Genomic DNA, 144,179 nt, shown 5'->3' on the forward strand with positions numbered 1-144,179 from the left:
TGTGATCAATTGCAAGTCATTACTAGGTCCCAAAATCAATCACAAGTCTTGCAAATAATTGTAAATTTGAAATTGACTGCTGGGGCCCTGTCTCACAAAGAGTTGTGATTGATCCAATCAATCACAACTATGGATGGCCAGCAACGTCAACATCTAAAATGCAAATTTGTTCAAAATATTTCCTAGATACGACATATATTCATACATTCATCTCTCTCTTGAAGACTCAGTGTGATTCTCTTTGCTTACTAAGGAGATTGTGCAAATTTCCAAAAATTATGGCATGGTTGGATTTTATTTCCATACAGTTGATATTGATCGGAGTGTAAGATGGGCCCTAGTCTGCTTCTTGCATTAGCAAGTATAAATTGATTGAAGTTATGATTGATCTATAATACCTTGTAAATTTTCAACTGAAATTTGCAATTGATTACAAATATTTATTGCAACACCTCCAATACTCAATCTAAGTCTATCGCAACTCTTCGTAAGATGGGGCTCTAACTTAGGTACAAGATTTGGCTACGTTGAAAAAAATGTTTAACTGAGAAAGAATACCAAGGCTTTTTTTTATAAACAGTTACAACTATGGTATTTTTTATATTCATGGCAACTACCACAGAGCTGCCAACCTGAACAAGAACATTTCAGTATTTTTAAAGCTGAAAATCAGTATTTTGGCGAGGAAATCAGTATTTTGGCGAGGAAATCAGTATTTTCGAAGAATACTATAGGACAACATTTAAAGAGAAATTCCAGTAGTTGCAGTTAACACTGATTTCATGAGAAAGTCTGTAAAACAAGGCTTAATTGCCAGTATATCATCGAGGATCTAGATCTGGTACAGTTACATTAACTGGACTTTGTGAAATCTTGAAATCTACGCTGAAAAATGTTCACACCGAAAATCCCCAACACAGATAAGCGCACGTGGGACAATGTATAATTATTGCTTAGGGCGTCGGGCCCGACGCCCTACCCGAATCCCGTGCTTATTTGCTGATTTCTCAGCAATTACACAATTTCTTCCAGAATCCTTTGGCACATGCGTTTTATTTATACAAACAGACACTTTAGTGGTCATTTCGTTGGATTCTGTACGAACTCATTTTGATATTGTTACCAAAACTAGCATTTACCTTTAAACTGAAACTTGAGAAATCAGTATTTTGCATTAAACCATCAGTATTCTTCTCATCTTTCAGTACTAAATACTGAAAATCAGTACTACTTGGCAGCTCTGCTACCATGGTAACGGGGCTCAGGAGCCAATCACAATCAAGGATTTCCATGGAAGTTACCATAATGGCAAAGTTACAATAGTGATTTGAGATGGGGGCCCCAGTTTACTTTTAATGGAAACACTTTATCACTTCGTGATTTTTCACCAATTTCCAAGTCAGATGGATTATTAAATACACTAGATACAAAATCAGACACATAATAGTGCTTTCAATCCAATTGAATTTTTCATCATTAAATAGCAGAAAATAGAGGGCACTCTTCATCCAAACTGCAAAAGTTTCCACAAAGATTTCATAAGACTATTCTGATGATATCATCATGATCCGACATGTCATCCTCCAACTTGAAAGAGCAATGACACCACTTCAATGAAAAAAATAGCTCTATTGATTCATCTATATTAAACTCTTTATCAGATTTTTAAAGTTTTAATGGTGTTGAAAAAGTGATAAAAAGGTGTGAATTTCCCTGATTTAATCATACATGTACAATACTTCATTCATTCAATACAAAGTTCCATTCATATCCTGTATTTTCCACAAGACGTTTAGTGTTTTTAACATGGGTTCTACCATTACCAGATAGAGGGGTAATTTCAGACAGCCTCTTGGAGGGGAAGATCACAAATGAATATTTTAGTGTGTGACCAGACATGCAGTATGCCACATGATTTCACCTATCAATCAACTCTTACTATATTTGCACTTTTTATGTTTCATGATTTTATTTGAGCATTATCACACCTTGATTGCGTACATTACAAACACTAAGGCCTTAATGTTTTAAACATTGAGAGGGAAGAGAAATATGGAATACGCAGATTTCATGTATATGATGGTGGTCCCCAAGTCAGCGCACCTAACGATTTGAGTTAAAATTCAACAAGAATTTCTTTTTATTTGCCCAAATCTTTCAGTTGACAATGTTCCTTATATTATTATGAGTAAGTGTACCAAATATCTCATAAAAATTTAAAAGAAAGATATGATTTTCTTGGAAGAAACCTCACGTGGTCATTTTCAGACTGAACCAAAAAATGGTACTCCGTGTCTGCGCACTCATTCACTTTGCACACGATTTCGGGATTTTGATGAGCAAGGCTGCATTTTGAGGCCTTCACATGAAATGCCAAAAATTCATTATTTTTCCACCATTTTGAGTCGGATTTTTTAATGAATATCTGTCTATGTATTGCATGTGAAAATTCTGTGGTCATCGTGTATCTTCTATTACTAGAATAGCGCAGATACGTGTATGCGCAGACTTAGGGGAACTTGCCATACTTGTAATTGCATTTAATTCTAATTCAGTTCATAACTGCATTTCATTATTTGTCCTTCCTCAGTGTACACCATTGCCCGCATTCTCAAAATAAATTTCAATTGTACCATGGTACAAAATCATGGATTATGCAGATTTTTTGAATTATTGCGCCCCAATTAGACGCCCTTTGCCACCTTTGTCAGTGTGTGCAATAAAATAAGCATGATTAGGTATGAGAAATCTTCATCGTTTTGTACCAAGGTACAATTGAAACATCTATTGAGAATATGGGCCTATGTATCTATTTTTGTAATGCAGCCTCGATTAAATAAAGTGCGACTATACTCTACAAAAAGGACTGTACTCAACAACAGAAGAAACTTTTTACATGAAATCTCCGCAGTCCATGTTTTAGCACCCTCGCTTGTTTCAAACCTTTTTTTGTGGAATCGGGCCTCGGAGAGTCTTTGAGATCTCTTATCATTTTAAATCATGCTAAATATTCTTTTTTTTAATCCTTTATCTGTCCAACTGAAAGAGTCATTTTGTTAGAAATAAGGAGAGACAAAAGGTTGCCAATATGAACATATAGTTTGAGAAAATAAGGAAAACTGTCTCAATACAAGCTAAAAAATTTCATATTCCAAACTATATCTCTCCAAAAACTCAGAATAGAGTGTCTAAAACCTGGAATAAAATTAAATCTGTTCTTTTAAAGGAAATACCTTTGGTGGGATTGATCCAGATTCACAAAGCTTGTCATCAATTTTTTAATTACAAACCAGCATCACAAACTACTAAAATCCTACCACGTGATTGGCTGAATGTTGATTTGTCACCAATTTCTCGTGTTAGAATGCCTTGTGAAACCATGTAACTGTTATATATCCCATTTTTTAGGCCTGTTCACACATAAGGTCCAACTGTTCCTGAAGAAACGTTTGAAGACATTATGGATAAGTGTTCATATTGACAAATTAAAAGGAGCGTTGTGGCCCAGTGGATTAGTCTTCGGACTTTGAAACAGAGGGGCGTGGGTTCGAATCCCAGCCATGGCGTAATTTCCTTCAGCAAGAAACTGATCCACAATGTGCTGCACTCAACCCAGGTGAGGTAAATGGGTACCGGTAGGAAGTAATTCCTCAAAAAGCTGTGTGCGCTATGAACGCCTAGCTTAGCCAGGTAATATAGGAGCGCCTTGAGCACCTAACAAGGTGGATATGTGCGCAATATAAATACCCTATATTATTATTGTAAGAAGACAGAGTGGAAATTAGAACATCTAGGTGTGGTAGTGGATCGTATCACCAAACACTTTGGGGCTCATTTCATAAAACTTGTCACAAAACCAAAATTGCAATATCAGTTTAAACCAATGGAAACCATTCAATTTGACAGGCTGATAGTAAACTTGTAATAGAAACTGTGCATTTGTTATTATAACAAGTCTTTATGTTTCTGACTCTCCAACACTTTCCATTTTTAAGACTAAATTGAAAATCTAACTTTTTAATCAGTAGTAAATCATAGTAATTTTTGTTGTCATCTGTTATATTATTCCTTGTAATTTGTTAAATTACCCTCCATGCATTCTTCCTTTAACTTTCAGAAGTCTCAAGTTTATATTATTTCCTTAATTCCATCCAACTCTTCAACTTATTCATATTTGTCAATGCATCCAGCGCTTAGAAACATGTGTATTAAGCACTTTCTAAATGTTGTATATTATTATTTTCATTATTACTATGAAACAGACCCTGAAGTTTATTTTTCACTGGTGAAATCATCTTGTGAATCATAACGGAAAAGAAGACAATCCTGAATCCTGTTAAATGTTTCTTCAACATCCAAGTAATCCTTGTACCTTCAAAAAGGGTCGAGGTAGACCACTACAGGCTCTTCTTGCGTAGAGATTTCTTTAAAAGGTATTAAGACTTTACTGATTTTTTGTTCAATGAACAAGAGCCATTAATTGGAAAATGAAATGGGTTTAAATCAGTCAAAGAGTTTAAGAGGGGGGGGGGGGGGTGGAACTCACAAAGATTTCAGTCTGGTTGAAAAAATTATATTCTCTATTGCATTGGTCAGATCAGGGGAGAGATTTATTAACATTTTTGTCTGAAAAGACGTCAGATCTGACAACTTTATGGAAACCTTTTCTTTTTATTCTTGTTTGATTATATTTGTAACTTCTGGCACTTAATAAAACAGCTTTTAATATAAAAAAAAAATCATCCCCTTGCTAAGAGAACCCCTAAATTGAATGCTGGTTTATCAAGATGAATTGATATTCCAAATTGCAATGAATTCTACTTTTCATTCATACCTCTGAACATAAAATGATTAACCTACCAAGCTCCGTACATATATAAAAAATGTGAATACTTTATATTGACTTGCCACGATTCAATGGCATAATATATAATGCTTGGAGCTAGCTCACTGTGACATGATTGTGCCAAGAGCATACATGGTTCAAAAGCAGAGCTACCCTGCACATAATAATAACAACACAATTTATCAAAATGACCATTTGTACATATCACAAGAATTTGGTTGACACTGATATACATTCATTCATTCATATCTAAGTTTACTTTGGCATGTTAAATCCGGGCCCCATGGGATCCGGGCCCATAGGTCCAAAGTTCGGATCCCCGTAAGGTGGCCCGCCTGGGCCCATTGGTCCTCCTGGATTCATTCCGCCATATCCTGGCATACCCCTGGGTCCCATGTACCCCATTGGGTTAGGGCCGGGGACTTGTCCACGAGGGCCCGGGTTTGGCCCGCCCCCTGGTCCCATTCCATAACCCTGATGCATCATCATCTCCTGGTTCATCATGGGTGACATCCGAGGTCCAGGTCCCATTGCACCAGGACCACGCGAGAACGATGGGTTCATAGCTCCGGGGTTCATACCCCCTGTGACCATCTCCACCGGGAACGGAAGCTCGATTTGTTTGGGGCCCTGCCCGGGGGACGGACCGGTTCCTGGGTTCACATGCGGGTTGCCGGACTGGCCCTGCCCGCTGCCTTGATTCGTATTCGCTGGGAAATACTGAAGAGTTTGTTTTGGTCCTTTTCCATCTGGTAATAACGGCGGGGAGAATCTACTTTGTAATAACGAGAGAGGGCTATTGGCTTGGCCACCCGATGTGGTAGGTCCCATGTTTCTCTCCATGCCCCCCATGACTCCCATCTCAGGCCCACCCTGACCCATTCCCATCCCCATCATACCAGGGTGTGGCATGTTAGTCCTACCAGGGCCAGAGGGCATGCCGCCACCTTCCATGAACCCACTGCTAGGCATCCCTCTAGGCCCTGAGAATCTCATCATATTTGGATGCATGCCTGGACTCATCCCAGGCTCAAAATTGTTCATACCCTGCATCATTCCGCGTTCCATCGGATGCGGCCCCATCATGCCAGGGCCGCCCGGCATTGGCCCGGGACCACCTTCCATCATGGGATGTCCTTGGGACATCATCCGCGACTGCGACATGATCATCCGCTGCTCTCGAGACATCGGAATCCCCTGCGGCCCCATCATGTCGACTGGACCCATGGTTGGAGACATCATCCCGGAGTGTGGTGGCATGTTGTGAGGCATCATGCTGTTCTGAGGTGACATCATCCCTCCTGGTTGCTGCATCCGCGCTGATGACACCATAGGTCCTTGCATAGGTCCTTGTCCTTGCATCATGGGTGACTGCATGCTCTGTTGTGGTGCTGCCATACGTGGATTCATCATAGCGGACGAAGCTGGTGGTCCCGCTCCTCCCCCACTCATTGCAGGACCACTTGGACTATGTCCTGGACCCATGATGGGACCACCCTGTTGTGCCGGTGGTGGTCCTTGTCCTCCCTCCATCCCATGTGGCATCATGCCACTTTGTGTAGGCATCCCACCTGGAGGCATCATCCCAGACTGCGACGTCATCATCACACCCGGAGACATAATCCCACTCGATGGTGAGCCGATCGTCGGCATGTCCGTGTTGATTGGACTGTTCATTGGTGGCGACCCAAAATGCTGTAACCGCCCCGGACCTTTCATGGGTGGCTCCTTATTAACAGTCTTTTGGTAGAACGTGGACGCGTATTGCTGCAGGTCTTCACCACGGGGTGGGAAATTAGGTGCTTTGTCTCGGTTAAGTTGGCTTGGTGGAAAATTGACAAGCCGCTGCTGGGATTGGACATCCATAGGCTTCCCAGAATCTGCAGCGTTGCCTGCCGCTGTGCTTGTGCTTCCTGCAGAACTGGTAGAGGATGGTGCACTGGTGATATTTGAGGTTGCGGGAGGTGGTGCATTTGAAACGTTACTATTTCCACCCGATGTGTTACTTTGTGACCCATTACTATGAGCTGTGGTAGGTGGCAGTACAGATGACGTTGACATGGTGTTGTTCACAACAGAGTTTGGCGTACCAGGCTGGGAGGTATTTGGGGTGTTGACCGATGAGACATTTGGTAGGACTACAGGGTTGTCCATGGCAGCAGGGGTACCTGGTTGATTTGGCCTCGGCGACTGTTCCACCGGACCAACACTTCCTGGCGTTCTCACCATGGAACTCATTATTGGATCAGTGTTCTGTTGGGGTGGTTGATTGGCTGATGTGTTTGCGCTTGTAGGAGTAGGGGCCCTGTAAACTGATTTCATTGGACTGCCAACAGGTGCATGAGGTGACATGGCCATGGACATGGAGCTAGCAGAACTAACGGGACCTGGACCGGCTTGTGGCCCTGGAGGCATATTGCCTGAGTTCATTGGTCCAGGTCCTGCACTCATCGGAGGCTGCGATGACCCACTCTGCATACCAGGTACTGAACTGGAGCGATTGGTGCGTGGTGATGGCATGTGCGGCGTCTCCGGAAACGGTCCAATCTGACCTCCCATACCTCCTGGACCTGATGGCCCTCCTGGCCCACCAGGCCCGCCCGGTCCACCTGCCATCCCTGGACCTGGTCCTCCAGGTCCCATTGGCGGCATCGGCCCTGACATACTGGCTCTCCTCTGCATCCCGTGCGACGGTGGTCCAGGAACGGGACCAGGCCCTGGAGGTCCTCCGCTCATCGGCCCTGGACCCGGTCCCGCAGGGTAAGGCGGTGGTGGGCCCATATTCATGCCCATCACATCTCCTGGGAATCCTCCACTGCCTGGATGATGTGGACTCATCATCGGCTCTCCTCTCATTGGTCCAGGGCCGTGCCCAGGACCCATGGCCCCAGGAGGAAACTCTGATATGCGTCCTTGCATCTTGGCTTGGTCTTCCATGATTTTGCGTCGTTTATCGAGGTAGAATTCTTGTTGTAGTTTGTACCATTCCCGCTGGGCAGGAGACATGTTTTCCCAGTCTGGAGGGAGAGGGGGCATCATCATCCCTGAAAAGACAGTCAAAGAAATAGCGATTACCAAACAGAAACGAGAGCGTCAGTGGAAATGCAGTGTAAGCGAGGTTTCTTTATAAATGCGCTGCACCATGAATAAGCCTTTATGTGAGTGCCCAGTGTGCACAATCTAAAGAAACCAAGCCTTTACTACATTTACTTTCACACGCGACAGAGCAAGTGCATTATTTGTTTTATGAAATAGCAACACAGAAAATGACATATAAACAATAACTATAACCAATCAGGTGCCCGTTGCATTAAACTTTTTACCTGCGAAAACTCAGGTTGTTTTTACCGGAGTTTTTGCCCTGTGTTAAAGTCAATGGCAGAAATCAGACTAACCTTAGTTTTCAGTTTTTACCAGAGTTTTCTCAGGTAAAATGTTTTATGCAAGAAGGATTTCAGTCGCTTTTCAGTTTTTGAAAATTTGCTATTACAACAAGTTTCATGAAATGGGCCTGAGTGAATACCTGTTAATATATATATATATATTACAAAGGTTATGTAGATTCGAATCAGTGATAGGTCAATACGCCATCACGTGACCATAGCTGCGAGGATCGCATTTGTTATATTCTAGGTTTTGACGTCACCTCAGGGAATATACTGCGTTGTATTGTCAATTGTGGCGTTATATTCACTAAGGTGACGTCACTCGCTGCATACAAGTTGCGTAACAAGGTAATTTATTTGATGTACGCGATAATGTTAACGCGTCGACGAGCTTGACGTATTTAAAAAAAAATTTATTATGACGTAGATGAATCAGAGCTGTAGCAAGAATTTCGGGTTGGAGCCAGATGATGAATGCAATTTCTGATGGCGAATCCACAAACTAATAATATAACAGATATTGCCTGGTCTATCGCTTTAATAAATAACATTTCAACTCCCCTCCGAAGCTAAATTTTTCCCTCAGGATAATATTTTCCCCTCAGCGCTGCACTCTTCGGGCAAAATATAATCCGTTGGGAAAAATATAACTCTGTCTGGGAGAGGAATTGTTATATTCAAACTCTAGGTAGGCAATATCTGTATAATAGATAATTCTATTTTTTATATTCTATTACTACTTACCAGAATTGGCCATCATCATGCGTTGGTCAGGGCTCATACCCCTCATACCATCCTGGGCGGGCATCCGGGGGTGCATTCCTGGTCCCATTCCCTGGTGCATCATAGAGTGCGGTCCCCCCGGTCCACCTGGCCCCATCATAGGCCCGCTGGGGCCCATGGGGCGCATCATGGGGCCTCCACCCGGTGACATCATCGCTGAGGGGGGCAAACAATGTACACTGGGTTAGTTATATCTCCGAAGGGTAGCTAACTGAAATGCGAGCTGGGTACTGTAACATGAAGCTTAGCGATCAACCTTGGGGCTGGTTTTCACGATTGATCATACAAAATACCCAATGGAATCAATTGTAGAACTCAGAACCACCATCCATCGCCAAGCTCTATGTTACCAGGCCCAGGTTTCACAGGTTTGAACAGAGCACATAAAAAGAAATGTCATGGAAATCTAAAATCAAGACAAATTGGAAATGGTACAGTATCAAGCTGTAAGATGTACAATAAGAAACTACAGAGATTCTAGTGTTACAAAGATGATAAATGATAAAAAATGATAAATAATTTGATAATGATAAAAAATTTGCTTTGCCCAATTGATCGTGGGCCCGGCAGCCGCTGTGCAGCGCCAGATCGAGGAGGTTCTATCCCTTTAATCGTTGAATGCCAAACAGGGTAGTAGCAACTCCTATCTTTTAACATCTTTTGGTCTGACGCGGCCGGGGTTTGAACCCCCAACCTCCCGGTTGTGAGACGGAAGCTCTACCAACTGAGCCAACACACCGGTTGCTGACTAATTTGAAATCAGGGACATTTGGTGTGTTTCTACAGAGATTCGTTAAACAGTATTACCCGCCTAAATATCCAGAATTCTGGGAAACTTCCCTGTTCATAGAAACAGATGTGATGCGGTTTATTGACAAAGCATCTTGCAAAATACGGTTTCTCTGGGAGGTGGTTGTTTTCGTGTTAATCCGTTTGGAATGCGATTTAATCTGATTATTCGCTCTGTAAAAACAGGTTGGTTTATGGGCGATACAGTTCGATAGACCGTTTTTTAACAATTCTCAGTAGAAACACTCTGATTGAATTGGAATTACATCTTCACCAGAACTGAAAATGCACACAAATAAATTGGCAGAATAATGATTGTATTGCGTGATCACATAATGTGTGGCATGCTCCACTAAGCATTACAGGAGTGGACTTGACTTCCTTCAGGGAAAGATGTCCAGCAAAATAGCATCAGCATGATATTCTGGAAATAAGTCCGAGATGACATTGGCTGACTTTGTGAGTAAAATATCGGGATACCACACAAAAAAATTTGTCCATTATTCTCTGATTAGGCTAATTGTATCATCTTTGCTCTGATGAACTCCCCCCCCTTAATTATCAGGGACAGTGATTTTTTGTTCACCTGGAAATCAAAATGAAAATTTCATTTTGGTTCCTTGGTGTTCCTGTACAAATTCAATGAATTTACCTTTTTAAACTGGAATTCATGATGTTGCTGGGTACATTTTCTATAAGAATCAGAATTTCCATTGTAGATCAAGTTTATATTTTGAGAGAGAAAAATTACTGTCTCTAAATTAGCTTTTGAAAATAGATTTTACCTTGAGGTTGCTGTGCCATAGGATCTTGAGGTGGGGGAGGCATCCCGATGGGTGACATCATTCTACCAGGTGATGGAGACATACTGCCATGTTCTTCAGGGAACAGGAGCTTCTGCATCTCTTTGAGAGTCCTCAACCTTTCTTGCCGATGCCGCAACTGCTCCGGCGTCGGGTTGTCTATCTGCTGCGGTGGTTTGTAGTTCGGCATATCATAAGGGTTGACGGGCGACGCTGGGAGAGACTGCGATGGATGGGAAGGACTCATGAAGGGACGCGGACCTTGCGGGCCGGAGGGTGGCACCATGTTCTCGTTTCCGAGGACGAGTCCTGCACTAGGCGACCTCATGGCGGGGTTAGGTGATGCCATCCGCATAGGTGACATGTCGGGTGGGAAGGACGGTGCCATGGTGGTGGTCAATGTCTTTTTGACGTTGGGTGGATTCTCCCACAACGCGCTGGGATCAAGGTTCTCGGTTTCAGTTGTGGAGGGCTGATTGTGGAACGACTGCGATGACATCGCAGGGCGCATTGGCATGTTCTGATGCGGGAACCCTGGTCGATATGCCCCCGGTCCGTACGGTCCAAAGCTTGGCCCACTCGGTGGCATGCCCTGTTGCATTGGTCCTCCAGGGCCGCCACCTTGAAGGTTCGCCTGAAGCGGTTGCGACGACGAATTTGGTCTCTTGCGTTTCTTATTACCTTTGGTCGTAGTTGTTCCCCCGCCCCCCGTGCCACTCTCAAGCGGCGTCTTTCTTGAGTTTTCGCTCCCTTCCACTCCTTCTTGGACACTTTGAGGTGTTCCTGGGTTCTTTCCTTTCAAACTATCAATGCTTTTTCTAGCACCATCCATACTACTATCAATGGGTCCTGGTTTGCCATTTTGGCCATTGGCACTTTGTACTGTAGTCCCATCTACCCCTTGTTGTGCATTGTTCTGTTGAGGTGTGCCGGGACCAGTGTTTCCTGAATGGTTAGGAGCTGCACCAGTATCCTGTGATGAAAAGATAAACACAAGTTTTCATTTTGAAAGGATAAACATTTACCAGTGGAATACACAATCAAGTCCAGGTGGCATTTCACGTAAACTTACAATTATGACATACAATGGAAACCTAGATTTCAACTGGCTGCTAAGACATGTTACCATGGGAGCTACGTTCGTGACAAAGTTGCCATAATGGCAAGTCTTTACTGAAAGGTACTCAGGATAGGATGAGACGATAATTCCCAAAGGACTATTATCTTGCATGACATTATGGTACTCCATTCAAAATAAACTAAATTCACAGAATTTGTCACGTGAGATCTTCGTGTTTCATTGAGTTAATCTGGCAAATCAACTACAAATATTTGCAGGTCAAACAGTATTGTGAAATGAATGTACAGAGCAACGCATAGGTAAATACAAATTTTAGAATTCATTGAAACATCAAATTAAGAAATGGCCCCTAATGTATCTATCTGTACATGGATCCAGTAGGAAACATAAACATGTTGACTAGTTATGAATTATGTGATTCCTCAAGGATTTGTACAGGATCACCAGTGTCCAGCAGACATAGGGATCTTGTTAACTACTGAATTCCGTGTTTTCATTTGGGCTTTGTACAGGGGATGTTTAGGGGTGTCCCCCTCCCCCCCCCCACCTGGCCTTTAGAAGGGTTCAATGACACGTGCTCCGGTGACAATATCTCCACTGCAAATTCCAAACACTAATGGAATGACCAACTTCAACCCTGGGTTTAACACTATACCCTAAACTTAACCTTAACCTAACCCTAAACCCAACATAAAATCCTATTGCAACCCTAACCCTACATCTTAGATGAAATAAAGCCCAGAGCAATTGTTGCCGGAGCAAATGTTGTGTCATCTTTATAAAACAATATCATTCAGGATAATATCATACGATTTAAAAAAAATGCTGGTTGAACAGACCTCTTCTGGATCTAAGAACTTCCTCTTGCAGGACTGAACTCTATGGTAGGCCAGAATGGAATCAGTCTGACCGGTGTAGACAGCCTGGGCGGCCCTGTTGGCTAGCAGCGTTGAGAACGTGTAGATGTGCTGCGAGTCTTGCATTGTGAAGTTTGGGGGATGTGGGTAGCCTCCCACCTGCCGATGTAGCATATTCATACCTGAAAGACAAGAGACACTCCTTGTGAAATCGGCTAGACCGAACGGTGCAGTTCAGTTTTCAAGGATCACTTTAATAGGAATCAAATTTTGTCATTGATAATATCCCAACACCATCATCATCACCACAATGATCACCATTGCCATATCATTAACATCATCATAATTACCCATCATCTTCAACCATCATCTTCATCATCATTATCATCATTACCATCACCATCATCATTATCATCATCACCATCATCACTACCATCATCACTACCATCATCACTACCATCATCACCACCATCATCACTACCATCATCACCACCATCATCACTTCCATCATCATCATCATCATCATCATCATCATCATCATCATCACCATCACCATCATCATCACTATCATCGTCATCATCATCATCATTATCATCATCACCATCATCACTACCATCACGATCATCATCATCACCATCATCACTACCATCATCACCACCATCATCACTATCATCATCACTACCATCATCATCATCACCATCATCACCACCATCATCATCTCTATCCCCATCCTACCTTTATCATCCTGTGGTCCGTTGCTCATCATCTGATTATTCATCTGACTATTAACCTGGTTCATCTGCCCATCCCGGAGAAACACTGCATCGTCCTCCTCCTTCTTCATTGCCGCGGCAATCCCATCTACCTTCATATCCATACCCCCTCCTCCTTTCATATGGTCCAACCTCATCATCCCTTGAGTGTTCTTACTCCCCAATTCCATCTTCATAGGTTTCTCTTCCATCTTCATCCCTCCTGGAGGTGGTCCAGGAGGTCCAGGTGGCCCAAGCGGGCCAATCTCATCCTTGAGGTGTAGCGCTCTCATCTTGGGTGAAGCCAACGAGGTGTTAAGCTTCAGCTCAAGGTCACTGTCCCCCGCAGCGCTGTTTGCCAATTTGGCGAGTTTGGTCAGTTCTTCTGACATGTTTATCAATCACTGTAAATGGTTTAATTGTTCACTCTTTCTACAATGTCGTTGCCGTCATCTATATTTACGTTCATTAAGATCCACAGGGAAAATGCGAAGGAAATATCTGCAGAAAAAGAAATAAATATTTTGATAAATTCATCAGCAGTCATTCAAGTGGCTGGTATATTTGATTACAATTCAGAAATCAATTCTGTTTATGTACTCATGGTGTTGATCAACTATACAATTGTTGGGGAAATGAAAATATGTTTTTTTATTGTCAGTTTCAAATTTCGGACACCAATCTATCAGATTTTTTCCAATGGGTAAAAATTCATTAAAATATGGAGAAAAATTTCTGACAACTCTAAAAGCAAAACATTTTCAACAAATAGTGAAGTAGGTCTTTGGTTTTAAAGGTAAATACCAGTTTTGGCAACGATCTCAAAATGACAGAATCCAATATAATGACCACCCAAGTGTCTGTTTATATGAATAAAAAATATGTGCCAAAGGATTCTGGAAGAAATTGTGTAAATGCTGAGAAATAAGCAAAATAAGCGCGGATTCGAGCACTTCCGTCGGGTCTTTATTCCAGCTATATAATACACACTGTCCCACGTGTGTCTATCTGTGTTGGCGATCTTCAGTGTGATTGTTTTTCAGCTTAGATTTTATGATTTCACGAGGTTCAGTTTATGTAACTGTACCAGATCTAGATCCGCAATGATATAGTCATACTTAATCTTGGTTTTACAGACCTTCTCACGAAATCAGTGTTTTACTGCAAGTACTATCATTTCAGCTTTAACAACAAACAGGAATACCACTACCAGGCAATTTCATTATTTTAATTGAGATTTAGGGGAAACAATTTTCAGATTTCCCAAGTGTTATTTGTACATTTATCCGTCCCTCGGATAGGACGTTGAATGGAGGCCCCGTGTAGAGGAGAGTCACCACCTTTGCACGTTAAGAACCCATTGCACTATTCGTATAAGAGTAGGGGGAAACCCCGTGTAGTGGTCCACCTGCATTCCCCCGTCAGTTATATCGGGAGGAGAGACCTGCGGGTCACAGTGATTCAGTTCGCTTTTCGCCTCCCAGGCACAGCTGACGCCAAACAAATAATAATAAATAATAATAATAGGGTCAATCCATATCAAATCAACCAATTTTCAGACAATTTGTCACCCGACCCTCTTCGATTTTCTTTAAACTCGCACCAAATGTTGCCCCAAGTGTCTGACGGAAAAATCTGAAATATTTTGCCCCAAGGTCAAATGGTTGCTAAGATACGGCCTCCCATAGCAACCAATGCGAACTCAAAGAAATTATTTTAAATAAAATTGCCTATTTTTGATTGACTACTGCAGCAAAGTTTGATTGATTACAGTCTTCATTTTAAGTAAATTGGAAGAACTTTTTGGTCTAAACATGCAGAGTATACTGTAGCGCGGACCTGTCAACCGGATTTCGCACACGAGGTCCCCGAAAATGGTGTTAAGCATCCGTGTCAATGATTTCAGAAGCATGTTTGGAGGATCATAAATCCAAAACTAAATTAGCTTAGAACCAAATATTATGCACATTTATGGACTTTCATATACTCAACAGAATTACAAAAAATTGACCCAAGAGTGTGTGTCGTTTTCCTGTAGGGCGCCCTCAAAGTTGGATTTTTTTCAAAAGATGCCAAGTTCAAGGTCACGGATCACCTCCCGTCCCATCGAGGAGGGGGACCAATTTCTGTGTTTTGATAGACATTTACCCATATTTTCAAGTGTTACTTGAGAAATTTTGCTACCGGAATGTTTAGGGGCTGATTTGCGCATTCCAAAATGGTCGTAAACACCCTAAATTTGACGTTAATGACACATGCATGCTTTTCAACACTTTTCAAATTGTGATAACTCAAAGATGAAATGCCAAAATACATTGATATCTTCTGTGATGATAGTCTGTAATTGGTATTAAAAGGATATATCTTCAGAAATAGTTTTTATTGTTGGTAATGACCTTGAAAACACACCTAAAATTCAATGAAAACAGTAAATTGGCTAATTTTCCAGAATTATATGGCATTCAAATGGTGTTTACATTGACTTTCAAATGGATGTCATTTCAATACAAAGGGTGAGCTTAAGCCAAAACTTGATAGACATGTTCAACTTTTGTTCTACTTTAAGTAACATAAAACATTTGAACTCAAAACTATATCATTTGACCTTGAAATTATTCCAAATATAGCTGATTATTGCTTTGTAAGTAGCATATTCAAATTGCGCGAGTACATTGCACTTTGCAACACATTTCAAAATAGATTTTCTCATAGAGAGAATACCTGATCAGGCTGATATTTGCAGTATTGGTAGTCTGTAAAGAGTTCTTGGAGGATCTACAGATTAAGTACCTATTCTCTCATTCATGACAATGACCTTGAAAATACAGCTGAAAATCATGAAAATCAATAAATCATACAATTTTCATTAGTAATCTGTTTTTACCCACTTTTCACTGTGTGTTATTCCATCTTAGATTGTGAGATCATGCTAATAATTGCAAATCATGTTCCACTTTTGGTCTACTTTAAGCTACATAAAATATTTGAACTCAAAACCTTATCATTCGACCTTGAAATTGTTCCAAATTTAGCTATTTGTGCTTCATAAGTAGCATACTCAAATCACACGTGTACTTTGCAACACTTTTCAAATTAGATTTTCTCAAAGAGAGAATACCTGATCAGGCTGATATTTGCAGTATTAGTAGTCTGTAATGAGTTCTTGCAGGATCTACAGATCAAGGAACTATTCTTTCATGACAATGACCTTGAAAATACAGCTGAAAATCATGAAAAATCAATAAATCAGACTGAACTCAAAACCATATCTTTTGACCTTGAAATCATTCCAAATATAGCTATTTGTTGCTTCATAAGTAGCATATATTCAAATCGTGCATGTACATTGTACTTAGCAACACATTTCAATACTTGGAAATAATTTCAAGGTCAAATGATATGGTTTTGAGTTAGTCTGATTCATTGATTTTTCATGATTTTCAGCTGTATTTTCAAGGTCATTTTCATGAAAGAATAGTTCCTTGATCTGTAGATACTCTAAGAACTCATTACAGACTACTAATACTGCAAATATCAACCTGATCAGGTATTCTCTCTTTGAGAAAATCTAATTTGAAAAGTGTTGCAAAGTACACGTGTGATTTGAGTATGCTACTTATGAAGCACAAATAGCTAAATTTGGAACAATTTCAAGGTCGAATGATAAGGTTTTGAGTTCAAATATTTTATGTAGCTTAAAGTAGACCAAAAGTGGAACATGATTTGCAATTATCAGCATGAGCTCACAATCTAAGATGGAATAACACACAATGAAAAGTGGGTAAAAACACTTGATTACTAATGAAAATTGTATGATTTATTGATTTTCATGATTTTCAGCTGTATTTTCAAGGTCATTGTCATGAGAGAATAGGTACTTAATCTGTAGATCCTCCAAGAACTCTTTACAGACTACCAATACTGCAAATATCAGCCTGATCAGGTATTCTCTCTATGAGAAAATCCATTTTGAAATGTGTTGCAAAGTGCAATGTATACTCACGCAATTTGAATATGCTACTTACGAAGCCATAATCAGCTATATTTGGAATAATTTCAAGGTCAAATGATATAGTTTTGAGTTCAAATATTTTATGTTGCTTAAAGTAGAACAAAAGTTGAACATGTCTTTCAAGTTTTGGCTTAAGCTCACCCTTTGTATTGAAATGACATCCATTTGAAAGTCAATGTAAACACCATTTGAATGCCATATGATTCTGGAAAATTAGCCAATTTACTGTTTTTATTGAATTTTAGGTGTGTTTTCAAGGTCATTACCAACAATAAAAACTATTTCTGAAGATATATCCTTTTAATACCAATTACAGACTATCATCACAGAAGATATCAATGTATTTTGGCATTTCATCTTTGAGTTATCACAATTTGAAGTGTTGAAAAGCATTTATGTGTCATTAACGTCAAATTTAGGGTGTTTACGACCATTTTGGAATGCGCAAATCAGCCCCTAAACATTCCGGTAGCAAAATTTCTCAAGTAACACTTGAAAATATGGGTAAATGTCTATCAAAACACAGAAATTGGTCCCCCTCCTCGATGGGACGGGAGGTGATCCGTGACCTTGAACTTGGCATCTTTTGAAAAAAATCCAACTTTGAGGGCGCCCTACAGGAAAACGACACACACTCTTGGGTCAATTTTTTTGTAATTCTGTTGAGTATATGAAAGTCCATAAATGTGCATAATATTTGGTTCTAAGCTAATTTAGTTTTGGATTTATGAGCCTCCAAACATGCTTCTGAAATCATTGACACGGATGCTTAACACCATTTTCGGTGACCTCGTGTGCGAAATCCGGTTGACAGGTCCGCGCTACAGCATACATGTACCCTGCATGTTTAGACCAAAAAGTTCTTCCAATTTACTTAAAATGAAGACTGTAATCAATCAAACTTTGCTGCAGTAGTCAATCAAAAATAGGCAATTTTATTTAAAATAATTTCTTTGAGTGCGCACTGGTTGCTATGGGAGGCCGTATCTTAGCAACCATTTGACCTTGGGGCAAAATATTTCAGATTTTTCCGTCAGACACTTGGGGCAACATTTGGTGCGAGTTTAAAGAAAATCGAAGAGGGTCGGGTGACAAGCATTGGTTGATTTGATGTGGATTGACCCAATAATAAATTTAATTTGAAAAACCTCTTATTTCACATTGATACACCACAGGGAAAACATATTTCATATTGAGAAAGCGGGGCCCTTCCCTGTAGCACAAACCTTAGCGATTGATAAAAGACCTTATTTCTACAATTGATTGCATTGATTACTGTGTATGATCAATTGCACAAATCAGCCCCAAGATCGATCGCTAAGCGTTATGTCATGAGGCCCTGGTAATGTTTAGAAATGATCAAGAGATAAGTGTCTAGTCCAACAATAAGAGATAATGGAATACAATACAAGCATGTCCTTCAATTAAGCATAAGTAATGACAAATACATTGTAAGATGTTATGTCACTACTCTTGCCAATTGCATCCTAGATTTAAGTGCCTCCATAGTAAGAACAATCATCAAAACAATAAATCTGATTCTCAATACCGTTATCTAGTTGTTCACTGTATTAATAACAAAAGGGCAATAATAACACTTGTTCTTCATAATTTTTTAAAAGAATTTTGCCTTTCTTAATGCACCATGTACTGTACATATTATTCCGTACTTGCTACTTGAAACACTATTCTTTTCTTTTACCATTTGGAATAAGTTCAACTATTCTTGAGAAAATAGATTGTTGAATTTCATTAAACTTTCATACATTCTTGTGTGAACATCTGTGCAAAAATTCTTGTCTTTTCTTCATAATCGCCACGCGGCAATATCATACATATTAAAGTAATTGCCTTTCCACAAATAGGGGACTTAAGGGCAATTTTTATGATTATTTCATTATTATACCCTTTTAATTTGCAGATATTTTGAGTTTCCGTACAAATTTTGTAACAATTTTGCACCGTTGGAGAGCCTACAACGCACCTTTTCAATGTTTGAAATAAAAAATTATAATCAATGAAATTACCCCTGAGTCCCTTCTTGCGGAAAGACAAAGTATTTATTTAAGGAATTGTTGATCTTTTTATATCTCCTTGTTTGTACATGTATGATTTCAAAAGAGATAAGAAATAATGACTTGAATAATTCAATGAATACTTACTTCATAAATGAATGCATGGTCATTTTTATGAGCTACTCTGATGAAAACAAATCAATTGAACTACATTTACTCCATGACTTCCAATCAACCAAACGAATCTGTGATACAAATAAAAGAGAATAAAATACAATTTTATGCCAACAAATCATCATAAATGCATTAGACTGTACCTATTCACAATCATCAAAATCTATGATACTAATATACAGCGCGTCCCAAAAAAAACTATACACTTTTGAAATGGCCGCCAAAAAAAAAATCTAGCACTTTGGGGAAAAAGACTCTCATATATGGAAAGCCAATGAAGTCAACTTTCAAATGACACCAAAAAGTTGGAAAATATTAATGCTTGAGCGAGCACTGCCCACTGAAACAAAGGGTATGAAAATTAGGGTGGGCTGGAATTAGCCTTCCAATTTATTTCAGTTGTTGAGAGGCAAATCATTTCGAACTTGCAAAGTTAAGGGCGTTGTGATAAATTAATGATCAACCTTGATCAGTTTTGATAGCTTAAGCAATTTTTTTAAGTTATTAAATTGAACTTTTATGCATGAGTGAACACAAATTACACTTTTGGAGCAGCATTTCAGCTTTATCATTTGGATCTCTTTTGGGGCAGCATTTCAACTTTATCATGGCGATCTCAGCAATGTGTTCATGGGAGTCGGCCAGTCGGATTAATAGGGGGTGAGATAGGGCTTAAGTGGGAGAAGTAGGTTGATGGAATAAGGGTCAACAGAACATTCAGCCCCGCCCCCTCCCTCTTTCCCACCCTCCCCTCCTGTTGAGAGACTTATGGCTATTCTTATGTACGCGTGAAGTCCAGAGCAGAATGTTGGTTTAATGATTAATTCTGAATTAGGGCATCAACTTTTTCCAATCAATCATTCAATCAAAAATTTATCAGTAAATTAACTCATTCAATGTGCAATGTGATCAATAAAACATTAATTTTTTCCAATAAATTATTTCATTAATCATCATAATCATTATTTTTTTGGTAATCATTCAAACTGACCATCAGCCACCGGTCACTTGGCAGTTAAGTTTTGAAAAGGCTACAATCCGGGAGATGGGAGAGAGAGAGAGGGGGGGGGGGGCTGGAAAATGGAGGTGAAGAGGGGAGGGTACCTATGACTTTTAATTTGTAAAAGGACAAAAAGAAGAGGAATGCCCTTTTAACCAGGTCTCAGCATACCTCGCCCTCTTGCTTGTAACAGGTACATGTACCATCACATTACTCTGACTCTCATGAACACACTTCTGATGTCCACAAGATGAATATGCTACACTAAAATTGCATTCCTGTTCACTCATGCAGTACATTTCAATTGAGTAATTCATGAAATTTGCCTATTAAAACCAAAACTTATCTCACTCATGAATAGCAGAACACCCTTAGCTTTGTAAGTTCCAAAGGACTAACCTCTCAAAAAACTGTATGGCTAATTTCTGCCCAGCCTAGCCAAGCTTAGTCTCCCAGGAGGAGAAAGGTGGGGGGGAGGGGGTAGAGATGGAGGGAGGGGTTGCTAAATGTTCTGTTGACCTCAAGCCCATCAACTTCACCTACCTAAGTCATATTACCCCCTCTTCTCCTGACTGTCATGAACACATTGTTAAGATCCACATGCATGATCCACATGATAAAGCTGCACTAAAAATTGCAATTCATGATCACTCATGCATTAAATTTCAATTTAATAACGTGTGAAATTTTCACAAACAACAAACTGATAACATCTGATCTTTAACTCACCAAATAACCTTCAACTTTGCAAGTACCAAACAAAAAATCTGAAAGAAATTGGAAGGCTAATTCCAGCCCACCCTAATTTGCATACCCTCTGTTTCAGTGGGCAGTGCTCGCTCAAGCATGGATAATTTTTCAACTTTTTGGTGTCATTTGAAAGTTGACTTTATTGGCTTTCCATATCTATAAGTCTTTTCCCCAAAGTGCTACATTTTTTATTTGGCAGCCATTTCAAAAGTGTATAGTTTTTTTTGGGACGCACTGTAGTATATTCATTTACCCAGGGTAGCCACTTCAGTTCCGAAAACTGTTCTCTCAGTAGGCTGTGCAATTATTACTACCCCGGCTAAGCTGGGCTACGTATATCTATGTACATACCATCCCAGTATAAAAAATACAATTAAATATCTGATACATACAGGTACATGTAGTTTGTCCCATATAATGCAAACTGCAATTTCGTCGAACAATTCCCGCTATTTAAAAGCGAAGAATTGATCTCAATTTTCAACATCATGTATCACAACAGTATAATTATGGCAATACACATTCCTCTCCTCCCAGATTTAGTATTCAAAAAAATGTCATAGGATTGTTGCTAAACAAAAATAAAAAGGACTTGAAGCAATACACAATACCAAGGAGCTTCTCCTTGACAATACCCACGAAACTCCTTACACACTAATAAAGAGGTGGATTTGTCTGTAGAGGATGGTTAAACATACAATGTAATAGGGGAAAATAACTTGAGAATAAAGATGCTTGAAGGAATGCATGTATGTATCATACAAGTCGATCCACATCCAATTATGCATTCATATTTTGTGCGGGGGGGGGGGAGAGCAATGTATGCAATCCGATGTTAGTCGTGTTAAGGGGAACAGCGACACTTCCAATTATATGTAAAGTAGGCAGGGATAGAGAGGGAGAGAGGGAGGGGAAAGGGAGAGTGAAGAGAAGAAGGAAGAGGAGGGCAAGAAAGAGAGGAAGAGAGAGTGATGAAGGGAGAGAGATAGAAATATATAGACAGATAGAAAGACATAGACAGAAAGATGGAAAGAAAAGAGAGGGAGAAAGACATGGACAGAAAGATGGAAAGAAAAGAAAGAGGGAGAAAGAACGATGAAAAAAGAGAGAAGGGGAGAGAAAGATAGAAACTGGTAGTTCAGACACATACATGTATTAGCTTGACAGAAAGAGGGAAAAGAGAGGAAAAGAGACAAATAGAAAGAGAGATAGACAGAAAGAGGGAGGCAGGAAGAAAGATAGAGACAAAGGTAGGGGAAGAGAAAGGAAGGGAGGTGGAAAGACAGAAAGATGGAGACACAGAAAGAAAGATGGAGACACAGAAAGAGAGATGGAGACACAGTAGGAGAGATGGAGAGACAGAAAGAGAGAGAGGGAAAGAGAGAAAGAGAAAGACTTGGATAAGAAACCAAAGATGACTCAGTACTGAAAGGTAATTCAGACCTCTCTCTTTCTCTTTTTTTGTGTCCTCCGCAGGGCATAGATGCTCTACCGATTCAGCCCTAGCGATCCGACCATGAACGTGTGCATTGCTTCATCTCTGCTTCGTGGATTAACGCATTTAAAATTACGGTGTGCCTCGTTGGAACAAGTAGTGGCATTTTTTAACACTTGATTCTTTTTTCATTGGTTCACTATCCTCTATTGGTCTCTGTGCAGTTTCTTGTCAAATCCTGTGTCCAGCTTTCTCTCTCTCTTTATTTCTCACTCTGCCTAACATTCTCTTCCTCTTTAATTTGCTCTCTCGATCTTACTCTATCTTTCTTCACTTTCTTATACTTTTTTTAAGAAAGTGAATGAGAATGGGAAGAAGAAAAAGAAGAAGAAAATGAAAAAGAAGAGGAAGAAGAAGAAAAAGAGTAAGGGATGAAAGGGAGAAGAAGTGAATGTTGAAAAGAAGAATTCAAGAAGGAAGAAATTCAATAGAAAATGACAAAGTAGCAGGAGATGTTGAAAAGAAGACAAAGTAAAGAAGAATGAGGGAATAAAACAAGACACAAAAATATATACAATAGCACAAGAGAAAAGAGCCATTAACAAAATAAGAAGTGGAAGAAGAGCAGATGAAGATGAAAAAGTAGGAGAAGAATAAGAAAAAGAAGGATAAGAAGAAGAAAAAATAGAAGAAATATAGGAGAAGGAGAAGAAGGAGAAGAAGAAGAAGAAGAAGAAGAAGAGGGAGAAGGAGAAGAAGAAAAAGAAGTAGAAGAAGAGAAAGCAGGAAAAGAAGAAAAATCAGGAGAAAAAGAAAAAAAGCAGAAGATAAAGCAGGAGAAAAAGAAGAAAGAAAAAGCAGACAAAGAAGAAAGAAAAAGCAGACAAAGAAGAAAGAAAAAGCAGACAAAGAAGAAAAAAAACAGGCGAAGAAGAAGAAAAAGCAAGAGAATGAAAAAAAGCAGAAGGAGAAAAAGCAGAAGAAATGGAAGTTACAGTAGCCTCAACAACTCTACCCATGCCACCTCACACGCATCAAAAGCCAAGCGCGCGACACTTCCCAAAATAAAACTATGACCGTCCGATGTGGTTTTTGTTTGGTTTCCTTCCCACCAATTAGGGATAATTGCTAACATAGGTATTGGCCATACACAGAAATGCATGTATGGGGATAGGGACAGAAAATGGGCCAGGATACAGGGAAAGAATGATACAGACAACGCATAAATGTCTATATGTAGGTCAGTTTGTAATATAAGCTCCAATGGTCAGACCAATTTAAGGAAAGCCAGCAAACTGCAACATATTAAGTGTATGTATGTTCAAAAAGTTTTCTATTATGTTGTATTCATGCATGCATCAATGGGCTCCTGTTTGGTTGTCAAGGTACATTGTGTAAATTTCCTACATTAGAAATTATGATATCAGTGGGTGATTTCAAGTCCGGTGTTGGCCTCGGTGTTGGTGTTGAAATTTGGATTGCTTCCCCTAGCTCCAAAACTTATTCAGAGTTTGCAAAACTGATCCAGTTCACATTATGAACACCTCAACAACTAGTGACTTACTTTTCAGGACCATCTTCATTTTATGTTTGGTGTTATAATCTTGTAAAAATTGACCTAACACCAACACCAAAAGGTCAACACCGGACTTGAAATCATCCAATGAATAACCATAAGTGATTAGACCAATGACAACTCCCTCACACCCTCAAACATTGAAATCAAGGACACCAAAATCTACCAGCGAAACACACTGGAAATATATACAAAGCAACAACTAAAAAGCACCTTATCTCTCCACCAGGGGAAAAATTACAAGGGGGGGGGGGGGGGCTGTGGGCGAATTCGCCCCCAAAATGATAACATGTAAAAGCCCCCTAGAAAATGACAAACAAGAGCATCCCAAACCCTCATTCATTGTAATGTTGAAGATTTTGGGAGTAGATTGGGAATAGCAGCCCCTGAAAATAAGAAATTTATTTTTTGTTTGCATACTCTCCTCGCCTTCATTCACCTGCATCATTTCAGCAAGAAATGCCCGCATTGTGCTGCACTCAACCCAGGTGAGGTGAATGGGTACACAGTAGGAAAAAAATCCTTGAATGCTTGAACATCCATAGGAAGCTGAGCTAAAGCCAGGGTGATTCTACTAGCAGGGCTCGCTACGAGAACAGTTTTCGGAACTAAAATGGCTACCCTGGGTAAATACACTGTTATTATTATCATTATCATAACATTCAACCATAGTAATATTCAGTCACGAACAATCTGAAATTTCTAACAAAAACTACATAAAGTGAGGGTTTTACCTACAAGCATGACAGATGGAATCTGATCATCGTGATCTCTACCACTAAAAAGATCATGCGTTATTTGCAAGAATATTAAAATCAAATCCGTTTCTTCATGTACAAGTATGTCATCCCAAATCAGGGGAATTTCAGATTTGAATTTCTTATTTTCATCAATAATCTTTCTACTAGGGTATCTACATGTAAGATGCAGCCATCGGTTTGTGGTACGGTTTGTTTAGTTCTTATATCGTCTTGAATCAACTCAAAGTTATTCTCAGATTTGCTAAGAAATATACCTTGACAGAACATATTTTCCTATCAACAGTAACAGTATGAACTGATATTAATTGTATCTTCACCTTTCTTTCTTTTTGAGTTCACTCTGTTTTCAGATATTAATACAATTGCTATAATGATGATGGGTTCTTGTGAAGCGACGGTATCTGCCTCAGTTGGGCGCTCATGGCGCTTGCTCAAAAATAGGAAATATCTCACAAATTTCAATGTCTTCATGGTCTTCAAACAGTGCTTAGGATCATCATTCAATTCAAGTACTGTCCTAGTAATGCTACAATTTAGTTATTCTTGCGATAATGTTGGAATGATTATGATTATGAATTATGCATCAAATGAATGGGGAATTTTTATTAAGATCTTACTTGTGTTTGAACTCTCCCCCTCCCCGGCTTGATTTCTTTCTTTTTCTTTTAACAGCAAATCACTGTCATATTGAATAGCGCCATCTTCAGGTCAGTTAAGGCCAGAGTCCCATTTCGCAAAGACTTAAATCAACAAATGTATAAAATATCACCAATTTACTATCAGCCAATTAGATTGAATTATTTCAGTAGCTTTTAACCAATATTAAATTACAAATTTGTTCTAACAACTTTTATGAAATGGACACCGAAGAATATAAAATCAATTTACCGACCAATAACGCCCTTTTAGAATTTGTTACTCATTTAAAATTTCAATAACATCTTACTGAATATTTTCAACAATTAAAATGCATTTGATCATTTCTGCCTGAAAAATGCATTCAGTCTCACCCCTCCGATCCCAAAGAACATACATCCCCGAAAGGGAAGTGGAATAATCCAACTCTCCATTTCATCTGCACTGTCATTCTGAGTTATAATTCAGAGAACAACTGACTGAAATTAATAGGTAATTAACGCAGCAGTAAGCGAAACTCTAATGCGGATTGGCCGAGCGATCCTTCTTTCCCCAAATCTCCTCTAAACTTTGACATTTTAGCCAAAAACTCCGGAGAGGGAATAGTATGCATGTAAAATGAGCTTGCCCGGGGCCCAAGTTGAAATAAGAAGGAAATTACATGGTATATAATATATAATATGCATTCACACTTGAATTATAATTATTCTAACCATCGATATCTTTTAAAACAAGCATTCACAAGTGGCATTTAAGATGATAAGATTTGGACGTTATTTGTAATTTTGTATTTTCATTATGCTTTACTATTTCGCAGAGAGAATGCAACAATATCATAAGTTACAGGCCGATAATTTCCAAGCACATAAATGTATACCTGGTCTAGTAGCATTTATTTCCATTATCAGTATTTAATTGGTTATTGCTAAACAATGGCAAAAAGAAACTATACACTAGAGGAAATGGTCCCCTGTTATATTGTAATTCTTGTAATTCATATAATTTAATAATAATAATATTCCGCATTTACAGAGTGCTTAATATGTCAGAATGACGTCTCTATAAGCGCTTTACAGATATTATTACCCCGATCATCGGATCCTTGCATGCCCACATACAATGCATGCACCTTCTCCACTCCCTTGGGAGCATTAAAACTAGAGTTCCAAGACTCAATTGCTAGGCATACTACATATAGGCTTTCGCATCCTACCGGGTACCCATTTAACACCTGGGTGGAGAGTGGCAAAGTGTGGATTAATGCCTTGCCAAAGGGCGCTAGGCCATGGTGGGATTCGAACACACGACCCTTTGATTACAAGGCGAGAGTCAGAACTGCTACACCACGACACTTCCACATATTTAATCAAAACTACCAGATTTATCTTTAATTTGTTAATATTCTGTATCTGGTTCTTTTTTTGTAAATGAATATAAAAAATAATGGTTGTTGCCAATTCAGGGTGTGGAGGAGCCGTGGTGTAGTGGTTCTGACTCTCACCCTGTAAACAGAGGGTCGTGTGTACAATTCCCACCACGGTCTGGCGTCCTTTGGCAAGGCATTAATCCACACTTTGCCACTCTCCACCCAGGTGCTAAATGGGTACCCGGTAGGATGTGAAAGTCATTGTAGCTTGTCCAGTACTGCGTGTGCCTCACAGGCGACTGAGTGGAATACTCCCCAGGGAGTGGAGGATGTGCATACATTGTGTGCGGGAATGACTGATTGAATACGATGACTGGGGTAATAATATATCTGTAAAGCACTTAGGCATGTCGATCTGATGTATTATTAAAGAGCTACATAAAAACAGATTAATATTAAGGGAGTGAAATAAGATTAATTTTGTCTGAAAGTTAATTTTTTTTTTTACAAAATGAATGATTGTTGCCAACTTAAGCTCCTTGGGTGTGAATAAACAATGTCTTCTCCCAGAACCAATCAAGGATGTCCTAATTAGTCCATGTGCTGGGCAATACAGGGTATCACTATTGAGGGCTCTACTCAGACCAATTTCCTCTCCAAGCGATTCTACCCCAACAATCTCATAACAGGCTAACTACGATACTATACACACAATAAATAGTTGTCTTCAGCTAACCTTGGTCCAGGTAGTAAGGGTGCGTTCATACACAATTTTAGTCTTTAAATACAAAACATTACGTCTCGGTGGCCAGGGTATTCAGGGTGCATTCAGACACAATTTTAACGATCAAAGAACCATCAGGTTCTCTCCCAACAATCCTATGACAAGGAAATACACTGTAGTATTGATATAGGTGCATTCATACACAATTTTAAGTCTCAAAATCAGCTAGAATTTACTAACAAGACAACAAATATGCATATATATATATATAAATATATATATATATGTATATTTCATTTTGATCGGGCACCAGATCAAATTTAATAATATTTGATGGAAAATATGTAATTATTTTATCCTAAAACATATATCCTCTTCATTTTTCATAACACAAATATTTTAGGGCACACAATATGAAATGGAATAGTGACATACACTTAAGGGGGGAGGGTATCAAAATTTAAAGATATTCTAAATTTCAAGGATTTAAATAAATTCAGATCGGCTGTGAATAGTGACCAGCCGAATATTAGATTAGGATTTAAACCATTAGGATTTAAACAAAGCTAAAAGAATTGAATTTAAATCATTTGAGATTCATCGCTCCATACCTAAAAATCACCTCTTGCTTATCACAAAATGTCTTGTTTATAAGTACACATGACTATTTTCAAACTAAAGTAATTATTTCATTGATGTTCATATAGCACATGTTTTACTTGCAGTGGAAGCAAACACATCTTGTAAGTGGCAATGCAATGATTGGAAAATAATTTGTAATAGAATTCAGGAAAATGCAGGGAATTTGTCAAAAATGTCAGGCGTACTGAAATCAAGATCTAATTGCCTGCTTAGAAGAACTGCATAATAAGTAACCTAAGGACATGGGTAGTCTTTGTTCCAGACATAAAAGTAAGCACAACTGTCAAAGGGAAGATACATTGCACTACTTGTAAAGGCAAGTTAGATGCTAGTCTTTGCTCAAGTAAAGATAATAGTTGATTCTACTCTCATTATCTCATACATTAAATTGATAAGACATATTTTGACGATTGTGTGCCAAAAAAAGCTAAAATGAACACAAAACAGACTAATTACAAGAAACAAGGATGTCAACATTGTCAAGCAATGTCTACATGACAGGTAAGTCTTCATAAGGTTATAACCCCACCTTTGCCAAAGTATGTTTTAGCAAAAAACAATGATCGAGAGGCAAGGCACTCAAAATTATTTTAATGTGTCCCTTTTCTGAAACAAAGATACATCCAAATGTACATGTACATCATTTTATCTGAAAAGGAAGTTTCACATTAGGTGGTTTCATACCGCCTAGAAGTTCGTCAGTTCCAGGTATTTTGGTAATGTGAAAGCAAACTACGCGTAATTTCCCCATAAATTAAAAAAAAAGGCTCTGGCATCACAAAAAGTGGCTCTAACGAATTATGTAGTGTGTGGGTATGTACTAGTTTTTATTTTATTTTTTATTTTTTTTTTTTGGGGGGGGGGGAATAAACAATAAGCAATGCAAGACAGCAAAATAAACTCAACCCTTTTTTTATGTGTGTTTTTTTTTGTGGGGGGGGGGGGGGTGGACCAGTACAGTTCAAGTATGGACCAGCACAAATGGAACAACTGGGTATCTACCGGTCCAAAGGACCAGTTGAAAAAAAGGGCAGGTGTGGAGCCCTGATTATAAGAATATTCAAAATAATTCAAACCACTTTTTTAATCGTCTTGAATTGGTGAGCCAGCTTTACAAATCTAGGTTTTGTTTGGTTAAGTCTAGACATGGTATGTGATTTTGTTGTTGCAAATTGAAAGTAGACATAAGGTGGTTTCAGACCGCCTCGAAGTTCGCCAGTTCCAGGTATTCTCTGATCGGGAAATTTACCCCGATCAGAAAATACCAGGTATTTTGGTAATGTGAAAGCAAACTACGCGTAATATCCCGAAAGAAAATACCCGCTAAATAGCAGGTACTTGGCGAAATTACGAGAACTTTCGTGGGGATTTTTCCAAGGTCGCAGGTATTTTGGCGATGTGAAAGCAAATTACGGGAACTTTTATCCCAGCGTGTCGTTGGGCGCGGCGGCGTGGGTGGCTGCTGGGCTAGTGATTTTGAATCTCGCGCCTTGTCTGCTTATCAGACCATACTGCGCATGCTCGTAACTTCGGGAACTTATCCCGAAGGATGTGTTTCGGGGCGGTGTGAATGCAGGAATAATTAACGGGTATTTTTTAGCCTTAAAAAGTTCTCGTAATTTAACGGGGATTCTTGTGATCGAGGCGGTTTGAAACCGCCTATACATGGTAAGACTGCATTTTTTAAAACTTCCTCTTACAGTACATCAAATCTTTTGTGTTTCTTTTATTCATTTCAACTTCATTGTGTGTGAGTGTGTGCATTACAGGGTCAAAAATAAATTTTCATTTTTCAGGTTTTTTTTTCTTCTGTGATTGCAGAATTTTGGGGGCTATATCTTTCATTTTAAGGGCTACTTTTTAGGGGTAACAAGCAATTATACTGTAAAAGCAACTGTCAGTATAAATTTTCTGCATAATCTTCAGATGTGGAGGGTTGTGGCCCAGTGGATAGTCTTCTGACTTTGAAAAAGAGAGTCCTGGGTTTGAATCATGGCGTAATTTCCTTCAGCAAGGAATTCATCCACATTGTGCTGCACTCAACCCAGGTGAGGTAAATGGGTACCTGGCAGGAATTTATTCCTTGAAATGCCACCGCACTGTAAAAGGCTGCGGGGCTAAAGCCGGGGTAATAATATCCAAGTCCTTTGGAAGCACATCTATAGGGATGTTATGACATAATGTGATATGCGCTATACAAGAACTGCGTTAATATTATAATCTTGAATATTGTTTGTGAAAGATGTTGGGGCAACTCTAGAAAGAATGGTAGCCCCAAAGCATGCATGGCGGGATAATTTTAGGGGCGATTCGGGTGGTCATGAGGGCAAAATCATCCGTCACCCTCATGTTTTTCCTACGCTGATACAATATGGTATGGGTGATTTTTAATACCCTTTTCAGTATATGCACTCACCCAGCCTTGAACCCCCCCCCATACACTTTTTTATGAGCTTATTTCACATGAGCATGGTATCCACATTGTAGCAAAACCCTATAATTAAGAGTTGCAGAGAAAGAAACAAAGTAACAGCACAAGCTACAAGTAGGTGAAAGAAGAGAGAGAGGGATGAATAAAATGAAGAAATTACTACATCATGTTACATGTACATGTGTCTGTAAAATTGCAAATTTTCTATAATAGAAAGGACCAAAGGACAGGGAGATATCTAGAAAGATAGTAAGAAAAGGAGAGGAGAGATAGGAGAGAGAAAGAAGGAATAAATTATATGGAACAGATGACACAATAGAAAGAGGCTGTGAGCCACCGACCTGCGAGCGAGAGAGAGAGAGATGGAGTAAAATGAAGATACGACCAAGGATTCGACAGCTACCAAAAATCAATACCGGTGCAATAGCGTCAGGATCGCACTCACTAAAGCCCAAATGATTCTAAATTTGGTATCCCGTGCCCATTTGTCACCACTAGACACAGTATGGATTTAGAGCTATCTACGTGCAGTTATGGCTTAAGTGTATTGGTTCTGAATTCTACTATCAAATTAAGTGGAAGTCCTCAATATTGACGAGTTTTTTTTCTCCTCGTATCAGGGCAGGAATTTTTAGAAGTACAAGGGGTGTAAAAATGTGAACACATATTTTGATTTAAAGAAAAAATCCTCTTATAAATATTATCATTTTTTCCCCTCTAAAATCTATAAAACACTTTCAAATTAAAGGTCAAGTCCACCTCAGAAAAATGTTGATTCGAATCAATAGAGAAAAATCAGGCAAGCACAATGCTGAAGATTTCATCAAAATCGGATATAAAATAAGAAAGTTATGACATTCCAAAGTTTTGCTTATTTTTAACAAAATAGTTATATGAACGAGCCAATTACATCCAAATGAGAGAGTTGATGTCACTCACTCACTATTTCTTTTGTTTTTCATTGTTTGAATTATGCAATATTTCAATTTTTATGAATTTGACTACAAGGACCTCCTTGCCTGAAGCACAAAATGTTAAAATAATGGAATTCCACGTGTTCAGGGAGGAATGAAACTTCATTTCACATGACAATGACGAGAAAATCAAAATATTTCATATTTCAAACAATAGAAAACAAAAGAAATAGTGAGTGAATGACATCATCGACTCTCTCATTTGGATGTAGCTGGCTCGTTCATATAACTGTTTTTGTGAAATGAAGCAAAATTTTGAAATGTCATAACTTTCTTATTTTACATCCGATTTTGATGAAATTTTCAGTGTTATGCTTGTTGAATTTTTCTCTTTAATCAGTGACATGGAATTTGCATACATAAATAATTATTTTCTTTTAGTAACACACAATTACATGTAGAAGAGTATTCTGCTAAAGACAAAAATGCCTCAATCATTTTGTCGCACGCACCACGAACCATCCTCTCTGCGCACTTCAATGCAAAAGTTGGATTTGCAAAAAAACGCATTTAAAGAAGAGCTTTTTTAAAACCAGCAATAAGTGCACCTACAAGGAGAGCAAATTATCAACCGGTTTCTTTGTTCCGATAGTTCAGGTTCCAAAGTTTCATTCCGTATCTTTATATTTACTTGAATTGAATTATTTATGCTACAGTGGGCATCGTATTGGAGTGGACGGTTCGTGGTGAAATCGCGATGCGCGATAGCGCACTGTTATCTATTCCACAAACCGTCCTCTCTGTTACGATGCCCATTGTGGCGTAAATAATTCACTTCAAGAAAATATAAAGATACGGGATGAAACTTTGGAACCTAAAATTTTGAACAAAGACACCGGTAAATAATTTGCTCTCCTTGTAGGTGCACTTATTGCTGGTTTTAAAAAAGCTTTTCTTTATCATGCGTTCTCTGCAAAACTAACTTTCGCATCGAAGTGCGCAGAGAGGACGGTTCGTGGTGCGTGCAACGATTTGAATAATGTAACTGTAAATCTAATTTTAGTAAAACAAAAAAAGGTGTCAAAAGTAAGAAAATTCATCAGGAATAAAACTGACTGAATAAAAATTGTATTGCATAAAAAGGTAACAATTTTTTAAACTTGCCACAGGCCCTTTTGCTAAAAATCTTACTCTCCTCTGACTCAACCCCCCCCCCCTCTCTCTCTCTCTCTCACTCCCTCTCTCTCTGTCTGACCCAATCCTATAATCTTATCAATAGTGATATGAAAATTTATGTCTCAATATTTGGATTTTATTGATACAAAATATTTCTCTAGTATCAGTACGAAAATAGCCAGCCTCTTCAAAATGATCCTGAAACAATAGTGAATGTCCTGTATGTACGAGGAAATGACCGATGATCGACCCCTTCTCGGAAGTTTTAACAAATTTCATAACATCTTCTACCAAAAACAAAAATGTCAATAGCAATTACAGGGTTGCCATATCTGCTCACGTTTTGGAGAGCAATAAACCAGGAAGAGAAATTAGTTTTTGAGTTGTGACTTCACAAACACTGAGGTTCGGGTTATTTCGCATTTGTTTGTCCTGTCTTTCAGAAGTTTGGGGGTACATGGTGAGATGCGCTAATAACATCAGCTGAAAAGCTGGAAAAAACAAAATGAATGCTATATCTTTCAGATAATGGGGCAACATGCATCAGTAGAGGAATAATGCTTAGGTCTATTTAATAAATCATGATGGTAATATCAGCTGGAAAGTTAAAAAAAATCATGAATGCTTTGTCTTTCTGATAATGGGGCAACATGCATCAGTAGAGGAATAATGTTTAGGTCTATTTAATAAATCATGATGGTAATATCAGCTGGAAAGTTAAAAAAAAATCATGAATGCTTTGTCTTTCTGATACTGGGGCAACATGCATCAGTAGAGTAATAATGTTGCTTTGTCTTTCTGATACTGGGGCAACATGCATCAGTAGAGTAATAATGTTGCTTTGTCTTTCTGATACTGGGGCAACATGCATCAGTAGAGTAATAATGTTGCTTTGTCTTTCTGATACTGGGGCAACATGCATCAGTAGAGTAATAATGTTGCTTTGTCTTTCTGATACTGGGGCAACATGCATCAGTAGAGTAATAATGTTGCTTTGTCTTTCTGATACTGGGGCAACATGCATCAGTAGAGTAATAATGTTGCTTTGTCTTTCTGATACTGGGGCAACATGCATCAGTAGAGTAATAATGTTGCTTTGTCTTTCTGATACTGGGGCAACATGCATCAGTAGAGGAATAATATTTACACTGTAGGCCTAAGAGTTAAATCATGATGGTAATATCAGCTGGAAAGTTGAAAAAAAAATGTGAATGTTTTTATCTTTCTGACATTGGGGCTACCATAAATTACATGCACATGTATTGGAAGAGTATAAGGTTTATTGGTAAAATCCGACTTAGTCAGTTTTGTAGTCAGTAATTTACCACAAAAATTAAAATGGAATGCTCTACAAGATATTTTATACACATTTCTTCACATTACATAAAAAAAACATTAATTGATCTCAGTGTGAACGAGCCTAAGGAGTAATTTGTAGAGCTTCCTGTGTCCAACGTTTGGGGGAAGTGTGAATCAACTAGCGAGTGTTCTCAACTCGAGAAGAGAAAGGCACAAATACCTACAACATGTATGATTATGTCTTCTCCCAATAATTAAAGGTAAATGCAAGTTTTGGTAATGATATCAAAATGAGTTCATACAGAATCCAATGAAATGACCACCAAAGTGTCTGTTTGTATAAATAAAACGCATGTGCCTAAGGATTCTGGGAGATATTGTGTAATTGCTGAGATATCAGCAAATAAGCACAGGATTCGGGTAGAGCGTCGGCCCCGACGCTCTATTAATAATTATACATTGTCCCACGTGAGCTTATCTGTGTTGGGGATCTTTGGTGTGAACATTTTTCAGCGTAGAGTTCAAGATTTCACAAAGTTCAGTTTATGTAACTGTACCAGATCTAGATCCTCGATGATATACTGACAATTACATGTAAGCCTTGTTTTACAGACTTTCTCATGAAATCAGTGTTTACTGCAACTACTGGAATTTCTCTTTAAAGAGAAGAGATAAGTTATAAGAACTTGTATAGTATACATACTGATATACACTTGGAAAAACAAGGCTTGAATTAATAACATGGTTTATTTCCATTTGAAGTCTTACTTGTAAATTGGCAATCATCAAGTTTCTCCAATGAAAATTGCCAAGATTATAAATTGCCACTATTTATACATTACTGGTGAAAGTGACGCCTTGATCATCATTAGCAATCACAACTCTTCCCCAACTCATATCACCCTGGATGACTCTTACAAAACCATTTCCTCTAAACCTTTGCATTATATTCCACATGTGAATGGGGACTCAGCCATCATTGGCAATCATCAAGTCTCGTCCATTCATTATCCGATGAATGGCGCTCTGTCAGGTTCTTACTGGGAAGGAGGTGAATACACTAACGAGCTTAAATGATTCATTAATTACACTCATTTCTCTAACACAGCTATTACACTATGTGATTGTACACAGACCAATTTCACTCCGTCTAGATCAATTAGGACAGACTTGTGCTACATAAAAGTGATGTCTGCAGGCTTCCAAAGCCCACCTGATTCTATGTGTTGAAAGCAAATTATAGTGTGATACTGTTTTCACAACTGCTCCTTTCTTGAACCATAAGGACAGACAATGCAACACAGAAGGGATGTCTGCAGGCTTCCAAAGACCACCTCATTTCAAATCTAGTGTGATACAATTTTTTCACAACTTCTTCTACCTTGAACCAATAGGACAGGCAATGCAACACACAGGTGATGTTTGCAAAAGACTACCAGAATTAAGTGTTGAAAATAAATCTGTAGACCCAAATCACCCAAGTCCAGTAGGTTATGCATTTTTCACAATTTCTACTGTCTTGAACAATTAGGACAGATAATGCAACACAGAAGTGATGTCTGCAAGCCTCCAAAGACTACCGGAATGTTTGAGCGTTGAACTTGAAACAAACATAGACCCACCCAAGGACAGTGCATGTTGTAAAGCTTTTGCAATCTAATCTTGATCAATTCGGATAGGTCTATGTGTAGTTCAGCGAAAGACTCTAATGAAACATGGGCCAAGGGAAACAACTAGACTTTTTTTCTCAAACTGATGAAGCATGACCTGTATTGCAATAATCAGGCTGACCAATGGAAATAGAACGTAATAGAACCATAGAATACAAACTGACCCTTCCTCAATGCAGACCCCTCCTTCAGCCACTGTCTATCCAGTTCAGTGACCTTAGCACACCCTCGGGGTCAAGCTCAAACTCTAGATCTAGAATTGGGTCATGAAGCGTAGGAGATGGTTTGACCATGAGCCAATGGAAACTCATCCCCTGGCTATAGCACGAAACACCACTTTGCTACCCGCTTGTACAATGCAAAGTTGTGTGCGCCTCACAAAATTCACAATTCATCCTCCTGGATAGACAGAGCTACCGTACATGTGGGCCTATAAATGTTGCTATTTAGGTTTCCTTTTATGATTAGGCATTAACACTGCCACTTGGTATAGATCCCCTTTATCCTCTTGGTCTCATCCCGTATCGACTAATTTTGGAGTCTGTTTCATAAAGCTGTTCGTAAGTTAAGAACGACTTTATAAATGACTGGTGATCCTTTCTTGTGGTAAATGGTAGATTCATTGGCGATGGTTTAGAGCATAAAAAGGATCACAAGTCGTTCTTAAAGTTGTTCTTAACTTACGGACAGCTTTATGAAACACGCGCACTTTAAGAACGATTGGTCATCCTTTCTCATGGTAAATGATATTCATCATTAAATGTTCATTGCCGATGGTTTAGCGCTTAAAAAAAGGGTTCACCGGTCATTCTTAAAGTCGCTCTTAACGTACGAGAAGTTTTATGAAACACCCACCAGGATAAAAAAAAATTGTTTTCATTTTCTGGGGCTACTTTTCACAACTTACTGCAACATTTGTCTTTGTGATGAATGGGGATTTCCAGCATTCCCTTTCCATGGCTCTATAATTTGGTCCCAGTCTCCATGAAATATTTTCTCTGATATTGCCTGATTGAAATTTAAACCATTTCCCATTTTGTTCAATTTTCAGGAAATGTCCATTTCATCTGACACCACTTTTTGGTCAGAGAAACTGAACCAAATATTCATAGCTGTCTAACAAAGTTCTAACCAGTAGTAGATGAAGTGGAAATCAGATCTGCCAGAATTCTAATGATAAAATTACAATTATTTGTTAATAGCTGCTCAAGTGACGAGGAAGAGATTGACCATTCCCTGTTAGCCTGCTGTGCAAACCCTTCACTCGATTTAAGGGTCTGAATGTGCAGCCTAAAAGCCTTGTGTAATGAAGGCCCTCGAACATCAAGTTTTGCTAAAGTGCTAGTCTTTGCATGGAGACCCACTTGCTGATCAAAGTTTCAATCAGGGTCTGTGCCTGAAGACTGATTCCCTATAGGCCTGCTAAACTTCTAATCTAAATCTTAAATCTCATCATTCTAAATGTTATTTTATCTTTAAAAAGAAAAAAATCAGTTTACCCTTTGACATTTCCCTCAAACAACATAAAGTTAAGCCCTTGATCACAGTGATATCTTTTTAATTTTTTCTGACAATTAATTTCATAGATAACAATGTACGATCACTCTTGAGAATTAACTCAACTGCCAATGGCTAAGCTTCGTATTATGGGCACCTGGTGGGTATTTCATAAAAACTGGACACTCGTATTACGAGTGACTTTATGAACGACTGGTGGTCCTTTAAGCACTATATCAGCATCAATGAAAATTTTGAGTATATTTTTTACACGAAAGGATCACAAGTCATTCGTAAAGTTGTTACCATATGATACACACACCTAATATTAAAGGAGAGTGAATCCTTTAGAACAAGATAGCTTGTGTGAAAACAGAAAAATCAAAGAAACAGATCGACGAAAGTTTGAGATAAATCAGACAAATAATGAGAAAGTTATGAGCATTTGAATATTGCGATCACTAATGCTATGGAGATCCTTTTATTGGCAACCCGACAAAGATGTGTGATGTCACTTGTGAACAACTCTCCCCATTACTTTAGTATATATTTCAATTATTTTGCCCATTTTATCACATCTATCAGTAGATCATGTGTTCTTTCTATAGGAGGGCATTTTTAAAGAATACATCATGGATAAAGAGTTTGTATCACCATAAGAAAAAGCAAGAAGATACATTTTGGGGGTATTTTATAGTCCATCAAAGGGAAAGTTGTTCACATGTGACATCACACATCCTTGTTAAATTGCCAATGGGAGGATCTCCATAGCATCAGTGATTGCAATTTTCAAATGCATATAACTTTCTCTTTGTTTCTCTAATTTATCTCAAACTTTCTTTGTTCTTATTCTTTGATTTTTCTGTTTCGACACAAGCCTACTTGTTCCAAAGGTTTCATTCCACTTTAAAGTACAGTTAGAGTATTCATTCAATTGTCTAGTACATTTGTAGATCTCAACTCCAGATTCATGAAGACAAGAACTCCACTCTTTAGTGAATTCAATGCAGTTATTATCCCACACTACTCTGAATTTTAGTCGATAAAAAAAATTCATATGAAAAAATTGAAAACAAATTAATGAGAAATAACAGTACATGTAGTTGCAGTAAACACTGATTTCATGAGAAAGTCTGTAAAACAGGGCTTAATTGTCAGTATATCATCGAGGATCTACATGCAGATCTGGTACATAAACTGAACTTTGTGAAATCTTGAAATCTACGCTGAAAAATGTTCACACTGAAGATCACCAACACACATAAGCGCACGTGGGACAGTGTATAATTATTGCTTTGAATGTCAGGCCCGACGCTTGACTCGAATCCTGTGCTTATTTGCTGATTTCTCAGCAATTACACAATATCTCCCAGAATCCTTTGGCACATATGTTTTATTTATACACACAGACACTTTGGTGGTCATTTCATTGGATTCTGTATGAACTCATTTTGATATCGTTACCAAAACTGGAATTCACCTTTAATATACATTTCGAAAACGAGACTCTCCTCTGTCTTTCATACAATGAAGAACAGCCTGTTCAGGTATCGTATTTAATGGGTGATCGAAGAGAGACTCAAGTACATGTATATATTAGGACTTGAGTTTTTGAAGAATCAAGAAATTTCATTGGATTAAATCATTATACATGCATGAGATTGGGTGATATTCTACTGACTGTATGATGTCTATTGAATTTGGTGTTATTATGAATTTCATGCAATATATATATGATGCCCCAAAACTATTTGGAAAAAATAAGTGAATTTACACAAAGATATGACATGTACATGAAGCATTAAAAATGATCATCATAATCAACAATGTATTTCACAATGACTCTGCTACATATCTACAATACTCTCTCTCTCTCTCTGGCATAATCACCATCCAATATTTTCTTCTTCATACATCCTCTTCACAACCCTCTTCATTTTCTCCCCAAAATTTGCTCGAAGTGGAATTACCAATTCCATCAAGAAAAATGCTAATTACAATACTCAGTAAACACTCCTTGCTGTGGGATCCCCGAGGCCAATGCACGTCTTAGGTATCGCCAAGTCTTCGCCAATATGACAATTTCATATCTTCATTTCAAGCGGTGGGTGCGTTCCCTTTCATCAGGGAAAGAACGTTTTAGGAAAGGCGTTTATTATTTCATCTTCATTTCGAACGATGGGTGCGTTATCTTTCATCAGAGGAAGAATGTTTTAGGAGAGGCGTTATGGTGTCTGGATAAATCATATAATCATATCTTCATTACGAACCGTAGGTGCGTTTCCTTTCATCAGGGAAAGAACGTTTCAGGAAAGGTGTTTATTACTTCATCTTCATTTCAAACAATGGGTGCGTTATCTTTCATCAGGGGAAGAACGTTTTAGGAAATGCGTTCCGGTGTTTTTGACTTTGGATAAATCTTTATTGTATCTGCAATTTGACCGGTGGGTGCACTCCATTTCACCGGAAGATGTGAACATTTTTTTTAAAGGCGTTCCAGTGCTAAACAAAAAATCATTATAAAGCAGACCCTGTAATGTAAAGCTTACACTCTAATTAGCAGGGATTTTAAAATAAATCCATGATTCATTTCTAAATCTCAAAGGATTCAAATTTAAATCTCTTGAGAATAAAATATACATTTTTAGGATTACAATTCAACTTTAACTTTAATCCCTAACTACAGTCTGAATGGATTTCTTTTGAATTCCTGCAATTTAGAGAGTAGCAGTTGTTCAAGAGGCAGATCTTTATAAGATTGATCATACATAATGATCGAAGTCGAAGCACTCAATTGTAGAAATGAGCTCCAGGATGACCAAGCTAAGCTTAAATGCATTTTAAGTCAGGTCCTTATAGCACCAATGGACCAACATGAACATTGAATTCATTATCATGTATCTTCTCATTATAAAGTAGTAGTGTACGGTAAATCCTTATCTTTATTACCAGGTCTCTCAGAAAGTATCTCCAGCCATAGGTCCTCTGGATGCTTGCTATTAACAGGCATTCCCCCTTTCTTAACAGTCAGGTAAAATAATCAACCATCAACAACCAAGAGTTAATATACATAAATGTTACTGCTCCAACTATAAAATACAAGTACAAATATATCAGAAAATCATATTTTTAAACAATGTAAAAAAAAAGTCACTTGACAGACAGTCCGCAAAGAAATCTCAAAAAATTCTCCAAATATCAAAATCACTGTTTAAAACAAATTTAAGAATAATGGAACTATTTTTAATGAAATACAAATTGTGTCAGTGAATCTAAAGAATGCACTGAAGTTTCCTTGAAAAAAAACAAAGAAGTGATCATTATACATTTCTGGATTAAGGCTACATCATTCGATGCAGCAGAAGAACTTGGGTGGTATCGGGTAGCCTTATGAATATTCATAATTCAAATTAGTTGTCACCCACTCCAACCCGTGCATCTCTATTACATCTCTCGCAGCCACACCGATTTAAGATGAACTCCAGGACGAGATCCTCGAGAAATGGATGAATACTTTTCATTTTCTAGAGACTGATTGTATTAAAGAAAAGCTATGATGACTTCATCACAAACAAACCTATTTCACAACATATTTCATAAGCCTACAAGACCTGTTTCACAAAACTTGTAATAAAATGTATTTTGACTATTTTCCTCTTGTGTGTCTTCTTTCCACGACAATCAGAATGAAGTACATGTATCATAAAAAAAACTTCACTTGAGTCAGACCTTCATTTTTGAGGAGCGCAAAATTGCTCAAATTTCACATTTTACATCTTTAAATCCATGAAATGGCCATCCATAATTCCTTGAAATCATTTTGATTTAGATGAAAACTATCAGAAAAATGAAGTATATTCACCTCTTTCCCGACTCTAATTTGAATTTGAACTCGGTATGTAGTGCCATATGTAGATTTTCATTGCAACACCATTGAAGTCTACATGTGGGACTACAATATTTACCGAGAGTAAGTTCAAATCAGAGTCGGGAAAGAGGTGAATATTCTTAATTTTTCTGATAGTTTTCAACTAAATCAAAATAATTTAAAGAAATTATGGAAAATAGATGGCCATTTCATGGATGTATAATGTGAAATTTTAGCTTTTTTTTTTTAGCAGGAGCGCTATATTTTGTAGACGTATTGACCCAGGCCTACCGGTAATTTCACCACAGATTAATTAATAGCTACACAGCTATTGCATATATACGATGTTACGAAAAATATGCAATTTATCATAGGCCTACATGTATTGTATTGAATTGATTTGAGCTCCTCAAAGAGAGCGATTCTGAGGAGCTCAAGGAGAGCGATTTATTGAGCTACACAAAATTGTAAACGTGAAGGAATGTTGTGTATTGACCAGGGAAAGAACTGCATTGGGGGTTTTGCGCCCTCAAATGCCCACAAATGCCATAGAAAATTTAAATTTTAAAGATAGATTTTGGATGGTGGGCTAAAAAATTATATGTAGCCCCATTTTTTTTTATCAATTTTTTTTCTGGTGTAAACACTATTACATCCTTTGTGGGTTTTTTTTAGAAAGCACTCAAAGATGACCTCAGTGGTGATTCTGAGAAATATGTCCTTTTTAAAGATAAATTCCAGTTCTGGTAACGATCTCAAAATGACTTTTTACAGAATCTAAAATAATGACCACCCAAGTGTCTGTTTGTATGAATAAATGATATGTGCCAAAGGATTCTGGAAGAAATTGTGTAATTGCTGAGAAATAAGCAAAATAAGCACTTCCGTCAGGTTTATATTTCAGCAATAATAATACACTTTCCCACGTGTGCCTATCTGTGTTGGCGATCTTCAGTGTGATCATATTTCAGCTTAGATTTTATGATTTCACAAAGTTCAGTTTTATTTAACTGTACCAGATCTAGATCCGAAATGATATCATACTTAACCTTGGTTTTACAGACTTTCTCACGAAATTAGTGTTTTACTGCAACTACTATCATTTAGCTTTAACCAATGTACCAAGATGGCTTCCATATATGTACAAGGCCTATAACTAATTGTAAAAAAAGCCACGGGGGAAAAAACCCTTTCATATGGTTTCTTCAAGACTAATCAGAACATTTCAATGATAATTTCATGAAAGGGCATCCATTTCAATGAGTCTTTCTTATTCCTCTTGAAACACAATAGGGATTGCTAACTGAAATAGCTTGATATCAAATACATGATTCTTCATGTAGCAACATATTTTGATAGATCTTGTTTGTTTCTTGGCAAAGCAAATTTTTTTCATTGATGTTTCTAGACAACAACTAGCACATGTTTACAGTGGAAGAATCAGTTGAGGACAGCAACAATAGTTGCAATGCAATCAATAAATTCAATCTTCATTAACAAACTAATTAAATATTTATTATTCATTTATTTGTCTATTGGATTACTGAATGATTTGTCTGATTGATTCATTCATTTATTTGTCATTATCTATTAATCATTTATAAATAGTCATTCTATTATTTGATTTATTTATTCATTCATTTATATATATTGATTCATTAATTTATAATATCTTTCAATTTATTTATTATTTACTTATTCATTAATTGATTTATTTATTCATTCTTTAATTTCTTTATTCATTCTACTAGTATTTTATCTATTTATGTTTTTTTCCAGGAGGGGGAGGGGGGTGAGGGGCTGGGTCATGGGGGTACTTTTTACAACATACAGCTTAATCTGCAATATATTGAATAAGCTATGACATTGCAGTAAATTCTGATTTTTCTGGGGCTTCTTGTTGCTATTTTCTAGGGCTCCTATGAGCATTTTGGGGCCGGGCAATATCGCCATCAGCACCCAAGATGTAATCTTTCCCTAGACAGTGTTGAAATTATAATATAATGCCAATGGTACTGAAAATGTATTCATAATCTCTACTATATATCCTTCCTTGGTAGAACTACATACATGTGATGTACATATTAGACCATCCAAATATTTTTTTTTCTATTTTAGAGTGGTATATTTTTTCCACATTGAGGCAATCGCAGAATTCTGGGGGCTATTTCTCTCATTTTAAGGGCTACTTTTAGGGGCAATAAGAACTTATAAATGAACTAAAAGCAAACCTCATTATTGTGCAACATAGTTAAAATATCAATTGATTTTCTAAAGAATCTTCAATATTGCTTGTGATAGACCTAAAGTCCTGGTCACACCGCCCGAGCGTTGTTGGAGCGGAGAGAAAAAAATCATCACCGCTCACTACCGTTCACCATTTTCGATTTCGATTGTTTTTTTTGTTTTTTTCGATTATTTCCCCCCAATTTTGTGAGCGAAATTCGACCCTCTTTCCCTACCGCTCCACGACCGCTCCAACAACGCTCGGGCGGTGTGACCAGGGGCCTGTTGCAGAAAGAGTTGCCTTCTAAACGCAAGCCAAAAAATCAAGCGCAAGTCTCAAATGCGCGCTGTTGATTGGTTGAAAATCAAGTTGAGCGTGATTTTTAGAGTTGCGATTGATTGCAACTCTTTCTGCAATGGGGCCCCAGGCCATTAGGGTGATTCTACAAAGAAAGGTCACCTTGAAGCATTTGGGGGAATTTTAGAGGAAATTTGGACCCATTTGGGAGTAAAACGACAATGAGGGAGTAAAACGTACATGTATTTCCTATGCTGGATGAGACTGAACAGAAAGTGGACAAAGTGGCCCGTATTCTGAAGTCAGGTTTAACTTAGACCATGGTCTAAACTCTGTGCTGAAATTATGGGAAGCCAAAAGTGGCATTTTTTTTTATTCAGTTGTATGTTTCTTATCTTTACTGTGCTCTTTCCTGATTCATCCATGGTGAAGACAATCATCTATTTATATTTCCTAGACAATTATGAATGATTCGAGACCCAAATGAGCTGAACTATGATACATGTATATAGTTAGTGATTTATGTAACAATTAGCTATCCATACATGTACTTACAACAACAACTTTAAACCTGAGTTTATTAAAGTTAAACCCGACTTCAGAATACCGGCCAGTGTGTGTGTGTGTAGACTGAATGGCAATTCACTATTACAAGGAACCAACGACTGAGTCAACTAGGACACCAATGTCAATTTGCTTTTTACTCCACAGAGGTTGATAGAGGTCAGGTAGAGACTGGTGCCTTTTATTTCTAGAGGTCTAGTCTACAGACACACTGGCCCGAATTCACAAAGGTGGTTTTGAAAACCATCGGTTGAATCCATGGTTTATGCAGATTACCTGTATAAATTATGCTTATTTACCACATACATATACATGAAAAACATGTCCAACACTGATGCATGCTTTTGTCACAATGCGCCAAATTGTCACCTGTTACCATGGTGAAATATGCTATTTTATTCATGAGTCCACCATTTTGTAGAGTGCCCTTATTAATTCAAAATAGAGGACTTATGAATAAATTAGCATACTTAAGTCTTAACCGTGGCAACAGGTGTCAATTTGGCACACTGTGACAAAAGCGCACGTTAGCAATGGACATTTTCTGATATATGAGTGTAATTTATACAGAAAACTGGCATAAACCATGGGTTCAACCGATGGTTTTAAAAAACCACCTTTGTGAATTCTGGCCCTTACGTCTGTGCAGATACTAAACAAAAATGTGACCATGGATGGGATTCGAACCCACGACCCTCTGTTTCAAAGTCCGAAGACTAATCCACTGGGCCACAACGCTCCACGCTCTGTCGCAGCCACCTTGTATAGGCAGATTGTGTGTGAATATTTTGTGTTTCCCTTCATAAATGCAAAGCCTGTTCGGACACTGCCCAAAATGGAATCAACAGTCCATTGATGGGGTTTGAAATTAGACTTTGCCTGGGACTACATGCAGGTAAATGCCCATGCTCCCCTTTTCCCTGTAGCCCCCCCCCCCTCTTCTCCTCCCCTCCCCACCTCTATCTCTCTCCATCTATCTTACACACAAATCATGTATCATGCCAACAGTGCAAGAATCACTAACAAAGACTAATAATACTTCATTACCAATTATTGCGGAAAGATTACATTATAGGTTCACTTTTTATAGTGACCTCAATATTCAGACATAAACTCAAATTTGAACGTTGGACCCAAATGTTGTCTCTCCTTAAACAAACATAAACACATCAATACAGAATAAATAAAATCCAAGGAGTGATCTTTGAACGCAATTTTCAAATAAATATACATGAAGAGTATGTGCCGACAGTACGCAAGAAATGAACAGAGTATCGCTATACCAAAACACACTAAAAATACAAAGGAAAAACGTACTATGATGGGATTCGAATTTCAAAACTCTAAAAAGTTCTGATTAATCATGTACATGTCCAATCTAAATTATACTTCATTGGTCCAAAGGCACAGTGGGTGGGCTTTACATAAGGATGAAGCAATTTTGGTGGAAAAACCCCACCCACATTATATCCCATGATATAAACATTGAGATCAATTACAAAGGCATCATGCAGAGAGCCCCCCCCCCCTCCCCCCTTTATGACTTTTTATTCCCTCCCCCTCCCTTTCCCCCTTTTTAGGCAATATTTTCAAACAGAGATTGCCTCCAATGGTCCCGAGCTTTGACCTCACCCCCCCCCCTTATTTTTTTTCTCTTCCTTTTTCTTGGCTAGTGAGAAATATTTTGCCCCTCCTTTTCCAAAGATTAGACCCTCACTGGGGACCGTAACACAAAACTTAGCAATGATTGTTGAACAATTTTTCTACGATTGATCCCATTGACTACAATGTACAATCAATCGTAAAAATCAAGCGTACATGTACGATCAACCGCTAACCTTTGTGCTACGGTTCCCTGATCTCTGTAACATTAACAATACTGCAACAGTGATGCTGGTTGTTAGATTCCAAAATCTAAACTATTTTTACACTTGTAGTAGAGGTGCCGTGGTTGAGTGGTCTATTAGGCGCCTGGCTACATGGAAAATCCAGGGTTTGATACCTCCGTCTGTGAGCAAAGCATTTAGACATTGCTCTTTCATACTGCATTCAAATTAATGGAAATGCTGGATGATCTTTGATCAACACAAAGACAAAAAGGGGTTTGAAATTTGTCACTATAGCAACACTCGGAGCAGTATATGATGAAACTTGGAAAAAAAACAAATGATAGAAAATATATGATTCTTACCATTTTGATGCATGCCCAATCCTACAGGTTCAATTCAACTTTAGTGTCACTCAGTCCCACCATGTAGCTTTTGGTGTTGGGTACTATTTGAGTGAATACAATATGAAGGCCATGTCAGCCTACTCTATACTGGGAAGTGCCCATGCATGAATATCATTGTGAAACCTGTAGAAAAACAATGGTAAAAAAAAACAAACAATGAGGGATTAAAATAACAATGAGAGATTAAAATAACAATGAGGGAGTAAAATGACAATGAGGGATTAAAATGACAATGATGGAGTAAAAGAGAACAAAGAGAGATTTGAAGACGTGTTGTGGCTCAGTTGAAAAGTGAACAGACTTCGAAGCACTAGGTCTAGGTTTAAATCCCACCTTTAGAAAGGCATTTATCTACATTCATCACTCTCCAACCAGGTTAAGTATTAAAATGGGTTTAAAAACTATACAAAAAATAAAAACAGTAAAAAAATATCATACATATACTACAGTGTGTATAGCTAAGATTATTTTCATTATTTAATCATGATAATACATTATGATTGTTATCTTTAATCCATCCTCGTTCACAAAAAATGCCATCCTCCCTGTGTAAAATGTATATGTATGAATGCAGAGCACAATGTACATGTAACTATCGATACAATTTCTCTTGAAGCATGACTGATTGATTTCTTATCAAAGAAGATTTCAATTTTGTGTATTGAAAAAGAGGAAGAGGATGTCTTCAGGAAGTACTCATTGACCTCCAGGGGTCAAGTAATACATTTTGTCACATAGCTTGCACAGTTATTTCCGCTTTACACAACCATTCAACTTTTCCCAGGTGAAATCATTCGACTTTTTTAAAGATCCATCCATATTTATTTATTGTTCAAAATAGACATGAAATGTGCAGCGCCAGATTGACAAGGATATATCCCTTAAAATCGTTGAACCTCAAACAGAGTAGCAGCAACTCCCATCTTTTGGTCTGGCGCAGCCGGGGTTTGAACCCCCCCCCCCTTCCCCCAACCTCCCGGTTGTGAGACGGACGCTCTACCAACTGAGCCAACACACCAGTTGATAGAATCTGGTTCCAAGAAATGGATGCCAAGATTCTTAGAAATAAAGCCACAAAAGGCGTATGTTCTAATAATTAAATTAAAAAAAAATCTTTCCTTTAATTTGGCTAAAAATAGCAGGTAGTAGTATATAATGTACTGTACATGTACAGTAGTACACATATTCACACTATTTACCAGTAAATAAAAACAGAAAATCTGTTTCGGTTCTTTGAATTGTTTACATGTGAAAGTTCATTGAATTTCACTTTGCAATTTGGAATTCACGCTCTTACTGTGTACATTTGCTATGACAAAAACAGAATTTCCATTTTAAATCAAGTTTCATTGAATTTTCCTTCGCAAAACAGAATCCACGCTTTTGCTGAGTGCACTTTCTATGACAAAACAGAATTTCCATAACAAATCAAGTTTGAGACAGAATTTAATGTTTCAGAAACAGAAAAGACCATTCTTTAAAACAGAAATCACTGTCCCTATAGTACATCGTATGTCGAGTGAACTCACATGGCTTTTCCACCATATTCATTTTGAGAACCAATAGGCAATACAAAAGCAAGCATGAATGCAATATTTGTAACTGACGCATAAATTCAACACCTTCTTTCGGCCCCTAAAATTCAGCATAAATACGCCCTTATTTCTTTATATTCTCAAACACAATACAAGCATCTTCTTATTCCACAGGTATTCTGCAGTGAAAGTGTCCCTTTATATGAAATTCGCTCTTCTCCTAATCTTTACAGTGTCATATATTCCAAGCCCATGGGGGGCTCACAGCTCATGCATTATTCATAGGATGGCGAGGGGAATCAATCCCAATCTCATGAATTATTCATGAGTGCTTGCATATTGGATAAGGTCAAGTCAGATAGCTGCTCATGGTGTCATACCTCATCCAGCCATGCCGAGAATTGATTTCTACATTTGCTGGAAAGTTAGTTTAATAGGAAATCTCATGATAATCAAATTTGTGTAGAATACAATACAAACATGCAAGCTCGTAGTTTCTGCAGTGTTTGAGCATGGAATGGATAATTCTACATCTCAATACGCAAGAAAAAGGATTTAATTGTACACGTAGGCCTACATGTATGTGATAATTGTACATTCCAGCTCCATCATAATGCTTTTTGCATGTACAGTCACACAAGTGAAAGCAATCCCGAACTAACCAATGATACGCTTTTCAAAACGATGTAAGAGCTTTGATAAATCTGAAGTCATTTTATTACATGTAGCATTAGAATTTAAAGGAGTAAATAAACTTTCATCATCCTCTTTTTTCCTTATAAATGTGTTTAGGATTCATACATGTATTTTTTAAATGTTTATTATTCATAATTCAATCATTGGTTGGGCATGGACAGGTCTTTGTTTCTTTATTCATCTTATTTTCTTGTCTCTTATACCCCCCCCTCCCTTCATATCTCTCCATTTTATCTCTCTCTTCTTTTTCAACATATAATATATATCCATCCATCTATCTATCTATCTCTATATCTATCTATCTATCTATCTAATCAATCTATCTATCTATATATCTGTCTGTCTGTACATGTCTACCTACTCCATCCATCCATTCATCCATCCATATACACATGCATAAATTGCGCAGTATCTAACTTTCTATCTATACATCTATCCATCCTTCCATACATCCATTTTTTCTACACATTGACATGCATCTGTCTCTATTTCTCTTTACCTTTCTTTTTTCCCTTTCTCTCACTCCCCTTCTTCTCTCTTCCCTCTCCATTCTTCCTCTCCCTCTCCTCTCTTTCTTTCTCTCTCCCCTTTTCTCCTATTCTCTCCCCATCTCTCCCCCCCCCCCTCTCTCTCTCCATCCCTCTTCCTCTCAACCCTGAACCATCTCAACCAGTATTGAATTCTCCGCTCCTGGGACATAGCAGTATGTACACACCAATCTACCATGCACCGCATACAAAATATGCGCGACTGCCTCCGAAAAAGAGAGAGAGAAAAAAAAACCATCACACATTCATACACTCTGCGATGACCGCGGGATGCCTGCCTAGCATGGCGTCCGTGGACGACTATTACAAGTGCATGCATGGGAATGTGTCGTGGCTCACACGTGCGGAGGGAGAGAGAGAGAGAGGGGGAAAAAATGAGGTGTATTGATATGCGGTTGTCGTCCGGAGTAAGTAAAAAGGAAGATGGCAGCGACAGTTAAGGCATCCCAAGCAATCTATAGATTTGTGGATCAATGTTGCGGGTTTAGGGTGAGATGGAGAGAGGGGTGGAGGGAGGGAGGGAGGGGAGAGAAGAGGGGAAGGGGTGGAAATGGAGGGATATTACTGAATGGGTGGACAAGTGGAAAATTTGCCGATGCCTTGTTGGAGTTTATCATTATAGAGGTTTGTTAAAAAGGTATTAAAAGGAGAAAGGAAGGAGAGGGGGTGGACGGGGATGGAAAGGGAATGGGGACAGGAGGGGACAAGATTTGTCAATGTCTTGTTATAGTTATTGGTTGGAAAGAATGGTGAGAAAATAAGAGGGAGGATGGAGGGGTAAGAGGAGATGGAGGAGGAGGAAAGAAGGGCAGGTAAAGAGGAAGATGTACCAATGCCTTGATAAGGTTTATTTCTAAAGAAATTGAGTGGATGGAAGGAAGGAAAAAAGGAAATAAGTGTAGCAAATGGAAAGAATAATGAAAAAGGAAAGGACTGGGAAGAAAAAAAAATTGTTATCAAACACAACTTGGAGTTTGTATAGAGAATAAAGCCAACTTTGGGAAGGGTAGGAAAAAAGAAGGATGGGGAAGGAGAGACGAGAGATAAGCAAGATTTACCAATGTCTTGTTAACCCTTTGCATGCTGACGTTAGAATTTTGCACATTTAGTTTTCCCCCCTAACTTCTTATTAAAGAAGCTAATAATTTGTAAAAGTTCTTATCAGTATCAATAGTTAAAAAATGAAATCTTGATTCAAATTAATTCAGCGTGCATTCGTGCAAAGAGTTATTAAAACTTTTAAAAGTATATGATAACAGTGTATGAAGAGAAGGGGTAATACAATTGAGAGAAGGGTGGAAGAGGACGGGAGGATGGAGGATTTGCCAAGTAGGATTTATCTTTATGGAGATTGAAATGGAAGATTGATGGGGGGGGGGGTGGACAAGAGGGAGAAGAGGATGGGGAGGTCAGGGGGAATTGGAAGGGGAAATGACATGTGTGAACGTCTTTTATATGACACCTAGATAGATACTTGTGATATGACTGGTTGATATCGTTAATTCAATGACGTCATCAACCGTGCAATTGATACGATTTTGTCCATTGCACCCGCACATCGCGACTGCAGTTTATGCACCAGCAGTGCGCATGTTGTAATGATGTAACAATCAGCAGACCAAACTCGCACTGCATGAGCATGTTTTGCATCGAAATTCATAAATTTCATATGAAAAAAAAAATTTAGGTGTCATATAAACCAAATAAGGAAGGTTTTCTCATTCGTGCAATGGACAGAATACATGTACTTCATTCGGTGAAAGATGAAATAATGATCCATTCAACTCAGCTACGCCTCGTTGAATGGATCATTTCATTTTTCACCTCATGAAGTATTCTGTCCATTGCATCATAAACATTCATTATTTGTATATTCTTGAGTTTATAATGTGGAGACTATTAAGGAGTTCTAAGGAGGGACATGAAAATGAAATAATGGAAATATAATGGTATCTCCCAACCTCCTCTTGGTTCAGGCTTGAAATGGAAAAGCTGGCTGTGTGAGCTACAGGTTTTAACAAAGAGGCATTTGCCCGTATTCTGAAGTCGGGTTTAACTTAAAAGTTAAACTCAAGTTTAAAGTTGTGTGGATAGCCAATTGCTACATAAATCACGATACATGTATATCACATTTCAGCTCATTTGGCTCCCAAATCATTCATAATTGTCGAGGAAATATAAATAGATAATTGTCTTCACCATTAAAGAATCATGAAAGAGCACAGTAAATGTAAGAAACATACAACAAAAATTTTGACACTTGTGGCTTGCCATAATTTTAGCACAGAGCTAGACCGTGGTCTATAAAGTAAAACCCGACTTCAGAATATGGGCCATTGGAGCTTCCTGTCAATATAGACTTTCATCAACACAGATCACCTGAAACTACAAAGTTCATCCTAAACTCAAGATTACCTAGTCAATGTGAACGGGGCCATACGTCTCTGTTTGCTCCCACACAGAACGGACATTGATTAATCATACTCCTCTCAGCCTGGGCTTGAAAAGCTGGCTGTGTGAGCTACAGGTTCAAAGAGTCACACAAGCCATGCAAGGAATTTAAACAATTTTTACTCAATTGTCACCAAGAGTGCGCCAGTATGCGATCGATCGAAAGAGGCTGGATTGGATAGATGCCTGGGCCCTTCAGCATAAAACTTCGTAACTCATCATGGGGACACATTTCTATGATTGATTGCATTTATTATTGTGTATGATCAATCGCAAAAATCATCGCTACGATCAATTGCTTTTATATAGCTCTGTGTTAAAAAGGCCCTGGGGCCCGTAACACAAAGCTTTAAATAGCAATGATAGTAGACACATTTCTACGATTGATTGCATTGATTATTGTGTATGATCAATCGCAAAAATCATCGCTAAGATCAATTGCTTTTATATAGTTCTGTGTTAAAAAGGCCCTGGGGCCCGTAACACAAAGCTTAGCAATGATAGCAGAATACATTTCTACGATTGATTTCAATGATTACTGTGTATGATCAATCGCAAATATCATCTGTATAAAAATCGATTGCTCTATAGCTCTGTGTTAAGAGGGCCCTGGGTCCTGCTACACAAAGATTAGCGATTAACCATACGCTTGATTTTCATGATTGATTGTACATTGTAATCAATGGAATCAATCGTAGAAAAAATGCTCTATGACCATTGCTAAGCTTTGTGTTACGGGCCCCTGATTAGAAAAAATTCTTGTAAAAAAATAGGTGCTCCTTGCAATGCACTGTAGGATGTTGTGTGCTCTCTCGTACCCCTGGGGTATTTTTAATGATAAAGCAGTCTGGAAAGTAGACTACATGTAGTAGCAAGGAGCTTGATCATGTGTTCTTTGAGCAACAGAAGAAAAAAAAAGGATCACTGCCATGGATGCTAAAAAGTCTGAGTAGTAGACTAGAAAAGACTCATTGGCATTGTGTACTGAAGTCAAAAGAAAAAAAGGATAAAAGATACATTTACATGTACAGTACTAATGACTGTTACATGTATGTACATGTTCAGTTGGTGTAACTTGCATTCACAAAGCCCTGCAGTCTGAAGTTCTGAACAGTAGACTAGTGCAGTGGGATTGTGTACAACTATGAACAAGACAGAGTTCGTCTGAAACTACCTACACTGTACCCAAATGCAAATGGGGGAAAACGTTAAATGTTTTGCTACATGTACACGACTATAGTTAGTAGGCTACATATCATAGATCCACTTTAAATGTCAGAAAGCAGTCAAAGAAGAGAGAGAGAGTTGCACTCCACGACCCCTTCCATGGAGAAAGTTGGGTCCAAATCTTTGCGTTTCCCGCTTGAATTTCCTCCATCGAGTCATCGGCACACTTGGGACCAACCTGCTTTCCCCCCTCATTTCACCAGAATGACCTTTACGCCCTACAGTCGCCGCACACGCCATATACCGGTATACATACACTGCATGCTACGCACCATCGTCACGCTCGCATGCAGAAAGGCGCATGTCCAAATGTCTAATCTCAATGAAAATCGTGTCACTGCAAACATCGGGTGAAGTTGCAGTTCCAGTTGGTCGCAAGATCAGGGGGCCGTTTCACAAAGACTTACAACTCTGCCATTATCATAACTGGAATACATGTATGTAGTTGCCTTAATGCTAAATCAACAAGTACTATCAAGTTCTATTAGACACCGTTCTCACTACCATACATGTACCTTACTAAAACTACTAGTGGAAACTAGTTATAAAGTGTAATGAGAACGGTTGAAGCGATCTTGGAAGCATCTTCCAAACCGGTTTTAGAAAACCACCTCGCGATGTCGTTTTCACGATCGCTTTGCCTTGTTAAACTGGTTTTAGCGTATTAAAGTTAGGATTCAATTTTCCTTCGGAAAGCGATCTTCGCACATTTTGAGCACGCTGCTCCACACAACAGGTGTAGAATACCTACGTTGCGGTTTCACATATTGCATGAAACGTGTAATCCCACTGAGAGTGTTTCCATAGCAACAAGATCACTTGAAGTGATTTTGAAAACAACTTTCGTGTGATAGAATGGGAACGCCAAACAGGTTTCCTGAATCGGTTTCCAGTAAACTAGTTTAGAAAGCGTAATGAAAACAGGGTCTTAAAGTCTCTTTATAATATGAGACCCAGGACAACATTACAAAGAGTTGCAATTGATTCAAATCAAAAGTCCGTTTGCAGTCACATAACCTTTTACAGAGGTAAGGTGAAGGTGATATAAAACTCCAGCTATCATGAAGGACCCATACCCCCTAAAAAAAAAAATAAAAAATGAAAATAAATGAATGATAAATAAGTGAATGAATAAATAACAAATTATTAACAGCAGTAATAACAATAGTTGATATTATGAATATTGAATGAATGAATAAATTGTAAAAATAAAGTACTGACTGACCGACCGACTAACTGAGTGAATGAATATGTAAATAAATAAATGAATAAATAAAATAACTAAACAAACAAACAAATAGAAATGAATAAATAAATAAATGATAATAATAATATAGTGTAAATCAAAGTTTGATATTACCAGTGTATGGAATATGTCACAGTATTGAGATTGAAAGAATTCTAAATTTGAAGGATAGAGCAAAATACTGCTAAAAGCCTATCCCCTGAGATTTCAAAATTACTCCTGACCATACACAATTTGGCAAAATGCCCAAATCTAATCATTGTATTCAACAAGTCGGAATCCTTTATTTAATTTCTTGCATCAAAGTCTTATTATTCCACATCCTCTGACTACCCCCCTTTAAGCTACGGAACATGCACATGGAATTCTCCTTAAATGAATTTGTGTGCACTTCAGCCACAATTATTGATTAGAGAGAAATTTGTCATGAATTTCTTGACAAAGGGCCTAAGGTGACCTAATTCATCCAGTGAGTTGTGTGGACCAAGAAATATTTCTCCACCACACTCATTTGCAAATTTATAATGACTCACTTGCTAAGACATGCACATAGTCTCCCTCTCAGACTCTACTTAGCAAAGATATTGGGTAATGAGAATGTCCAATGAATCTATGGATATGTGTTAGGAAGGGAATTCAACATAATTCAAAACGTCCAATGTGGAAGACGAATGGCCGGTTTGCTTTTTTGCTTCATCATACTCTCACTTAACTTTTTTTTTTGTGGTTGCCAGCTGGGCAACCTAACATACACTACTAATATTATCCAGCTTGCAACCAAAGAGAGATTTTTTTTTTGTTTTTGCCGGCCGGGCAACCTATAATACACTGGTTTGCCCGGCTGGCAAGTGGCAACAAAGGAAACAAGTTTAGCAAGAGCCCATAATTCTACACAATCTCTTCAAGACATGAATGCACTTCAACCACAGATATGCCAATGTGCATGCTTCACTCCCTGGGGAATATAAACGAAAACTGATGCTACATTGCGTACAGAGAATGATGATGGCTTCTAATAAAAACTTCTGTAATACCCGCCGGTACTACATTGTTTCTCGTAGTATAGAATATTTATCCGCACACAAACACAAATGCCAAGCGCATGCTTCGTTCCCTGGGGAGTATTAAAAATATGATGCTAGAGAATGATGATAGTTGAACACAAACTAAATCATTCTAAACTTCAAGTTGTAAGAACACATGCCCACATTCATTTCCCACTCCCTGGGGAGCATGAAAATGCAGAGAACAGTGTATTCACAAATGCATGCATTTACTTCACTCCCTGGGGAGTATTAAAACACAAAGTGCTCACACAGAGATACATTACAAGAGCATTTGATTCCAAATCCATATGTCTAGTGGTTGCTCAAGCGTAGAGGCTGTTCTAAATATGCTCCTAAAACTAGTTTAGTGGAGACTAGTTAATAGTGGAAACTAGTTTAACGTGTAGTGAGAACGGTCGAAGCAGTCTTGGAAGCGAACTTCTAAACCAGTTTGGAAAACCACCTCGCGATGTAGTTTTCAAGATCGCTTTGCCTCGTTAAATTGGTTTTAGCGTAAGTAAGTGAGGACACAACCGATCTTCGAATTTTGCGTGAAACGTGTCACCCCACTGAGAGCGTTTCCATAGCAACAAGAGTGCTTTACGTTAAGTGATTCTGAAAACCACTTTCGTGTGATCAAGTGGGAACGCTAGCAAAGCGATCTTCCAAACTGGTTTCCTGAATCGGCTTCCTGTAAACTAGTTTTAGAAAGCGTAATGAGAACGGCCTCATTGTTACATTGTATTCTTGACAGGTTATACCAGTATGTGTGTAGACTGAAGAGTTTCTTCTGATTTTTGTTTTCCAATTTCTGGAAGAGCATCTGGTGGGTTGGTATTTTGGTTCTGTGACATTTGCTCTGCTCTAAATTCCGCACACTAATCGAATGACCATCTTCACCCTGGGGTTAACAGTATACCCTACCCTAAACCTAACATAAAACTCTATTCCAACCCTAAATTAAGCCTGGAGCAATTGGTGCATGAGCAATTTTCAATTGTCATGTCACCTATACTGTATGTAATGTAAAATCTTGGGAAGGGTCTATGAGGCCGTTCTCATTACGCTTTCTAAAACTAGTTTACTGGAAACCGATTCAGGAAACCAGTATGGAAGATCGCTTTGCTAGTGGCCCCACTTGATCACACGAAAGTGGTTTTCAAAATCACTTCACCTAAAGCGATCTTGTTGCTATGGAAACGCTCTCAGCGGGTGACACCTTTCACACAAAATTCGAAACCGCAGCATTCTACACCTGTCGTGTGGAGTTGCGCGCTCAAAATGTGCGAAGGTCGCTTCCCGAAGAACAGTTGTGCCCTCACTTGCGCCAAAACCAGTTTAACGAGGCAAAGCAATCTTGAAAACTACTGTACATGTACATCGCGAGGTTAAACTAAACTAGCTTCCAGTACACTAGTTTTAGGAAGGTAGTGAGAACAGTGTCTAAAAATAAAGACTAGAGCTGTCTTAATATGTCCTCCAGGTAAGAATTAAACAAACATTAGTAATGCACACAATGTACTGGAAACATCTACTCTTCTGTAAATTAGTGTTCACATACCATACCTATAGACAGATCATTCATTAAAATGTGATAGCAAGGTCAGGGAAAACACAAGGGGTGGTTATATTGAGACACACAGATAAGCATGGAAATCAAATTGGAGTTCATACATGTACATTCATGTATTGTCCCTGTTCAAGCAGACAGTAACAGGCACGTTCAGCACTGAAAATTTGTTTTAAATTTCATACCCCTTTCATAAACCTATCCTCCAATTAGCCGCCTAAGAGTAATGCGGATAATTCAATAAAAATTGCGTTCATAAACTCCGAAAATAATCTGCACTATTTTTACAAGCACCCGTCCTGAAAAAGGAGGATAATCGTCATGGCAACCGCACACACCCCCTCCGATGCGGTTGCTTGGAAAAGGGTGACCTTGTGACCGCTCCATGGCAATTATCCGCATTACTTTTGAAATGCGTTCATAAAGTCAAAATCTGTTCCCGATGCTGCTATTATGCGGATAATTGCAGCATCAAAATAATGCGGATAACTCTGTTCCTCCTCCGATTTTACGACCAAATTATGCTGCTATTAGCCGCATAATTGGGTTTATGAAAGGGGTATACGAAAAGCTCAGTTCATGAACCACCTCATCAGTGATTTTTCACAAGAAAGATTTGCTCTGAACCAATAAGATGCAAGGATTTCAGTAGATTATAACAATGGTCAATGAGAACATGACTGAATATATTTTTTTTTCATGGAAAAACTCTCCAGGGACGGTTTCATGAAACATTGTGACAGTGATCTTCACTGGCAAAATTTGGTCTGAGCCAATCAGATGCATGGATTTCAGCAGCATGTGAAAATACTCAGTGAGAAATTAACTGAATATTTGTTTCATGATACCCCCTAGTATGATTCCTTATTGAGCAGGTGTAAAAGCATCCAATGGCAGCTTCTTTCAAGCAAGAGATTAGTCTTGATCTAGACATAGTAGTTATTTGTTCGGAAAACCCTATACTCATTGCAAGGAAACGCACCAATTCCTCCCACTTTTCATCACCTCCAACTAAAGACTAGTATACTATGCAATGAGTGTAGGGTTTTTCCGAACAAATAAATGCCAACGTATAGATCTAGACTAGCAAGAGATGAGCGTTTAGCCACACCACAGGCATGTGCAAATATATCAAACACAATGAGAAGAAACAAAACCACAGGAACGTGAATACACAAATGTCTTTCTAGTTTCTACATACTCATGAATGTAGCTACACAAGAATCAACTCAAAACTCTTTCAAACTGCTTTTGACTGTCAAATGTTACCAGATCTGTTCAGTTGCAAAGGAATTATTAACTCAAAACTCTAAAAAAATGTATGAAGTTTATCAAATTTTATTAGATCTGTTTCAGTTGAATCATCAAATGAATTTAAAATGAATCATCTCAATTCTTTCAAACTTTCATGAAATATACCATACATATACAGTATTTATCAGTTTAGGTGATTTTTCAACAACAGAATTTATGTGTATTACAACACATGTACATTTATGTGGTAATGTGATGTACATGTTTCAAGTGCACTACTGTAAAAGTGGAAATTTTCACGGTATGAAAATTTCGCGGCAAGATCAGCGAGCGTGAATTTATGAGCATCTATTTTAATGCAAGTTTTGAACCGCGGTTCAATTGCATGTATCGTTTTTGCAAAGAGACTGCATAATTTGACCTATAGAAGGTGACATTTAAGCAAGCAAAATTGAGCTCCAAAAAATATGCATCGCGAGAATTTGTTCCAAAGCAATGAGATCATTTTTAAAAGTCGCAGATCAGTATTTAAATTATGATTTTGGTTAAAATATAATTTGCTTTTGCTGTTTGATTGGTGAGAGTTTAGATCTGTTTAGTTTTCAAGATGACGTTGGATCGATCGCCCAGGTTTGTTGATTGTCATTCCGTAATCCCCCGGTCCTTACTCGGTGCTCGGCCGTCCATACAAGGCCAGCAGCGCCTCCGTTTTGTCTTCCCCAATGTCCGCCCCACAAAGAAAAGTTGCGCAAAATGTCACAAAAGCTAATGATTGGATCAAAACAATGCTGAATTATGCTGCTTTAGAGCTGGAGTTACGATCAGAAAATACAATTTCGTCGCTGAAATATTAAAGGGGAATCCAGCCTTGGCCATAAAATGTTGTCTTGGGAAGGAGAAAAATAAATTAAACAGAATGGTGAAAGTTTGAAAGAAATCGGACAAGCAATAAGAAAGTTATAGCTGCTTTAAAATTGAGATCACTAATAGTATGTAGATTTCAAATTGGCAACAGGGTAAGTAAATTATGACAAGGGGCAAGGACAACTTTCCCATAGGCCATGTACTTTATTATCAGGGATTTGTGGTTTTCTCCTAAGTACCAATTTCCCTGGGGCAGTAATCTTAATATAATCCAGGTAGTATATTGTTTTATGTCCTCATGAAAGAAAAATATAATTTGAAATAAAACTTTTGGGAAAATGACATTTTAGCCATAATATGTATTGGAATACATGGAAGAGTAGTCCTTGCCTTACATCACTATGCCATCCCATATGCGGCCAATTTGAAGTCTCCATGAATATAGTGATTACCAATATTGACAACTTTTAAAAATTCATAACTTTCTTGTTGTTTGTCCAATATTGTTCAAACTTTCACCTATCAACTTGTCTGATTTTTCTTTTTCTTATAAAAACAAGTTTTTATTTGGGTTGGATTCCCCTTTAATTAAAACCATTCAAAGATGGGGAGGAAGTGAATTTTTGATTGTGGTGTGTGCAGCACGAATTCAAGAACCTGCGAAAATGTTTTGAAGCCGCCAAGCGCGAAAAACTAATCCCGCGAAAATAATAGCGTTTACAGTATTTGCATTCCTGTATACCAAAAAGTCTTTTTCACATACAAAGGAAAGGGGATGCTGGCCCACACATCGTGCTCAGCAATGTAAATTTTAAATCATTTTCTCAATATAGGACTTGAACCTACACCTCACTCAAGAAAAATGTCATAACCAGTGATGCAAAGAATCTGAATTCGTTTCCACGTTCTACATGTAGTCTTTGTATCAGTAGGAAGGACACTAACAAAGTCAATTTCAGTGATTATTTCTCGTCCATATTATTCCGATACCACTTAGTCGAAAGTAGGTCGACTTCCTTGCAATACAAATTACATTTTTATTACAAGCAATCCCAGTCAGTTTCACTGTCAAGTTATGAAGTCAACGGTGGGAACATGCTGGGTGCGTTCGCACGTGATTTGCATTCACGATTTATGAACAGAGCAGGGCTTACTATGAGAAAAATCACAGGCACCAAGGAAGCAGGCACAAGGCAGAACTGTGAACCTTCTACAACAAAGAAATAAGGTATTCTTAGGATTCTTTGACAAAAAAAGGAGTATTTTTTGAAAAAAATCTCAACGTAATAAATCGCCAGCCTGTTGTAGTGAGATTGGTGAAAAAAACATGTGAAATGACTCTACTTGAAAACTTGATAATTCACCAATATAAACATGTGCTCATAGGCAAGAATTTACTTGTTCTTTTCATGCAACAATACTGGCACGACAGTGATTTTTACAAGTCTCAGACCGTCGAACCGGCGCTAGTGTGTATAATACATGTACACTCCATGATCAGATTTTTTTGAAAAAGTAACAAATCATACCAAAAAAAAGTATTGGCGTATTCATAGCAAAAAAGAGGAACAAATACTCTAAAAATACGGTTGGCATACAGGTACATGTCTGACAAGACAACAGTATAAAATGAAAAGTGTTGTTGGTTTTCACTAACAAATTTGCTCTCAGCAAATCAGATGAAGAATTTGCAGTAGCTTTCAACAACAGTCAGTGAAAATCAATATTTGTTTTAATCTCATTTTTTCTTGGTGGCCCGATCGGTCCACCATTATCGTCAATTTCCTAATTTTGGTAGCCCAACCGGGCCACCAAGTGTTGGCTTTTAAAAAATTTTGGTGGCCTAATTCTCATTTTGGTAGCCTTGGGCCACCGGAATCTGCAACCACTACTAATGTCGAGCCTTGTAAAAGGAATATGATAATGTTCATGAAAAGGCACTATAAATAATTACATGTAGATGCACTATGAAATTACCTCACTGCCCCTTTTCACTGGCCTTGAATATCATTTTTAAATTTACCTTCTTTGGGATGTAGCCTACATGTAGATCTATGCGCCCTTCTGGAAAGTGGCCTTGCCCCCAAAATATTGAAACTTTTAGCCTGATAACCACATGAATGTAGATGTCGTCCCAAATAGTTTCAGCTTTCTTGTCATACAGCATAAGAGGGTATTGAAGTGAGTGAATCTTTTCAGTGGACTAAACTAAATACCCGGTATTCTTTTCCTAAAGTATACAGCATGCAAAAAATATTAACCAATCATCTTCATACTTCAATTTCAGAGAGAAACAACAACTCGAAATCTTCACAAATTCAAAGTCAGGACATTCCATCTTATTATTTCTCTTGTGGGCTTCTGAGAAATGAATGTCTGCAAACAATCACAACCACATGATCCAACATCATCTGCTTTTTTTTCTTTTCTCATTTCATAGTGATCACTACCATAGCTACATCAGAAGCAAACAAACCCTGCATAGAAACCATGCCTGAGCCCCACTCAGCAGAGCAAATAACATCCAATCATCCTGTCACCACATTGACCTCTTGGTGACCTTTGACATAAGGTGACACCTGAGGTCAAAGAAAGTGGGTCAGTGCACCCTGGCACCCAGCTCACCCCTGGCAGTAGGCCTGAGTCATTTCTCTAGTAAGAACTCTCAGGGGGAATAGATATACAGTCACTGGAGGAGAAGAATGGTTCTGGAGAATCATACATTTTAGATGTATGCTACTAGTCTGCAAGCAAAGACCCTGACTGATTTTTCTTTAATATAATAAACAAGATAGTCTTCACATAAGACTAACAAAGATTTAAAAAAGGCAAGGATTAAAAACTGGGCGTTCTGGCGTGCGCCTGTAATCCAAGCTGTGGGGAAGTTTCAAATTGATGCAATGATTCGAGCCCTGGTCACGTCTTTCGGATGGTGACGTTCAAGGGCCGTCCCAGACGTAAATAATCATTTCTGATTGATACACATCTGACAAAACTCAAACACATGCATACACAAGGCGCAAATATCCACTGCTGAATGATACTACACCATATACATGTACATGTAAGCTATTAAAGAGAAAAAAAAAACAATGCTTAGGCAGGGGCTTGATTCTAATACCCCTTTCATAAACCCAATTATGCGGCTAATACATGTAGCAGCATAATTTGGTCGTAAAATTGGAGGAGGACCAGAGTTATCCGCATTATTTTGATGCTGCTATTATCCGCATAATAGCAGCATCGGGACCAGATTTTGACTTTATGAACGCATTTCCAAATAATGCGGATAATTGCCATGGTGCGGTCACAAGGTCACCCTTTTCCAACACCACCGCATCGGAGGGGGCGTGTCCAGTTGTCATGATGATTATCCACCTTTTTCAGGACGGGCGCTCGTAAAAATAGTGCGGATTATTTTCGGAGTTTGTGAACGCAATTTTTATTGAATTATCCGCATTACTCTTAGGCGGCTAATTGGAGGATGGGTTCATGAAAAGGGTATAACATGGACCTACAGTGTAGTGGCCATGTTTCAAGGGAAAGTGGTATACATGTATATCCCATAGTACATTTCATTTAAAGTGAGTTTTACCTGTACATGTATGATTTTATCAGACAGGAGGCTGTATTACATGTACATGTACAATGATATGTACACACTGTACACAAAAAGTGTGAATAACCCAAGAATAGTGTTTCATATGGAGTTGAAATGTTTGGTCTGAATATTCGCATGTTGTCCCATGAATGCATACATGTAACTGTGTGCAGTGCATGTGACTCACTACAAAAGTACATCTTTGTATACCGGTATGTAATTTCTGAGGAGATTACATTGGTAATTCCAAAATATATTACAGTATAGATGAGTATACAATAAAATAATACCTAAACACAACCTATGTTATGGGTCAACAATATATAATAATAATAATAATATACAGTTCTTGTATAGCGCATATCACATTATGAATAATGTCTCTACGCGCTTCCAAAGGACTTGGATATTATTACCCGAGCTGTAGCTTGGCAGCCGTAATTACTAAGATTACAGCGCACACGCATTTCAAGGAAATAAATTCCTGCCAGGTACCCATTCACCTCACCTGGGTTGAGTGCAGCACAATGTGGATGATTTTCTTGCTGAAGGAAATTACGCCATGGCTGGGATTCAAACCCACGACCCTGTTTCAAAGTCCGGAGACTAATCCACTGGGCCACAACGCTCGAGGCATCGATATAGGAACTACCAGTTGAGGTAAAGAGGTGTATTAAGGAGTAAGGAATTACAAGAAAAATATTGAAACATACTGTACACAAATAAGATGGAAACAATTAGACTTTTTAAACTGTTTTTTAAGCAAATCATAAACCAGCATATTTCTATAATTATTTCCCTGTATTAAAACGTTGATCAAATTTGTTGAATGTTCCTTCCAAAGTCAGACAGTTTAATATTTTCATTTAATACAAATTTATGAAATTGAAGTACATATAGGGATTGTCCTCCTAGTTACCCACAAATCTGTCATGATGATATGCGTGTAAGATAGATTTGAAGGTCTCTATAGGCGGTGCTGCACCAGCCCGAGTTTGTTCAATCTCAAGATTTTAGCTCAATCGGCCCTCTTCGCGATTAATCCCGAGATACAATAAACCCAGTCTCCATCATCGCAAGAAGAGCCGTTCGTGCTCAAGCGAGGCATCGATGCATTATGGTCCAACGCAGTGAATAACCCCGAGTGCGTCTGCACCTGCGAATCAGCAGGATAATTCGTAAAATAGCGCACTATTTTGCAAATAATCCCAAGATGACTTCGGATTGCAATCTCGAGATTGTAACTACGAACTAGCATAATTGCGTCTCCATTACAAATATTCTTGAGATTGTTCAGATCTGGATAATTTGCCGGATCAGAAATAGCACGCAAATTAGAAAACTCGGGCTGGTGCAAACGACCCTCATGTTCTTGAAAAATAGCTCCAAAGACGAGAAAAACTGACCAAAAGCAAGCACATGTATACATGTACACAGCAGTGGCAATCAATGCATTTTACATGTATTAGTATTTCTGGTTGTTTCTCTACATGTATCTCATTCCAATTAAAGACATTTCAAGAACATTTTTTTTACACCGAAAATATATACATGTATCAATGCAGACATTTTCTCTCTCCTACAAAGCAAATACATTTGTGTATAAAGGCCTACAATGTACAATGTTTATTGAATGAAGCACTATAATACTTGAGTTAAATCAATCAACTACTGAGAAGAGCACTTTCAATCACAGCACGTACCTAACACACACACACACACCACTTTCACACCAGTGCCACATTTACCACCAAAGCCTATAGATCGGCGACACATCATCAATTAATCATCATGCATTCTATTGGTAATTATGTGGCAAAGATAATTGCATTGTTATTCATCACCATGAGTATTAAAATCTCAGTGAATAGTACTATGGATATGAGTAAATTTCAGTGAATAGTAAGTACATTGTACTATCGAATATGGAATAGTAAAAACGTACGTCAGATGGATATATTTTGCACTCTGTCTAATGGTCACTTGTCTACAGTGATGGGTGATAATTTTGTATTGTATCAAGATAATGCGATATTTTAGGTGGTTTCTTTTGAATAATTGCAGTAAAGATATCAGGGGCGGCTCCAGAATTTTCCAAAGGGGGGGTGCACATTTTCCTGAGGAAAAATTTGGCTAGAAAAAAAAAGGTCTTCACTTTCAAAGGGGGGGGCACTTCTGTTTTAATGGCATTTTTACATTACAAATTTGAATTTTCTTGCAGGCCGGCTGTGCCCCCCCCCCCTGGATCCGCCAGTGAATGATATGACAAAAATACATGTACAGGTACTTTCAATCACTAGGGGAAGGCGGGGTAAGTTGTGACAGTTTTTGCTTTTTGCATGTTAGAATTGATATGATTAATAATCTTGTCGAAATAAGTACCTTGCCTTGAAATTTAATTCTTCTGAAAAATTTTCCACCTATATATAACTTTCTATCCCCACACTGAAAGTCATCGTGACCTTTGAAAAAAACGATGTCAAATGGCTCAACTTGCCCCATATATGGGGTAAGTTTGAGCCACCTTCTGGGGTAAGTTGAGCCACAAAAACTATGTACAAAATGTATGAGGGGAGAACCAGCATGTCAATTTTTTGTTTAAAGTCTTTTCACTTGCTAATTCTTTATAAATACTAACATCCTTTAAAAGGAAAAGAGCAGTCATGTAAATTTGCTCCTTTCAGCCAGCATTTCAATTGATTTTTATGGTTTGTTTTTTAAGATACATTACCATAGGAATTACCATGGCTCAACTTGCCCCATGCTGTTTGGCTCAACTTACCCCAGTCCGAACTTAGTGCGATAATTTTGTATCCACACATTTATTATCCATCCATTATATAAAAGACTTTGAGAAGAATGAAGATCCATACCTGTACTAATAATGTTGTTATCATGTCTTTATTATATTCAAAGACGTGTGTGTTTATAAAGCACTTATCTATTTCACACTCTTTTTTACTTTTTTGGCTGAAATTCATGTTTTTCCCTCTAAAAAAATACTTTTTGTTTCAAAGTTGAAAACAATGTGGTGGGGTTAGGGGTTATGCTATGGGTCATCAATACATGACACCACCACAATGTCTGACTCATTCATTATTGGCCTGGGGCTGGTGGCTCAACTTGCCCCTATGCTCAACTTACCCCGCCTTCCCCTATCTTTTGACCGTATTGGTGCTGCTACATGTATGGACTACATGTACATGTATTTTCAAGCCAATTCAGGGCTTTGTGTAGTTGGTACCAAATGCTAGCTTTCTCGTTAGTGGGCAACCAGATATGCAACATTCCGCAGCTCCTGCCTCATCCAACAGGGTGCTACATAACTTTTAGAAGCACTTGCCAGGTCAGGCAAGTAAATTTTTAGATAGTTGGAATATACTTGCCCAAAAATCTATTTCACTTGCCGAAAAAATCCTTGAAAAAAAGTTTTACTGCTTCAAAAGAAAGATTTCCGGCTTTATATACATGTAAACCATTGCCTTTTTTCTCTCTCTCTTTTGACTAAAAACTGATCTACCTTGTTATTGCATTTCTTTTTCCAAAGTGATTTTATCTTGCCTGCCATGACCAATATTAGGGTCAATATCATCAACACTAATTTTGGTCATTTTACTCTGTGAGAATTTAGCTTGTCCAATTTGGGCAAGTAGTTTTGGTCTTTACTTCAAAACACTTGGCCAACTCTAACTTTTACTTGCCCCGGGCAATCAGGCAAGTGCTTATGTAGCACCCTGTCCAATCATTTCACTCAACTTTTTACAAGACATAAAATAGAAAGAATCCACACATAACAAGCCAACGGCAAGGTTGAACTTTACTGTGCATTCACTGTTAGCCTATTGTCTACAGTGAATTGACAGGAAGACAAATTGTTTTCCACGATCAATCGTATCTAGAAATTGAGCATGTTTTCGTGAACTATTTTCTCAACCATGCGTCATTCATATTTTAACCCATATTCATATGAAAAAAGAAAACATGGATATTTAACCTATAAACTATGTTTTCCGCATATTTTGCAAAAAAAGCAAGAAGAACTCACCCAAAAATTGTTATTTGATCGTGCAAATGAAATTTTGTTAGAAGCACTTTCCATTGTTATAAGAGAGCTACTATATGTGCATTATGTATGTCAAAATCGGCCTCAAATGAAAGAAGAGAAGCATATCATTCCATTCATGTACATCTCATGAAGCAAATTAATGATCAAGCAAAACCCTACAGTGAATTACGGTTTCGGTTTTTCTGGGATGCACTGTATAATAAACATGAATGTTAACTAGCCAGTCATTTGGTAAAATATGTGCATTGTACATGGGATACATTAACATTCAAGAATAAAATAGGCATTTATATAATTAGCGCCATCTACATGTATCTAGAAATATTCTTTTCCTTATTATTATTACCCTGGCTTCAGCTTGAGCTGCCTTTCAGCGCTCATGCATTCTAGGAATTAATCCTGCCAGGTACCCATTCACCTCACCTGGGTCAAGTGCAGCACAACATGGATAAATTTCTTGCTGAAAGAAATTATGCCATGGCTGGGATTCGAACCCACGACCCTGTTTCAAAGTCCGGAGACTAATCCACTGGGCCACAACGCTCCAAGTTGATCAAGATTATCTTCATGTACATGTACAATCTGAAATTATCTAATGCAAAAGAGCAGCCAGTGGAACATTTCATCAACATTTTCGTACGACATGTCGTCTGATCTGACAACCTTCCTCAGTTCTGATTGGCTAAGAAGCACCGTTATGCTGGAAACCTACAATTAATTTTAATTTCCACAGCTTTTTTCTCAGGAATTAAAATAAACAACAAAAAATCATGAAAAATAAAAGCAGATACGCATATCCACATAATCCACTTCTCTGTGGGTAAAATATTTCATATCCTTTCAGATAAGCCTGAGTCGAATCGATTTAAAAACGGTGTTCGATCGATGTCATCGAACACCGGTGCAGATTTTGCAAAATCGGTGCATCGAAAAAAAAAAATACGTCGGCCGGCCGATTCGTTTGGTTTACATACATGTAATCAATCATCAAAATATCAGTAATGTCCAACTTTACTACTACTTACTTGATTTCTATTGCCCCCAAAATGAAACCGATTGAGTAATTATGATGCTATTCACCATTAATTTGAAGTTTATTTCGATCATAGTTCGAGTCTTACTCGTCTGCTCGTGCCGAGATAATTTATGCACGATGAATTCATGAATGGAAGTCATGGCCATCGATCGTGCATGCGCAGTACTGTTCTTTAATCAAACCAGAAAATGGCCGGAAATTGACGCGATCAACGTAAAATAAATCTTGCTTTCATGAACAATATTAATATCATGACCATAGAACATTATTCTCATGACGATCGACTTGACTTCGAGCTAGTGCACTTGTCTAAAAAAAATAATCATCACATCAGGATTGATTCTCGAACATTGTCTACATGCAAAAACTCTGTTCAAGTTCGTAATATCACCATATAATAACATTTTACATGGCAAAACAGAGAAAATTGCGTTTGATTTTTTCCCCCATCAATTTGAAGCTAGTTTGTGCCCAACTTTGGGCTCTGATTTCATGAATGGGAAAATATGTCATACGTCATCGAACACGCATGCGCATTGTGCTTATTTTCTCGGAGCTTGGAGACGTCCAGAGATGGAATAACAATAGACATAATCCGGCCAGTATTAATTCTTCCATATGAACATAACATACATGTACTTTGCTGACATCGTCAATATTCTTAGTATGACCATAAAATCTTGTTAAATCGTAATAATTTAGATGAATTTAGGGCTCGATTCGAAACATTCGTATTTATTTTGATCGCATGCTCAATTGCGTCTAAAAAACTGGATTGTCATTATCAGGATTAATTCTCGAACATCGTCATAACTCATATTCCACAATCTTTCCTCACAATCGTTATATCAGCATTGAATAGCAATTCAAATGACCATCCAGAGAAAATTACATATTTATTCCCATAAATTTATTTGGAGCTCATTTTGGATCCAACTACACAATCTCAGGCAAGTTACAGCGCTCTCAGTTGATTGCACTTGTTTGCTGGCGCTGACGTCAAGCACGCCTGTCGTTTCGGCAGAGTGAGTGTACGGAGCTGCGGACGGGGCTGGTGAATGGACTGCGAATGCTAGTTGACCGAAAATCATTCGGATCGACTCTGCGTGATTCATGTCTTTATTATTGTTTCATTTTAAACTTATATGTTGTCATCTGCAAATATCATTGTTGAAGATATTTTGGGAAGAATTCTGCTTTGGTCCCCGGCCTTTTTTTGTGTGTTTTGTGATCATGGAAAATACAAACGAACTTTGCTGTCATCTGCTTGTGCAACGCTCACCCGGCCAACGCCAGCACATACCGTCAGTGCGTAGTGCATATGCAAAGCGCATCGCATTGACGCAAAAACAAGACTAAATTTTCCCCGCCTTCAATATTCGATGCATCGATGTTCGATCGAATTAGAGCTGTCGAACACCGGTTTTCAAAATAATCGATATGACTCAGGCTCACATGTACTTTCAGACAATGTACAGCTACAGCATTTCTCCACAAGGCAAATAAGTCAGTCTATCTTGCCTGGTATTCCCAAGCAGATTCTATGACTAGACATCCGACAGGCAACAAATTTATTCAAGCAGCTGTTCATTTAATGAAGAAGCACAAAAGAAGAATAATGGCAGCCAGGGCCTATTTGATGTCTGCCTTTGTAACCGCCGGTTTCATTGAAGAAATCCAAGGAGTGAAATTTTACGAATATCCATTTGAATCAATTTTCCATCTTTCATATTAACAAACAAACTGAAATTTGAATTCATTTTATAACAAGACATCAATAACCAAGCACTATTATGGGAGATATTTGCCCAGATTACTGTATATCAATGAACCTTTAGTGAAAAAAGTAATAATTTAACCTTTACTTAAACCAACACTTTTCCAATCTTTTGCGGCGGATAAAAAATTTCAAATGTGGTCAGTAAAATATTGCTATTCATTATTGTATATGCCAGGTGAGTGCCCGCACATGCCCAGTCGAGGATATTTGAGTCATATTTCAGGACATATTGCATAGTTTATTTTTCGCATGCCTCCGAATTATTGTACTTCATGTAGTACTACACATAAACTTATGACCAGACCAATATTAAACTAATTATCATCACAATAGCATATTTCAGTTTTATACAGGACCTATACTATAGCTGCGGAATCATTTGCCTACACAATTGCAAGAGATGTTGAGCAAAGTGCTTGCCTGACATACTTTCTGCAGAGGGTTTTAAACTCGTTCAAAGGGATTTTATTTGCTGTTTCTCCATCGCATTTAAAACCTCCTTGGTATAGCCCTATTTGTTTGTTTCATATTTTCATTTCAAACACAATAGTAAAAATAAACTTATTGTCATTTCTACCAATTGCATTTGACTGGGAGCTAATTTATACAAGCAGTTATGCTTTTTTTTACCCCTCCACGTGTAATATGAATTTGGATTTGACATTTTATCAATGCTAATTCAATTTTATATGTTTTATCTCTCACCATTGTATAGTTATATTACCTCTGTTGATTTTTTGCTTGTAAATCGAACATTTCCAGCCTGCGAGCTGCGAATTACTCCACTCAACACCCAGGATCCCTTTGAAATGACTTGCACCATTCTCTTGCCGTATGACCCTTCCCTTCCTCATTCTGTTAACAATTCCATCTTGAAGATGATTCTTCATTAGCCCATCGCCTGTACTCTTCACATGCTAACTAATGAGCTAGAGTTCATCCCAGTGCATGATCATCTCTTGATTAGTACTACTCTTGATCTCATTTATGCTATTGAGTATTGACCGTGATTTATCGCTAATCTCTCAAGAGCGGAGGATCAAAACAGAGAGGTGGTCCTGTTGGGCTACCAAAGTTTTGATAAATTGTAATGTTTTCTATTGTATAAATAGGGCCACTAGATTTGCTTTGCGAGCCACCAAAAACATGAAATTAATGATTTTGGTGAACCTATCCGGCCACCAAGGCAAGAAAACAAGTTAGTGTGGAGCCTTGCATTATGCATATTAAAAGAAAACAAAGTTCTAAATTTTTAGTAACCAGTACCATGAACAGGTACTAATATGGCAATGTGTCCAAATCTTAATCTGACTGGTTTCCACATTTCACACAGATATCTAAAATACAATTCAATATCTTGAAAATCTTGCATCAAGAACATGAAAACCAACCTAAAATTACAATGTACACTGTAACATAAATTTCTTTAATTTCTATAAAGGAAAAGGTCTGTATTTATACAAGTAGGCCTATACAAGTTCAGCTACAAGAGAGAGACTGAGAGCTCAAGAGCTGAGTGAAAAACAGTGACAAGCATGATGCTCAATTAACATTTTACTGTGAAATAAAATCTTTAACTTACACAGAATACAGAACACGAGAAATTCACATTTTATGAATTAAACTTTAGTCAACTCATTCGTAAAAATGACACAACCACATAACATGACAGTTACAGCCTTCTTCACTTTACTTCAGTCCCATCAATATGCTTTTTTCCCCAGCAAGTCTAGCAGCAGCACTGCCAGGAATTCACACACAGAAACATTTAACATGTCAAGTTATTTACCTTTAATTTACCATTTTACTCTTGTGATTATTCCAATTTAAGATCAGTGACATCCTCCTAATATACATCCATTCAATTACAGGAAAGATCAGTAAAAATCCAGCAGGAATATTGCGTCAGGAAACAAAAATTATAAGATGAAATCTTGTCTGATCGAACACTTATCCCGACACAATCGCGAGTTTATAGCGCTACAAAGCAATGAGCGTACGCTGAGCCGCAGCGGTGTGTATAATAAGGGGGTTCGCTATGCTATAATCCCGTCACAATGCAGTTTATACGCCAGCCACATAGCTTATGCATAAACAAACTGCAAATCGACCCCCATACACAATTCAATCTCGAACGGACATGCGAATCGTCGGAAGTATGTAATTACCGTAAATTTCAAAGAATTTCGAAATGAAAATACACTATATTCAGAGGATGAATGGAAAATGCATACGAACCTTGAACTTAGAGCATATACGTCAAGAAGGTGTTGAAATCACTGTTTGAAACTGGATTTAATCCTTGCATTGGTGGGCGCCATTTTCCCCCTCTAGGTTTAGGTTTGGAATAATCTATTGTAAAGCAAATAGGGGGTAAACGATCCATGTATGCGGATAATATTTAAATGATATTTGTACATTGCCTCGATAATATTTAACCAAAAAAAATCCCATCAACGATTGAACCTTTTTCGATAATATCACACATTTTGAATTTCACTTTCAAATAATCATATTCTGATAAAAACTTAACACTTGGCTTTGTCCCTCAGTTGGACGCAGACTATACCGATGTCACTTCAATGACAATCGACGTTTCTTCGGCGAGGTCGAGCAAGGGTCACGTGAAACGAACCGTGCGATATGATTGGCCAATTAACTTAAAAGACCTAATTATCAACAGAGAATTTGGCGTAAGGCTTGCTAAACTTTATTTCATTGAATGTAGTCAATGGAATTTCGACACTGCTTTCATTATCGTTCTTGCTTTTTATACTCATTCGGAAATCTTTCAAAAGAGCTTTCTTACTAATTGTTTGTTTAGGGGGGCGGTGAGCCCTTTGCTGTTCTAACAGTGTATGACTTCTCTAACAATGGTTACAGCAAGCAAAGTCTTTCAGGCTTCGCTGGTTTACTAGAAGGGAATTTTGATGAAGGGTTGATACCATTGGGAAGGCAGTAATTAACAGGTGTGTCACAAATAGTAAATCAATGTTTTTTTTTAAATCTAGCGTGTGCTTGTATGTCGATTTGAAATGAGATACAACCAAGCCATTTTTACGAATCAAATTTGATACTTTGCAAATAGCGCTGTTTATTTTTCCTTATGAAGAACCAATAATATCATTCGGCACATCCTATTGTATTACGTTTATTATAACTTTACCAGTCGAAGAACTATTTAGAAAGACTTTATTAATCAATTCCAAACATTTGGACATTATAGAATACACAGTTTTAAGAAAAGTGTTTATCATACAAATGTTTTAAAAAAAACATGTTTAGACATAAAATTATGACGAAAACCCACAGAGAAATGGAAATTTATGTAAGGATTCGTTGTAGGACATGTCTGTTGTATTTGCCACTGCTCCTAGTACATACAGTCAAATCAGTCGAGGTATCATCTACTGTATTAGAATTAAAAAAGATTGAGCAACAAATAGCCCCCTCTTAAAAAAACAACAAAAGAAAACAATTGAACACATGAAATATAGACTACGTAATTTGAAAATGATCAATGCAAAAGGCCGGCTTGAACAGAGTCGATCATGTTTACGACTATGATACGGAATTATATGTGACATAATCACTGTGGGATCGAACCAGTGCCTCGATATAGCCTATATCACATATAAATGGTGATGTACGAATCATCATCGTCATCATCACCAACATCATCATCAGCTGCAGCAGCGATAACAGCAGCATCATTATCACAATCATCATCATCATCACCATCATTGTCATCATTGTCGTCATCATCATTCATCATCGTCATTATTATTATCATCGTGACCAACATCATCATCATCCTCATATTCATCATCGTCATCATTATCATCATCATTATTCATGCAGGACCATCATCATCATCCTCATCATCTTCCTCTTATTCATCGTCGTCGCCATCATCATCATCATCATCATCATAGACTTTACTTCTGAAGTCCGTACCTTCCGAACAAAGGTTTGCAGTGGACTGTCGACCAACTCTTTTTTTAGGGAGAGAAAGGAAAGAAAAATAGTAAGAAGAGAAAGAGGTAGAAATGGAAGATAACTAGGCGAGAATCAGAACCACTTCACCAGGGTGAATTTTGGTACGAGCGAGAGTAGCGAGCGAGGTAAAACATCCTCTTTAAAAAAATCATAGACTGAAAAATGATAAAAAGAATATTTTTTAACGGTAAAAGGACCTGTAATGATATCATTATTGTAGTAATTATGCTATGATATTTTACTCACCTTAATATCCCGAATGCGAATCTATTTGGCAGCTTATAAAAATAATATAAATTGGAAGAGAAAGGGAAAAAAATGGGCATATGAAATACATGAATTGATCATGACTTTGTAACGAGTTAGCTCCCTTCATGATACTTGAATACACTGGCACCTACAAAAATGACTAAACACACTATTTTTTATCCAATTTTTTTTATGATGGTCCTCTTTTTATAAACTACATATTTTTAGGGTACGCAATTAATATATCGTAATTATTGAGAGCATCCGCGTAGCCAGGATTTCATTTTGGAGGGGGCGGTAAATGCACGCAAAGCGTGCTAACACTTACAGAGTGCGCGAAGCGCGCTCCCCAGGGGGTGGGTGCAGGGAGGGGGAGTTCCCCCCCCCCGCGCGAAGCTTTAAGTGTTTCATAAATTAAAATGAAAAGGAGCCGTTTCTCTTGTCTCTATTACCTCCAATTCGGTTGACTATATTGCGATTTTGAACCTTGTTTTCAAATGATTGTGAATGCACAAAAGAGGTATACAATGGAGGAAATTATAATGACAATAAATCCGCGCGAAGCGCGGAAGCTAAAGCGTTTTATCAATTTTTCTTGCCATAAAAAGGGTCCCGAGAAAAGGGTTTTCTCAAAGATAGGCCTATAGTGAATACTTTCTTTGGAAAGATCAGATCATTGATTACAAACAATTTAGCAACAGTGCATATTTTTAACTCGCAAAACAGAGGAGAAGATTGGTAGAGGACGATATTCCTCCCCGCGCAGAGCAATGAAACTCTGAAATTTCAAAGGGCGGACGTTTCATCAAATGTAGATGAATATACCCAATCGGCTCTAATTCAATTGATTTTCTAAGATTATTGAACTTCATTACAAGGAATATAGTGCGCAAATAGTTGAAACTTCTGCGATTTATTGAAACTATCTGTCTATATAAAAAAGAATGCCTAATTTTTTTGGACTTATCCTGAGGCGCTTCATTTTGAATATAAAGAAACTTAAGTGTCATTCAAAATTTCAAACTGAGGGCGCAAAACAGGACAGGAGATGACTGTATTCAGGGAAATGAAGTTTAATACAATTTGATAAAAAATATTGTACTTTATTTAATACGACACGAACGAAATTAGGAACCTGTCTGCCCCAAAATTATGGTTGTTTAGTAATGAGCTGAAAAGCGGGAGAAGTTGACTTTATGTAGGTGACGGCAGAAACTGATATAAAGATTTTATCCGCCCGGAGCCGACCAGACCAGAAGTTGCGCGATCAATTGAAAAAAAAAGATAACTTCATATATTTACTTCGGTCTAACCTTACTCAAATTCATACCCTAATGTATACAATTTTGACTTTAACTGGCAAGAAGCACATAGCTGAGGTGGAAAAACAGGGTTAGAGAAAAGGTGGGTAAACAATGGAGAACTTCAATATTGTCATCTAACCGCGCGCAGCGCGGAAGCAAAATTCATATATAAATTTAGAGCAAGAAGAGTGAAGGAGTTTCTCTTTTGAGAAAAAAATAAAGAATAAAAAAAACCACAAAGCTACCTTCCTTTCTTCCCTTTCCTCCCTTCCCTTTTCCTTTTCTCCTCTCTTTTTTCCTTCTTTTTTGGGACTTTTTTTTTGGGGGGCGACCGCCCCCCACCTTGGCTACGCGCCTGTTTGAGAGAAACATTATGAATCCTGGGGGTCGTTTCATAATATGCTGTTCGTAAGGAGCGACTTGAAGAACGACTGCATGCTAGTGATCATTTCTTACGCGCTAAACCTTCGCCAGTTTATTATACCATTTACCACAAGAAAAGATCACCAGTCGATCTTAGAGTCAGGGGTGGTTGGCGCCTCAAAAATTGTAATTCCCAAGATAATTGACTATTTTGACGCCGGGAAAAAAAAGGTTCCTTCTTCATCGCGGACTGGCAAAAAACAAACAAATTATCTACTACAGAACTTCTTAGCACGTGTGAAACCAAACTAGAACATGATTAGAATCACAAACGCTAATCACAGAAAGGAAAGGAAAATGTGAAATATTATTCTGAATGTTATGGCAAATTCTATCATACAATAATAGTTTTGTAATGAAAAGGTCAACATTTTTGCTCGCTCGCTTTGCCTTCTCACAGCTTTTTTTCTATTACCCCATACATAATGTCTAGCCCTCAAAAAATTTAGTTCCTTACATGACCGATACAATTCAACAAAATAATCATGATTGACCCGAATAGATAGTTTCTATTGATCCATTTACAAATTATTCATGAATAAATGTTTGAGTTTTTTTCTCTTAACATAATATACTATTTTGTATGATCTGAACATAACGTATCCCAAAATAATTATATAATATCGTACTGTATAAGTTTACAAAATAATAATTAATAAAAATGAGTGTCATATAGTTTTACGACCTGGTTATTTTCGCGCACCTTTTTTTCTCACTGACATTTTCTAGTGCAGCTACCGTTTGAAAAAAAATGTGGATCGATGTACGTTTTATGCGTAAAATGATAATTATGATAATTAAGTGGGGTTTTGTACATATTTTCACTCTTTTAAACTTTATAATCATTCATCAAATCGTATTATTTTGCAGTTTTTATAATCATTATAAACATGCGATTTCTACTATCTTCACACTGGTTATTTGTAATGTATAGTGAAACCTTTTTATAAGCATTGCTTCTCCTTTGGTCCCCATTTTTTGTTTTGTATTTCTGCTAGTTTGTTAATCTTTTATCTTGTACTATTCATCCTTTTGATAGTTGAATAGATGAATTGAATGTATCTTTATGAGAAAAGCAGAGTTTTTAGCCTGTGTTGCAAAATTGATGCTACCGTGAAAAAGTTGCGTATAATAATGCATCAAAATCGACCTGTTACAATTATTATTATTATGATACAATCAACAATTATCCCAAGTAGATTTCTTGAGCACCCAGGGGTCTATTTCAGCGTAAGATAGTAACACCAATTCGAGTGTCGTTAGCAATTTACGAGAGTGTTTTACAAACCCCACTGTCAAAAGAAAACTACAGATAACAGAGACAGGCCAAAATAATAGAACCAAGCGTCCATGATTCTTCAGAAAGCGCGCATCAAAAGAAAATAAAAGGGATAAACATAGCTATCTCCATTGTCCCTATTGTACGTATTATGGCGAGTTGTTAAATGGCTTTTGTACGGCGCGACTACGCTTATTGATTTTATGGAGTTAGTTCTTGCAAGGGTTTTATTGTCTGCGGGCAGTGAATCGGGGAGAGTTTTGGTATATAGGAAAGAAATAACTGGAACGGATAATTATATCAGATAGAGTTTGAGGGAGAACGCCAGATTGGGGCGTGTACTGATTGGGCGTCGGGGAATGTGGCTTAGAGAAGGAGGGGGGGTCCATTGCCCTCACCATCATTAATGTGCATAGCATATTTTGTTTAATGTATTTTTTGCATTGAGTAGTTTTTATTGACAACTTCAATTCATGTACAAAATAAAATATATATAACAAATAGAACTTTGACGTCTTTACAAGTACCTTGACAACTCAAAAATATAATTTTTTCATGAATGTAAATAAACAGAAAGCCAGACATCTTTCAATACATAATTATAAATAACATTTCCATTCCTATCGATTACAATTTTAATTTCAAAATAAATAAAAACACAGAAAAAAAAACAATACGGAGAATTGGAGTCCCTCCCATGTAGAGTATAGGCATAGAGGGGAGAATGCTCCTAACCTGGGAACGGAGGGGGGGGGAGGTGGAACAACATTTAAATTTTTTTTTCTCTCTCTCATCATGTCATATATTTTGTTAATATTTCATTTTGTAATTGCTGAAACGCATTAGTATTAATTTCTAGTATTTTTGAAGTTTTGATGTATAATTTGTATAATTATATTGTAATGGATTTATTGTATAATTTATAATTATGTTTCAAATAGTTTGTACAAATTGTTTATAGAATGTGCATATTGTTTATAGAATGTGATTGTGTATTTTGATTTGAGAGAATACAATAAAACATCCTTTAAAAAAATCAGTTTCGTACATCTTGATAAAAACAATAAATATATTGAATTACAATAAGAGAAAAGGTTTTGGATTGGAGGATGCCCTTCTAAAAGAAGTGGAGCATGTGAGTACCTCCAATTGAAAACATCGTTGTAAATATTAACCCTATTATCACACAAACAAAAATCAAGTACAACAAAATGACAGTTTGAGAATATAGGCCTATTATGACTAGGACACAAGTAACTTTTTGTTTGTTTGTTTTTTGTTTAGGGGGTGCTGATTTTAATATTACCGGGTGGTTTTCGTTGATGTTCTTACTTGATTAAGTTTTCTGTTATGTACATGTATAAGCGTTTGGAGTGTATTATTTTACTGTATGCATGGTATTTGTATGACATGTACTGAGTGTATGTAAATGTTGTATATATGTTGATATTTTGATGACTAAAATTATGGGAAGAAAAAGGGGGGGGGTTGTTTCTGCAAAAAATGAGGTGATCTTGGTCCCGAGAAATTTTAAAAGCAAAAAAAAAGTGAAAGGGGGGGGGGCGGTCTAGACTAAAGGCAGGTCACTTTGTTTACATTTCTCTATTTTTACACTGGACTTACTAGGAGCATCCCTGCTTCCCAGGGACATGCATAAAACCGGGTAATATTTAAACATTTAAAGGTATTGTTTAACTTTGTGAGTAGCCGATTTAAAAAATTCTTAAACCAAGATGAAACATGTGTAGAGTGCATGTATTAGAACTAAGAAACCCTGAAAACAACCATTATTGAGAATGAAAAGCGAAAACTACAAGGCAAACCCCGATTTTGTAAATAGGCGTCTTATAGACACCTAAATAGTACACATAAGTGTATGGGATGAAATTAAGATGGTGTTTCCGGTCACTTTATATTTCAATTTTTGAAGCACTAAATAATTATTTTCGAACGCAATTTTTTCTGGGCTTCATTTTTGTAACATATCACAGACACAGGTGACAAGTGTGACCTTCTAGCTCAGACTTTTTAAAAGTCAAACCAAAGTTAACCAATCACTTTAAATATTTTATGTTTACAAAAAAATGAAAAGATGAATCGTTCGTAAAAAAGATGATGTGTTGAAAACGAAAAACAAAACGATATCAGATTCCACCTTTTATACAGATCATGTGGTGACTTTATTATTGAATAATATACAATATAAAGAATTAATAATGTTCGAAAAATGGTAGGCCCATTTTTTTTTCAATATGTGGTCAGACCACTATACGTTATGATTTATGTAACACAACGTAGACCAATTTGAATTAGTTGGGAGTGGGTGTAAGCCACATTTTTTATGAGTTTAAACTTTAATATTTACCCCCCCCCCCTTCCTAAAAAAGCAAGCGTATAGAGACTTTCAGGCTCAGATTCGGATTCGAATTTTATTTTCTTATATCAACAAAAACTGGATATTATCAAATTTTACATATGACCAAATCTTAACGTAAATCCTACTTAAATTAATAAATTTAACTACTTAAACAAATTAATCAATCAAATTTTGTTTTCAATTCAAGTCAAGTAAGTTCAATTATTTATTTTATTTCCATCAAAACATTATACAAATTGATATTTATCAGATACAAATTAACAGAAAACAATGCATTAAAGTTTATTTTGCTTGTCATTTTTTCTGGTAATAAATCCTTGATTTTTGGTTGAAGATCTTTTTTTTCGCGGACGAAATATCCTCCAATATATTTGCCCCCCTTTTGGAAAACCCTAGGTACGCCAGTGTGCCAAAAAATGCGTTTATGAGGAAAAATCACCAAAAGCAACGAGCGAGGAAAAATTTGGAACCTTTTTCAGTAAAAAAAAAAATCAAATTTTTGTATATACTTTGACAGCCGGCAAGTTTTCATCCACCCAAAAGTTCGACAAGCCCCTAACCCACACCCCTCCATTATGTACGCCAATGACGGAGACTTTGCGTGGGGGGGGGGTTGCCTGAAACAACTTCAGTAAGAGCTCGATCTGAACCATCAGCTCGGTCCCGGTCTATAGAGGACGCTATTTATTTGTATCTTTTGTACCAAAGATGACCAAGAGCTAACTTGTTTGTAACGTCTTGAAGCAATTTCACATTTCTCTTCTCTCCTTTAACAAAATAAATATCAAACACCCATTTCGGAGCTTTTAAGTACGATCTTATTCATCCAGTTATCAAAACATTCTTAAAGATTTACTATGGGGATGAAATCAATATTTTATGGAACAATGGTGCAATGGGGAACAAATTTAAAGTGGGCGAGATATTTTTCAATTCAATTTCAATTATTCATTTTCAACAGAACAGCGTAAAGTGGTCGAAATAATTACAATTAACTTATACAGACGATACAAATTGAGGCATGTACAGTATATGATATTTTTTCATAAGTGAAACAAAACAAAGTATTGTATACATGTATAAGCAGAATATCATAAACATTATAAAATAGAATTCAGAGAAAATGGAGGGATCCACTACAAAGCTGTGCTTGCATTGTGTGGACCCCTCTAAATCATTATTTCAGAATTGCCTACGAAGACGGACACGGAGGTTACAAAACAGAGAACAGGGGTCCGTTGCAGAAAGAGTTGCGTTTAAACGCAAGTCAAAAAATTCAATTGCAAGTCCCAAATGGGCGCTGTTGATTGGCTGGAAATCAAGTTGCGCGTGATTTTTAGAGTTGCGATCGATTGCAACTCTTTCTGCAACGGACCCCTGCAGAACAAAAATGAAGAACAATAAACATGGCACACTGACACAAGGGATTTGAAAATAAAAGGGAAAACAGATAAAGAAAGATAAAAAGCATGCAGGACTTAAACGCGCGGATAAAAAAAGAAAAGAAAATAATTTAAGGAGGCATGTAATAGTGAATTTATTGATATGATTACTCCAAGTTGAGGAAATAATGACCTGCGCATGATTTCAGAAAATTATTGTTAAGTTTCTTTTTAAAAGAACAGAGGGATGGGCTTGATATCTTCACTAAAGTGAATGTTGCGAGTGAAGCGAGCTATAAACAAAAATGTTGACATTTTGTTGAAAAGCTCAAATTTTGTGAAAGATTTTGATACAATAGTCAAAATCGGAAAAAATAGTATATCTTTCATTTTCGTTTTCACTTTTTTTGTTAGACGTGAAAATCATGTGTGTGTGTGTGAGGGGGGGGGGGGGGGGGGTTGGGGCAGCGCCCCCATCAATACGCCTCTGCTTGGGAATGTTTCAGAAGGAGAATCAGTGGACCACTTTAAAGGTCAAGTCCACCCCAACAAAAGGTTGATTTGAATCCATAGAACAATCACAGCCATAACGCTAGCTGAAAATGTCATAAAAATCGGATGTAACTTAATCTTCAGTTTGAGGTTTCTAGGAGCGTTGTTGTTGTTGTTGATTTTCTAAATGCGCTATCAAACAAAAATAAGATTGTATACTCCAATCGAAATGTTTTCATATCAATATAATGATTTTATTTGTATTATTTTCAATAGATAAGACCTTTTTCCTCGAAATCTTTCTGTCTATCGTCTCTTCTTTGTTAGTAGGCGAGAATCCGGTGATCGCTCTGTTGATAAACGCCCTCTATTGACGGTAACAATGAAGGGATTGTGAATTCTGGGGAAAAATATAAATATCGAAAAATGAGATCAAACTTTAATAATTCATCATTGGACCTCTAAGAAGAACAGAGCCATTATATCAATGACTCTGAATAGAGTGATCCATCCGCATAATTCTTCTTTAGGTCTTGGACGAGAGTCCTTAACAACTAGACCACGACCCCCCACCAATTTTTTTTCTTCTATATTCCCCCTTTCAATTCATGCCATAATAGCTTTAGTTGTTCTATATTTCCCGAAGCCATCTAATTATATAACGTGTATAATGTCAGAAAATAATCAGCCTTGTCCTGGCATTTTTGTTTCATTGATATATTTTAATGATTTATCCCTATGCAGCTGACTAAGCTCCTAAGCTCGTAAGAACATGTTTCTTTCGGAGTGGTAGTGTTGTGCGAAACATGGCGAACAGCTTTATGAAACACACACCCGTCATGCCCGTGGGCCCCGTCGTACAAAGAGTTACGATTGATCCAATCAACTTCTGCTGTATGGAAGTCCACAGCGACGTACCCAGGATTTTCCAAAAGGGGGGCAATTTTTTTTCGAGGATATTTCGTATGCGAAAAAAAGGTCTTCAATCACAAATAAAGGATTTCGTACCACAAAAAAATTGACAAGCAAAAAAAAAAGTACCAGGAAAATTTGACATGTTCAAAAGAGGGGGCACACGTCTGTTTTCATTGCATGATTACATTACAAATTATTTATTTGCTTCTCAAAAGGAGGAGGGCACGTCCTTTTGATCCGTTGTGACTCGTCTGCCCCCTCCCTTAGGTACGCCAGTGGAGGTCCATCAATGTCATAATACTACAGGAAATGTGCACAATCTCCTTGAACAGAAAGACACACTAAATCTTAAAGAGAACGGGGAATGATTCCAATATATAATTTTGAAGATTTTTTTTTTCATTAAAGATGTTGACATTGCCAGCCGTCCACGGTGTTTCCACTTTGAAGGAAATTACCCGAATTCGGATAATTTTCAAGTAATTTGGGGGGAAAGAAAAAAAAAGTAAATTCCGGCACTCCGAAAATGACAATCAACAATTAAACGTAACAACTTTCAATATTTAAAGAATTGTTTGTCTCATAGTTAAATCAAAATTCCTATTTTTAAAAAAGGGCGTGAACAATAAAGGCTAAAGTCCTTGATTTCGGTCACTTGGACCAAGTTTAAGCATGCTGTAACATTGTCAAAGATTTGTTTAATAACCAAACTTGGAAATTCGAGGAAAATCTAATGTCTATGAATTTCGGAAAATTTTGGGATTCAGTTTCGGGAAATTTGTTTTGAATTTATGGAAAAACTGTGTCTGTAGATGTAGTTGATCTTTGTAAGCCAGGGGTCCGTTGCAGAAAGAGTTGCGTTTAAACGCAAGTCAAGAAATCAATCGCAAGTACCAAATGCGCGCTGTTGATTGGTTGAAAATCAAGTTGCGCATGATTTTTAGAGTTGCGCATGATTTTTAGAGTTGCGATTGATTGCAACTCTTTCTGCAATGGGCCCCTGGGGCCCGACTTACAAAGAGTTGCGATGGATCCAATCAATCGCAACTATGGTAAGCCAACAAAATCAACACATAAAATGCATGTTTGATCCAAAAAAAAATCTAGGTATGAATGTATATCCAAAAAGTCATTGATTTCTTGACAATTTTGTATGTTCTCCTTGTTTACAAAGGATAATTTGCAAATTTCCTGTCGAAAAAATTATGACACTGATGGATTTCCATAGAGTTACGATTGATTGGATCAATCGTAACTCTTTGTAAGACGGGGCCCTGGATTTGGGAGGAAACAAATGCCCATGAATGATCATAAGCTCAGAATACACGATCTTTATTCTGAGCTATTAAAAAAATGTATTCAATCAATCGCACGTGCATGAAAATGCACACACTGCTACGACATGGTACAGAAATATATAAGGATTTTTTTCATCACAAAAAAGTAGTGGGTCCCTTTTTTTTTGTTTCCAACCGTGAATGAAATCAAATCTTTTTCAACACTGAAACAATAACGATGTTTTTTGTGGATATATTGTATTTTTTGTTTAATATAAACAAATATTTTATACAAAATGTTAATATTAAACAAAATTATTGAACAACCAAATATTATTATAATAATTGGTTGTTCAATATTTGTTTTTAATATTTGTTGTTCATTAATGTCAATTTAATATTTTAAGGACATTGAGAATAAAACGATAGTGAGATACCTGTTTTTGATATCTCTTCAGTGTCAATTTAATATTCAAAGGGCATTGAGAATAAGACAATAGAGAGGGATCGTAATTATCTTGCTAAGAACTGGATTGGCTTATTAGACTACATGGCTATTAGACGAAATAGCAATTATTCCATGTGGGTAGAGGAGGAATTTAGATTTGACCAAGGTAGTGAGCCTCATACCAACAAATCATCTGGGATGGGACAGACAAATTTCTTTACACATATTATCACAATGAAAGCTCACAATACACGGACTGTATCGTGAGCTTCTCAAAAACTCAATTTCGTACACAAAATTTGTTCACAATTCCTCAATCAAACTTTTGTATTATAAATTCTTTTTATCACAACAAATGTGGTGGGTCTTATCTTTGGTTTCCAGTTGTGAATGAAATAAAAAGTTTTCCAACACTGAATCAACATTAATGCTGATTAATATAAGTGCTCTTTTAAATGTTTAACCGACATTTAATTTATAAAGGAATTTGAGGATGAAACGATATGAGTGATCATACGTATTTTGCTGAGACCGTATCTCCTCTTCCGCACCGAATTCCATAATCGATTAACGATTTGGATGATCGATTATTATTTAGCGGAAATACTGGATGTTTCTACACTATAAAAATATTATGATTAGTTTGTTGAAATGTAGCAATTTTTGATAAATGGTGCATCAAAATCAATATAACACCATGATTTGGTTAATGGTGCATAAATTTCAAAATTGGCACAAAAGCCAATCAAATTTTATTTTTCACGCATTAAAGCCAAATAAAAATTTAATTTATTAGCTGGCACAAATAGTAAAATTGACTTACGTGCCAATAAAAGTAAAATGATAGATAGATTTTATGTGTCAGAACCGCGGGCAAATGCGGCCAGTCGAGAAATTTTAAATCATATATTTTAAGAAATATTCCAACATTTATTTTTTCTGACCCCTGTCAAAGTGAACAATGTGTCTGCTCATATCATCCGACCTGGGGAGCGTTTCATGAAAGGACTTGTCAGACGTTTTATCCGACAAGTCCTGTTTTATCTGACAGTTACTATAGTAACAGTGCTTCTCAACCAATCAGAATCTAGGAAAGTTGTCAGATCTGACAACTTGTCGGACGAAATTATTGATGAAACGCCCTCCAGAGGCAGGGTGAAGTAATTATCATTACAAAAACAGGTTCCTTTTCTAATTCGCCTGTAAGTCTGTAGTTATAGGCAGGAATCTTTTGTCCACAATCTGCAAGAAATATGCAATGAAACACATGTCTAACATATTTTATAATTGCGGCATCAAAGTAGCTATAAAGGGAAAGTGTTTGATGGTTCTCCATGTCTTAAAACTCCTTGGCCTTACACAGGAGGATGCAGAAATTGCATAGATCAGGTGACTAGAATAGCACACCAATTAACACTCTATTAAGGTATGCAAATCAGTCACGTGATAGAAGCACACATTGTATGATTTCATTCCAGAGGGGTGTCTCGGTCTAGAAGCGAATATAATTAAACTTTAGAATTTGATATGACCAGAATAACATACCAATAACATATCATAACACTCTATGAAGATATTTGTTGCATTTCTACTTTGAATGCATCGTCATGTTGCTATACACTGTAAGAACTGCGGTGTTAAAACTGACACCAATTGGTGTTAATAGAGGACCACACCCCGATATGTTAAAATAACAACCTAGAGATTGAACATAACACCAGTGTGTAAATGTGACAACCATAGGTGTTGTAATAACACCTATAGGTGTAAAACTAACGCCACCAATTTAACACCGGTGTAAAATAACTGATGTGGTCCTATGTACACCGGTTAACACCACAGTTTTTGCTGTGTAAACATGGACCCACTTGTCCACGCTGTAACAATGTTCTTGGCCAACTGTGAAATACCAGTCGCTAGTGGACTTATTGTTGTTTTTGTTGATCAGTAATGACGTGACTGAAAAACACAATACAAAAGAATTATGAATAATCAAGATATCACTGTTGGTGCTTCTCTCATTATACATTACAGGATAATGAAACCCATGGAACAAGATAGCATGTGTGAAACAAGAAAAAACAAAGTAACAGATCAATGAAAGTTTGCTAAAAATCGGATAAATACTGAGAAAGTTATGAGCATTTGAATATTGTGATCACTAGTGCTATGGAGATCCTCAATTTGGCAATGCGACAAAGATGTGTGATGTCACTTGTGAACAACTCTCCCCAATAATTGAGTATATATTTCACTTAAATTGCCTCATTTATCACATCTACCAGTAGATCATGTGTTCTTTCTATAGGAGGGCATGTAATACAGATTTTTAAACAATACATCATGAATAAAGAGTTCATGTCACCATAAGAAAAACAAAAAGAGACATTTTGAGGGTATTCCATTGTCCATCAAAGGGAAAGTTGTTCACATGTGACATCATACATCCTTGTCGCATTGCCAATAGAAGGATCTCCGTAGCATTAGTGATTGAAATATTCAAATGCTCAAAACTTTCTCTTTACATGTCCGATTTTTAGCAAATTTTCTTTGTTCTTATTCTTTGATTTTTCTCTTTCCACACAAGTCTACTTGTTCCAAAGGTTTCATTCCATTTTAAACTACCATTGTCATTTTAATACAAATGTGGACGAACTGATGGGAGGCCAAGGTAGTGAACCGTTCAGACAGTTCATTTGAGAGGGGGGGGGGGGCTTCACACGTTATGTATTATCACAAAATAGCTCAAAACACACGGACTGTATTTCAAGCTCTTCAAAAAGTTGTTATTTTTAAGTAAAAACCTCTTTTGTTCACCCGAATGGAAACTAGTCGATAAATTGTTCTTTTTATCACAACGAATGTGGTGAATCTTATCTTTGGTTTCCAGTTGTGAATGAAATAAAAAAATTTCAAACAGTGAATCAATATCAATGCTTTTTAATATATAAGTGTTTTTTCAATGTTTAATCGACATTTAATTTATAAATGAAATTGAGGATAAAATGATAGTGAGCGATCCACTTATTTTGCAATGGCACCAAAATTTAATAATCGATTAACGAATTGTATGATCGATTATTATTCAGCGGAAATAGGGGATATTAAAAGGACAAGTCCACCCCAACAAAAAAGTTTATTTGAATTGAAAATGAAAAATCCAACAAGCTTAACACTGAAAATTTAATCAAATTCGGATGTAAAATAAGACAGTTATGACATTTTAGATTTCGCTTAATTTCACAAAATAGTTATATTCACATCCTTGTTGCTATGCAAATGAGGAGACTGATGACATCACTCACTATTTTGTATTATTATGTGAAATATGAAATAATCCAATTTTCTCCCTTTTGTCTTGTGAAAAAAACGTTTAACCCCTCCCTTAAATGCGCAAATAGCACTGATTAATACTTTATGGTTCAATCAGGTTGGTCCTTACTGTCAAATGTGTAAAAAAATGAAATATTGTATAATTCAAACAATTAAAACAAAAGAAATAGTGAGTGAGTGAGGGACATCATCGATTGTTTCATTTGCAGGACACTGAGTTGTGAATATAACTGTTCTGTGAAAATAAGCGAAACTTTAAAATGTCATAGCATTCTTCTGTTACGTCCAATTTTGATGAAATTTTCAACTTACTGCATGTTTCATTTTTCTCTATTTATTCCAATCAACATTTTTTTTTTGGGGGGGGTGGACTTTACCTTTAAGGGAGAATCGGGGTAGACCAGGGTTTAGACTATGCTGTTAGGATATATTATATCTGAGTTTGTTGATAGCTTAAATTCGTCTTCATATTTCTTTGGCTCGTTACGTGGGATCTCCTGATCACTCGCGTAATTGGAATATGGTTACCGATTTGAGCGAGGTGTCAAACTTCGAAAACACTCTACTTTGGACACTGAAAAAATAGTTTTTTTTTAGTTTATTCTAATGATGGAATAAACATTTCAATCGTGATAGATAATATTTCAAAACTTGTGGAGCGTTTCATGAAAGGATTTGTCAAGCGTTTTATCCGAAATTTACCCTCTCAGCCAATCAGAATCAAGGAAAGTTGTCAGACTTGGGGCCCGTTGCAGAAAGAGTTGCGTTTAAACGCAAGTCAACAAACCAATCGCAAGTCCCAAATGCGCGCTGTTGATTGGTTGAAAATCAAGTTGCGCATGATTTTTAGAGTTGCGATTGAATGCAACTCTTTCTGCAACGGGCCCCAGACGGCAACTTGTCGGTCTGTTTATATGGTAACTGTTGGATAAAATGTCTGACAAATCCTTTCATGCAATGCTCCCCACTATTTTAATCAATAGTGTGTGAAAGCAAGGAGTCTCACTGCCCTTGTGCGTGTGTCTATGTGATTGGTTTGTCCGGTTAAATGTCTTTCAAATTTAAAATAATTATATCAAATGATCTCAATTATTGACTTTTTTATTGGCACTTAAATTGACATTTATACTACACTTTAATTTCAATGTTGCTTATTTTATCTATATAATGGTGGTTATCTTGTCAACCTTGAAAGGTTTTTATGACCACCCATTCAGAATAATATCCTTTATTGACATTTGTATATCTGTTTATTATCTTGGATCATCTTACTTTTTCTTTTCTTAATATTGTTGTAATTGTTGAAATACATAACTTTAAATCCTACCTACTTTGGGAGACCAGCGCCCGTATTCTGAAGTCGGGTTTAACTTACAACTCAGGTTTAAAGTTGCAGTTTAAGTATAGATAGCCAGTTGTTACATAAATAACTAACAGTAGAGATACAATATTTCATATATTCATTAGGTGGGTTGATGATGTCACATCCCCACTTTCCGTTTTCTTATGTTATTACATTTAATCATATTTTATTATTTCATACTTGTGTGAATAATATGTTTCCCTTGAAATGAAATAAGTTGCAGCAATAAATATCAAATGCACAAAATCAGTTGTCAAACAAATTTTTCTAGTTCTTGGAGGAAAAAAAATGAATAAACCTTATTTCATAAAATAAAATACAAAAGAACAAGTGGGGGATGTGACATCATCAGCCCACCTAATGAATATTCATGACTATTTTCACAAAATATTGCTTAGCTTTAAAATTTGATAACTTTAATGTATTTGTTGCCAGATTTTGATAGAATTTTCGGCATTTTGCTCAGTGAATTCTACTCTCAGCCAGGACCACCTTTTAGCACGATACACACGAACTGTGTTTCATGCTCTTCAGAAATTGTATTGTGTTGTGTACATTTTACACACGATCCACTTATACAGGCGAATCTTTATTATATATAATTATTTTTAGAGCAAAAAATGTAGTGAGTGAGAGTTTTGCTTCCAATCCTGAATGAAGTATCTGCCGACATCAAATCATATCCATGATTTTCTAAATATACACTTTTGGGGGTTTGTATAAAATCGACATTTCATGTATGAAATTTACTGAGAATGAAATGAGAATGAGTGTTCATGTCTTTTACCACCGGCCAATTTAATAATCGATTATAGAATCGTAATATCGAATATATTTTTTTATTAAGAAGTTTTAAATTTGTCAACATTTTCAATCCATATACAAAATAAAGCTTTCTTACTACTTTTATTTATTCGATTTTTCTCAAAGCTTATATTTGTTTATTTTATTTTGTCTCCTTTGTGTGGATTCAAATGCTTTTTACTCGCCATTAAAAAGCGGGGGTGTTTGTTAAGAGTGACCTTCAGAACGACTGGTGAGCCTTTCTTACGCGATGAATATCACCAATGAACGATAATGGTGGATATCATTTACCGTAAGAAAGGATCACCAGTCGTTCTTAAAAAAAAATGCTCTTAACTTACGGACATCTTTTTGAAATACCCCCGGGGGGGGGGGGGGCAAAACACAAGAAAAATGCCCTCTCACTAACGTGTAGCTAGATGCGTCCCATGAGGCGGACCCGTTTTAGGCGTTACGAAGTGTCATTTCTCGTAGGCCTATAAAAAAGTGCCAATTTTCACAAAAGATGCCCCTCTCGAACATGTTCGGTGCCCATTTTACCTGTGGACCCATGTTATGTATTCATTCATTCAAAATGGTTTATTTAGATAAAAAACTTTCATCACAGCACAGAGCCGAATTACAAAAAGTTTTTACAATATAAAAGATTGAAATCATAAGGAATAAACAAAGTGTGGCATACAACAAAAAAAATGATACAATAAAAAACAAATATGGTACACAAAGAGAAACTTATAAGAAAAAATGTGTTCGATATGACGTTAACATCAATTACAAAAATCACAGAACTAAAACAAAAAATACAAATTCATAGATGAGACATACAAATTATGCAAAGTACCAGATCATATACAATTAAGGTATAAATTAAATACATGAATACACAAGAGATGACGGATAAGGAGAAAATATAGGCAGAATAACAAGAGTGAGGAGAAAAGGGACAGAAGATAAAAAAACGAAGCAGCAATTAAATAAGGCGGATGAAAAAAACAAAACAAAAAACAAAAACATACAAGAACAATAGCATAGTAAACGAGATGGAGTAATTGATCAATAGTGAAAACAACTTAATTTGGAATACATGTATATGCAAGAGTGATGCCAAATTCTACCAAAAAATCTCCCTCACGGACGTGTTCTGTGCCCCTTTCCCTTGAGAAGGGAATTCTACATAACACTTCCCCTTTGCCTTGAGAGTCACCCGTCTACGCATTTCGCAAGTGCCCAGGGTGGTGTCTCATAAAGCTGTTCGTAAGATACAATTGACTTTACGCACGACCGGTGATCCTTTCTCGTGCTATGGGATATCCCTATGTAATTGACTTATGACCGAAGAACATGTTCCAGTCGTGCGTAAAGTCGTTCGTAACTTTACGAACAGCTTTATGAAACACCCACCCTTTCTCGTATCAGTTTCCCTTTTCACCCAAGTGCCCCTCACAAACGTGTGCTGCGTCCCTTTCACCTGAGAAGATTCTGTTTTTTATGTGTTAACGAGTGCCCCTTCATAGGTGTCTGTTCTTCATATCAGATATTAGTTGTCCTTAATTTTTTTTCGTGCCCGATGAGCACCCAGTTTCATGATGTGCATAATGAATGAACAACTTGCAAGAATAACCTTACGTGCCTTAGGTTTCGTCATTCATGTGAGTGGGGTCGAAAGGTCATTTTTCTGTTTTTAAAATCATCGACGTACGCAGCGAGCGAGCGGGACAGTTGCCCCCCCCCCGAAATTTTTGGGGAAAAAACAAAATTTTGCCTGCAGATTTTCACCAAAATTCACCTAATGTATGCACAAAATCCATCAATGTCACTCATGTTTATGAAATGCAAAAGCGCCTCAATGATAAGCTCGGTCACTTCGCTCCCTCACTTGCCCCAAAAGTCTACTGCCCCCAGCCCCCCCCTACCAAAAAATTCTGCTTTATCGAAAGGGTTTCCCTGTGCCCCAACTTTGAGCTTTGCTCCACGGCCCCTGCAGCACCCACCATGAGTCAAAGATGAGTGGCCCGTATTCTGATAGCAGGTTTAACTTAAACTTTTAAAAGTTTAAAGTTGTGGTTTAAGTATGGATAGTCATTATTGTTACATAAATCACTAACGGTAGAGATATCACATTTCAGCTCATTTGGCTCTTAAAGAGAAATGCCAGTAATTGCAGTAAACACTGATTTCATAAGAAAGTCTGTAAAACCACGCTTAATTGTCAGTATAACATCGATGATCTAGATCTGGTAAAGTTACATAAACTGAACTTTGTGAAATCTTGAAATCTACGCCGAAAAATGTTCACACTGAAGATCACCAACACAGATAGGCACACGTGGGACAGCGTATTATTATTGCTGGAATAAAGACCCAACGGAAGTGACCGAATCAGCGCTTATTTTGCTTATTTCTCAGCAATTACACAATTTCTTCCAGAATCCTTTGGCACATATTTTTTTATTCATGCAAACAGACACTTGGGTGGTCATTATATTAGATTCTGTAAAAAGTCATTTTGAGATCGTTACCAATACTGGAATTTATCTTTAAATCATTCATAACTGTCTAGGAAGTATAAATAGATGATTGACTTTACAATCGATGAATCAGGAAAGTGCATAGTAAACAAAAGAAACGTTCAACTTAATAAAAAAAATGATACTTATGGCTTCCCATACTTAAACCATAATTTTAAAACCTGACTTCAGAATACGGGCCAATGGGTGTAACACACAACTGCTTACCGTTGAGCAATATTTTGAGCATAACTGGTGACCCCTCTCATGGAAAATGATATATCCCTCGGCTGCTGTGGTTCTAGGATATTTTTGTCGCATTACACATGACGAAAAAACCTTGACAGGCCATGCTTAATGCTAGTGAATCTTTTCTATATATTATTCTTTTCATCACAAGAAATCTTGTATTAGTTTTGTTTCCAATCCTTAATTAAGTTTCATGCAACACCAAATCATTTTTTTGATATTTTTCAAAATAAAATCGACGCCAATTTCATAAAATTCAATGCGGTACCATGGTCCAATTTTGAAAAAAAAAATTATTGAATTAATGTTATCACTTATAATTTGATATGCAATCATATCATCTTATTTTGATGAATAATTTTCAATAATTTTCATGAACAAAGTCATGTGACTTAGGCCTGTCCAGGGTACCGTAACACAAAGATTAGCGATCATTCGCTAAATGAATTGACCAATCAATATCACTGTTACACGCGCATTAGATTTAAAATATGACCAGGGACGAATCAGTGCGGTTCTTTCATATTTGCAATTCGTCGCCAACCCGGAGCCCAGGGGCCCGTCTTATAAAGAGTTGCGGTTGATCCGATCAATCGCAACTATGCAAAACTAGCAAAGTCAACATCTGAAATGCATGTTCGTTCAAAAAAATTCTAGATATGAATGCATATCCATGAATTCATTGACTTCTTGACAATTTGAGGTGTTCTCCTTTGTTTACAAAGGACATTTTCCAAATTTTCTGTAGAAAAAAAAATATGACACTGATGGAGTTCCATTGAGTTACGATTGATGAGATCCGTCGTAATTTTTGTGAGACGGGGCCCAGAATGCAGTGTTTGGTTTGCCCTGTATACAACCCAAGGGAAATGATGGAAAGGGCGACGTTGAGGAGACAAGACAGGATCAGGGAGATGAATCCTCCGCACTCCCTTTCGGAATCCTTCGGCACCCTCGGCCTCTCTTCGGCCGGCTACCAGAGCCCTGCTCGTATTTTCCGTCGATGCTCACCACGTGATCATTATAAGCTCGAGATACAAGCCGCTGCATCTCTAGCCTTCCAAAATATGATATTTTTTCTTTGTAATTGTCAACTTGCAATTATCCAGAAATATATATATTATATTTTTCTACAATAACAAATAAAGTTACCTGTCTAAACTTCATAAGAAATAAAATTTAAAAGAAAATTCACATTGATTGTTATTTACTATAAACACATTAATTTTAATACATCAATATTATTTTGGTTTTTAAAAAAAAAGAACGATAGAAAGAAAGTTGATGATAATTTATACTAGTATACAATTCGGAAAATTGTTAATTTTGGTATTATCTTATTATCGATCACGCTCGAACAAAGTTAAATGTAATCGATACGTGTGTCGTGGCAGAGCGACCTCAGGTGACAGACAAATAATGAAGGGGTTGAGACCCTGTCATAGCGTATGTGACTTTTACCAAGGATTTTCATATACTACTTTTTTACGATCTATCGAGTGAAATCAAGATATTATACATGGTGGGAACAAGTGGGCACGCGTGTTATTTGAGGGGCAGGGCAAAGAAAAACATTTTTTAAAAGGAAGTAACGATAAAAGTTTTGGAGGGACAGCATAAATTAAGAAAAGAGAATATTTTTTCAAATATAAACCATTATTTTTTTTTCATTTACATTTCTAATGATACAAGAAAAGTGAAAACTTTTGAAAAAAATAAATAGTCATATAAATTGATATTTGTGTGATTTTCATCAAATTTTCAGTGTTTTGTTTGTCTGATTTTTCGTCATCTGTTTAAATCACATTTACTTCAGCCTGAAGTACACCTGACCATTGATATGCAATGGTAACCTGACCTGTGCCATAAGTTGGGTGCGATCCCGAAGACTGGATATTACGCTGAGCGAGTGGTTTCTTCCCTCGAGGAAAATAGTAATTGCCAGTCCAAACGTGGATGAATGATTCCCATAACTTAGTATAAAACTCCCAGGAATGTTCTGTAATCTGATTGGTCCAATTCGGATCACATGATATTCAGCGAATCACACTCTTGCATCCGAACTGCACTATCCTGAATTCCGACGTCAGAGTGCAGGATTGTGTGAGGTCTGGAATTTAGATCAAATAAAGCATTCGTAACTTGGGCGAGAGGGGGTGTATAAACAAACAATGCACGCATTCTTGTGCATAGAGGACCTAAATGAACTCTGTGCTCGACTAGCCAAATGGATATATGGCACTCGGTCCTGCGGTCCTCGCTGCGGAATATCAATTAGCTCTTGTCATGCTTGTCGCACATCGTTCATTATTTGGTCGTGCATGCGCGCGCTTATGTCCAATATTTGTATAGTCTACTTTCTAAAAGCCTGATATATTTATATATCAAACGAATTATCACATAAATAAATGTTATCAGAATTGTAAGTTACTAATCGATTACTAAATTTGTAAAATTGTTATAGCTACTTGTGGAGTGCACATTATTCGATCACTGTCTAAATAATATTTTGCAAAATGTGATCATAAATTCTTATATGTATAATATTTCTTATAAAAAATGTATCAAAACTCAATTTAGTGATTGAGTAACCTGAAAAAATATAATTTTATTATAATAATCAATCTCTTTTAACTTCTAGATTAAGAATAGTAACTTTACTTTTTTAATTATATATTGATTTCATAAATCAACCAGTGTCATCTCTATTACCGATGTATTCTCAAAAATTGCTTACTACAGTTTTTGAAGAGCTTAGGATACAGCGCCGTGTGTCTTGAGCCATGAACAACAAGAACAACAACAACAGCAGCTACACAACAAACAAATGGATTGATAAATAGTTGTTCAGCACGTTTTTCTTTACAGAACATGTAAAGAACCACACGTAGTTCTGACAAAATGCTCTTGAGATTGCCAAAATGTCGTACGACCTTCTACCAAAAATCTTTCCTATTTTCAGGCTCTCTCACTTGGAACAAACTGCCTGAACATATAAGATTTTCAAGATCTGTTCATTCCTTTAAATTCCAACTTAAACACATATAGACAAATCATATCGTTTATTTTAATCATTATACAATACACTTATCATACACTATTCTATTGTCCGTGCCGTTCCTATAGTACATTTGGTATCGATTGCTGCTCATTTCTTGTCTTTCTGTTGTTACCACTTATTATCTAGACATTGAAACGTGTTGTGTTTTATTTGTTTTTTTTTAATCTTTTTATCTTGATGTATATAAGTGATAAAATTATCAAATGATGCAATATGTCTTCTGCTTGTTTTTTTTTTATTCCAAAAGTAAATTTATTAGTACTGTATAATACATTGCCTTGTGTTTTAACGATCTTTCATCTTTTTAAATGCTTATATATAATCACAGAGCCCTGTGGTACATGTAGACCAGCTATTAATGTTAATATTTTGCATATTTTTATCATGTATCTTGCCATCTGTAACTCGTAACACATTTTCGTATTTTTACCTTGTATTTATTCCCTTTTTCTGTATCTCATAATGTCCTGTTACTATGTTTTTCGTGCATTGTATGTATTTTAATGCTGATCAGGCCACTCTGTATAAATATTCGAGAATAAATAAATAAATAAAAAAAGGAACCAGACCCACCGTCCCGCAGCGAGCCTATTAGACTAACCGGCATGTTTAATTTACATACAATGTTCGATACAGTAACATACAATAATAACATTACATATCCGAATAAAAAAAAGAAACACGAGTAATGATGATATATATAGTAATAATTCATTCATTCATAATAATAATAATATAATGGTAATATGTTATGTTATACCATATAATGTAAGTTATACCGAGATTTTTTAACCTGACTGCTAAGAAAGCGCGAATGCCTGTGAGCAAGCAACCAGGGACCGACGGCTTAATGTCCTCTCCGAGGGACCTGACAATGAGGATAAATGCCTTACCGAAGGGCACTAGCGCACCACTTGGGAATCGAACCCGGGCCACCGAAATCCGAAACCCCCGCTCTACCGACTGAGCTATCGCGCCTCCCTGTAAGTATTAAGAATAGTTCACGATAATTAAAATAATGTCTCATATTAATAATGGCGATGGTGATGATGCCAAATGATTAATAAATAAACATGTAAATGGATAATTATGACCTGGAGGGCCCGCATAAGATATGTAACGATCGCTTTGTCCATTATTCGTATGCGTGTGTGTGTGTGTGTTGGGTATATGTAAAATTGATCCATGTGTAAGACATGTATCAAACATGTAATTCTTCTCCCCCACTCGTAAACCCAACATATCAGTAATCAGAAGCTCGAGATACAAAGCGCTGTATTTCAAGCTCGGCACAAATTCATTATAAATTTTGTCTTCTCAGACTCTCTTGAGCTCACAACACTACGAGGAAAAACTTATAATATATTTCTTAACAACTACAAATGAAGTTACTTTTCTAATCTTCAGTAGACATACATTTTGAAAGGAAAGTCATATTGATTATCGTTATTTATTTGTATATTGACTTTTGTACATTAATGAGTTTATTTTTCAAATAAAGAGAACGATAGAAAGATATACTTGATAATAATGCATTCGCGACTCTAAATTTTTTTAAAGTCAATGTTTCAAATATGAATATCGATTATATTTTACGGCGGTTTAAAGGCAATCGATAGGTGCGTCGTGACATATAAAACCTCGGGTGCCTTGTTTCTGTTTATGGTAACTCCCGGAGGAACTCAGCATGACAGCATTTTGCTGGTAAATTGATAACGAATTACCGAGGAAACATTTTACGTCGAGGTTAATCATTCACAGTGGCTGACCTTCTAGACGACAGATATTACTCTCGGGCCTTTTTATCAAAGTGGAGACAATGGCAGAGTTGGGATTCAAACTCGCAACCTTGCGATTATGAGTCCAATGCTCTCACCACTGGACCACACGATATTATATTACATAACATATTGGGAAGCTACTCTTCATGACGTCACAAATAAAAAAAAATCTTAATCTTAAATGGATTTCCCTCAAACCTTCACCAGTATGTTTTTATATTTTTCTCTGCTATTTTTACATTTTCTTCAGGGTGAACTTCCCATTAACATTAGATTTTCCGCTCCTAACTACAGTTGTTTTATTATTCTTTTGCAATCGGAATGCTTAGCGCGCTATCTTTAATCTCACTATGTACACTTACTCAATATATATATATATACACTCAGCAAAAAAAGTTCTTGGACACTTATAAAAGTTAAAATATTTCATATAGATATTTGATTAAAGGCAAATTATTGTATGTCAACATGACCAGACAATATTCCTCTTCCATTATGACATGACACTTTCATGTGAACAGTCATGCATGGGTGGTTAAATGCTTTAAACAATAGCAATGTCAGTAAAAGAAAATTGCAAGAAATGGATCAGTCAGTGCATGGCTGGTTACAGGCATTAAACAATAGCAATGTCAATAAAAGAAAATTGCAAGCAAACGATCAGTCATTCTTTCAGTTGTGAAAGTTTGTGTGGTATAGATATCCATTAAACGATAAAAGCAAACTTAAAGTCAAATACCACTCTTATAGTGAAGAGAAAGCTATCCACCTTGGATGCATCACTATTCCACTGGAATTTTAAGTCAAAGTTAATCGATGAAAAAATGTCAAATTTCAGTATCTTGGCATAAGCAAAAGAAAATTATCCTTATCCTATCTTCTGCAGGGGTGGTGGCCCTATGTCGACCAGTCCTAGGGCGGTCTCTAAATTCATTAGTAGCCAAATACCGCAGGTTCAAATTTGAAATTACTGACATTGCTGTGTGATTTCTTTTTGTTCACTAAAGAGATTGTGAGAATTTCCTGTAGAAAAAGTATGATATGGATGGATTTCCATACAGTTGAGATTGATTGGATCAATCATAACTCTTTGTAAGAAGGGACCCTGGCCACACATAACTGTAATTTTGTTGAATTTGATTGTTTCTATAATCATCACCTTCAGTTTAATTATAATTTCTATCATTAATATTGATATTGTTATTCGTTTGGTATACACATCGCTGTAGCTGAAGCTCTTTTCTTTTTTCCTTTCAATGATTTCATTCATCAAAATATCAATCAACATAATGTTTGCATACATCCAGTACATACATTATATATATATATATATATATATATATTATATAAATAGTGTACAATCTATTGTACAATATACTGGATTATATGTACGACAAATATAAAATTATCCCGAGTGCAGGTTTATTTCACCGAGGCCGAAGGCCGAGGTGAAATAGGCTTGCACGAGGGATAATTTTATATTTGGAGTTCATATAGTCCAGTAATATTGTATGATAGAACGTTCACTATTTATTATAGTAAATAGATCCCTTAATCTAAGCCCCCCATCATGGATTTTGCCATCCAAAAATCGAAAGTTATATTGTACATATGTACAATATAACTTTTTGAAGGGAGGTCACGTGGTACAAATCCAGCCAATCACAGCTCGTATTTTACTACCACTATTTACTATATATATATATATATATATATATATATATATATATATATATATATATATATATATATATATATATATATATTATATTATATATATATATATATATATGTATGTATATATCACGAATAAAGTAAAATGAATATCTTCCGAAAATCTCAACTAAATATTCATTTTTTTCAATTCAATTCATTTATTTGGCATCCATTAAAAACATACAAACATATATATATATATATTATAACAAAGGAGTAGAAAAGAATTTAAATCACAGTATAAAAGAAATGAAAAGAAAATGAAGCAGATGTAGGAAGTCAGAAAGGCCATTGACCTGTCAAAGCCGACCCCCTTGATTAGTACATTATGGTACGATTAAAAACACAAATAGAATAGTGGCAAAAAAAAACAGACACGAACATATCGACATCACCCCCCCCCCCTTAAGATAAGAAGTTGGAAAGTAGACAGTTGGTTTTGTTTCAATCTACGTTTCAGTGATAAAAGTATCGGGTAAAATTATTCACCAAAATAACAAACAAATGTAAGCAGCCAAGTACAATACCACCAAGGTAACGGTCTTCCCACTGCAAAGTTTATATGAAGCGAAACAATACAACTGTAAGGACCTGCACTTTGTTTAAATAGGGCAAATGAGTTCCTTGTAGATCATATTGAGCAACTTCACAGCAAAAAACTGTGGTGTTAACCGGTGTATATAGACGACCACACCAGTTATTCTACACAGGTGTTAAATTGGTGATGTTAGTATTACACCTAAAGGTGTTATTACAACAGCTTTGGTTGTTACATTTACACTCATTGGTGTTATGTTCAATCTTTAGGGTGTAATGTTAACACCTCCTGGTGTGGTCCTCTATTAAAATTAATTGGTGTCAGTTTTAACACCACAGTTTTTACAGTGTACGATTCATAAGTGGGTGGAAAGGTGCCCCCTTGATTATACCCACTGATCTCTCTTATACCCCAACGGCCCTAACATTATTAAAGCTAAATGATAGTAGTTGCAGTAAAACACTAATTTCGTGAGAAAATCTTTAAAACCAAGATTAAGTATGACTATATCATCGTGGATCTAGATCTGGTACAGGGATAGGCACACCACGTGGGACAGTGTATTATTAAGAATTATTAAGAATAAAGACCCGACAGAAGTGACCGAATCCGCGCTTATTTTGCTTATTTCTCAGCAATTACACAATTTCTTTCAGAATCCTTTGGCACATATTTTTTTATTTATGCAGACACTTGGATCAGGGAAGTGTTATGTCCCTGGTTGGATGGTCATTCATATTAGATTATGTAACAAGTCATTTTGAGAGGTAACCCGACACATGCTCCGGCGACGATTGCTCCGGTGACAAATGCTCCCCAAAATGCGACATTTGCTCCGCGACATTTGCTCTTCGACATTTGCTCCACCGACATTTGCTCCGCCGACATTTGCTCCGCCGATATTTGCTCCGCCGACTGTTGCTCCGCCGACAGTTGCTCCGCCTATTGTTGCTCCGCCGAAATTTGCTCCGCCGACAGTTGCTCCGCTGACAATTGCTCCGCCGACAGTTACTCCGCCGACAGTTGCTCCACCGACAATTGCTCCACATTAAGCGACAAATGCTCCGGCGACAAATGCTTCCCGGACGACACATGCTCCGGCGACAATTGCTCCGCCAATATTTGCTCCGCCTAAATTTGCTCCGCATGTACGGACAAATGCTCCGCCGAAAATGCCATCCACCGAAAAATTATTGTTTTTTTTTTGTAAAACTAACAACGCTTCTTCTCCAAAGCTGTATGGTCATTATCATTATTATATATATTTTTAACATTCCTTATTGAATTGTTCATCGGAAAGAAATAGTTTGGCTCAAATTAAATTTCTCATCAGCGCTTTTATCTCGATTATTTCTCCCTTTCTTTCCTTGAAAAGCACCTTCTCCCCCATCTCTCTCTCCTACTGTTTTATTTTTTTTCTCTCTCTCTCTGCATTCCTAGTAACTTCTATTCCTATTTCTTTTACAACCTCTCCCTTCTTCTCCTTTCTCACTCTAATGCTATTTTGGTCTGTTTTCACTGTTTCCTACCCCCTCTAATGGAATTGAAAACTAATAAACTTTTACAATCTTGTTAGAAAGGTGTTTCCTGTCATTTTCACTCCATTTTTTCATCATTTTTTTTCCCTTCAATTACGTGCAGTGTGAAAACAACTTTCCTCTTGAAGGACATGTCCACCCCAAGAAAAAGTTGATTTGAATAAAGAGAGAAAAATCAAACAAGCGTAACACTGAAAATTTCATCGAAATCGGATGTAAAATAAGAAAGCTAAGATATTTTCAAGTTTCGCTTAATTTCACAAAATAGTTATATGCACATCCTGGTCGGTATGCAAATGAGAGAAATGATGACATCACTCACTCACTATTTCTTTTGTATTTTATTATAAGAAATAAACAATATTCAAATTTTCTCCTCATTTTCCCATGAAAAAAAAGTCTTATTTCTCCCTGAACATGTGGAATTATCATTGTTTAACATTTCTTTGAAGGGGTAGTCCTAATAGTCATTTCTTAGCTTTATTCTTATAAATCAACATAAATATATGATATCATAATCCTTATTTGAACAATTGATGCGAGCGCGAAGCGCGAGCGGAAAATTTCGATATTAAGACCTAAATACTCTATTCACGTTTTGTAAATTATGTAAAGGATGTGTAATTGGGGATCTTCCTAACACTAATAATGCGAGCGCAAAACGCAAGCAATTTTTTTTTTATATACGTGTTGAACTGATCGAAAAGGTACCTGTTAAGGACTGCTTGCAGTTAGCCATGAAGACTTTACATATTTCAACAATCAAATAATGCGAGCGCGAAGCGCGAGCTAAACATTTTTACCTTTCTACATAAAGAATGAAAAAATTAAATCAATTTCTTTAATCGTGAACAGGATAGCTATATAACTAAACGATTGATGTGAGCGCGAAGCGTGAGCGACAAAATTCGAAATTTAGTCCTAAAAACGGGACACTCTATTCATGTTTTGTATCATGAATAGGATGAATAATAGGGGATCTTCCTGTATTAATAATGCAAGAACAGAGCACGAACAGAATTTTTTTTGATATTTTGATCTGAAGCTGGATAATGATTTAAATAGAGAACAAGTTTCGTATCTGATGAAACATGCTCACGTGTGTTTCATATTTAGACCTAGAAACTAGGCATTCTAAATATATCTTTTATCATGAAAATCAATAAAAAAGGGTGTATTTCAGCTCTATATTTCAAGCAATTTGTAGGAAAATTGTGAGGTGGATATGGATCGTACTTAAAAAACAGCTAATATTTTTCATTATTATTACTTTGGGTTTTGACAAGAGACCGGGACGTCATTAGGACAAGTCATCACATGATCTTCCTATTCCTCTTGCTAATTAAGTGCGAGATGAAACAAAGGGACAATTTAATTATGAAATTATTTATCTTATTTATTAAGCTAATATGCCTAAGTAGGGCACGAAATTATGGCCTGAAAACTGGACATTTTAAGAACTTTGGTAATTATGGATGAGATGCATGAGTAAATACATTTTTAACATTATTAATGCAGGCGCAAATCGCGAGCCGCAACTTTTGATAGATGTGGATTTTAAGAAGTTTGATGTATAATCAATATTGATACATACTTTACTTGCCAATCAAAATGCGAGCGTGCAGCGCTAGCTGATACGTTTTGACAATCAGATCTGCAAAGGTATATTTTGAAAACTTTATTGAATACACGAAAATAATAAAGGTAACTGATAAGTTAACATTTGCAAGCGTGTAGCACGAGCAGAAAATATTAATGTTCAGATCGTAAAACTAACATTTAAAAAATCACTTTAAAACAATCAATTTGTAAATCAAACAAAATAATGAAAGTTCGATTTCCGCGGCGAAATATCTTTTGCATATTGACTTCCAAACTTGATATTTAAGCTCCATATTAAACAAGATATGTAAATCAACTAACAGGCAATGCGAGCACGAAGTGCGAGCGAAAATTTTATATTGTAAAATATGAGAGATTCTTTTTATTTTCCAAGTCTTTCACTTGTCTTCCTCTTCTTTATTCTCTCTTTTCCCTGTTTCCCCCCTTTTTTTTTCTTTTTTTTGCTCCGCCAATAAGGGGGGACCCGGGCCCCTCGCCCCCTGGATTCGCCTATGATATAAAGTGGCTCAACAACTTGAATGGTAAAACAAAACAATACAAAAATTATGTAACGCAAAAGGATATAACAAATATTTTCGTCAGAGCAAGTGTCTTGTTTTCTTTTAGGCCTAACTGTAAGTAAAGGAATCGTGAGCAGAGCATTTGTTATTCGAGGAGCATTTGTCGCAGGTATTTTATTTAGGTCTTAAAGCAACATGCCGAGAAACTCGATGGAGCAATTGTGGACGGAGCAACTATTGGCGGAGCATTTGTCCCTACATGCGGAGCAAATGTCGGTGGAGCAACTGTCCCTACATGCGGAGCAAATACTGGTGGAGCAATTGTCGCCGGAGCATGTGTCGTTCGGGTAGCATTTGTCGCCGGAGCATTTGTCGCTAAATGTGGAGCAATTGTCGGTGGAGCAACTGTCGGCGGAGTAACTGTCGGTGGAGCAACTGTCGGCGGAGCAGCTGTCGGCGGAGCAAATTTCGGCGGAGCAACAGTCGGCGGAGCAAATTTCGGCGGAGCAAAAGTCGGCGGAGCAAATATCGGCGGAGCAAATGTCGGCGGAGCAAATGTCGGCGGAGCAAATGTCGAGGAGCAAATGTCGCGGAGCAAATGTCGCATTTTGGGGAGCATTTGTCACCGGAGCAATCGTCGCCGGAGCATGTGTCATGGATTCATTTTGAGATCGTTACCAGAATTTGAATTTATCTGTTGAGTGTAGCCTGGAGAGTACCGACCTCGCCAAGCTCTCCAAAAAATGTAATTCTTTGACTTACGTCATTCACGTTGTCCGGAAGAGAACTAAAGCATTATATATAATTTATGAATGAAAATAAAACAAAGTTACAAGTTCTAATCTTGACTAAAATATGAATCAATATATATTTTTATTGTTGCGATCAATTTTATGTACATGATTTTTTTTTAAATTTGATTTGGGTGAAAATATTTATCTTTGAAAGACTTTTGATCACAAAAAAACTTCTTGACATGTATAGATATTTAATTATTTATTTAATATGATCGATTAATTAGTTACAATATCGATTATTATACAAATGATGCATGCAGCCGAGTGCGTTAGTGGAAATGCAGAGCACGCGAGCAGGGAAGTGTTATGTAGAGATAGATGCCGCACTGTGCACGAGCCGCTTGCGGCGAGTGCCCAGTGTGCATCATCTGAAGAAACCGAGCTTTCTCTGCATTTACTTTTACGCACGACAGAGCTAGTGCATTATTTGTTTTATAAAATAGCAACACAGAAACAAAATTTAAAAAATTACAGTACAGTTTGTTGGACTTCTCCCAGGACTTCTACCGCACTGGTTTGCTCGAGCGTGCAATATCAGTTTTCGTTGCCCATCTTTTGCACTGCCGTGCAGTGCACCAAAAAAGTTGGATGTCATGTGACGCGTACTGGCCAATCACGATGCTTAAAAATACAGAGCTATTTTATAAATCGCAATTATCATTCGTAATGCAATAACAAAATAATAAATCACGACAAGTCGTAAATCATCATGAGAAAAAAAATCGCTCGGAATTTGCAAAAGGCTTAACTACCTGCAAATAATAGTATAACCGTTATTAGGGACCGGCGTACTAATGAAAGAAAAAAAAAATCGGGAAGCAGGAATTCGACTAAACTCAGGATCGTCAATTTCCTTAGCTCGCCGACGTAACACTGTAACCACGATAACAGGTCGATTGGTTGTAAAACTAATAAGAATAATAATATATTACTACTCTTCTTATGATGATAATAATGATGATGATGATACCTTTCGCATGGTTTGCAATCCGATGGTAATATTGACTGAGACATGGAATATCTTACTGTGTAATGTTCCAAATAATCGTACATGTTCAACATAAAGTATTAATGACATCAAAGCAAATATAATTATGACTGGCTACGATTTGAAATTAATTTGACCTTTCCTCCAAAATAAATGCTTTATGCAATCATTCAAAATCATTCTACTAGTTCTGTTCTTTCAGTTGATATCGACCTGAAATTAAAGATAATTTTCATTTTCAGAAAATGAGGACATATCGGTTTGTTCTAAAATCGGATAGTGGATTAGTCGTATAAAGGCGACCGCACACCTTAAATTGGTTTGCGACCCGATTTCAGAATAAAATGTAGTAGAATTTAATAATATTGAGACTTGGAATATCTTACTGTGTAATGTTCTAAACCCGGGGGGGGGGCACTTCCATTCACGAGTGGATACCATGCGCGACCAAGGGGTCTCGAAAAGCACCCTAAACACGTAATTTCCATATTCTGAAAATGAACCCCTTAACAAGTATTGGCGTGTGAAACCCTACCCTTAACAAGTATTGGAAACAAAAACGATACTCTTGGCAAATATTCCCTGAAATGAACCCCTCAACAAGTACAGGAATGTTTTATTGTTACGGTACCTTCGGTCGTCGGCTTTACCTTATTTGGTTTAGTACGACCCCACTTCTACACCTCGGACTCTAAACACGAAGTGTTGGGGCAAAAATGACATCCTTTATAAAACATTTGAATTTTGTTTTATCATCCCCGCAAATTAGACCCTAAACACGTAATTTTCCTAGCGAAATAGATACCCTTTTTTCATTATTTTTGTGTTTTTGGCACCCTTATCACGTTACGTACGTAACGTGCCCTATCGTGAAAAAGACATCCTTTTTACGTGTTTTTTTGGTCGCGCATGGTATCCACTCGTCAATGTAAGTGGCCCCTCCGGGGTTCTAAATCATCGTACGAATACCTATGATAAAATTTGTGACTATGCTATCATCCTTCTCAGAATAAAAGCGAATTTAATATCTAGTCGTAATGACGTCATAACAGTTGTACGATTGGCTACGATTTGAAACTAATTTGGACTTCACTCCAAAATAAGGGCTTCCAATCTTTAAAAATGGTTATAATATTATTATTTCAATTATTTTTTAACCTCAGATAAAATGATATGTTCCATTCACATCTTCAGGAATGAGCAAAATGCGATTTGTTCCAAAATCGGGTCGCAGACCAGTCGTAAGGTGTGCGGTCGCCTTAAGGTGTGCGGTGGTCTTTAATTAAACAAAATATGGGATTGTAGAAACCATACGACTAAACGTCTCAATTTTTATTCATTATTTTGTGCTTTAACTTCCCTTTATCTCCACCTTTATCACTTCTTGAAAATTATCTTTAGGGCGGTCGACTCAGCCCTTTACTTTGAAGACCTCGGGGGGGGGGGGGGGGCAGCGTTTCATAAAGCTGTTCGTAAGTTAAGAGCGACTTTAAGAACGACTGGTGATCCTATCTTGTGGTAAATGGTATATTCATTTGCGATGGTTAAGCGCGTAAGAAAGGATCACCAGTCGTTCTTAAAGTCGCTCTTTACTTACGAACAGCTTTATGAAACAGCCATCTGCTTGGAATTGTACTTTTTTTCAATATAATATTTGTTGAGGATGTTAACACCCATTGGGCTATATCTTGTTCTCACTCTTATGGCCCGCGCCACGATTGAAACTATGGTCTACATCGTGGAGCAATCGTAGCGATCATGGCTGATATTACCTGGGCCCCGTCTTTCAAAGAGTTCAGATTGATCCGATCAATCGTAACTATGGCCGGCCAGCAACGTCAACATCTATCATGCATGTTTGTTCAAACTATTTTCCAGCTATGATACATATTCATGCATTCATTGTTTAAAATTCACTGCGCTTCTCTTTGCACACAGAGGACATTTTTTTGTAGAAAAAAATTAAACTGAAGGATTTCCGAAGAGTTATAATTGATCGGGTCAATCGTAACTCTTTTGTAAGACGGGGCCCAGATATTGAGGTCAGCCATGGCAATCGGTGTGATACTAGAAAAAAATAATAGTTCGGCTCAAAAAATTTCCAATCAGCTACCAAAGGCCAATCGTAATGACATAGGGAACGAGGTGTTAAGTAATGTCCTTTTTTCTCTCTATTCACCGGTGATCTTAATATGAAGAGCTCACTTGCAAAAGGGGTTAGGTCCGTGTTTCATCAAATTTGATTTTTATGTCTCAATGTATAGATTACTTAGTAGCTCTGTAAGATGATACCAAAGAAAAGTTGAAATTCCCATTAAAACGTGAACTAAAATGGCAAAGAAAAATCACCTTTTTTTTCAAAAGGGGTTAGGTCCACACATAATTTTTTTGGAAAAGAATATATTTAAAAAATATGAAGACAGATAGATTTCTTTTATACCCAATTTATGTTCTCATGGTAGGGTATCATGGAATTTTAGTTTCGCATAAGAATATTGTAATATGGGATGATTAAAAACATGATTTTCTTGGAGTGGACCTAGCCCCTTTTGAAACCAAACTCTTCTGAAGTGCTCATTTGTCAAAAAGGGTTAGGTTTATTTTTTCATAAATTTATTAATCTCTGTCTCTAAACCTCTAAATTTCTAGTCGCTCTGATGATACCAAAGAAAAATTGAAATTGAAATGAAAACGAGAATAAAATCGACAAAGAAAAATCACTTTTTTAATCAAAAGAGATGGGATTCATTTCAGTTTGCTTGCATAAGCGGTTAGGTCCAAAACGATATTTTTTTTTAAATATATAGAAAAAATTGAAGACACGTAGATTTCTTTTATACCCAATTTTATGTTCACATGATAGGGTAGTACATCATGAAAATTTAGTTTCTTATAAGAATATTGCAATAAGTGAGAATAAAATACATGTTTTTTTCTCGGAATGGTCCAAAGTGGACCTAACCCCTTTTGAAACTAAGCTCTTCATGTGTATCTTGGAAGGGCATTTCCTCCAGTCAACAGTTTACTTAGGTGAACGCCATAGTGGTTGAAATCACCTTTACACAATGCAGTTATATCGTCCAGTAATGATGACCGGAGAGCCAGTCTTCGCTTGTAATTGCGTTAAAACCGTAATAATTATAAAAAGAAATGGATAGAGCATTAACGCAGGCTCTTCGAGGCCATCATAAACACTTAAGAGTCCTTCAAAAAAGATAATAAATTGAAATAAAGTCAAGCGGGCTAAAAAAAATCGACATTTTTCTTTTTTGTGCGTGTAGGTAAGGCTCTAGTATTCTCTAAGTCATGTAGCACCAAGGTCGGGTATGCCCAACAGCTTACAAAGAGCTCTATCATTTATCTATTCATTGTATCGATGGTTGGTACTAATATCGACCGAGATTATTTTACTTCAATAATTCATGTTTTGCTTGTAACACAAAGTAGGACAGGGAAGACAGTGGTATATATAATATATATATATATATATATATATATATATATATATATAAAACCAATTATCTAAGAAAAAATTTACGTCTAGGTTAATCAGTCAAAGTGGCTGACGGTATAGACGATAGATACTACTCTCCGGGTTTTATTATCAAAGTGGAGACAATGCCACAGTAGGGATTCGAACTCACAACCTGGTGAGTCCAGTGCTTCAACCACTGGACCACACGACCCGTATTGAAAAAGAAAGCAGTTGAATGGTGAAAATCTCCTTACAATTGGATGTGAAGAAAAAAAACGTGGATAATTTTCATTCACAAAGAACATCAGTAGCGTAATAAGCCCCCCCCCCAAAAAAAAAAAATGAGGGCCAGACAAGAGGTACATGATACACAATAAACAAAGGGGGAGAGAAAAAGGTGCGAGCAATCAAAGAGAGCGAGCAAAATTGCCAAATTTTTAACTCTTTGCATGTTGAATTAAGTTTGGGGGGATAATAATGACGATTATTTCCAAGTCTTGTTCTTTAGATATCCATATTGCACCATTGATATTTAGATGTCGTCCAGAAATATCGCCTTTTATTGGCTTATCTAATTTGAAGGTAGGGGAGAAAACTAATAATTACGATTGTTAAATTTAACTGTACGAATGTGCAAAATTGCAAAATCTGCGAGCAAAGGGTTAATATCAAAACGTATTTTTATAGATTATGACATATTCTGAAAAAGGTATCACATTTCACCCTTTCCTTTAAGTTTATTTTCATTTCTCTCTTTTTTTCTTAGTCGTGGAAATTTGGGGGATCCATGGCCCAATCGGCCCCTACCCATCTGTTGCAAATGATAATGAGGAAATAACCAGACTATTTTTTTTTAAATATAATTTTATTGTTTTTCGGTATGATTTTGAACAGAACTCGACTTCATTTTATTGCGCTATATACATGTGGAGCTCACGTTGCTATTATGATTGTGAAAGCTTTCATACATTCTTCACGAACAAAATGAATAATAATTCTTCGTTTTTTAAAAGAATGCAGATAAATACGGCAATCCAATAATCCAATCCCACAAACATACACAAAACAACAACCTTGTATTATAATACATAACTTCTTAGGGACGTTATTTTGCGCTAGACCAATTAACGTCAAATGCATGCGCACTTTGCTCGAACTGACGTAACACCAAGGACTTCCTGTATTTTAAAACGGAGATCGATTGAGTTTAAATCTATTTAAAATGGTAGTGATTGATATCCGTGCATATGGATGACCTTTTTGATCCACTTAACAGCTACGTTAACAGCTGCGCTTCCAAGTCCTTTGGAAGCGCATAGAGACGTTATTTATAATGTGTTATGCGCTATACAAGAACTGTCTATTATTATTATTATTACGTTTGTGCTACTCTTCACGTCTGTCAATCACCGAAGTCAGGAAATACATTGATAACAATCTCGTTCGTCATTCTAATGTCTGGGCTCCGTAAAGCAAAGATTAGCGATCAATCGCTGCATGAACTGACCAATCAATATCAATGTTACACGCGCATAAGATTTGAAATACTGACCAGGGACCAATCAGTGCGGTTCTTTCATACTTGCAATTCATTGCGAACCTTGGTGCTACGGAGCCCAGGGCACCGTAGCACAAAGGTTAGCGATTAATTGTACATTTGATTCTCACAACTGATTGTACATTGTAGTCAAGGGAATCAATCTTAGAAAAATATTCTACGATCGTTGCTGTTTTGTGTAACGGGCCTCAGAACACTCGATCATCGTCACCAATCTACGCACTGCGCAGCTTTGGAGGCGAAACGTATTATGGTTACTGCAGAACAATACGGAATCACCTACTTTATGCAGTAAAGACGGACTCTGTTGGCCAGTTCAAAAAAGCTATTCGATCAAATCTACTTTGCATCGACTAAGCTGACCGTTCTTGGGTGTTGAATCATTGTTTTAGTGGCCCAAACATGGAATAGTGTGTGTGCAGTGCTTTGTAACCGATCAGGGAAAAGTGCTTTATTAAAAGGACCTTGATTTGATTGGATGATTTATAAAATGAGTGACGTCACTAACTATTCACCAGCAAATTAGAAAGTCGAGAACGAGATTGTTAACCCGATCATACTCAATCTGCAATTCGCATATAGGCTTTGCACGGGATCAGCTCTACCTCTGGTAGGCATCGAGTTAATTTATCTGCCAGGGATTCAGGCACAACTGTAACATCGTTATACAGAAACAGTGAATGTGCACTTTATATTCCTCTCTCTCTTAAGAAAGGAAAAGTCCTGAAAATTTTTTTTAAATACATTGATTGCATTGATGTTTACGTGAGCTCATACGCTTAAATACCAGGCCTTATGTTTGGACTGTACAGTAATCTTACAAACAAATCGACACAAAACCTGATAGATTGATGTCCCAGTGTTACAACCAAGATTAAAGACTTGCAACTATTACTACCAAGTCCAAATATGGCGACTGGGCCAACTAGCGACCCTGCCGTACAAATTCCGTCATATGAACTTGCCATCGCTTCATTTGTTGCTTTCAACATTTTTGCTGTGATTGGGAATATTCTGATCCTCAAAGTTGTGCCGAAGATTCCCTCCGACGCCATGTTTGACTCGACTAAGGTGTGTTTAATGGGCCAGGCTGTTATGGATGCAATGTTTGCGTCAATGGCCATTAGCGGACCCGTTGTTGAATTGATCGGTGAGTCGGTAGGGTGGACGGCCGGGCGAGAGCCAGTATGTCGAGCGATTGGATTTGTTTCTTTTTCGGTAATAGGTATCAGTGTATGGTTTATCGCTCTTTTGAACACAGAGCGCTATCTCTTCATCGCGCGGCCAATGCTCCATCGCCGCATAGCTACCCGCAATCTTACGCTATCAGCATACGTAGTTTTCGCAATAGTCCAACTCGCTATTATGACACTCTTCGTATTCATAAACGACGAATCGTATCACATCCTCCGGACCACACCGTTTAAAATGTGCGTCGTTGATTTACGAGAGCCTTCATTTTTACCATATACACTCTATATTGTTATACACGTGTGGGTAGTTACCGTCTGTCTGGTAATTCAATACGTCCACATCATCAAGATCTCCGTTCATCATCTCAATCAAATCCAACCACGTCCAATTCAGATACACCGACCGGTTGATACGTCTGCCACGACGAGAAACGAAGAAAGAGTTCAAAATGGCGATAGCATCGAGGAGACAGCTTGTGGGTCTTCGCAGGAACCACCACCGATCACCGTGAACGCAGCCGAGAGATTGGGGGAGCCACGACGTCAGGCCGAGGCATCACTTTTATTGAAGAACCTGCGAATCCTTCGCACACCATTCATCATCATATGCTGTTTCTTCTGCTCATATCTCCCTGTATCCTTCATGAGTGTCTACGTTGCTGTGACGGGTCACAACGTACCCCCTTTACTCTATGATGTCTTCACCATGCTTTTTACTTTCAATGGCGGGATCAACATCGTCGTCTACTATTTTACCATTCAACCTTTTAGGCAAGTACTTAAAAACACGCTGCTCTATTGCTGAATAAGAGAAAGTCCGTACTTTTCGCATTTACTACGGGAATCCATGACACATGCTCCGGTGACAAATGCTCCCCCAAAATGCGACATTTGCTCCGCGACAAACCACACATAGTACTGATTAGGGATGCGCTTCATGAAAGGACTTTTATGACATCCGACAATTCCAATATAACATAGATGCATGTCTGTAAAATCTCAATCGTTTACCAGGGTTTGAGCGATTCGTCTTTTCTTACTTGTACTCGCTCAGCTTCTGAAATATACGTCATATTAGACATGGGGCCTTGTCCAGGGCTATTGTAACCCCCGCCCCTTACAGAAAAGGTAGTTTCGCAAAGGGAGATCACTCTCCACGACACATCGATTCCTTTGAAAAAGCAATTAAAATCACGATGGAGAGCTCAGAGTTTTTTTTCGAAAATTGGTGGACGGGTACAGCAGATCATTCGAAGATTTGCACTGGAAGACCAATTAAAATTATGTTGTTGTCCAGAGATGATGCTGCGCCGGTCGGTCCATCAACTTTTGACCAAAGCCCCTCAGCTCTCCACTGTGATCATGACTTGCATCATCAAAGGATGCGCTGTAGAGAGTTTCTCCGTAATGTAAAAGAAAGTGTGGAATATTCAAAGTGATTGGTTAACATTGGTTTGACTTTTAAAAAAATCTGAGCTAGAAGGTCACACTTGACATCTGTGTCTTTGATATGTTACAAAAATGAAGCCCAGAAAAAAATTGCGTTCGAAAATATTTCTTTAGTGTTTCAAAAATTGAAATATAAAGTGACCGGAAACACCATCTTAATTTCATCCCATACACTTATGTGTAGTATTTAGGCGTCTATAAGACACCTATTTACAAAATTGGCGTTTGCCTTGTAGTTTTAGCTTTTCATTCTCAATAGTGGTTATTTTTAAGGGTTTATTAGTTACCGGGGGGGGGGCACTCGACCAAATGAGTGGTAGGGGTGTGCCGCGGGCGAGACAAAAAACGGGGGCCTTGGAGCGGGCTTATTGTAAAAAGGAGGGTCCTCGGAACGGGCTTCGGAACTACAATTTTGTGAAAACGGGGGTTCTTAATTGGAACGGATCGCCTGCGTGTGAGTACGTGCGTATGCACCCCTACGGAACGGGCACGCGTCCATGATGCAGCTATATAGCGCGGCCTCCGCCGGGTGCGCTCGGGCAGAGACGATGGTCGGACAGCGCTCGGCGGCCGCTTTTCACCAAAATAGCAGCAGATCAATGCGACCGGAACGGCGTAATGAAAAATATGCGTAGCTTTGGAGCGGTTTTCCTTCTTTTTTTCTCGATAAGAACAAAATGCTATGCCTTGGAGCGGCTTTCTTTGATTTTTTCTCAATAAGACCAAAATGCTATGCCTTGGAACGGTAATTTGGGTGTAAAAATGGGGGTCCCCTCCGCGGCACATACCCACTATGCATTATACTGAGTGCTCCCCCCCCCCGGATTAGTTCTAATACATGCACTTGCACACATGTTTCATCTTCATTTGAGATTTTTTTTTTAAATCGGCTGCTCATAGTTAAACCGTAACTTTAACTACTGCATCAGGTTTGATACAAGTCATTGTTAACGTAGCCTTTATACACATCGCGACCTTGCTATATTCCTCGACAAGTAGTAACTGAGACGAGACTAGCAGGTGAAGTAGAGCATTGACCCGACTCGATTGAGCGCCAGATCGAGCGACTTAAATCACGAATAGTCTTTTTTCCCAGTCGGTAGGCATTGATAAGTATAATAAAGGACACAGGGCCTTGTTTAAAGACTACATTAACCTCGCTATCATTCTGCTGTCTCAATGCAATGACTCTCAAGAAGTGCTTTTTCCTGTCTTTAAACTAGAAGCTAAGATGAAACAACACAATTGTCGAAAATTATTCCACGATTTGGTGTGATTAAAGTCAAATTATACCTCGGATAATTATGCCTAAAGGCAAGGTCACACCGCCCGAGCGTTGTTGGAGCAGTCGTGGAGCGGAGAGATTGCAGAGCGGCGATTGTTTGTTTTTTGTTTTAGATTTTCATTTGCGATTTCACCCAATTTTGTGAGCGAAATTCGACCTCCTCTCCCTACCGCTCCACGACCGCTGCAACAACGCTCGGACGGTGTGACCAGGCCTTAAGCATGCTGACCTTGCTAATATTATGTAAAAATGAGCACTGACAAATGAATAATAATTGGATGGAAGTGACATACTGCTTGTCGAGTCTGTTGCAAAATGTGTCGCAAACTTGTCATTAGAATTTATCACGATGTATAAAAATAGATAATAATATCAAATCGCAACACCCGAGGTCGTTAAAAATTTAAATCTGTCACGTCTTCTCTCATTGAACCCAAAGACAGAATATAGTCATTATGAGGTAAATATTGGATATGGCATATTATGTAGACTTTAGTTATATGGATATTTCATGTTTGATATCTATAATGAAAGGAATACGTTAGATGATATATGATGATGATCTTGTTGTTGTTTTAGCTTATTACGGCGCGCATCCAGCAGTAAATATTTGCGCCAGTAAACTGAAAAATGAGATGAATTTCACCAAGTCGAAATAAAATATATGAAAATACATTGTCTCTTTTCATTCATTTTGTCTTCATTTCACTTGCTCCACATATCCCCTCGCTTTTTTTTCTCTCTTTCCACCCCACCCCCTCACACACACACGCACACTGTGACACATGTCTCTTTCTTTCTCCATCCGCCCCCCCCCCTCTCCTCTCTCCCCTCTCTCTACACTCTCTTTTGCATGGATTTGCAAGTCCGGGTAGGTGTTTTATAAAGCTCTTCGTATACAATTTAACAGCGACTTTGAGAAAGACTGGTGATCCTTTCTTGTGGTAAATGATGTATGCAAAAATATTCATTGGTGATGGTTAGCGCGCAAGAAAAAAATAACCAGTCGTTCTTAAGATCGCTCTTAACTTACGATCAACTTTACCACCCACCAGATTAATTTCAATTGGGTACCAATAATAATAATAATAATAATAATAATAATAATAGCCAATTTTTATAAAGCACTTTTCCCAGAATGGCCCAAAGCGGGTTACAGCATATTATTACCCGCATACATTCGTAATTCCGAAGCTTCGTAATTCCAAGGTTCGTCAATCCGAAAATGAAATAAGGTTCGTAATTCCGAAGGTTTGTCAATCCGAAAACGAAATAAGGTTCGTAATTCCGAAGGTTCGTTAACCCGAAAACAAAATGAGGTTCGTAATTCCGAAGGTTCGTAAGTCCGAAGGTTCGTCAATCCGAAAACGAAATAAGGTTCGTAATTCCGAAGGTTTGTCAATCCGAAAACGAAATAAGGTTCGTAATTCCGAAGGTTCGTTAACCCGAAAACAAAATGAGGTTCGTAATTCCGAAGGTTCGTCAATCCGAAAACGAAATAAGGTTCATTAATCCGAAAACGAAATAAGGTTCGTTAATCCGAAAACAAAATAAGGTTCGTAATTCCGAAGGTTCGTTAATCCGAAAACGAAATAAGGTTCGTTAATCCGAAAATTTAATAACGTTCGTATTTCCGAAAATGAAAATTATTCATTTTGGTAACAACGGTGTTGTCATTACAAGATTAAACGATATTATGCAATGATACATGTGTGTGTTGTGGCCAAAAGCATGTATTTCATTAAGAATAGGCGCCCTGATCAAGCATAGGCTAATTTCGATTTTATCTGAGCAATTGCTGCCTAATCAAATGGTTTAAAGATGCGGGGATCAAGTGTGTTGGTCGCGTGCGAGTAACCTCTAGATAATAGGATTTGTATTGGAGGGGATGTCATTTTTAATAACAGCTTCTGCTAGTAATACTAATAATGATCCTTGTGAGATGTTGAAAGCGCGAATCGCAAGCTCAAACTAGTAGACATTTCATGTATCAAGACGTGAACTTAAACATTCTGAGCATTTTTTGTAATCGTGAGAAAAATGTGTATCTTTCTAAAGAATTAACTCGAGGGCGAGCTGTTATTTGTTTATATACTGACCTGGGGCCCGTTGCATAAAACTTTTTACCTGACAAAACTCAGGTTGTTTTTACCGGAGTTTTTGCCCTGTGCTAAAGTCAATGGCGGAAATCAGACTAACCTTAGTTTTCAGTTTTTACCAGAGTTTTCTCAGGTAAAAAGTTTTATGCAACAGGCTTCTAAGTAATCTTTTAAGGACTGCATTTAGTGACTCATGAATAGAATATATATCTCACGAACTAAATAATGAGAGCGCGAACCGCAAACTTAAAATTTGTGATATTCCACCTGAAAACTGGACATTTTATATTTTTTTTGTAATCAGGAATAGAATGAGTTCCTCAATAAACAATACTTGATGCGAGCGAGAAACGTGAGCCAAAATTTTCCGATTTTCCAACCTGAAAACTGGACATTTCAAGCATTCTTGTAAAAAAATAATAATAATAGCTGGGAGAACAGTTTTCAGAACTGAAGTGGCTTCCCAGGGTATTATTATTTGTTTTGGCGTCACCTGTGCCTGGGAGGCGAAAAGCGAACTGAATCACTATGACCCGCAGGTCTCTCTTCCCGATATAACTGATTGGGGGAATGCAGGTGGACCACTACACCGGGGTTTCCCCCTACTCTTATACGAATAGTTCAGTGGGTTCTTAACGTGCAAAGGGGGTGACTCTCCTCTACACGGGGCCTCCATTTAACGTCCTATCCGAGGGACGGAGTGTTTTCCATTGTAACATAGCCTGCAATCTATGAAACATGGGAGAGACGTTTACACACAACGCACTGACTTCAGTCATCCGCCCGGGGTGGACTCGAACCCACGATCTTTGGTTCGACGGGCAGACGCGTTACCGACTGAGCCAACACCGCTCTAATAATATCTATATCATTATTATCATTCTAGGCCTACATGAAATTTCCAAAAGTTTGAGCACGTGATTCGCTCGCAACATCTCACAAGGAATATTTTTTAACAGTAATTGACCAAAAAGGCGAATTTTACATCTTCAGATTTGATTTCTTTCCCCCCAAAACCGCTTGCTCGCTACGCTCGCAGAAATGAAACGTAAATAATACTTTATCAATCAGTGATCACTTAAATTTTTTTGCTCAATTCAATTACTACAAAACACACAACCTCTTTACACAGATGATAATCTCATGGTGAAAATATACGTTTGCACCAAATTGCCCCTATTGGCCCTTTTTTGGCTTTGCCCCCCCCCAGGAAAATATGTTCCGCCGCCACTGATTGAAACACGCATCGTCTTCATGGCTAACTGCAAAAAGTTCTGAAAATTTCCCTTTTAGATCAGGTCAGAGCTTATACATGTATATTTAAAATTTCTGTTTGCGCTTCTTGCTCGCAGTTATTATCTAAATTTAGTTACATAGGCATCTCGTTTTGAAGATCACAAACATATTGCCTATCATATTAAAAAATATATATATAGCTCGCGCTCGCATTATTTGAAAAGGGTTTATCATGTTATTACATATTTACTTTATTTTATAAGTATAAAGCTAATTATTGACTGTTAGGACTACCCTTTCAAAGAAACAAACAGAAATAAACTTTAAGCTGCCGATCGAGGAAAATATGGCTGAAATTTTTTTTTGCCCCCCCCCCCCCCATTTGACGAAAGTTGGATCCGCCGGGAGGGAGGCAGGGGCACTTGCACCCCAAAATGAAATGAAAAAAAACAGGGAAATTAATATTTTCCAAAATGGGAAAGTTCCTTTTTCAAAAATGAATATGCCGTTTTTCGTGTTTTTCGAAATAAAATACTTTTTTTAAAGTATACAAGTTAAGTTTTCAGGCTGGAATATTGCAAATTTTCAGCTTGCGCTTCGCACTCTCATACGATTGGTGAAATATGCATCCTAAAGAGGTCACTAAATGCTTTCTTTAACAGGTTCCTTTTCTGGTCAGTATGTTTAAGCTCGCGTTTTGCGCTTGTGTTAATTTTTTAGTTAGATGCACATCTGTTTAATGACAGCAGAAATCTGCTCGGATTTTTAAACACTTATTTTCATTTTTTATTGAAATACCCTAAAGTTTTAGCTTGTGATTCACGCTCGCAACACCTCACAATAATGCCATTTTAAGAATAACTGACCAAAAAAAAAACGTTTTACAACTTCACCTTTGAATTTGTTTTACCAAGCCGCTCGCTCATTATACTCTCTCCCGAAAAATAAAGCCTAAATATACGTTTTGCCATAATAAGAAATCACTTCAAAAAAGGTTTTTCTCTACTTAATCACTATCAAACACACAATGACTTCAAGCAGATGATAATCTCAAGGTGTAAATATCACCAAAGTGTCCATTTTGACGTATGAGTTTCATTTTTTGGCTTTACCCCCCAAACGAAAATTCGTTCGGCCGCCCTTGCCTTCCCATCCTGATAACAATTGAACTGCCCCCTCACCCTTGCCTCTGCTTTCCCGGTTTTCATTTTTCGGATTAACGAACCTTATTTTGTTTTCGGATTAACGAACCTTATTTCGTTTTCGGATTAACGAACCTTCGGAAAAACGAACCTTATTTCGTTTTCGAATTAACGAACCTTATTTCGTTTTCGGATTAACGAACCTTCGGAACAACGAACCTTATTTCGTTTTCGGATTAACGAACCTTCGGAACAACGAACCTTATTTCGTTTTCGGATTATCGAACCTTCGGAATAACGAACCGTCGGAATAACGCCACAAATGTTTGGATTAACGAACCCTTTTTCGTTTTCGGATTAACGAACATCGAGGTATAGGCAAATTACGTTACATTCGGAATTACGAACCTTCGGAATAAAGAACCTTCGGAATTACCAAGCTTCGGGAAGTGTAACCATTATTACCCCGGTCATTGGATTCATTTCAATCAAGCACGAAAAGTGCACAATTTCCACTCCCCGGGGAGCATTCCTTGCTTTCATCGCAGCCACATTATGGCGCTGGCAAAATCAAACATACAATATCTTTCGCATCCTACCGGGTACCCATTTAGCACCTGGGTCGAGAGTGGCAAAGTGTGGATTAACGCCTCGACAAAGGACACTAGACCGCGGTGGGATTCGAACACACGACCCTCTGTTTACAAGGCGAGAGTCAGAACCACTACACCACGGCTCTTCCACTCTACTTATCTATTTTAAGATTTACTTTTGATCCTAAAATTACTTGTGAATTTCAAGGGAGTCGAATTGTAATATTTTGAGATTTAGAAATGAATATTTTATAAATCTCGAACTCGATTGGTCCCTAACTATATAATCCACCTTGATTTATTTGAAATCTCTGTTTAGAGTTTACCTAGTCTGTTCTGCAGACCCTCCCCTGGAGTAAAGTAGTTTGAATACGCAGTCTATGAATGACTTGTGTCTCGAAGGTAAAAGAAAGTAAACTGTGTTCCAAAAGAAACTTAACAAACTTTACAAGCGCACTGCACAAAGTCAAAATGAACAATATTTTTACATAGCCAAGTTTCAACAATCTTTAATAGGCACATTTCAGTAATTAAGAGAGAGGTTATAGCCCCTCACATCTATTGCAAAAAAAATGTCTCAATCTCATTAAGAAGTGTTCCCAACTTTGCTCAGATAATGAAAAACAGATCGTTTTAGAAAATGTGCAATACCATATTTCATAGATTTACTAAATTCTCAATAAATTTTACTTTCATAGCCTTGATTTTTTTGGTATCTGTTTCTGTCCGTTGACGTACAATCACCAGCATCTGGTTTTCGCGTACGTTTGGGTTTTGGGGGTCAACCGCTAAACACAGTTAATTTTGGTAGTGTGCTTTTGAGACAAGGGTGTTGATATCAAAACTTTCAAGTTTGAGTTGAATACTCCTATGTCTTTGGAATTTCCGATATCCTCACCAAGAAGGTTCCATTCTGGGATGTTTTTCGGATACAGGGAGTGTCGGTTGCAGTCTTTATTTGATCTCATTGAGTTGTATTGGAGAGTTCGATCCCTTTTGTCTAGTTTGATATCTACAGCTGGTTGGGTTTTGTGATTGAAAGTGGGCTGATATGTTGGAGGGTACAAATCCGTGTGTCTCTTTGTACAAGGTTGCCAGCCTAATTGCCTTACTTCTGCGGACTTTCAGTGCATCCCACTTTAGTTTTTGAACCATTTTGGTGACACTACACCCGGGGGGGGGGGCACTCAGTATATAATGCATAGTGGGTATGTGCCGCGGAGGGGACCCCAATTTTTACACTCAAATTTCCGTTCCAAGGCATAGTATTTTTATGAGAAACAGAACAAAGATAGCCGCTCCAAGGCATAGCATTTTTTTCTCATCGAGAAAAAAAAGAAGAAAGAAATCCGCTCCAAACATGCCAAAGCTTCGCATATTTTTCGTTACGCCGTTCCGGTCGCATTTGTATGCTGCAATGAGCTGCATTTTTGGTGAAAAGCGGCCGCAGAGCGCTATCCGACCATCACCTCTGCGCGAGCGCACCCGGCGGAGGCCGCGCTAGCTGCATCATGCACGCATTCTCTTTCCATGGGGATGCATACTCACTCGGCGATCCGTTCCAAGGACCCCCGTTTTCACAAACATTTGTAGTTCCGAAGACCGTTCCTAGGACCCTCCTTTTTACAATAAGCCCGCTCCAAGGCCCCCATTTTTTGTCTCGCCCGCGGCACATCCCTACCACTTTTGGGGTCGAGTCCCCCCACTACACTCCTTGCTGTAATCCTTCAAAGTGACTCTAGCTGCCCTATGTTGAACCTGTTCTAAATTTTCCTTGTTTTTGCACGTATAAGCCTCAGAAAGTAATTTTTCAAGATGGCGGTTGGCGGCCATCTTGGATTTGATCTGAAGATTATCCTTTGTGCAAAATAACTGCATGAATTGAATCAGCATACCAAATGACTCATGAATAGATTTATTATTCGTGATTCTGGGGCAAAGGGTTCAAAAGTTGATATTTCAAGATGGCGTCATATGGCGGCCATCTTGGATTTGACCTGAAGATGACCTTATATTGCAAAAATGATTACAGAAATCGGTTCTACATATCTCTAAACCCCTAAAACGAGTCATTACTCATTATTTTGTGGACAGGGGTTCAAAAGTTAGGTTTTCAAGATGGCTAGCGGCCATTTTGGATTTATGCAAATTAGCAAAATTGCCCAATTGGCAACTTTGGGCAACCAAGCTGAATTTGTTCTAGGACCCCATAGGAACCCGAATCGAGAAAAAAAATTCATCGGAAAGAATATTTCTAGGTTCGGAAAATGTCAAATCGACTACTTGGCCGTAAACTATTAAAGATTTGTACGCAATGTCCTTTGTACGAATGCGACAAGAATGCAGATTTCTTTTTAGAAGTCCCAACATCTTATCGGCTTTTGATGAGATTTGTTCAATATGAGTTGACCAACATAGGTCCTTTGATAACTCCACACCGAGATAGGGATAATATTGAACTTCTAATGTGACATTACCGAGCCTATAGTTGACTTGGATTGGTTTTTGTCTTATGTGTGATTCTCATTTGAAAGCATTTAGAGGCATTGAATGACATCTGTCAAACCTTTTCCCCATGTATTTAATTTTAGCAGAGGCGTCGATGCTGGGAGGTGGGGGGCAGGGGGTGATCGCCCCACCAATGAAACTATTGGTGGGCAAAGATATCGTTTTGCCCCCCCCCCCAATAATTCCGGATATGCCAAGATTGTAATGTTCAGCAAGCGAGATTGATATACATAACTCATTCTTTATTTAAAATCGTGCTCAAAATGTCCGCTTTTCAGATTGGAATATAAAAAATTTCAGCTCGCGCTTCGTGCTCGCATCATTTCTGTAGCAAAAAACTATACTTTTCATGATTAAATAGGTGAATGTAAATGTCCCGTTTTCAGTTCTAAGCCTCAAAAGAACTCCTGCTTCGATTTGCAATCATCTTTCTGGAATATATATCTTGTTCTTTATCAAAAACGTCCATTAAACTGTCATTTTTTCAGATCGAAATATCAAATTTTCAGCTCGCGCTTCGCGCTCGCATCCATTCTTCTTTTAGATACAAATCTTTATCATTGGTACCAAAAATGCTTAGAATATCAATTTTTCAGGTCAGAATATAAAGAAATTTCAGTTCACTCTCGACACTCATACTTTCTGTGTAGTGAGATATGTATCCTCCTCATGAGTTACTACAAACAGTCCTAAATAGGCACGCTTTTCCTATCAGTATACTAAAAAAATCAGCTCGCGCTTCGCGCTCGCATTAATTTGTTGGTGAGATACGTGTCTGTGTCTCATGATTCATATATATATATATATATATATATACAGTGCGTCCCAAAAAAAACTATACACTTTTGAAATGGCTGCCAAATAAAAAATGTAGCACCTTGGGGGAAAAGACTTATAGATATGGAAAGCCAATAAGGTCAACTTTCAAATGACACCACAAAGTTGGAAAATTATTCATGCTTGAGTGAGCACTGCCCAATAAAACAAAGGGTATGAAAATTAGGGTGGGCTGGAATTAGCCTTCCAATGTCTTTCAGGTTTTTTTTTTGTTTGGTACTTGCAAAGTTGAGGGTTATTTGGTGAATTAAAGGTCAGATGTGATAAAATTGTTGTTTGTGATAATTTAAATGCATTATTTAATCAAAATTAAATGTATGAGTGATCATGAATTGCAATTTTTAGTGCAGCATTTTGTCTTTATCATGTGGATCTCAACAATGTGTTCATGACAGTCAGGAGAAGAGGGGGTAATATGACTTAGGTAGGTGAAGTACTTTGATGGGATAAAGGTCAACAGAACATTTAGCAACCCCTCCCTCCATATCTACCCTCCCCCCCACTTATCTCCTCCTGAGAGATGTAAGCTTGGCTAGGCTGGACAGGAATTAGCCCTTACAGTTATCTGAAAGGTTAGTCCTTTGGAACTTACAAAGCTTAGGGTGTCATGCTATTTATGAGTGAGGAAAGTTATGATTTCTTAGGCAAATTTCATTAGTTACTAAATTGAAATGTAATGCATGAGTGAACAGGAATTGTAATTTTAGTGTAGCATATTCATCTTGTGGACCTCAGAAGTGTCTTCGTGAGAGTCAGAGTAATGTGATGGTACCTGTTACAAGCAAGAGGGCGAGATATGCTAAGACTTGGTTAAAAGGGCATTCCTCTTCGTTTTGTCCTTTTACAGATTAAAACTTATATGTACCCTCCCCTCTCCATTTCCCAGCCCCCCCCCCTCTCTCTCTGTCTCACTTCCTGGATTGTAGCCTGTTCAAAACTTAACTGCCAAGTGACTGGTGGCTGATGGTCAGTTTTTTTTATTGAATGATTACCAAGAAATTTATTGATTATGATAATTAATGAAGTAATTTATTGAAAAAAAATGAATGTTTGATGATCACATTGCACAATGAATGAGTTGTTTTACTGATAAATTGTTGATAGGAAAAAGTTGATGCCCCAATTCAGAATTAAGCATTGAATCAACATTCTGCTCTGGACTTCACACGTACATGACAATAGCCATAGCCTCTCAATTAACAGGAGGGGAGGGCGGGAAAGAGGGAGGGAGCGGGGCTGAATGTTCTGTTGACCCTTATTCCATCAACCTATTCCTCCCACTTAAGTCCTACATGAATCTCATCCCCTTTTCTGCCGACTCCCATGAACACACTGTTGAGATCCGCATGATAACGTTGAAATGCTGCCCCAAAAGAGATCCAAATGATAAAGTTGAAATGCTGCCCAAAAAGTGTAATTTATGTTCACTCATGCATTAAAGTTCAATTTAATAATTCAAAAAATTTCCTTAAGCAACCAAAACTAGTCACGAATGATCATTAATTTATCACAACGCCATTAACTTTGCAAGTTCGAAAGGATTTGTATCTCAAAAACTAACATAAATTGGAAGGCTAATTTCAGCCCACCCTAGTTTTCATACCCTTTGTTTCAGTGGGCAGTGCTCACTCAAGCATGAATAGTTTTCCAACTTTTTGGTGTCATTTGAATGTTGACTTTATTGGCTTTCCATATATGTAAGTCTTTTTCCCCAAAGTGCTACAATTTTTATTTGGCAGCCATTTCAAAAGTGTATAGTTTTTTGGGGGGACGCACTGTATATATATATATATATATTACTCTGCACCCGCAGAGACATGTTACTCTGCACCCGCAGAGACATGACTGCGATGCCAGTAACGTGCTTTACTGTTTGCTCTGCGCACGTTGCCCCCAAGCAATCTATATTGGTGAAACCAGCACGAAATTCCGAATGCGCTTCAATAACCACAAATCATCTATTCAGAAGAAACCTACCGACCTTCCTGTTGCCAGACATTTCTGCCTTCCTGGACATTCGTTAGCGGATGTGAAAGTGCATATTTGGGGGAGGATACAAATCAGCGGACGAGAGAAGAACCGCTGAACTACGAATAATTGTTAAATGTAGGAGCTTTGAGGGTGATGGTATGAACCGAGTTCTGGGATTCCTAAGCGGATATTCATTCTTTCGTTAGTTTCGTTCTTAAAAAGAAAAAAAAATACTTTGACAAGCGCCACGATGTTTGGCGTCGTATCACACAGGAATTTCTCTTATTGCTCAATAATACATATCGGTACTTAATACTTTCGAGAGAACCATTTTCTCTTAACCAATTTGATCTTCGTTCTATCATCTCATCTCTTAAATTTCTTATTGTTGCGTAACAAGAAATGTTATTGCGCAATATTATTTGTTACGTAACAATTAGATAATTACAAACAAGCGTTACTATGTATGTTTCTGTGAAGGGCGCGCAACCTCAGCCAGTCATCATAACAACATCTGTCTGAGGATGCGCTCTCTGATTGATACCACACATTGTATATACTCCTGAAGAAGACGGAGGTCCGTCGAAAATTTGAGTAAATAAAAACTATATTGGCATTGAAAGCATTACCATTTATCTTCAGCATATTTTGTATATATATATATATATATATATATATATATATATATATATATATATATATATATACAAAATATGCTGAAGATACAAATCTTTATATATATATATATATATATATATATATATATATATATATATATATATATATATAAAGATTTGTATCTTAAAGAAGAATAGATGCGAACACGAAGCGCGAGCTGAAAATTTTGATATTTCAGTCTGAAAAAAATATACATATATATATATATATATACAGTGCGTATCCAAAAAAAAGTTTACACTTAGAAAAAAATCTTGTAAAATTATATACTTGTAATATCTTAAAGATTTTTCCACATTTTAACATTGGTACAGATCCACTTAAGCAAATGACGGTATAACTGCCGAAAAATATTTCCGCTTGAGCGAGCACCACTTACTTTTGAAAAGTTAGTGAAAAATGATTTGCGCAGAAATCTGAAAATGATTGTAATGCGAATAAAAGTAGACCTTAATCATGAAGAACACGAGGAATTTAGCTAGTAAAATTGATTTGATGATATGTTTTACCTTTTTTAACTTGTTTCCTTGCCAAAACATTTCGAAGAGTGCATTGCGCCCCACCCCACTCTCCCACACACCGAGGCCATCGTGACGATATTTGCTTTACACTGAGCTGTGATTTACATGAAATGGCTTTGGCTCCATTTTCATTTTATTAATCATTTTCAAGCTTGAGAAAAGAGTGGAGAAACAAGTATTAAATGAAAAATGAATTGTAAACCCACTTTAAATGATACAAACTTAGTGAAAAAATGCTGGAGATGTCTGATATAAACTTTTGTTCAGATTAAGTTATGTCTTCAGATCCAGTTGGCACAAGAAGGGTGAAGGTTGTGCTTACTAAGTGTTGAAATTTCAATTTGGGTGGCAAACTTGTTACAAAATGCTTGAATGTATCCGTTTAATTTCAATTGACTAAAAGTTCAAGGGAAATGGATGAGAAATGTTTCGCAGGGTAAGTTTGATTTGCTTTCCCCTTTACAAAGTGTGAAAACGAGCATTTCTGCGCAAACAGATTTCTCCAAGCTTTACAAAAATGGACAGTGGTCACTCAAGTGTAACATTCTGTCAAAACTTTTACTTGCATTAGATAGACAAGACCCAAGCCCAAGATTACATGTGACAAAAATACCCACATGTATATTTTTTAATTCCCAGGGCTTTTTCAAAGTGTAAACTTTTTTTTTGATATGCACTGTATATATATATATATATATATATATATATATATATATATATATATATATATATATATATATGTTTATGTGTGGGTGGGTGTTTTGTACGATCGAGCGCCTTTGGAACGTTAATGATTTTGCCCCCCCCCCCATCTGAAAAATGGATCAACGCCCCTGAATTTTAGATCACCTTGCAAGATTTCGGTGTTCCTAGTATTATGTATGTCTCGGTATACAATACAGTCATCTGAAAGAGCCGAACGTTGGAGTACATCCCAGAAGGATTATCGTTGATATACAGTATGCATATTATGCGAGGAACAGGAGGAGTCCGAGGACCGTCCCTTGCGGGACGCCTGATGTTAAATCACACTTGTCTGAGGTTTCACCTTGTACGACTACTTGCTGGTGATGATTTGTTAAAAACTAATCAATCCACTGGAGGGTGTTAAAGCGAACTCCGGTACTATGTAGATTCTGAGTAGGCGTTTGAGAGGCAGTGAATCGAAGGCCTTACAAAAGTCCATGATGATTAAATCTACCTGACCTCTATTCCATAGCCTTCTACAAGAGCTGCTGTGTCTCGCATGATCGACCCTTGAGGAAACTGTGTTGTGCATCCCCAAGTACACCATGCTTGTCTTTATATATATATATATATATATATATATAATATCAATGTATATATGTATTTATATGTGTGTGTGTGTGTGTGAGCTTTATTGTATCCCTGAAGAAGACGTGAGATTTACGTCGAAAATTTTGACTTGGAAATAAACTTTGTTGGAACTATAACAATGCATTACCTCTTTGACTCTTGGCAAATGGCATAGATTGGTATAATAAAAAGCCAAGCAACAAATGTTTTGACAAACCTCAGTTAATTTGATTTTCCTTCAGTTATTCAGTGAAGACAATAGCGCTTTCAGCTACGAGCAAGGGCGGAAATCTGTCTCCAAAGGTAGAGGGGACCAGGGGCTGGAAAATTTGACAAGCAAAAAAAAAGGTATCACCTCAAATGTAAGGTCATTTCAACCAAAATAAATTAGACAAGCAAAAAAATGTGTTATCACCCAATAAGTAAGGTCATCTCGTCCAAAATACATGTTTAATTTCAATTTCTTTCTTTTCATCATAAAAGACCGAACATAGCAGGGGGACATTTGATACTATTTTGAGTAAGGGACACGTCCCCCTGCCCCTCCCTCCCCCCCCCCTGGGATTTCCGCCGATGGCTACGGGGCTCGTTTATGAAGAGGTCGATCGGATGAACTCGTGAAGATGGTTAGCATTTTATATAACTGTTTAATCACATATTGGCCACTAAATTTTAAGAAGATTTTAATTGCAGGCTCTTATTTACATAGATAGCTTTTTAAAATAAATCCTGGTGTATTTCAATAGTTACTTTTGATCCTAAAATACTTTCAAATGTTAAGGGATTTGAACTTTCATCTTTTGAGATTTAAAAATGAATCTTTAGGATTAAAACGAATTTCAAATTCGATTGGTCCCTAATTACAATCCACTTGGATTGTCTTCAAAATCATTACTTAGATTTTGTAAAATAGTATCACATTTCACCCTTTTCATTTAAGTTTAATTCTTGATCTTTTATTTTCTTAGTCGTAAAAATTGGGGGGATCCATGGCACCTAGCCCTCTCCTATCTGGTCTACATTAGGCCTATACAAATGAGGAAATTACCAGTGACATCTCTTTTTGTTTTATTTGAAACCTTTGACTTTTTTCTCGTATAATTTTGAACACGATTTGACTCCAATTTATTGGGCTATATGCGGAGTTCTCAGCTCCCATTACTATCATGACTATTGTTACTGTGAATGTGAAAGCTTTGATACATTCTTTACAAACAAATCAATTTAATTTCTTCATATTTTAGAATACAGATAGATATTGCAATCTAACAATCCAGCCCCACAACCATACAAAGATAATTACCTCAATATTACATAACTTCTTGGAGACATTATCATTATTTTGCGCCAGACCAATTAACGTCATGCGCATGCGCACTATGCTCGTACTGACGTCATTCCAAGGACTTCTTGTACTTGAAAACGGTGATCAACGAGAAGGCTTCACACTTTCAGATCTATACCGTAAGTAATGACATCAAAGATCCTGTCAATGAAGGAGAGTTGCTGGATTGCGTTAGTCTATTCCAGAGGGCAGTGATTGATTTCTGCGCAGTTGGAGAACATTTTTGATCAACTAAACAGCTTTATTGCTAGTCTTCAAGTCTCTCAATAACCCAAGTCCTAAATACATTGATAACATTCTCATTCCTCGTTTTAAAGTCCGGAATACTCGATCATCGTCACTCATCTACGCACTGACCAGCCTTTCCAAGAGACGTGGAGGCGAAACGCCCTTCCCTGTGGTTACTACAAAACTATATGCGAAAGTTAATTTCGCAGAGAACGCATTTAAAAAAAAAGGTTTTTTAAAACCAGCAAATAAGTGCACCTACAAGAATAGGAAATCATTTACCGGTGTCTTTGTTCGATAGTTCAGGTTCTAAAGTTTCATCCCGTATGTTTACATTTTCTTGAAGTGAATTATTTACGCCACAGTGGGCATAGTAACAGAGAGAACGGTTCGTGGTGAAATCGCCAGGCGCGTTAGCGCACACACATATCTGCGCAGAGAGGACGGTTCGTGGTGCGTGCGATGATTTGCTGCAGTGAAGACGGACTCTGTTGACTAGTTCCAGAAAGTCATTCGATCAAATCTACTTTGCATCGACTAAGCTGACCATTCTTGGGTGTTGAATCATTGTGTATTGTAACTGATCAGGGAAAAGCGCTTCATTACTTTGATTGGATTGGATGATTCATAAAATGAGTGACGTCACAAACTATTCACCAGCAGATTAGAAAGTCGAGAACGAGATTGTTAAGCCGATCATACTCAATCTGCAATTCGCATATAGGCTTTGCACGGGATCAGCTCTACCTCTGGTAGGCATCGAGTTAATTTATCTGTCAGGGATTCAGGCACAACTGTAACATCGTTATACAGAAACAGTGGATGTGCACTTTATATTCCTATTTCTCTCTCTCTCTCTTAAAAAAGGAAAAGTCCTGAAAAAATTCTTTAAATACATTGATTGCATTGATGTTTACGTGAGCTCATACGCTTAAATACCAGGCCTTATTTTTGGACTGTCACTGTACAGTAATCAAACAAAAAAATCGACACAGAACGTGATAGATTGATGTCCCAGTGTTACAACCAAGATTAAAGACTTGCAACTGTTACTACCAAGTCCAAATATGGCGACTGGGCCAACTAGCGACCCTGCCGTACAAATTCCGTCATATGAACTTGCCATCGCTTTATTTGTTGCTTTCAACATTTTTGCTGTGATTGGGAATATTCTGATCCTCAAAGTTGTGCCGAAGATTCCCTCCGACGCCATGTTTGACTCGACTAAGGTGTGTTTAATGGGCCAGGCTGTTACGGATGCAATGTTTGCGTCAATGTCCTTTAGCGGAATCGTTGCTGATTTGATCGGTGGGTCGGTAGGGTGGACGGCCGGGCGAGAGCCGGTATGTCGAGCGATTGGATTTGTTTCTTTTTCGATGATAGGAATGAGTGTATGGTTTATCGCTCTTTTGAACACAGAGCGCTATCTCTTCATTGCACGGCCAATGCTCTATCGCCGCATAGCTACTCGCAATCTTACGCTTGCAGCATATGTCATTACCGCGATAGTTAATCTCGCTATTATGACACTCGTCGTATTCATAAACGACGAATCGTATCACATCATCCAGATGACACCGATTAAAATATGCATCGTTGATTTTCGAGAGCCATCATTTTTACCATATACACTCAGTTTTGCTCTATACTTGTGTGTAGTTACCGTCTGTCTGGTAATTCAATACGTCCACATCATCAAGATCTCCGTTCATCATCTCAATCAAATCCAATCACGTCCAATTCAGATACACCGACCGGTTGATACGTCTGCCACGACGAGAAATCAAGGAAGAGTTCAAACTGGCGATGGCATCGAGGAAACAGCTTGTGGGTCTTCGCAGGAACCATCACCCATCAACGTTAACGCAGCAGAGAGATCGGGGGAGCCGCGACGTCAGGCCGAGGCATCACTTTTACTAAAGAACCTGCGAATCCTTCGCACACCGTTCATCATCATATGTTGTTTCTTCTGCTCCTTTCTCCCTGTACCCTTCATGGGTGTCTACGTTGCTGTGACCGGTCACAACGTACCCCCTTTACTCTATGATATCTTCATCATGCTTGTTACTTTCAATGGCGGGATCAACATAGTCGTATACTATTTTACCATTATACCTTTTAGGCAAGTACTTAAAAACACGCTGCTCTGTCGCTGAAGAGAAAGTCCGGACTTATCGCATTTACTATATACGGAGACACTTCTACAACGCACCAATAAGCCAGCTCACGGTTAGCTCATGATCAACTTTTCTCAAATGAATTAGGATATAAGCACTATCATTTTCAAATGTAAATGTTGCGTAAGCTTTACCGGTAGAGTATTCAAATTCTAAGAACAAAATGCATTGTATAGACCAGGTGACTAGAATAGTACACCAGGGATAAAGTTTGGAAATCTGTTTTATTGTCTGCCTTTGGCACATTTGACTATTGTTGAGGCTTCTGTCAAATACCAGTGATTATGAAGGCTCCATTTATTGCTCTTCAGCTTGGATGTGATAAAATGAATATTTTGAAAGGAATACATGAATAATCATCAAATCACGAATGCCTATGTTAGTGAACTTGAAATCCACCTTATCTCAAATGACCTTTTTCTGATCGTGCGCAGTTTACAACCGTGAACAGGCTTATTCCTCAGAAAATGCAAGTCATATCACAGCAGAGAGCTGCTGAGAGGCCTTTGTCAAAAGTTGGACCGGGACAGCATCGGAATCTCTTTACTCTGGATAACGATACATTTGCAATTGTTCGTCTGGGGCAAATCTTTGGATGATCTGCTATCCCACAGTCCACCAACTTTCGACAAAAGTCTCTCTGCTCTCCATTCTGAATTGACTTACATTTTCTAAGCAATCGATGCGTTGAAGATTGTTTCCCCGTAGTAAATGCGAAAACTACCTAGTCAAACGCCCGTCTTGGAAACCTCGAAGAAACTAAACTTTGCATCTTCACGATCACCCCCATTCAAGGGTGGATAGGGCGGGGATCTGGGCAATGCCTCGCCTCTATACAAGGCCCATTGACCCCCCCCCCCTCTCCTCTCCCCAAATCCCACAAAACACCTTTACCTTAAAAGGGGTTGTTTTTCAAGACTGTAAATCTTCTTGTTCTAGCACTACTTGTTGCAAGAAAATATTTGTAATCAATTGCAAAATTGTTCTGTTCCAATTTCAAAATTGATGGATGAATTTTAACTGTAGCCAATCAGGTTAAATCCTTGTTTACAGAAGTCGATTTTAGAAGTAGATTAGCAACTAATAGCAATCACTAGCAATTTCACTATTAATATGAAGCCTGGGTCCCGTAACACAAAGATTAGCGATTGATCGCTAATTTCAAAGAACAATTCTGATTGGTTCATAATCAGTCTACTTAGCAAAATGCGCATGCAACGAGGATCTTGATTGGTCATTTCATTTAGCGAATAATCGTTAACCTTTGTGTTACGGCGCCCTGGTGATTGATTTAGGGACAGAATTGCAAATTTCTTGTAAAACTCCATTAGTATATTTATATGATAACGTACAAATTTCTTTTGACAAAGTGTAAAATACTGAGTAGATGAATCGGAAATTAGAGCATTAGACCAAGGCCGCATCTTACAAAGAATTACGATTGATTTGATCAACCACATCTATGGATGGCCAGCAACATTAACATCTATAATGCAAATTTGCTCGAAATATTATCGAGATATGATGTATTAAGAGGCGCGATAGCTGCAGTCAGTACTCGATGGAGCGGGGGTTTCGGATTCCGGTGACCCGGGTTCGATTCCTACTTGATGCGGTAGTGCCATTTGGCAAGGCATTAGTCCTCGTTTCCAGGTCCCTCGGAGAGGACCTTAAGCTGTCGGTCCTCTGGTTGCTTGCTTACAATCATTCATGCTTTCTTAGCGATTAGGTTAAAAAAAAACAATTCACCATACAATCATTCTCTTCAAGATTCAGTGTGATTCTCTTAGTTTACTTTTTGGAGAAGAAAATATGGTGTGGATGGCTTTCCATACGGTTGAGATTGATCGGATTAATCGTCACTCTTTAGAAGATGGGACCAAGGTAAAATGCGTATCCAACCATGCATGCAATTGAAGTTAAACTATCGTTAGAGTGTACTTTGTAGACTGTGCATATGTGATGGGGTATGTTTTTACTTTCACAATAATTATATTGTAGGAGATATTTTGCATCATTACACCTGTTTTATTCTATAAATTAAGATTGTATTTTGGGTGATGGTTACACTTCGTAATTCCGAAACACGTAAATTGCCTATACCTCGATGTCCGCTAATCCGAAAACGTAAAAGGGTTCATTAATCTGAACTTTTGTGGCGTAATTCCAAAGATTCGTTATTCCGAAGGTTCGATAATCCGAAAACGAAATAAGGTTCGATGTTCCGAAGGTTCGTTAGTCCGAAAACGAAATAAGGTTCGTTAATCATTACGTTTTCGGACTAACGAACCTTCGGAATTCCGAACCTCATTTCGTTTTCGGATTAACGAACCTTCGGAAATACGAACCTTCGGAATAACGAACCTTCGGAATATCGGAACCTTCGGTATAACGAAGCTTCAGAATTACGAATGTATGCGCTGGTTGATTTTGTATAACTACACATTTTGTCATTGAATGATATGTGGTGGATTTTACACTTTTGTATTACGTAATTGAAGATATGTTAGAGTTTGTTTATATTTGCAGTTTGTAGATGTGTGCGATTTTCACGCATTAGCGGTACGGCTTTAAAAAAAAAAAAAAAAACGCGTCCCGGTCCACCAACTTTCGACAAAGGCCTCACAGCTATCCATTGTGATTTGACTTGCTTTTTTAAAAAGGAATTTGTTCGTTGTAGAGAGTTTCCCCGTAATAAAAGCGAAAAGTTCGGATATCAACAGCATCAGGTTACAAGTTAATGTAAACCTTGCCTTTTTTACAAGGCCTCGCGTCTTGGTTATGTTCCTCGTCAAGTAGTGGCTGAAACGAGAATTGAGCCGTCCCGAGTAAGCGCGAGATCGAGCAACCTTCATGACCTTAGTGACTGGGCTCACAATTCTCGCATTCACCCGGCCTTCCATGAAATGTCTTTTTTTCCAGTCGGTAGGCATTATTTTTTTATAGATATCATAACGGACACAAGGCCTTGTTTAAAGACTACATTAACCTCGCTATCATTCGGCTCTCTCACTTCCGGTGAACTAGGAATACGTTGCAGCCGCAGACAATCGAAAGCTTATTAATGACTCCCCAAGAAGTGCTTCTACCTGTCTTTAAACTAGAAGCTACGATGAAAGAACGCACTTGTCGAAAATTACTCCACGTTTTGGTATCATTAAAGTCAAATTACCTCGAATAATTATAAATGAGCAATGACAAATAATAAAATTTGGATGGAAGTGAAGATTCTTTCCTCACGTACTTCTTCTTGAGTCTGAAGCAAAATGTGTCGCAATCTTGTCATTAGAATTTATCCCGATGCATACAGTGGATAATATTAAATCGCAACACCCGAGGTCGCTAATAATTCAAATCTGTCACGTTTTCTCTCATTGAACCCAAATACAGAATATAATCTTTATAAGGTAAATGGTGGATATGGCATATGTAGGCTTTAGTTATATGGATATTTCATGTTTGATATCTAAGTGAAGTACGTTATATGAGTTATGATGATGATGTTGTTGTTTTAGCTTTATTGTACGGCACGTATCTTTCAGCAGTGAATATTTGCGTCAGGAAACTGAACAAGTGGAAAGCCTCTGGCGGTCTCACCTGCATCACGCGATTCAAAATAGCAGCAGTGCTGACTTTGAAAACTACTATAAAATATTCACCAAAAAAAAAACATTCATATATGATACAATACTACGTTCATTGATATTTGACCTTGATCATGTGACCTAAAACTCGCACAGGGTATTTAGTGATACTTGATTGCTTTTATGTCCAAGTTTTGTGAATCAGATCTATAAAATGTCGAGGTTATGATGGTAATTCAACAGATACCCCCATTAATTTATGGCCTAAGTTCATTGACATTTGACCTTGGTCTTGTGACCCGAATGCGCACAGGATATACTCTTATGTCCAGGTTTTATGAACTAGTCCAAGGCAATGAACTTTCAAAGTTATGATGGTAATTCGACAAATACCCCCAATTTGGCCAAAGGTCATTGAACTTAAATGGCATTTGACCTTAATCATGTGACCTGAAATTCGCACAGGGTGGGTAGTGGTACTTGGTTACTCTTGTGTCCAAGTTTCATGAATCAGATCCATGAATTTTTAAAGTTATGAAGGTAAATCAACAAATACCCCCAGTTTGGCCAAAGTTCATAGACACTAAATGACCGTTGACCTTGGTCATGTGACTCAAAACTCAAGCCGGATGTTCAGCTATACTTGATTAACCTTATGTTTAAGTTTCATGAATTAGATCCATATATTTTCTAAGTTATGGTGACATTTCAAAAACTCACCTTAGGATTAGGTTAAGATTTTGATATTGATTCCCCCAACATGGTCTAAGTCTTCTTTTTTTCAAGTCACACTTGGTGATCGTGCATTTGCACATGCTGCCCCAAAACTATGGAATAGCCTGCCATTCGATATAAGAAGCTCTCCATCATTGGCTCTCTTCAAATCAAAATAAAAAGAGCTCTGAACAAGCGCAGCTGAATATATCCAAATAAAAGCTGCGGTATACAAACTAATGTTTATTGTCATTTATTATTAAGTTCATTGACCCTAAATGACCTTTGACCTTGGTCATGTGACTCAAAACTCAGGCAGGATGCTCAGTAATACTTGATTAACCTTATGGCTAAGTTTAATGAACTTGGTCCATATACTTTCTAAGCTATGCTGTCATTTCAAAAACTTAACCTTCGGTTAAGATTTGGTTTTGACGTCGCCGCCGCCGTCGGAAAGGGGCGCCTATATAGTCTCACTATAGTCTTTCACTAAGTTGAAATAAAATATATGAAAATACATAATGTCTGTTTTCATTCTTTTGTCCTCATTTCACCTGTTCCTAAATCCCCTCCTTTTTCTCTCTCTCTCTATTTTTCCACCCCCCCCCCCTCTCTCTCTCTCATTGACCCCACCCCACTCTCTCTACACTAAATATTGCATGGATTTATAAGTCCGGAAGGATGTTTCATAAAGCTGTTCGTAAGTGAACGTGACTTTAAGAACGACTGGTGATCCTTTCTTGTTATAAATGGTATTCACCATTAAATGTTCAATCAAAGGTGGTGGTTAGTGCGAAAGAAAGGTTCACCAGTTGTTCTTAAAGTCGCTCTTTAGCTTACGAATATTTTCTTAAAATAAATCCAAGTGGATTGTTATTAGGTACCATCGATCTTGAGATTTACTTTTGATAAAAAAATACAAGGGATTTAAAGTTTAATCGTTTTAGATTTAAAAAATCGATTGGTCTCTATAACTACAATCTACCTGGATTTATTTTGAATCCCTGTAACTTAGAATGTACCTAGTCTGATGTGCAGACCCCTCCATTGGAGTTAAGTAGTCTGAATGGGGACTTGTCAAACGTTTTAACCGACAAGTTCTGTTTTATCCGACAGTTACCAGAGTAACAGTGCTTCTCATCCAATTAAAATCAAGGAAAGTTGTCCGATCTGACATCTTGTCAGACGAAAATGTTGGTGAAACGATCACCTGGGTCCCGTAACACAAAGTTTAGCGATTGATCGCTAATTTAAAAGAAGAATTCTGATTGGTTCATAGTCAGTCTACTTAGCAAAATGCGCATGCAACGAGGATCTTGATTGGTCATTTCATTCAGCGATTAATCGCTAACCTTTGTGTTACGGGGCCCTGATTGAAACAACTTGTGTGTGCTAGTCTTGTTTGAAAACCCACTTGTTGATGGAAGTTTTAATTAGGGCGTGAAATAGATATTGCAATGCTTGACAATGAAAATGGTTTCATTTCTTTTACGGCCCTTCTTGGATGCATGGAAGAAATATAACAATGGCAATGTTTGTTATAAGAAAAATACAATTAAACCCACGGGTCGCCATTCAAGCTGTGCTTATGAATATTCAATATGAGTCACAGTAGCCCGCGCTCTCATTGGATGATTTTCACCAACGAGTTTTTGGTCGGAATATTTGTAAAAACAACGGAAAACGAAAGAAAGTCGGTGAAATTCGGCTCAGTGATGTCAAGTGGCCCTGTCGCTCTCTCCCTTGCATTGCGATGCTCGCTCGGAAAGCAGCCGACATGGCCTCGACAAGAAGCTAGTGGCTACTCCGAGGATGACGCCAGCTACGGAGGCCAAGGAACCTACTACCACGGCCGAGTGGAAGAGACATCGCCAGCTGCGGAGGCAAGGCACTGAACCGACCATCAGAGGCAGAGTGGGGCATGTCAAGCCAAGACTATTCCTATATAATTATGTTTTATGTTCAACTCTGTAAAAGAAATTAAATGAGATGTACCGTTCATAAGCGTATGTTCATGTATTAACTTAACATAACTCGCTCATAGGCAGTAAAGGCCTGGGCCCCGTTGCATAAAACTTTTTACCTGAGAAAACTCAGGTTGTTTTTACCGGAGTTTTTGCCCTGTGTTAAAGTCAATGGCAAAAAACAGACTAACCTTAGTTTTCAGTTTTTACCAGAGTTTTCTCAGGTAAAAAATTTTGTGCAATAGGCCGCTGGTCATACCGCCCGGGCGGTGTGACCCGAGCGTCGTTGGAGCGGAGAGAATAAATCACCACCGCTCGCTATCGTTCACCATTTTCGATTGTTTTTATTTTTTGTTTTCGATTTTTCCCCAATTTTGGGAGCGAAATTTAACCTCTCTCCCCACCCGCTCTACGACCGTTCCAACAACGATCGGACGGTATTGTCTTTACACAATATTTGGTTTGCAATACACGTACGATCTGTATTGCAAACTCTCCCAAAAAAATACAGCGTTATATTAAAACGCCGTCTACTGACAACATTTGAAGATGATTTTATTTATCTATAAATAAAAAATATATTTTTAAAACAGTGAGTATGAAACAAGAAAACAAAAGAATGTTTTTGGGGAAGTAAATCAAAAAGTTGTTTTAAAGAAGTAATTGTGATGTATTGGAAAGAGTACAATCAATAAATATAACTAAGATTCACTTTCTATCAAATATTCGAGTATGAACCTTCTGCATCGTTTACGAATTTAATACAATCGATTATGAGATTTTGAGTTCTTGTTCACCCGAAAGAATTATGATCAAACCTCGATTTATTTGATTCTTTCTTTTATTCAGTGAAGATAATAGCGCTCATCAGCTACTAGGCTGGTGTATGAAGAGTTCGAGCAGATGAATTGTACATGTCATGAATCTGTGGAGAATTTGCTATAACGGTTAAATCACATATTGGCCACTACTTATTAAGAACGTTATAATTACTGGGCGTTGTGGCGTGCGCCTGTAATCCAAGCTGTGGGGAAGTTACAAATTGATGCAGAGGTTCGAGCCCTGATCACGTCTTTCGGATGGTGACGTTAAAGGTCGGTCCCAGACGTAAATAATCATACCTGATTGATACACGTCTGACAAAACTCAAATACACACACACAGGCTCTTATTTGCACAAAGAACTTTTTAAAATAAATCCAAATAAGTTTTAATTAATTTTCAATCAATCTTGAGATTTACTTTTGATCCTAAAAATACATCTAGATCTCAAAAGATGCGAATTTCAATATTTTGGGATAGAAAAATAATCTGTAAGGATTAAAACTAAATCTTAAATTCGATTGGTTCCTAACTACAATCCTCGTGGATTAATTTTAAATCCCTGTAATTCAGATTATACCTAGTTTTCTGTGCAAACCCTTCATTGGAGTGAAGTGGTTCGAATACGCAGCCTGTAAATGATTATGATTGGCTGAGAGGCGCTGTTACCATAGTAACTATAGGATAAACAGTAGGCCTACTTGTCAGATAAACGTCCTTTCACAATCATACACTAAAGACCTTTGAAACAAATTCTCCTTTTGTTTTACAAATTTTCGGCATTACTCCTATTTGTTTAAGATCAGTATGCTCGATCTGTAATGAAAATCATAAGATCAGTATGCTCGATCTGTATGAAAATCATAAGTCAGAAAAAAATGGAACCAGTGGGATTCGAACCTGCCATCTACTGCTTTCCGGGCAGCGACTCAACCACCAGGCTATTCTGGATCACGGCTAAGCCACGATGAACTGGAATTCAAATACCCTCGATCCTCTTCTTTCTGACTCATTACTATTCAAATGCCGTCCGCCGTGGACAATAGATAGTAAATTAAGAGGCTTTTTATAGGAGGAAATTATAATTTGTTTAACAAATTTTCGGCATTACTCCTATTTGTTTAAGATCAGTATGCTCGATCTGTATTCTCCTTTGTTTGGTTGACTGACAAGTTTCTATTATGTGCTAGTCTTTTGTGATGATCCTGTCCATGATCAGTTTTAATCAAGGCATTAAAGATAAATTCCAGTTCTGGTAACTATATCAAAATGACTTTTTACAGAATCTAATTTAATGACCACCCAAGTGTCTGATTGTATGAATAAAAAATATGTGCCAAAGGATTCTGGAAGAAATTGTGTAATTGCTGAGAAATAAGCGCAGATTTGGTCACTTCCGTCGGGTCTTTATTCCAGCAATAATAATACACTGTCCCACGTGTGCCTATCTGTGTTGGTGATCTTCCGTGTAAAAATTTTTCAGCGTAGATTTCAAGATTTCACAAAGTTAACTTTATGTAACTGAACCAGATCTAGATCCTCGATGATAAATTGACAATTAAGCCTGGTTTTACAGACTTTCTCATTAAAATCCGTGTTTACTGCAAACACTGGCATTTCTCTTCAAGTAGTTATAGCAATGGTTGATATTCATATATTAACGCAAGAAACAAAGGAAAAAAATCTCACAATAATACAAGTGTAAAATTTAAGTGCAAATGTAATTTGATATGACTTACCCTCCGTATTTCATATCACATTTTGATTCGCAATACACGTACGATCTGTAATGCAAACTCTTCAAAAAAGGAAATACGTACTGTGCACAACAAAATGCAACGCGACTCAACAACTAGGCGTATTTATCAATATGTAAATTAAAAAAATATACTAATAAACAGTGGGTACAAAAAAAGGAAAAAAATATATATGTTGAAGAGATAATAAATCGAAAAAAATGTTTAACAGAATTGATTATGAATGTGTTACTGAAAGAAAAAAAATAGCTCTGATTCACTCTCTATTGAAGATTTGAGTATGCAATTTCTTACTGGTTTAAGCAGTTTGTCCAATCGAGTATGAGAATTCGGGGGATTATTTCTCAGTTCTACCGCTTGCTCACCCGAAACAATTATGATCAAACCTCGATTTATTTGATTTCTTTCCTCTATTCATTGAAGATAAAAGCGCTCATCAGCTACTAGGCTGGTTTATGAAGGGGTCGAGTAGATTAACTTGTGCATGTCATGAAGCCGTCATATAACGGTTTACTCACATACTAGTATAGACCATTACTTATTGAGAAGATTACAATTACCGAACCTTATTTGTATAGATATATTTTTTCCAGAAAAAGATATATTGACTGTGTGACGTCATCGGTTTTCTAATTTACATACATGTAACATATTTCCAATGTCATGCATATCATCACTGTTCTGTAATTTAAACTACCGGTATTCGGCAAATGCTGTAATCGATTGTAAAAGCTGTTAAAAATATTTCGTCCGATATTTCTATCCTTGAAAATAAATCCTGTATAAAATTTGTACAAAGTATTAATACAATTAAATTTAAAAAATTGTTTAGTTTAATTGCATTTAAATAAGTGAATGCTTATTGAAAAGAAAAATTTCTTCGTAAGTATGTTTTTTTATTGACTCACTGTTCTTTTTATAAATAATTATCATATTTAAATAAAACAACTACATAAGTTCTTGTCAATAGCTGACGTTGTCCTTGTGTAGGACCAACGTCATCCAATTTGTGAAGAGTTCGTCATACAGTCCGTGTATGGCGGACTTACATTTATTAACTCAAAGAATTACCTCTTTCACGCTGCGGATCCGGATTTAAAGGAGAATGAAACCATTGGAACAAGATAACTTAAGTGAAAACAGAAAAATCAAAGAAACAGATCAACAAAAGTTTGAGAAAAATCGAACAAATAATGAGAAAGTTATGAGCATTTGAATATTGCAATCACTAATGCTATGGAGATAGCAAATTGGCAATGCGACAAAGCTGTGTGATGTCACTTGTGAACAACTCTCCCCATTACTTTAGTATATATATCACTTGAATTGCCTCTTTTATCACATCTATCTATAGATCATGTGTTCTTTCTACATGATGGCATGTAATACATATTTTTTTAGAATAAATCATGGACAAAGAGTTTGTATCATCATAAGAAAAAGCAAAAAGAGACATTTTGAGGATATTTTATAGTCCGCCAAAGGGAAAGTTGTTCATCAGTGACATCACACGTCCTTGTCGCATTGCCAATAGGAGGATCTCCATAGCATTAGTGATTGCAATATTCAAATGCTCATAACTTTCTCATTATTTGTCCGATTTTTCTCAAACTTTCTTTATTCTTATTCTTTGATTTTTCTGTTTCTACACAAGCCTATTTGTTCCAAAGGTTTCATTCCCCTTTAAGAATATAGTACACGTTGTAAATTGCCATGTCGTCTATTGCAAACTCGTCCACTCATATCGCGTTATCTGCCTTCAAAGTCTCATGCTATTTTGTCTAACAACCACTTGATTCACTCATCATATTACTTTGTCTATAGTACCCAGTTCTTATATCACAAAATTAGTCTCATAACCAGTAAGTCTAATTTTCATGTTATTTTCATTTACTTCGCACAATAAACACTTAGGGGTGTTGAAGAAAATATTTGCAACCAATCGCAAATATTCTGTAGAAATTTTACAATCGATTGATCACTTTTCAATACGGCAAATCAGCTTGCACTCCTTGTTTCATGGAGTAGATTAGCAATCAATCGCAAATTTGCAATTAATTAATTGCATGGCATATGCTTGATTTCGGGAACAAAAATTGACTTGCACATGATCGCAAGTTACTTGCAACGCCCCATTTATTCAATGTGACCAAATGATGTATGTACTACATGGCTGTTGGATTAACTGATTAAAGGTAAATTCCAGTTTTGGTAATGATATCAAAATGAGTTCGTATATAGAATCCAATGAAATGACCACCAAAGTGTCTGTTTGTATTTATATATAAAGTATGCCAAAGGATTCTGGAAGAAATTGTGTAATTTCTGAGAAATCAGCAAATAAGCACAGGATTCGGGTAGAGCGTCTGGCCCGACGCTCTAAGCAATAATTATACATTGTTCCACGTGCACTTATCTATGTTGGGGATCTTCGGCGTGAACATTTTTCAGCGTAGATTTCAAGATTTCACAAAGTTTAGTTAATGTAAATGTACCAGATCTAGATCCTCGATGATATACTGACAATTAAGCCTTGTTTTACAAACTTTCTCATGAAATCAGTGTTTACTGCAACTACTGGAGTTTCACTTTAATAGACAAAATGATGAGTGGGCGAAATGGCAATTACACCATGTAAATAGTGGACGAACTGATGGTTGATCAAAATAATGATAGTTGAAGAGTTTGGACGAATTGGCATTTTACCAATCGAATTCAAAGTGATTGGTTAACATTGGTTTGACTTTTAATCTGAGCTAGAAGGTCACACTTGTAACCTGTGTCTGTGATATGTTACAAAAGTGAAGCCCAGAAAAAATTGCGTTCGAAAATAATTATTTAGTGCTTCAAAAATTGAAATATAAAGTGACCGGAAACACCATCTTAATTTCATCCCATACACTTATGTGTAATATTTAGGCGTCTATAAGACGCCCATTTACAAAATCGGGGTTTGCCTTGTAGTTTTAGCTTTTCACTCTCAATAATGGTTGTTTTCAGGGTTTATTAGTTCTAATACATCAACTTGTACACATGTTTCATCTTGGTTTCAGAATTTTTTTAAATCGGCTGCTCACAAAGTTAAACAATACCTTTAAGCCCAAATATTGAAAATGCATGTCGAATGACATAGACCAGCCGTGAGGTCTTTGTCAAAATACGTGAACCGGAACATCAGTTTTGGTCGAAATTTCGGAGCCAACGAAAAATTGCGAATATGTCGTTTGTTCAGAGTCGAGAACGAAACTGTTGTTTTGATTTACGAATATTTTCGACAAAGACTTCTTGGTTGTTCATTGTCAGGAAGGGCGTTTGATAATACATTTTCTATGTTTTTTAATCCGTCTGCACATCGTGGAATTTTCACTCTCAATCTAGATTCAATTCAATTTCAATTCAATTTCCATTCAATTTTATTTCAATCTCAATTGATTCAATTTCAATTCAATTTCAATTCAATTTCAATTCAATTTTCAATTCAATTTCAATTCAATTTCAATTCAATTTCAATTCAATTTCATTTCAATTCAATTCCAATTCAATTCAAAATTCATTTCAATCAATCCTAAAAATACAGGTATATACAAATTAGATAAAAACATGGGATTGGGAGCTCCTGAAAGTTTTCATTTAAAAAACTTGTTGTGGGTGGGGCACCACCATGATACAATTAAATACAAATAAATATAAGACATACATAAAAAGTGATCAACAAATGAAATTCAAATACAATACAAAAAGACAGAGGGAAAAAAGAAACAATGGTCTAATATAGGGGAAATAAACAAACAAGCAAACTAGATGTAATAGTTATAAATTATAGAGACCTACAGTGTGCTATTGGCAGAAGTTTTTATACTCAGAGATCAATTCAACTTTCAAAAGTTTTTAAAACTTATTTAGGGTTTTACTTTATTTAATATCATTATTTAAATCATTCCACAACTTGTTCCTCTACAACGTAGAGAATTTTGGGTAATTGGAGTCTGAAAATGTAAAGAGTATGTTTTATCCTCAAATCTGACCCTGCTTTTGTGATCCATTAGACAGAGATCGAATACGGCCCCTGCACAAGCAGAACAAAGTCCTAGTCTATTGTAAGACCTCGCTCACAGCATTTTGAAATTGATTTCGCCCTTTCTGTCATGTCTTGTCCCTAAAACTTAAGACTCAGTGCGCCACCGACCTCCGCCCAAACTAAAAAAAATAATAATGATTAAAAAAAAAAATCTCTCACAAGAGGACAAAACAACCCTCAACCATGAATATCGATCGACATCCATGGCTTGCCAGTGTATTGTGCTAGAATAGTGGTTTACTTTGAATTCTTCCAAGAGAAATATGAAATGTGGCGCTTTCAACATGTCGCTGACATAGATGGCGATCTTTTATAGTGATGAACGAAAAGCAAATCAGAGAGTCGATGTCAATTTGGACGTTGGCGGTGCCATTGTGCGAAAACAAAATAACAGGGCAGAAAGCGTGTTAACTATTTGCTTTTCGCGTTTTCAGAAGCAGAACCACACAGCTGAATTCCGATTTCTTTAATCATAACTGAAACTGGAATCCATTTATACATTCTTTAAAGAGAAATGCAAGTAGTTGCAGTAAACACTGATTTCATTTCTGTAAAACCAGGCTTAATTGTCAGTATATCATCGAGGATCTAGATCTGGTACAGTTACATAAACTGAACTTTGTGAAATCTTGAAGTCTACGCTGAAAAATGTTCACACTGAAGATAACCAACACATGTGTTGGAATGTTAAATCAACATTTTGAAAGGTTGGAGGAGTGACATTTTCTAAATGTTGCATTTACCACTTTAAATGGTTCTACCCAACACTTAAAATGTTGGATTTAGCTTTATACAAAGTTGGATGTAACATTTGGAAAAGGTTGTCACTCCTCCAACCTTTTAAATGTTGATTTAACATTCCATTTTTTAGAGTGCAGATAGGCACACGTGGGACAGTGTATTATTATTGGGGTTGGGGAATAAAGACTTATTTTGCTGATTTCTCAGCAATTACACAATTTCTTCCAGAATCATTTGGCACATATTTTTTATTCATACAAACAGACACATGGGTGGTCATTATATTAGATTCTGTAAAAAGTCATTTTCAGATCGTTACCAAAACTGGAATTTATCTTTAAATATTTTTATAAGCAAGCTCGTACAGGCATAGTCTACCCGATGACGAGCTTCCGCAAAATTGGGGTTTATTTGCTGCTAACTGCAACCTAATCGGAATTTCATTTGGTTCTAATAAAATAATTTTCTTTAAAAAAAACA

The 144,179-nt window shown here is 37.4% G+C and overlaps 2 protein-coding genes across 3 annotated transcripts; one reads left to right on the forward strand and one right to left on the reverse strand.

Annotated features, from left to right (window-relative positions):
* Window positions 1-3,761: 3,761 nt before the first annotated feature.
* On the reverse strand, window positions 3,762-72,055 carry LOC121417001 (collagen alpha-1(I) chain-like). Of its 2 annotated transcripts, none has more exons than XM_041610541.1 (8): window positions 71,723-72,055; window positions 46,523-46,687; window positions 19,472-19,569; window positions 13,281-13,798; window positions 12,528-12,727; window positions 10,590-11,580; window positions 8,977-9,171; window positions 3,762-7,890 (listed from the first exon to the last, which is right to left on the reverse strand). In XM_041610541.1, exons 4-8 carry the CDS (start codon window positions 13,687-13,689, stop codon window positions 5,102-5,104), a joined length of 4,584 nt encoding a protein of 1,527 aa, XP_041466475.1. In that variant the 5' UTR covers window positions 13,690-13,798; window positions 19,472-19,569; window positions 46,523-46,687; window positions 71,723-72,055; the 3' UTR covers window positions 3,762-5,101. The 2 variants fall into 2 exon arrangements, with proteins under 2 accessions (XP_041466475.1, XP_041466476.1); XM_041610542.1 differs by lacking the exon at window positions 71,723-72,055 and adding an exon at window positions 71,274-71,673.
* Window positions 72,056-110,369: 38,314 nt separating this feature from the next.
* On the forward strand, window positions 110,370-111,458 carry LOC121416833. The gene has a single exon (XM_041610350.1). The coding sequence runs from the start codon at window positions 110,370-110,372 to the stop codon at window positions 111,456-111,458; it is 1,089 nt and encodes a 362-aa protein (XP_041466284.1).
* Window positions 111,459-144,179: the final 32,721 nt, after the last annotated feature.

This window comes from Lytechinus variegatus, chromosome 6 (assembly GCF_018143015.1).
Source record: "Lytechinus variegatus isolate NC3 chromosome 6, Lvar_3.0, whole genome shotgun sequence".
In the NCBI taxonomy this organism is placed as follows: Eukaryota; Metazoa; Echinodermata; class Echinoidea; order Temnopleuroida; family Toxopneustidae; genus Lytechinus; species Lytechinus variegatus.

Excerpts from the sequence above, each read along its gene's own strand:
- LOC121417001 (XM_041610541.1), bottom strand. The coding sequence starts at position 13,689 with ATGTCAGAAGAACTGACCAAACTCGCCAAATTGGCAAACAGCGCTGCG. Across the intron at positions 11,581-12,527 it reads AGTTCTTAGATCCAGAAGAG|GATACTGGTGCAGCTCCTAA; the intron begins GTCTGTTCAACC and ends TTTTCATCACAG. Across the intron at positions 9,172-10,589 it reads TATGGCACAGCAACCTCAAG|CGATGATGTCACCGGGTGGA; the intron begins GTAAAATCTATT and ends TGCCCCCCTCAG.
- LOC121416833 (XM_041610350.1), top strand. The coding sequence starts at position 110,370 with ATGGCGACTGGGCCAACTAGCGACCCTGCCGTACAAATTCCGTCATAT.